We start from the raw sequence: 133,391 nt of genomic DNA, 5'->3' as shown, positions 1-133,391 counted from the left end.
CTGTGCTTGTCTCCTCCTGCAGGCTGGTTGCCCAACGATTCCTTTGATTGAATGAGGTACCTCAGTATCTTTCCAGTAAATCCCCCTTTTCTTGGCTTAAAAATATTAAGATTTAAGAAAAATAAACTGAGGGACTTCCCTGGTGGTGCAGCGGTAAAGACTCCATGCTCCCAATGCAGGGGGTCCGGGTTCGATCCCTGGTCAGGGAACTAGGTCTCACATGCCTACAGATTCTGCATGCCACAACTAAAAAAGACCCTGCATTCCACAACGAAGATCCCGCCCGCAGCAACAAAGATCCCGTGTGCCACAACTAAGACCCAGTGCAGCCAATTAAATAAATAGATAAATAAATAAATAAATAAATATTTTTAAAAATTTATTAAAAAAAGAAAAAACAAAAGAAAGCGAAACAGGTATAAAAGAAAACAAAAATGCCCAGGAAAAACCTCTCTGACAATAAAAAAGCAATACATGCCAATGCTAGAAAAATGGAAGAGTCCAGAAAGAAGCAGTGAAAATCAAAAACTTTCCTCTTCCCAAAGGTTAACAGCTTCCTGTAAATCAAATTCTCCTAGACCAAAGTCCAGCATATGTGTGTGAGTATATGTATGTATATATACATATATACATACATACATGTTTACTTATTTATTTCACGTATACAAGAAGCATCAGAGTATGTTTACTATTTTGTAACTTTTTCTCACTCAGCGTATTGTAGAGATTGGCTTGTATCATCACACACAAGTCTTCCCCATTCTCCTTAACCGCTGCAGTGTTCTACTGCATGCATGTACCATAGATAATTTATGCAGTTCCCAATGGATAGACATTTAAGAAGCTAACCATTTTGGGTTTTGCAGTCACACACTATGCAACCATATGCATGCATTTATCTTTGGCAGACCTTTATCCATAAGGTAAATTTCTAGCAGTGAAATTCCTAGGGCAAAGGGTTCATGCATTAGAAAAAAGCAACTACTGATGCCTTTTCCCATGTTGTTCTCCAAAAAGCATGCACGCACTTACATTCACACCGACACAACATGAGGATACCTGTTTCCTCATACCCTCCCCAGGACAGCATATTACCAAACTTAAAATTTTTTGCCAAACCAACAGGTGAACATTACTGTCTCATTATTTTGATTTACAAGTCTTGATGAAGAAAACTGAGTTTTTTTTCAGCAGTTATCTTGGCCATATATATGTATATATTAAAAAAAAAACCTGCTCATTCATATCAATGAACAAAATAATATTTATTCTAATATATGAGAATCTGCAATATAATGAAGATAAAATATTACACCAATGTTGAAAACTAGGGGACTTCCCTGGAGGTCCAGTGGTTAAGACTCCATGCGTCCACCGCAGGGAGCACGGGTTCAATCCCTGGTTGGGGAACTAAGCCCACATGCTACAGTGTGGCCAAAAAAAAAAATTTTTTTTTTTTGAAAACTAGGTTAATCAAATAAATGCTTTGGGACAACTGGAGAACCAGTCATCAAAATAGCCACCAGACCCTCATCTCTTCCACCAGGTGGATCCGATATTTGAATGTAATTTGAAGCCAAGAAAAGTCCTAGAATGAAACAAGGATTGATGTATTCATCATCCTGGAGAGAAGGTCTTTCTTCCCTTCCCTGGAGCCCAAAATCAGAGGCCATAAAGAAAGAGAAAAAAAATGCAGAAAACTTCTGTAGGGTCAAAAAATCAAAGGCAAGCAAATAACAAAGTGGGAGAAAATACCTGCAACCAGTGACATCTCCTTTATTAATAAAGTGCTCATAGAAGCCCTAAAAAGCTGACAAGGTGGTGAACTCACTTGGGCTGTTGGCTCTGTCTTCAAATGTAGAAGCCCTGCTATAAAACTGTGAGAAACCCCTGGGGAGAGAGGAGGTGGTTGGTCCTGGGGTCGGAGGGAACTGGCAGCCAGAGCGGAGGGTGGCTGGCTCCACTGGAAAGAGGTGAAAAGGGTGAAGAGTCATGATAAATACCTTCAAAAAGGGAGGGCGGAAATGAAGGGGTAGGGGAAAGAGAGGGAGAGAGAGAGGAAGAGGAGGGAGGCAGCACAGCTGTCCCCTTGGGGGACCCTTGAGAATCCGGGGACGCTGAGCGCATCCAGGGCGCCCGGAGGCCCGGGGTGAAGGGTTCGCTCTCCCAGGGCAGCACTCTCTGTACCGACTTGGGTAAAGAAGAAAAAAGTCCTTGGGACTTGGTACAGGAAAGAAAGTTCATACTCGTCATCTTGTTAAATGAGATCTCCAATCAACTTTTAAAAAATTAATTAATTAATTAATTAATTAATGTTTGGCTGCATTGGGTCTTCGTTGCTGCACGCGGGCTTTCTCTAGTTGCATTGAGCTGGGGACTCTTCATTGCGGTGTGCGGGCTTTTCACTGCGGTGGCTTCTCTTGTTGTGGAGCACGGGCTCTAGGCGCACAGGCTTCAGTAGTTGTGGCTCACGGGCTCTAGAGCACAGGCTCAGTAGTTGTGGCGCACGGGCTTAGTTGCTCCGCGGCATGTGGGATCTTCCCAGACCAGGGCTCAAACCCGTGTCCCCTGCATTGGCAGGCGGATTCCTAACCACTGCACGACCAGGGAAGTCCCTCCAATCAACTTTTCACTTCAGGACAGAAGACAAGAAAATGAATCAGGACGGAAAGTCTCAGTATCAGCCAAGAACCGAGAGCACCTTCACGGGAAGTTTCTACACCTCGTGGGCCTGGCTTCAGAGGTGATGCCACCGTAGATGTGTAGATGCGCCACGGGGATTCCACCAATTTTGAAGGCCCAGGAGAAAATGATTCAAAGTCAGAGAAAAACCACTAAGAACTCCCAGTTCCTGACAGCCTGATGAAATGGGACTCCTCAAGCCAAGAGGATGCAAAAGGCAATTATAAATGAATTGTGTTAGATCCGGTGGTTCATACTCCTAAACTCTCACTATTGACACTCTTAGTATTTATACTATTAATATTAAAAGTAGTGGCGGGACTTCCCTGGTGGTGCAGTGGTTAAGAATCCTCCTGCCAATGCAGGGGACATGGGTTCGAGCCTTGGTCGGGGAAGATCCCACACGCCAGGGAGCAACTAAGCCCATGCGCCACAACTATTGAGCCTGCGTGCCTAGAGCCGGTGCTCCACAGCAAGAGAAGCCACCGCAATGAGAAGCCCCTGCAACACAACAAAGAGTAGCCTCAAATCGCGGCAACTAGAGAAAGCCCGCGCGCAGCAACAAGACCCAACGCTGCCAAAAATAAATAAATTTATAAAAGCATGCATTTCCGGGGGCTTCCCTGTTGGCGCAGTGGTTGGGAGTGTGCCTGCCAATGCAGGGGACACGGGTTCGAGCCCTGGTCTGGGAGGATCCCACATGCCGCGGAGCGACTGGGCCCGTGAGCCACAATTGCTGAGCCTGCGCGTCTGGAGCCTGTGCTCCGCAACGGAAGAGAACACGATGGTGGGAGGCCCGCGCACTGCGATGAAGAGTGGACCCCGCTTGCCGCAACTGGAGAAAGCCCTCGCACAGAAACGAAGACCCAACACAGCCATAAATAAATTAAAAAAAAAAAAAAAAAAAAAGCATGCATTTCCTACCTGACCCAGGAATTCCATTCCTAGGACTTTATCTGAGAGAGAGAAAAGCTATGTCTGCCAAAGATTTGCACACAAACCAGATCAAGCGTTGCTTGGCTACGAGGACCGACAGGAAGGGGCACAAGGGAATAGATGAAAATGTCTATCTTGATGGGGTGGTGATTACACGGATGGACACATTTGTCAAAACTCATGGAACTGTACACCTCAGATCTGTGTATTTCTCTGCATATATAAATTATTTCTCAATTTTAAAAGGTTATTAGGGAATTCCCTAGCGGTCCAGTGGTTAGGACTCTGCGCCTTCACCACCAAGGGCCTGGGGAACTAAGATCCCACAAGCCACGTGGTGTGGCCAAAAAAAATTAAAAAGGTTATTAGTTTAAAAAATTAAAGTAAGACGTTGTTTAAATGCACAACAGAGGACTACTTACAGAGCATTTATAGAGCATAGATCTCAGTATTATAATTCTAAAAGGCCATTTTAAATACAGTCAGCCCTCTGTATACGTGGACACAGAACCTGTGGGTACAGAGGGCCGACTGTATATACCCAAAAAAGGGGGAAATATCAGTAAACTGAAGCAGAACGAAGCAGTGATAAAGAATAACTAGTGATGAAATGGTGAAAGATCTCTCCTCCCAGCGAACCCACATGCAGGTAGCTTTATGGATGAGTTCTACCAAACTTTCAAGGAACAGATCATCTGTATTTTATATAATTTGTTCCGGAAAATAGAAAAAGAAGGCAAGCCAACCAGTTTTATGAAATTTTTACTCCAGCTAAGGACAGACAAGAAAATAAAAATATAGGCTTCACTCACGTATGAACATAAACGTGAAAATCCTATATAAACTACGGGCCAACCAAATCCAAAGTTTATTGGAAAAGAAATTATCCAATCTGATTGCGTCAAGTTTGCCCTGGGAATGCCAGGATGATGTGCCACCCCACATTCTTCCTCCCTGACAGAACCCCATCTTGCTGGGAACAGCGTGTGTGTGCCCCAGACCCAAGGGCTGAGTCACCATTAGTCACAGCCATTCCCTGCTCCTCTGCCAGACACTCAGAATGCAAACCTCTCTTGCAGCCAGAAGCACCGTGATCCATTTCTGACTAATGACACCAGGACAAGTCAGCTGGGGGAGGAGGCGTCTGTGAAACTTTAACCTTTCTGGTGAAAGGAGAGTCACTTATGGTTAAGCAGTTTTGTGCTTCTTTTCCTGCTCTTTCCCTTTCACCACCAGACTTATGCCTTTGAATGTGGTAGCCAGCTTGCACTCATGAGGTGACTAGTATGAGGACAAAAAGCCAGTGTGCTGAGGATGGCAAAATAGAAAGATGGACTCCTTCTACTGGAGGACACCATCAAGCTGCTGGACCAACCTGAGATGGTCCATCTCCAGGCTGCTTGTTAAGAAGTTACTGCCCTTTGGGAATTCCCTGGCAGTCTAGTGGTTAGGACTCCACACTTTCAATGCCGAGGGCCTGGGTTCAATCCCTGGTCGGGAACTAAGAACCCTCAAGCCACAATGAGTGGTCAAAATAAAGAAATAAAATTTAAAAAAAAAAAAAAGAAGAAGTTACTGCCCTTAGGTTTTAAGATACAATTGCTGGTATTCTGTTACATGCAGCTGAGACCGTTTCTACCAATTCAAATGGTTTATCATCAGAAAATCTACCACTATTATTAATTACATTAGTGGAATAAAGGAGAAAGAGCACATGATTGCATAATTTGAAATAGGAAAAGCTCAGAGTGCAATGCCTAATTTTAATCTTTAAAACTTCAGAAAACTAGGAATAGAAACAACTTATCTAAGTTGAAAGACCATATATTAAAAACTTGTAGGGGGACTTCCCTGGTGGCCCAGTGGTTAAGAATCTGCTTGCCGGGTTTCCCTGGTGGCGCAGTGGTTGAGAGTCTGCTTGCCAATGCAGGGGACACGGGTTCGAGCCCTGGTCCAGGAAGATCCCACATGCTGCGGAACAGCTGAGCCTGTGTGCCACAACTGCCGAGCCTGTGCTCTACAGCCCACAGGCCACAACTACTGAAGCCCGTGTGCCGCAACTACTGAAGCCCTAGCGCCTGAAGGTCGTGCTCCGCAACAGGAGAGGCCACCGCAATGAGAGGCCTGTGCGCCACAGCAAAGAGTAGCCCCCGCTCGTCGCAACTGGAGGGAGCCCGTGCGCGGCGGCAAGGACCCAACGCAGCCAGAGATAAATGAATAAGATAAATAAACTTAAAAAAAAAAAAAAGAATCTGCCTGCCAATGCAGGGGACACGGGTTTGAGCCCTGGTCCGGGAAGATCCCATATGCCGCAGAGCAACTAAGCCCGTGCACCACAACTACTGAGGCTGCGCTCTAGAGCCTGCAAGCCACAACTACAGAGCCCGCATGCTGCAACTACTGAAGCCCATGCGCCTAGAGCCCATGCTCCGCAACAAGAGAAGGCACTGCAATGAGAAGCCCACGCACCACAACGAAGAGCAGCCCCTGCTCTCCGCAACTAGAGAAAGCCCGTGCACAGCAATAAAGACCCAACACAGCCAAAAATAAACTAATTAATTTAAAAAAACCAAACCTATAGGGGACTTCCCTCGTGGTCCAGTGGTTAAAATGCCATGCTTCCAATGCAGGGGGCACGGGTTCAATCCTTGGTTGGGGAACTAAGACCCCTCACATGCCTTGTGGCGTGGCCAAACAAAACAAAACAGCCCTATAATTAACATATTTAACGATGCCCTCCCTGTAAACCTGGGTATAAGATGGGATTGCCACTACTGCAACATTGGGGGTCCTGACCAATGTGCTAAGATAAGAAAAAGAAATAAGCAGTATAGAGACAGGAAAGGTAAAGGTAAACCTGTTGTTACCTGTGATGATATGATCACCTATGTAGAAAATCTATCAGAAACAATAAGCAAACTATTAGAACCAATAGGAGAGTCAGGGACTTTGATGGCTACAGGAAAAATTTAATACTAATAGCTCTCCATTACAATTTTAATCAACTAGGAATTATAGAAAACAAAATAGCATTCACAATAGTAATAAGATATATAAAGTATTCAGAACTTAATTAAGAATGTTCTTTACATTTACATAAAGCGTTTCTGGAAAAAAATTGAAAATGTTAAAGGACATAAAGTTTTGGTATAAATAGATCAACTATTTGTTTGGATGGGTCAACTCAATATCATAAAGATGTTAATTCTCCCTAAAATAATATATAAGTTAAATTTTCAGGAACTTGACAAACTTATTCCAAAATGTATATGACAGTATAGAGGTACATGAATAGCCACATCGGTTTTGAAAAAGAAGAGAAAAGATGAGGGAATCACCCTGCCAAAGAGTAAAACATATCATGAAAGCCATAGCAAACAAACAAACAACAGCAAACACACACACACACAGTTGGTATTGCTCAGTAACTGACAAGAGGAGGAAACTGACCAGAGAGTGCAGAAACAGCCCATGTGCCTATGGAAGCTTGATATAGGATAAAGGTCGAATGATGTCAGTGGGATCAAGGTAGATTAGCAGATAGGGTACGTAGCCACCTCATGCTATGGAGGAAAAAAGAAAAGAAAAAGCTGTATCCCTACCTCATACCATATACAAAAGTAAACTCCAGAGAGATTAAGGACTTTAAAACATATGGTAAAACTACAAAGCTAACAAAAGAAAATGTAGGAGAGTATTTTTGTGACCTTGAGGTGGAATCTTTTTTTTTTTAATTATTATTTTTATTTATTTATTTATTTATTTTTGGCTGAGTTGGATCTTCGTTGCTGCATGTGGGCTTTCTGTAGTTGTGGTGAGCAGGGGCTACTCTCCGTTGTGGTGCACGGGCTCCTCACTGCAGTGGCTTCTCTTGCTACGGAGCACAGGCTCTAGGCATGCGGGCTTCAGTAGTTGTGGTGCGTGGGCTCAGTAGTTGTGGCTCGTGGGCTCTAGAGCGCAGGCTCAGTAGTTGTGGTGCACGGGCTTAGTTGCTCTGCAGCATGTGGGATCTTCCCGGACCAGGGATCGAACCCATGTCCCCTGCACTGGCAGGCAGACTCTTAACCACGGCGCCACCAGGGAAGCCTGAGGTGGAATCTTCTTAAACAAGATACCAAACCCACAAACCATAAAGGGAAACATTGATGGATCTGAATACATTAAAATTAAGAATCCCTGTTCAGGAGCTTGGGGTTTCTTTGGGCCTGAGCCACTCATCTCCTTGCATGGTCCTGCAATAAACCTTTCTCTGCTCCACAAAAAAGAATTTCTGTTCAGACACACAGACATAGAGAACAGACTTGTGGTTGCAGGTGGTGGGGGGAATGGATGGATTGGGAGTTTGGGATTAGCAGACGCAAACTGTTGTATAGAGAATGGATGAACAACAAGGTCCTACTGGGGACTTTCCTGGAGGTTCAGTTGTTAAGAATCTGCCTTCTACTGCAGGGGACACAGGTTCAATCCCTGGTGGAAGAACTAAGATCCCGCGTGCCTCGGGACAACTAAGCCCACGTGCCGCAACTACTGAGCCCGTGCAATCTGGAGCCCAGGCGGCACAACTAGAGAGAAGTCCACACGCCACAACAAAGAGCCCAGTGGACACAACAAAAGATCCTGCATGATGCAACTAAGACCTGACACAGCCAAATAAATAAATAAATAAAGAGGTCCTACTGTATAGCACAGGGAACTATATTCAATACCCTGTAATAAACCATAATGGAAAAGAATATGAAAAAGAATGCATATATATAGATACAAAACTGAATCACTTTGCTGTACAGAAATTAACACAACATCCTATATCAACTACACTTCAGTAAAATAAATTTTTTAAATAAATAAATAAGAAAAGAGTTTCTGTTCAACAAAGGACATCACAGACCCTACCCACTGTTGTCTGCCTCTTCTGCTTACATTCATTCACTTATTCGATAAATATTTATTAAACACTATGCCAGGCACTGGAGCTACAACAGTGAACAAAATACACAACAGTGAACGTGATCCCTGCAGAAATGTGGCTGGACTGGCGTTGTTGAGTGACAGAGCAGGGCGAGTATGTTCTCCCAAAATGGCCTCTTTTCAGCAAAATGTGCAGGTAGTATTTCGGCAGGATCGTTGTTAAGACTATAATAAAAAGACACTAGAGGAAGCATATAAAAGTGAGGTATGAGACACAGAGAGACAAGCCAAGGAGGTGTCTTATTTGATGTGGTCATTCTCTTCCATCCATGCAGCACTTTCTACCCCTAGAGCATGGGCCATGTTTCTGACTGCCTGCTGTCCCAAAGCTTGCCGTCTGGAGGGGTAGACAGACATTAAAACAAAGTGTCATCATAGCTTTGGCAGGGCTGTAGGGGACTTACATGCAGTAACAAATCCAGTCTAGGGAGCTCATAGAACAACTACCCACCCCTCCCAGAAATGATCCAGAGCTAGAGCCACCAAACCATCATAGCCCCCCCTGATGGAGCACTCACGCTTAGAGTCCGAGAGGCCCCAGGGGCTGGCCCAGCTAGTGGCTTTACCCTACAAACACTGGATAGAAATATTCCATTCCACCTGCTGACACTCAGGTTCAGTTCCATGAAACCCCACTTCTTTCTTCTTTCCTTCCCTCCTTCCTTCTTTCCCTCCCTCCCTCCCTCCCTCCTTCCTTCCTTCCTTTCTTTTGGCTGAGCCAGGTCTTAGTTGTGGCACACGGGATCTTCGTTGTGGCATGTGGACTTCTTAGTTGCGGCATGTGGACTCCTTAGTTGTAGCATGCAAACTCTTAACTTGCAGCATGCATGCGGGATCTAGTTCCCCAACCAGGGATCGAACCGGGCCCCATGAATTGGGAGTGCAGAGTCTTACCCACTGGACCACCAGGGAAGTCCCAAAACCACACTTCTGATTCTAATTTTTGTTTTAGTTGGGTTCTTTTGGTTACAAGGAAAAGGAATGAAGTTAAGTCACCTAAAAAAAGTTTCTCAACCTTCACAGCCATAATTGACTCGTGCAATGGGTGATCCTGGCTAAAGTTTCATTAGGAACCCGATATTTACATGCTATCAAAGCATCTCCCCACAAAAGTGCTTCTTAGTTACAAAAGGAAAAATAGTATCTTGATAATGGAGACTGGGTAGATTCCCTTAACCAAACTCTCAAGGTTTTAACATCACCAGTAATGGGTCAGATTGATATAACGTATCTCCTGAAATAATGCACTGAGAAAGACACACCACTCTTGTAATATTCCTGCCAGAAAAACAACCCAAATCCAATCGTGAGAAACATCAGATAAATTGAGGGAAACTCTACATAATTGAGGGATATTCTTTGTAAGTACTGGATGATAGTTTTCAAAAATGCCAAAGTCATGAAAAATAAAAACAGGTTAAGGAACTAAAGGAAACTAAGAGATATGGTCCTGGATTGGATTCTGGATTGGGGATAAAAGCTATAAAGGACGTATTTCAGACAATTGGCAAGATGGGAAAATGAACTATGTATTGGATAATAGTATTGTATCAATATTAAATTTCTTGAAATTAATAACTATACTGCAGTTATGTAAGAAAATGTCCTTGTTTTTAGGAAATATGTTAAAGTATTAGTGGTAAAGGACATGATGTCTCCAACTTACTCTCAAATGGTTCAGGAAAAAACACGTAAGAGAGAAAAAGTGATAAAGCGAACGAGACAAAATGTTAACAAATGGTGAGTCCCAGCCAAGTTGATACATAAAATTAACCATCACAATATACATGTGATGTTTATTGTCAACTGCAATAAATTTAGAAGTTTGCAATAAAAAGTTAGCCAAATCCACCTGAGAGCTTTCTGCTCCTGGGATGATGGAATAGATTTACTTTTTCCTATTCCACCTGCTAAGTACAACTAGACATTATATATAAAGCAAACATCAAGAGACGAAGATGGAGAGAAGAAGGCAGAAAGGCTAGGGACCTCGGGATCCAAGGAATAGCACGAAGATGGTGAGTTCCCTGGGTTTTCTTTTTGCCTCAAATGTCCCAGACTTGGAGGTAAAGAAATCAGCAACCTGGAAACACCACAGACACATCCCCAACAAAAGCCTGCTCTCTCTAGCCAAAGGGGCAGGAAAGGGACAGCCTAATAAGACAGAAAACTTCGAAAATAACCACTCGATTCCAGCCAAATATTACAGAAAAACTTCAGCCCCACCCACACCCATACTAGCAAAGACCAAGTGATGAGCATAGATTTCCACCCTCCCCAGGCTTGCCACGAGGCACCCCAACATCTCTGCCAGGGTGGTTTCCAAGAAGGCCAAGGAGGGCGAGGGGACTTTCACCCCAGCCCGCCGGTAATGAGGCCTCTCACACTCAGGGTCCCTGGGGGCTACGTGGGAGCCTGGACTTCATCCAGACTGGCAGTCGCGAGGCATCCCTGCTGGGGTGGTGTCCGAGGAGCCCTCCTGGAGAGAAAACTTTCACTCATTTCTGCAGTACTGAGGCCATTCTCATCCAAGGGGCAGTGGAGACCACGTGGGGAACTAGAACTCCCACCCTCATCCATGAGATGTCAACAGAGGCTGAATGGGAAACTTGAACCTCTGCCTCCACCTGGCAGTAAAAGTAAAAAGGCAGCAACACCCTTTTCCCCGCCAGAGCAGTGGCAGAAAAAGCCAGCTGAAACAGAAGGGTTAAATAAGATCCAGAGTCTCATAAAATAACTTTAAGATGTCCATGCTTCATTAAAAATTAGTCATCATGGGGCTTCCCTGGTGGCGCAGTGGTTAGGAGTCCGCCTGCCAATGCAGGGGACACGGGTTCGAGCCCGGGTCCGGGAAGATCCCACATGCTGCGGAACAACTAAGCCTGTGCGCCACAACTACTGAGCCTGCGCTCTAGAGCCTGTGAGCCACAACTACTGAAGCCTGCGTGCCTAGAGCCCGTGCTCCGCAACAAGAGAAGCCACCGCAATGAGAAGCCCGGGCACTGCAACGAAGAGTAGTCCCCACCCGCCACAACTAGAGAAGGCCTGCATGCAGCAACGAAGACCCAACGCAGCCAAAAATAAATAAATAAAAATTTATTTTAAAAAAATTTAGTCATACCAAAAACTGGGAAGAGCTCAAACTGAATGAAAAAAGCCAATCCGTAGCTGCCACCACACAAAGGACAGAGATGTTAGGACTATCTGAAAAATATTTTAAAGCAGCCACGATAAAATGCTTTAACAAGAAATTATGCATATGCTTGAAACAAATGAAAAAATAGAAAGCTTCAGCAAAGAAATAGAAGATCTAGAGAAGAACCAAATGGAAATTTTAGAGCTAAAAATTTAATAACTGAAATGAAAGGTCAGGGAACAGGCTCAACAACAGAATGAAGGGGACAGAGAAAAGAATCAGTGAGCTGAAAGATTTAATAATAGAAATCACCCATTCTGAATAACAGAGAGAAAGAAGACTAAAAAAACATAGTCTCCCATGGGAGCTGTGGGACTATAACAAAAGATCTACTATTGTGTCAACAGAGTCCCAGAAACAGAGGAGAAGGAGGATGAGGCTGAAACAGTTCTCAAGGAAATAATAGCTGAAAACTACCCAAATTTGGCCAGAGACATAAACTTACACATGTAAGAAGCTGAGCAAACCCCAAACAGGATAAAGTCAAAGAATAACCCAAAGATAAAGCCCCCCAAAATAAACATGCAACTACCATATGACCCAGAAATTCCATTCCTGAGCAATTTTTCCCAGGGAAATGAAGACTTATGTTCACACCCAAATCTGCACATTAATGTTTATAGCAGATCTATTTGTAATAAGCCAACAGCTGGAATCAGTCCACACGTCCTTCCATTGGTAAACAGATAAACTGCAGAACATACATACTAGGGAAGACTACTCAGAAATAAAAAGAAATGAACTCCTGACGCACACAACAACCTGTATGAATCTCCAGAGAATTATGCTGAGTGGAAAAAAAAAAGTTCCAAAAGGTTATATACTGTATGATCCCATTTATATAACATTCTTGAAACGACAAGATTATAGCAATGAAGAACAGATTAGTAGTTGTCAGGGGGTTAAGGAGGGGTGGGGAGGTAGGAAGGAAGAGGGTGAGGCTACCAAAGGGCAACATGAGGGAGGCTTATGGTGACGGAAATGTTCTGACAGAACAATGTCAGTATCATCGTTTTGATATTGTATGTACTACAGTTTTAAAAAAATATTTATTTATTTGGCTGTGCCCGGTCTTAGACGCGGCTTGCAAGATCTTTAGTTGCGGCATGTGGGATCTAGTTCCCTGAAGGGGGATCGAACCGGGGCCCCCTCCCTTGGGAGCACAGAGTATTAGCCACTGGACCACCAGGGAAGTCCCTGTACTACAGTTTTGCAAGATATTACTATTGGGGAAAATTGGGTAACGAGTACATGGAATCTCTGTCTTATTTCTTACAACTGCATGTGAATCGATAATTATCTCAAAATAAAAAGTTTAATTTTTAAAAGTCTACTTGAAATTTAAAAAATATCTTTGTAAATAATTCTACTTTTAAAAAAAGACAAGAAAAAATAGAAAATACAATCTTTAAGCCCATTATGTTGCAAGTAACAATTCCAATAGCAATCAGTTTAAGAAATAAATAAGAGGATTTTTGGTTCACTGAACTTCAAAATTGGTTTGATACAGCATTTCAATGATGCCAAGGAGATTTTTTTTTTTCATTATACCTCTCCTGACATTAGCTTCATCCTAAGGCCAGATCCCCTTGTGATCACAAGATGGGTGCCAACAGCTCACCTGGGGTTACATATTTCCTTGTCTACAGCCAGAGGAAGTATGTATACCTCAAGCATCCAACAGAAGTCTTGGGCTTCATTATGAAAGGACCAACTTACTTCCTGTGTCTGTGCTTGGACCAATCACTCTGACCATGGAATACCCTGACCAGCTTGTATCAGGGTACTTGTCAAAGGGGAGGAAGTCTAGTGACTGACTTAGGTTCACTCATGCAGCTGGGACAGAGTCATTCGCACGAAAAATTCTAAGGATGGGGTAGGAGTAATTTCTCAAAAGAAAAAAAAGAGGAAAAGCTGAATGGGTCTTGAGTAGACCTCCAACTAACGACTTCTGCTCAAACTCTTTAAAAATGAACCACAACCAGAGCCCTGAATTGGATTTCTTTGGATGCATGCAACAGAAATCAACTCTACCTAACTTAATCCAACACAGACTTCTTGGAAAGATGCAGAAGCTCACGGGGTACAAGTGAACACTGGAAATCCAGGACTGCTAAGGGATTAGGTGAGGCTGAGGAGTTAGTAGCAGGAACTATTCTACAGCTTTTCCTGAGCACTTTGTTGAAATAAATCAAGTCCAGTTCTATTTTCTCTTCTTTTGTCACCTCATTCACCATTTGAAATCCTAGGAGAGGGAGTATGGTTGTCCATGATTAGGTCACATCTCTGGGCTGAACTCAGGTGGTAACAGGAAGGATCTAGTGGAAGGAACTTCCAAAGACATTTTGGTTTCCAAAGCAAGAGGCCAGAATACCTACTCCCATCAAGTATACACTAATCTGGGGAGGTGTAATCTCTTAAAAGGAAATGGGGGTCCTTATTTTAGAGGAATAGATGCTGGATATAAAAATTACAAATATTCATCTTAGGTATTAGATGATAAAAAATGTGAGATGGCACAAAGCAGCACTCAAATGAAAAGTATAAATTAAGTGAATTTACCTGCAAAGCAAGAAAGATTGAAAATAAGTCAACGAAGATTTCAACTCAAGAAGGCAGAAAGAGAACATGAAAATAAGCTCATCAGAAACTAACAAAATGTTGTAAATCAACTATACTTCAATAAAATAAATTTTAGGGACTTCCCTGGTAGTCCAGTGGTTAGGACTCCCTCCCAATGCAGGGGGCCCGGGTTCCATCCCTGGTCGGGGAACTATATCCCAGATGCCGCAACTAAGAGCCCGCATGCTGCAACTAAAAAAAAAAAAAAAGGTCCCACATTCCCGCATGCCACAACAAAGATCCCCTGTGCCGCAGCTAAGACCCGGCATGGCCAAGTAAATAAATAAATAAACAAAAATATTTTTTAAAAAGACAATCCTTTAAAAATAAATTAGTTAAAAAAAAGAAAAGAAGCTCAAAGTATGAGAAATTATTAAAGATAAAAGTAGAAATCTGTCATCAAATAAAAAAACCCAACAATTGACTAGTAAAAATAATAAATCTCGTTCTTTAGTCCAATAAAATAGACCAATCTTTGGCAAGTCTGGTGAATAAAGAAAGAAGGGCAGGGAGGAAGACAGAAAAGAGGAAGAGCAAAAATACAAACAAACAACATTAGGGGTCATAACTACACATATGGAGATTTTAACAAATGATAAAAGTATAAAATGCTCAAACTTGCAATAATAAATTGAACTGCCACATGAAATAGATATTTTATTAGAAAAATATCAGTTACTAAAATTGACTCAAGATGTAGAATCTTCAATAGACAAACAGAGTAGGAATTGGAAAGGTATTCAAGGAGCTTTCCCCCAACTGTCATCAGGTCCAGATGGTTTTATAGGTGAATTCCACCAAAACTTCATGGAAAATCCCTATGATCTCTAGCTTTTCCAGAGGCTCTAAAAATTTCCAACTTATTTTACAAGGCCAGTATAACTCTGACAACAAAACAAAAGAACAGAATAAGACAAAGGCCCCTCAAAAGAAATCTATGGGCCACTCCTATTTTCTAACTTCGATGTAAAAGTTCTAAATAAAATGTGAGCAAACCAACCTATAATTATATCTAAAGAATAATTCATAATGGCCAAGTAGGGTTAATCCCAAACATTCAAAGATGCAAAATTAGAAACAATTCAGGACGTCGACATATGAAGAAAATAAAACATTAGGACCGGGCTTCCCTGGTGGCACAGTGGTTGGGAGTCTGCCTGCCAATGCAGGGGACACGGGTTCGAGCCCTGGTCTGGGAGGATCCCACATGCCGCGGAGCAACTAAGCCCGTGAGCCACAACTACTGAGCCTGCGCATCTGGAGCTTGTGCTCCGCAACGGGAGAGGCCGCGACAGTGAGAGGCCCGCGCACCGCGATGAAGAGTGGCCCCCGCTCTCCACAACTGGAGAAAGCCCTCGCACAGAAATGAAGACCCAACACAGCCAAAAATAAATAAATTAATTAATTAATTTTTTAAAAAAAACAAAAAACATTAGGACCATTTCAGTAGGTGCCAAAGTATATGAATCTCTTCTCTCTGTCTGCAAAATCCTTCAACTTAGAAATCTTTGGAGAAGCAGAACCTGCCTCCTATTACAGAAGCTGAAAATGCCAGATACTTGCTTTCCCAGACTCCCTTGCAGCTGGGTCACAGGTACAAGACGAATCAGACTCACACCCAGACTCTGAATCAGGAGCTAGTATCACAAAGGGGTAGGGATGATGCAGGATTCTCTCTCTGCAGCCGGGAGGTTGTGGTAACGCTGAGTTCCTGGCTCAGCAGCTGCAGCGGAGCAAGCTTCAGGGACCTGGTCTTGCAGCAGGCGCAGAGGTTTGCTCACCAGACTGGTTCTGCAGGCTGGCTCTGGGCACTGCTCCTAGCTACACAGTCCCACGTCTGGTTCTGCAGCCCTCACTGAGAAGTCTGTGAAGTAGCCAACGTATTTTTATTTTTATTTTGGCCGCACCACGCGGCATGCAGGATCTTAGTTCCCCGACCAATGTCCCCTGCAGTGGAAGCGTGGAGTCTTAACCACTGGACTGCCAGGGAAGTCCAAAATGTATTTTTAATAAATTCCTTTTCAGCCTAAATTAGGCAGAACATTTCCTGTTACTTACAACTAAAAATCCTAATTGGTGCCAAAGTGGCAAAAAAACCAACCGCCTTAGGGGCCTTACTCCATGTCAGGGCCTCTGTCTATGCAGCTCTCCCCCTCACTTCTTGCTGCTTAGTGCCTCGTTTCCTCCATGTTTTCAAGTACTTTTTGCAGCCGGCAAATTATAATGGCAAATCTATGGATTAACTGCATCTGGCTCAAGTGTCCACCCCTTGTCCAGTCACCAGTCAGCAGATAGGGGCAGGCTCACGCAGCTGCATGGTGCCCCTTCTAGGGACAGTTGATAGGACATTTTCATCATTGGAAGGGGCCATGGACCAACAGATATGATGGCTTACTTTCTGAAACAGGCACCTAACCTGGTCTTGGGAAATCCTAACAGGCTTTCCAGAGGAAGAAATCATGGGCTGGAACTTTCCAGATAAGTAAGAGTTAGGCAGAAGGGGATAAGGGGTGAGAAGAAGGGTCCAGGCACAAGAAAGAGAATAACCTAGAGTGAAGGGTGGAGTGTTAAGAGATGGGCCTGGACAGGTGAGCAAGGGTCAGATCACGCGGGACCCTGTAGGCCACATTAGGGATGTTAGACTCCCTCCTGAGGGCTACAAGGAGCCATTGGTGACTTTCAGGCAGTGGAAGGATATGAGAAAATCTGCATTTCTGAAAGACCACTTGGGTGGGGAGAAGGAGGGGAGTTAGAAAGTTGGGAGAGCATCAGGGAGGCTGCTGCAGTGAAGCAGTGGAGAGAACATGGCACCCCGGACAAGGAATGGTGGCAGGGGGGATGGGAAGGGGTGGGTTTGAGGGGCATTAGGAGGTAAAATCAGGGACTTCCCCGGCGGTCCAGTGGTTAAGACTCCACGCTCCCAATGCAGGGGGCCAGGGTTCAATCCCTGGACAGAACTAGATCCCGTATGCCGCAATGAAGATCCCACATGAGGCAACGAAGATCCTGTGTGCTGCAACTAAGATCCGGCGTGGCCAAATAAATAAACTAATTAATTAATTTTAAAAAAAAGAATTCTTAAAAAAAAAAAGGAGGTAAAATCAGCTGGACTTGATAGCAGGTTGCATGTGGGAATGGAGGGGGGTAATTAAGGATGACTATCAGGGATTTTGTTTGTACTGGTTGAAGGGCTACATAAATGAGTGGATGACAGAACCACTCACCAGGTTGGACAACACAGGAGGATTAGCTGTTTGGAGACAGATGATGAGCTCAGTTTTGAACATATTGCTTCAGGGCCTTTGGGAGAGCCAAGAAATCCAAAAGGCAGTGGGACATATGTGTTCGGGTCTCAGGAGAGGGGTCTGGGCTAGAGACAAAGATTTGAGAGTCACTGGGGGACAGGTGGTGGTCGAAGGCAAGGGAATGGATGAGGAGACTCTCAGGTGTTTGTGTAGCGTAAGAGAAGAGGAGGGCCAAAGACCGAATTCTGGGGGCATGTTAATTTTTCATGAAGGGCAGGGGAAGAAGAATCCACAAAGGACATTGAGAAGGGTCAGCCAGAGAGGCAAGAGGGAAACCAAGAAAAAATTACTCTCAGATAAACAACAGGGTCCTAATGTGTAGCACAAGGAACTGTATTCAACATCCTGGGATAAACCATAATGGAAAAGAATATGAAAAAGAATGTGTATATGTGTATAACTGAGTCACTTTGCTGTAACAGCAGGAATTAACACAACATTGTAAATCAACTATACTTCAATAAAAAATAAGCTTAAAAATAAATTTAAAAAGAAAAAATTACTGTCATGAGTCCCAAAGTGGGAGTGGCCACAGGTGTTCAGGCTTCGGAAAACAAGTAAGATCATGTGGAGGAGTGTCCAGTGGATGGAGAGGGTTGGGGGTCAATGGTGACCATGGTAAGAACTGAGTCCATGGAGTGGGGGTGGGGGAGAAACAGCCTAGAGTGGGATGAGGAGGGAGAGGGAGGCGAGGGTTAAAGTTAGGCAATTCGAAGAACGCAGCTGTGGGACTTCCCTGGCGGTCCAGTGGTTAAGACTCTGCACTCCCAATGCAGAGGGCACGAGTTCGGGGAAGATCCCGCATGCCGTGTGGTGCGGCCAAAAAAAAAGAAAAAAAAGAAGAAGAAAGAATGCAGCTGTGAAGGGGAAATGAGAGGGGCAGCTGGAGAGGTTTTTTTAAAAGCTGGAAGACAGTGGTGGCTGGAGTCCACTCCCCATCTCCTGGTGTAGAAGGACAGTAGGCAAGAGCGGGACCAAAAGGAGGGCTTGGGGAAGGTTGTGGAAGGAGGTGATAAAGGCCTGTGTCCGGGAGGGAGACCGTTCGCCGGGTCCCCGGAGCCCCTATCGGGCTGGCATTTCCTCCCCATCTCCACCCCCTTCCTGCCGCTGACCAGGCCCTCCCTGGAGCTGGAAGAGAGAAGGACCAAGTCACACCCTGGAAGAAGCTCTGTGGCTCCGGAGGTCTTTCTGCTGGCCTGTAAGCTGGGGCCGGGGGAGGAGGGGGCCTGAGGGACGGATACCAGCCAAGGACCTGGAGCTAGCAGTTTAGGCTTTGGGGGGCAAGGGGAGGAGAGGGGAGTGGAGGCGGGGAGGTGTGGGAGCTGAGTTTCTGGAAGGGATCCTGGAAGCTGCAGCGCGGGCTAGGGCCTGGAGGAATACTGCCGGGGGGTGGAGGGGTGCCCACTCAAGCCCCCCTTGCCCACAGGTCCCCATGCCTCTCTTCCTCTTGCTGCTCCTGCTGCCAAGCCCTTCACACTCCCACCCGATCTGTGGCATCAGCAAAGTGGTCAGCGAGGTGGAAATGAACTGTGAAAATAAGGGTCTGAAGGCACCACCTCCAGATCTGCAAGCAGAAACCAACATCCTCCGCCTGGGTGGGAACCCTCTGGGCACCTTCTCCATGGTGTCCATGGTGAATCTGACTCACCTCACTCAGCTGCACCTGGAGAAGAGCCAGCTGACCAGCCTGCAGACTGATGCGACGCTGCCCCGGCTGGAGACCCTGATTATATCCCACAATACGCTGAGAAGCCTGCCCTTGTTGGGACGGGCGCTGCCGGCACTCTATACCCTGGACGTCTCCTTCAACGAGCTGGCCTCATTGTCTCCTGATGCCCTGGATGGCCTGAGCCACCTCCATGAGCTCTACTTGCGTGGCAACAAGCTGAAGACTCTGCCCCCGCGGCTCCTGCAGCCCACGCCCAAGCTGAAGAAGCTCAACCTGGCTGAAAACGGGTTGAGTGAGCTGCCCCCTGGGTTCCTGGATGGGTTGGAGGAACTTGACACCCTCTACCTCCAGCGGAACTTGCTGCGCACAATACCAAAGGGCTTCTTTGGGGACCTCCTCCTGCCTTTTTCTTTTTTCCACGACAACACCTGGTTCTGTGACTGCGGGATCCTCTATTTCAGCCGCTGGCTGCAGGACAATGCCAACAACGTGTACATATGGAAGGAGGGTGTGGACGCCAAGGCCATGACCCCCAACGTGACGAGCGTGGGGTGTGTCAATCTGCCCAACACGTTTGTCTACACCTACTCAGGGGAGGGCTGCCACACCCCTGGCGACAGGGACAGCATAGACTACGACGTCTACGAAGAGGATGACGAGGTGCCTGCCACAAGGGCTGCGGGCAGCTTCTCTACCCACACCAGCGCCCACACCACCCACTGGGGCCTGCTTTACTCAGTGCCGACTGCTCCGCTAGGCCCCCAAGTGTCCTCCTTGCCTCCAACTAAGGAACAGACCACGTTCCGAATTTCTACAGGACCCATCACATTCTCCAAAACTCTAAAACCCACCCCAGAGCCCACAGCCCCGAGCACCCCAGAGCCCACAGCCCCGAGCACCCCAGAGCCCACAGCCCCGAGCACCCCAGAGCCCACAGCCCAGAGCACCCCAGAGCCCACAGCACCGAGCACCCCAGAGCCCACAGCCCAGAGCACCCCAGAGCCCACAGCCCCGAGCACCTCAGAGCCCACAAGCGAGACCTCAGAACCCACCATATCCTTAACCTCCACAGAACCCACTTCACTTCCCACTATCTTAGAATCCACCACAGCCACCATCTCTGAATTTGTCAACCTCCTGAAGGCCAAGGGGGTGGCTCAGTGGAATGCAGAGAGTTCCAGAAACAACCCTATCAACTCTGACTTCTGCTGCCTCTTCCTGGGCTTCTATATCTTGGGTCTCCTCTGGCTCCTCTTTGCCTCTGTGGTCCTCATCCTGCTGCTGTTCTGGGTCCAGCACGTGAAACCACAGGCCCTGGCCACTGTCACGCACACCTCACATCTAGAGCTGCAGAGGGGAAGGCAAGTGACAGTGGCCCGGGCCTGGCTGCTTTTCCTCCAAGGCTCACTCCCCACTTTCCGCTCTAGCCTCTTCCTGTGGGTGCGGCCTAATGGCCGTGTGGGGCCTCTGCTGGCAGGACGGCGGCCCTCAGCCCTGAGCATGGGTCGTGGTCAGGACCTGCTAGGGACAGTGGGCGTTAGGTACTCTGGCCACAGCCTCTGAGGGGGGGTGGTTTGGGGACCTCGAGAGAGACTCTGATGGGCTTTCCTATTGGGATCTAGCTGGGGGCGGGTGGGTACAGAGTACAGGGTCGGGGGAGGGCTTCATTACTGCTTCTTTGTCAGGAGCCTCCTCTGCTCACCCCGGGCACACAATCCCAGACCCAGCATATCTGGAGAGGTAGTGAGATGGAGGAGTTGGGTGGGTCACAGAAGAGAGCTCCTGATGCTGCATGGACGGCGGGGTTCCCAGACCACTAGGTTATTACCATCACTTTGGGGAAGTTTTAGGAAAAAGCAAACAACAAACAGAATATAGCACGGTTCCCACATGTATCCATGTATTGAAGGAAACTTGGGAAGAGATGTCAAGATGTGAGCCCTGATTGTCTCTGGATGGTATAAATACAGGTGGTTTTATTTTCTATTCCTCTGCTTAGCATTTTCTGGTTTTCCACCATCATATATTATTTGTATCATAAAAATAATTTAAAAATAAAATGTTCGTTCTTTTGGAGAGGGAAACGAGGCTGGGGCACCGTCACCAGTATTCCCAAGGCCCCAGCTGCCCCACCCTAGTTGCACTGCTCACTCCCAAAAGCTCTAGTCTTGGCCTGCACTTACCCTGCCTGGGGTGCCTTTTCCCTCCTCCAAGGGTAACCACCCACCAGGCCAACCACAAGCAAGTTCCAGCTCAAGATCCAGAAGTTTCCTGGGAGCTCAGTGGTACTACTGAGGCTATCTGCCTGCAACCTGCAGTACTAGGAGGACAGGTGGGTGCCTCCTGGCACCTATGGCCTCAGAAACGCAGCTCTCCTGCTCTGCCCGGGGCAGCAGGACTGGGGAGGGGAGGGCCTGGCAGTGAGTGCCATCTTGGTGGGTTTTACTGAACTACTCTCGGTTTCCTGCTGTCAAGCCAGGAGGTAGGCAGATGGAGCCCAGTTCTCTCCTCTGGTGCCATGGATTCTGCCATTCACCTGACCACGTTGGGTAGGGCTTTCTCTCCTGCCTCCAGCCCAAGCCAACACTTAGGGCCCAGAGAATGGGAGTGAGGGCTGAGCCTTTCTGGCTCCACGGAGACCCCTTCCTCCAGATGGTGCAGGAAGAGTCCTCCTAACCTGCAACCCTGACCGCATCTTTCTCCTGCTCTGAACTCTTTCCAATATAGAGAACAACTCCTGAGCTTGGCGATCGAAAACTTCCGTGCACCAACCCATCTAACAGTGAGGCTTCCCCTCCCACAGCAGACACTTCACAGCCTGTGCTCCAGTTATTACAAACTTTGCAGAGATCACCTGCTCCCCAGCGTTTCTCCTCTAAGCCTTTGCTCTCAGTGGGCCAGGGGTGCTGCCCCGCCCCACTTCCCTGGCCAGTCGGGTACTGTGCACCGTCTCCCCTCACCCAGGCTGGCGCGGGTGCCCCACATCACCCTGCAACGGTCTGTTGCTGACTCCCAGTTTCCCTGTGTCATCCTCCCCTCTGGACTTAGCACTCCTTAAGGACAAGGTCCAGGCTTCAAGTGTCTCAAAGCGGCCCCTGTGGCCCAGGCCAGCATGCGCATGGAGAGGGTAAGAGAAGAGGCAGAGGTGGGAGGGCCCGACTGCACCGCCAGGCTGCTGAGCTCAACTTCTACTGACGAGGTTCTGCCAAGGCGACAGTTCCCACCTGCCGTCTGCCTGCCCCCTCGCCTGCCTGTCCCCTGGCCTGGCTCTGGAGAAGCCTTCGGGCCTCGTGCAGCCCAGCCCTCCTTCCAATTGACCTTCCTATGCCCTTTTATGCCCCAAGAGGTTCCTAAGCTCCTTGAGGGCAGGGCCTGGGAGTCTCACATCTCCTAAAGAAATGGAGAAGGCTGTCACTCTCCCCAGCCTACAGCCCACATCAAGCCTCCAGGCTCTGGGGGCCCGGCTCCGTGCCCACTCTGCCCCCGACAGGTCAGCCTTCCCCTCTCAGACTCTATTCCCTCCCTCTTCAGGCTGCGGAAACAGTCACCAGACCCCAGAGGTTTTTCCTGGGGATTACATGAGATGACCTGGGCGTCTGTTGCATTCTTGAGTGAGGGGCTGGGAAGCAACACACAGGGCCTGGAGTTTGGGTTTTTCTCACCCTTCAGCTGCTGCGACATGACTGATTTACATAACATTTGCATAAAAACAGCGGATACTTTTTCTTTAATAATTTTTCTTAAAAACTCCAGTTCCTGTTCTCCAGGGGCATCCGCTTCTTTGTCCAGTCTCCTCCCCCTCCTGCGCCCACAACTCTCCAGATTTGGGGGTGGTGTCATCAATCCAATTTATTGATTACGTCCTCAGTGAGAGGGAGGAAGGAAGGGCCATGTCCTCCCACTGCAGACCTTTGATCATCTTGACAGCTTCGGCTCTCTCCTGTCCCCTCAGCTCTGCCTTGGTTTCCCCACTGAGAAGGGGGGCCTTCTGCTGTACTATGTGCCCTGAAACTAATACCCAAGAGGAGGCCAGAAATCTGCAGGGAGCTTTCCACCTCCGTGCAAGGCATAGGCAGGGACAGAGAGATCATGATGATTAGGACAAGGAGGGCGAGCTGGAGCAGGGGCAGGACAGACCAAAAGTCCTTTATCACAGAGGAGGGAACCATACTGTGGAGGGAAAATAAATAGAGGGGCCCAGGGCAGCAGAGTCTAGGTCCCCTGGGGGGCACACTGACTGTAGGAGCAGCGGGCGAGTGGGAGCCCCGGCACAGCGGCTCCAGGCCCCTCGCTCGCCTCAGCCACTGAGGAAGAGACGCTTGTAGGCCTTGTTCATCTGCTCCAAGAAGATGAAAGTGAGGACAGTGTGGGGACCCAGGCGGGCATAGTATGGTGTAAAGCCCTTCCACAGACTGAAGAAGCCCTCGTAGCGGACGACCTTCACCAGCACATCCTAGACAGTCAGGCAGGCATGGCACTGAGGCTGGGACCTGGCCTCTGGGACCCTCTTCCTCTTACCCAGCTATCCCCCACCCCCACTCCCAGGGCATCCAATCCTGCAGCCCAAGCCCCTAGCCCTGCTTCCTCACCAGCCCGTTCTTGTATTCCGGCTTCCCGTCAATCATTCGCATGTTCTGGATCCTGAAGGAGAGGAGGCAGGGGCATGAGAGACATAAAGGGGGCTCTCCCGTCCGTCTTCAGGCCCAGGTCTGCACACTCACCGGGTCTTGACAATGTCCACAGGCATAGAGGCAGCAGTGGTGACCAGGCCGCTGATCATGCTGGCACAGAAGTGGCACAGGATGTTGTCAGAGAAGTAGCCTGGAGGAGGCAGAGCAGGGGGTGGCAGTCAGCTCACAGCTGGCCCAGGCTAGGCTGGGAGCTGAGGGCCCAGCTCTGGGTCTCACCTGAGTCCAGTAAAAACTGCTTGGACTGGGAGTAGGAGGCGAGCTGGGCGGCATTGACGACGACGGCCCGAGCCATGGTAGGGATGCAGCCCTGGGGTTGGTGGGATGGGGGAGAAGTCAGAAATGTCCAAGACCTGACCCCACATCCCCAGTCTCCAGCCCCTTCACTCACCCTCCAAAGTGTGGGGACGCCCTCTTCCCGGACAATTCGAATCAGGGCATTAAACACGTTTTTGTAGCCACGGCGCTGGTCAGCGGGAAGCCTGGTGGGAAGGTAGGGAGAGGCCAAGTTTGGGATAGACCACCCTGCCCCCACAGGAGCAAAGAAAGGGAAGCCAGAATGCTGTGAACAGGTGAATGCTGTGCTCTAGATCTAGAATAAGAAATCAGTTCTTTCATTCTAGATTCCAGGGAATGGGGCTGGGGGCAGGCTCAGACCTGGAACTCACCGGCCATCAGCGGTCATGCGGATAAGAGCCACCTCTGCTGGTGTTCCCACAAAGGCACCAGTTGCACCTGCAGTCATGCCAATCAGGGCCTTCAGCAGAAAGCCAGGGGGTGTACCATCAGCCCCAGTCAGGCGCTCAAACAGCACAGTATAGATACCAAGGCGAGTAGTGGTATAGGTGGCCTGGCGCAGCAGGCCAGCTGACAGCCTGGGGAGCGAAGGGGTCAGTGCATCAAGCCAAAGTCTAGAGCTGTCAACCCACACCCTACCCCCATCCTTTGGCCCCAGTACCCGGTGTAAATGCCCCTCAGCCCTTCTGCCCTCAGAATGCTGGTGAGGGCATGGAAGCTGGTTTTGTACTCTCGTGTCTTGGCTCCTTCCCCACTCAGCTGCATCCGGTTCTTCACCAGGTCCAGGGGCTGCACAAAAACTGTAGCTCCCATCCTGGGGGAAGACAGGGGTGGAGTCAAGGGCTAGGTGTCCCAGATCTACCAAGTTCCCCTGGAGCCCGGCAACAAGAGATCACAAAGGGCAGGGCCTGCCATGCGATTGACTACATATTCAGGAGGCTGGTGGGCATGTGTACAAGAGTCTCTGCGTGTACCAAGAGCAATGGGTCTGAAAAGTCCAGCGGTCCAGTAGGGGCCATGCAATGAAAGTGTTCCATGCAGCTCTCAGGGTGTCAAGCAGTGACCCAGAGACTGCATCCAGTCCGACCCAAGGAGGAGAGGTGGGCATTCATGACCTGGGACTCCACCTAGTCCAGCAGGAGCCATGCAATGACCTGAAACCCCAAACAGCCCCGCGGAGCCAAGCAATGGGTTGGGAAACTCAGGTGGCCTGGTGGGGGTCGTGTATGCAGCCCAGAAGGGGCCCTGCGATGGGTGAAAAGATCCTAGCAGCCCAACAAGGACCTCGTAATACGATGGGGACAGCAATGACCCCGTGTCACCTCGGTTCACTGCAACACACCCAAAGAACAGGGCCCGGTTCCTGGCACCCGTCCCTGCCTCCTCCTGTCCCATCCCTGGGGCCTGAGCTTACCCGGCCAGGCCCCCAAACAGGAACTTGACGGACTTAGGAGAGGTACGGGGCTTCCCGTTCCCCCCAGAAGCCCCGGGACTCGCCGTCGCCGCCATCGCCACTCAATGGCCCTGGGCTCCCGGACCCGTGCGCGCGCAGCCCCGCTCGCGCCCAAGGTGACACCGCGCGCGCAACAGGGGCGAGGGCGCGCGCGTACGCCCCGGCGCTCAGGTCCAGCGCCAGCTGGAAGTTGGCGCACGCGCGAGCGCAAAGGCGTCCGGGAGTAAGGCGGAGCTGAAGGAGGAGCTTCAAGAATGGGTGAGGGGACGGGGTGCAGCTATTTAGGCAGCCAGAGCACAGGCGCAATTTTCGTCGAATTGGAGTCGCGGGAAAATAGAGAGGAGGGTATTGGAAGATGTCGCGAGATCGAGTGAACTAGACTAGCCAGAATTAGGCGGTCTCTCGCGATAATACAGGAAGCCGTCAGCAGGTGGGAGGGAGCGTGGTGACGACTCTCGCGAGACTTGAAGGTACGGCGGCTGCGGCCAGAGGGAGCAGGAGAGGTTCGTAAACCGGGCCCCTGAGGGATCCCGGGCACTAGCGGAGAAGCGACTAAGTCGTCTTCTGGGACCTCGGTGCTCCTTTCATCTCCACAGGCACTCCCTCCACCTCTAACCTTTCTTTTAATCGGCCTTTTAGGACCGGAAGTCCTTCGTCTTGAGCGTCCATTGCTGGAAGCGGCCTGACTTTCTTTGCCGGAAACCCTTTTCCAGGGGATGGAAAGACGGCCCACCTGGCCGGAAGTCCCACCTCCTTGAGCTCCCCCACCCTTCCAGAAGTTTTTCTGTCACCTGTGCTTGCCTCCGTTCTCTTTCCCCGTTTTATTCCTGTACCAGAAAGGGGTATTTTTGGTGTCTCCCAGCTCCATTAAACGGGTTGGCTGTCTCACTCCCCGAATCGGGGGTCCTTCCCCGCGCCCCCATGTAGCTGGGAAGTGGGACCTGGGGGTGGTTGAACCCCTGGGATCCTGAAGGAGGGCAAGAGAGGGCGCAGAACTCCGTTTCTGCTCCTGTTATCGGGACGCGGCCTCCTCCGCCTCTCCCCTCCCGCTACCATGCACCCTGCGGCCTTCCCGCTTCCTGTGGTTGTGGCCACTGTGTTGTGGGGAGCGGCCCCCACCCGGGGGCTCATTCGAGCGGTGAGTCTGAGGGACCGTTAGGAGAAGGGCGCTGAAGGGATAGGTTGCAGGTTGAAGGGCAAACATGGACTCTCTTGTCCGCAGATCTCGGACCACAATGCCAGCATGGACTTTGCAGACCTCCCAGCTCTCTTTGGGGCTGCTTTGAGCCAGGAGGGACTTCAGGTGATTTTCTTCCCTCTTTCCTGTTTCTCTGAATTCTCCCTGCTGGGTAGGGGTTGAGGAGCCTTTCTTGGGTGAACCTGGAGGTAGGAAAAGAGTCAAGTTAGGAACTAAGTGCAAGAGCACATCTAGTGTGGTGGAATTCAGAATCTGGAGGGAGAATACAAAGTCTACTCCTAGGACTCTGAGCCTTAGAAGGGAGACTGAAAGTGGACTAATAAAAGGCAGGACGAGTGGTGCGTATCAGTAGGGTCTCTAGAGCCAGTTACTGGTTTTATGACCTTGGACAAATTATTTCTCTGAGTCTTAGTTTGTTTTACTGTAAAATGGGATAGTAATAGAAGTTATCACATGTATTATTTTGAGAATTAAATTAGATAAGCAATTTTGTAGTAGTTTTTCACAAAGACTGCCCCATAGCAAGAACTTAGTTGGGTCATAGATATCAGTATAGTTGTTTGTAAGATAGGTAATTGGAAAATTAAAGGGAGGTGTTAAAAAAATTCAACTGAGTAGATTTTAAAGCTCTTACTGGCTTTTATTTAATGACCCATGAATCAGGCAGCATTCCACCGAGCAGAAAGGATCTTTGAAGAACTATACAAAATGAAAGACTCACAGCCAGAAGGGGGTGGGGCAAGGAAGTTATACTAGCAAAGATTTGTTTGTCTGTGGCAAGATCTCCTTTCTTTAGGGGACTGCAGGGGGTCTACCAGGCAGATTACCTCACTAGTGCTGACCAAGTAACTCCAGATAGAGTGGTTTAAGATTCTATTCCTGGGGGAGGCTAAAATTATAATTAAGTATTGAGTTTGGTGACATGGGGGTCAGCACAAATAACTCCATTTGGGTTTGGTCTTGTGTATTTTTTAAACAGGAGAATATGTTCCCTAAGAGTATGTATTAGAGCAGGGAATGTGAAACAACTTGAGAAAGTGACGTGGATGAATGGAGAATTGAATTACAATCAGTGGGAAACTGGAGGGCAAAAGAATTAGCTAGGAGTGTGGAGTATATATTAGCTTATCTGGGAAAGGGGGAGGGATGATGGAGGGTCTGGTAAAGGGATGTTGTTTGATGTGATTGCATCTTCAGGAGGCTAAGAGAAGACGTAGATGTCTGACTTTGGTGGGATGCTCAGACCCCAGGAATGAGCTCAGACCCCACTGACCTGTGGGGGCCAGTGTGCGTGGTGGGACCTGTGGGGAGCAGCACCTAGGGAGATGAAATCCAGCTGTTGTTTGCTTCTCTTCTCCAGGGCTTCCTTGTGGAGGCTCACCCAGACAATGCCTGCAGCCCCATTGCCCCACCACCCCCAGCCCCGGTCAACGGGTCAGTCTTTATTGCACTGCTTCGAAGATTCGACTGCAACTTTGACCTCAAGGTTGCTGAATGTGGAGTGGGAGCTGGGAGGCTGAGGGTAAAAAAGGCACCAGGAATGGAAGGTGGCAAGGCCCATGATGGCTCCTTATCTGCCTTGTCTCCCTAGGTCCTAAATGCTCAGAGGGCTGGGTATGGTGCAGCTGTGGTACACAATGTGAATTCCAATGAACTTCTGAATATGGTGTGGAATAGTGGTAAGGTTGGAGGATCTGGACAGCTGGGTTTTCAGTAGAGGTTAGACTGAGAGATGGCGGGAGGGCTGAAGCCTTAGGGAAAAGAAATCAGTCCTTTAGGTGGAATGGGGCAAGAGAGCCAAATGCCAGGGTTACCAAAGGATTCGTATGGAAGGTTGGGTCCCAAGTGTAATGCCCTAATCCCTGCAGAGGAAATCCAGCAGCAGATCTGGATCCCGTCTGTGTTTATTGGGGAGAGAAGCTCCGAGTACCTGCGTGCCCTCTTTGTCTACGAGAAGGGGTAGGACGTGTCCCTCCTTCCCACTCTTCCTTCAGCACGTCCATGCCAGCCTGGAGTCCAAGCCCCTGCCCCAACCATTCAGCCTCAGGCCCATCATGCTCTGCCTCTTGGTACTTTCCTCCCATCCCCTTCCGCCTCCATGGGCCCTGTCCAGAGCCAGTTACTTTGTCCCTCTTCCTTTGTCCCTTTGCCTTTCCTGCCCCTCTGATATTCGTCTTCCTTTTCCCAGGGCTCGGGTGCTTCTGGTTCCAGACAATAGCTTCCCCTTGGGCTATTACCTCATCCCTTTCACAGGGATTGTGGGACTGCTGGTTTTGGCCATGGGAGCAGTGATGGTGAGTAGCTCAGGGACCAAGATGGGAAGAGCTGAGGCCTTTAAAGCCAGACTGGCTCTGGGGTTGCAAGATAGGGCTGGTTTGTATGGGATTGTCCAGATTTTTCTCTAAGACTAATTAATCATCCACTCCCCCTTTCACCAGATAGTTCGTTGTATCCAGCACAGGAAACGGCTCCAGAGGAATCGACTGACCAAAGAGCAACTGAAACAGATTCCTACACATGACTATCAAAAGGGTGAGGAGGGTGGAGGAGAGCAGGCCTTTCCCACTATTTCCCTGGTTCTGAAGGAGTTGGAGCCCAGGAGGAAAGAGGCAGAGATGGCAGGGAGGTGTCAGCTTGAGATGCCTCCTTTCCTCCTCTTTTTACGCATACATACAATGAGGACAGGACAGGATTAGAGCAGGAGATGGAAAGCAAAAATGATTAAATGTAATAGTTGGGGTTGGGGGGGGGGGAGATGGAGGACCTTGCTCATAAGAGGGAAGGTGGAGAAAGCAGAAAAACGGAAGGAGTGGGGAAGATTCCGCCAGAGAAGCAAGACACAGGTAAGGAGGGGCTGGGTCTTAGGCACTGGAGCCTCCAGTGCCCATATAAGGCTATGGCAGAAGCCCTGCCCCATTTCTGCTCCTCCCACTCCCTATCTCTCCACCCTCACACCTCCCCCCAAAAACCCACTTCCCTTCTTACCTCTGTTTCTCTACTTGTTCTAACCTCGGATTCCTCATGTTCTATCCTGCTCCAGTCTCAGCTCTTCTACTGGCTCTGTAGAGCCAGAGAAGATAACTTTTGCAGGGTTTAGCTCCACCACAGGCCTCCCAGAGTGAGTTCTTGTGGGCCCTGGTCCATAATGGCTCAGTAAAAGAACTCCTTTCTTCTTCCACCAGGAGACCAGTATGATGTGTGTGCCATCTGCCTGGATGAATATGAGGATGGGGACAAGCTGAGGGTGCTCCCCTGCGCTCATGGTGAGGCCCTCACTTCCTGTGCCCGTGCCCCCCCCCCCCCACTCCACCAGCAGGCACCACACGCTTCACCTCATTCCTCTTGGCAGCTTATCACATCCGCTGTGTGGACCCCTGGCTCACTCAGACCCGGAAGACCTGCCCCATCTGCAAGCAGCCTGTTCATCGGGGTCCTGGGGATGAGGAGCAGGAGGAAGAAACCCAGGGGCAAGAGGGTGATGAGGAAGGGGAGCCAAGGGACCACCCGGCTTCAGAACGGACCCCACTTCTGGGCTCCACCCCCACACCTCCCACCTCCTTTGGCTCTCTAGCCCCAGCTCCCCTAGCCCTTCCTGGGTCTTCCACAGATCCCTCACCCTCTACCTCTGCAGCGGCCATCCTGGTCTAGTAGTCCCCTTTCCCCTCTCCCCTCCACCTCTGATGACCTATTTGCACAGCTCCTCTTCCTCTCTACAGTCTTCTACATTGAGGGATAGGAGACGAGGAATAGGAGACGTTTCCACCCCAGGTTTCTCCCTTACCCACCTCCATCCTCTTGAAGGGGTTGGGGTTACAAAGGGATGGGGTTTTCATTTATTGGGTTAATAAAATTGTTTTGTGGACTAAGGGTGAGATCATTCTCACATGGGTAAACTTACCATTTTGGGGAATTGCCCCTTTCTGCCATGCATGGGCAAGGGAAGTGGGGAGGCTAACCTGTAGCCCTAAGGGCAGCCCCAGTAGGCATCTGTTGTGACTCCGAGAGAGGGGGAGCCCCACCCACATTTGAGGATGACTCAACTGGCCCTGCCTTGCACGCAGGCCTGGACCCATTCTTAAGTCTGGATGGCTCTATTCCATTATCCACCAATTCAGTTAGCACCCTGAGGACCTAGGTAGGGCTGGCCCACCTGGCCAGGTAGGCCTGAAGCAGGTGTTTAATCCTGGACATGAAAGCAAGCTCAAAACCCTAGACTTTGTAGTGCCTCAGCCCTTCTGCTGCTTCTAACCCCAAGCCAGGATGAAGGAGGCAGACCACAGTGGCTGTCCTCCATCCTGACACCCAGGCTAAAACCACACAGCACCTTGTCAGTATAATCTTTTTTATTCAGGAAAAAAAACCAAAAAAAAAAGTTTTCCAACCACACACAGGAGGGGTATGGGTTGGGGGAAGGGTGTCTGTCCATCCAGCCCAGGCCCCCAGCCCATGTGGTTTTGGCAGCAATAAGGGGTGTGGGGTAATGGCCCAAAAAATAAAAATGGTGTATGTATGTGTGGGAAGGAGAGGGGTGCAAAAGCAGTGGGGAGTGACAGACGAGGTCAGTACTGGGAACGCCGCAGGTGGGAGGCCATTTCATGACATTTCTTGTTGATCGTACCACCGTGGATACCTTCTTTGCCCATCAGCAGGACTAGCGCTGGAGGAAAGAGAAAGGAGGCTAGGACCCAGGTGTCACAATCCCACCCCCGGCCAGCTGTTCAGCAGCTGTCCAGCCCTGGGGGCTGTAACCCAACCTCATCTCTCCCAACCCCCCACACACAGGCAGGCTGTCAGTCACCCTGAAACAATAGGGCTTTTCAAAAGAGGAAAACCAAGCTTAAAGGCTGGAAAGGAACATAGTAAAATTTAGAGGTCAAAGGCTTGTGGACAGTTGACTCGTGTTCAGGCTAGAAACGGCTGTGGATGAGCCTGCCACCTCCAATTTTTAAGAAAAGAGCTCAAAACACAAGAGCTAAGTGCTGGCTTATGACCAACAGTCTACCTCCTCCAAGAAAATAGCTTCTCATCTGAAAAGGCTCAAGGCAAGAAGGAACTTAAGAGGTAATACAGTTCAACTTCTTCACACTGTAAGATGAGGAACTGAGAACTGAAGGGACAATCCAATGTCCCAGCATCCAGCAGGCTGGGAGTAGAAACCTGGTCTGATCCCTTCATACTGAGTGATCCACACAGAAGAACCCAAAAGATTAATAGAAGGAAGTACATTAGATTTTGGAGCTAGAGAAAGGGTAAGACTCAAACTCACTCTTGGTAGTCAGGGTGACAGTGATATTGAAGGTGGGGGCTCCGCAGCTGCTCTTGGTACGAAGATCCATGGTAAAGTCCCCTTCCTGCATCATTGAGTCCCGGATCACAGAACATTTCTGGCCCCCAAGCGTTAGCCCATTCACGAAAAAACTTGACCGGTCTTTGCCAACCAGGGTACCAACCTCAGCTGGCTGGAAGGGGAATCAAGCACCCATCAAGTTAGTCAGTACACCAAGGTTCCCACCTCCTTCTCCAAGGACCCACCTGCCTTCCATTTCTCCGGGAAGCTAAACCCCTGGGGGGGGAGATGTGTATGTTATGTGCTTTGTACACATCCATGAAATTTGACATACTCAGGACTGTTGGAAGTTAGTACACCAAAAAAACACGACCTTCAAACCTAGAGAACGGTAATAAGGGACAACATATTCCTCTGGAGACTTAGATGTCGTTTACTAGGGAAAGCAAACCCAGGAAATAAAGGGGGACAAAAACCAGTTAAGAGACTGGAGTGGAATGGAGTGGGGAGCCTTTGGATGCTCAGAACTCCTTCAGGAAAAGCAGAAGCAAAGAGGGGAAGGGAGGGGGCGGGCAAAGCAGGCGAAGCAACTTTGCCCTTATTTGGTCAAAGGTTCTGCAGGAGTTGTTAGGGGCCCGGACGCCTGGGTCTCCAAGTAACCTAGAGTTTAGGTCCAGGTATTTATGCTGTAAGATGAAGCAGATGCCTGGGGGCTTTCCGGGAAAGTTGAAAAACTTTTGGAGGGGACCTGGGTCTAGACCCGGCAAGCCAGCTCTCGGGTCTAGATACCCAAGGGAACGTACCTCCCCCTCCCCCTTAACACCCCAAATCCCCACATCCGGTACCCTCCCGCCCGGAAATCCCCTTCCCCCCATTTCGAACTTCCGCTCCCCCTCCCCACTTCCGGGCAGTGTGGACAGAGGAGGTGGTGATGGGGACAGCAGTAGTCGTCCCTTGTTCCTTCACTTATACTGTCCTAGAACTTCTCACAAAGTTCCCCTGCTCCAGGCCCCGCCGGATGGCGGGAAGGGAGGGTGAGGGGACTTCCGGGGCTGGCCTCACAGGAATGTTGAGTCCAACGTGCCTACTTGGGGTGGGGGGAGGTCGTGTGGCGGCCTAGCCCTCTCTTACGGAGTTGGGAGGGGCAGGGAGCCCACGGAGGACGGGCATGGGACCCAGGCCATGCGACTGGGGCTCCCTCCCCCATAAAGAGGAACAACGGTGGAGGGGGCGCGAGCTGGCGGCCGGAAGTGGAGCTAGGGGTCCAGGGGTCCCCAAGTCCCTTCTCAATCACAATCCCGAGCGGAAATTGCGGTGCGTGCCCGACCCACCGTGGAGGAGGCGGAAGTGGGCCGCCGCACCGGGCGGTGCGCCCCTCCCCGCCCTGTGTCCCGGATGTAACGCCCCGTCGCGGAAAGCGGGGCGGCGGGCTGGCTAGGCGCCGCCGCCCGGGGCGTAGGACTCAGGCGGCCAAGGAGGGACCCGCTCACGTGCAGCCGCCATTCGCGCCACTTCCAGGACAAGAACCGGGTCACGGCCTTTCGCTGCCCTCCCCAGACTGCGCCCGCCACCACCCAAGTCCCTCCCTCAGGGTGCAAGCCCGGCCAGTCTCCGCGCAGGCCTCGCAGTACCGTGATGTTGACGAAGGTCTTCCCGGGGACGGCGGCCCAGACGGAGGGCGAGTCCTTATAGCCCACGATGGCCGCGTCCTGACACATCCCGTCCGCCATGAGGTTTTCGATGTAGGCGTTCCAGCCGGCCATGGCGCTGCTACTGGGGTGCTCTCGGGGCTGCTGCTGGGGCACGGGCTGGGCTCGGGCTGCCTCGGGCTGGCGGGCAGGGGAAGGCGGAGAGCTTGGGGCACGCGCTGCTGTCCGGACCGCGGCTCTGCTAGCAGTGCAGCAGCCCTCGCACCGCCACTTCCTGCTCCTCCCCACCCCCCTAGATTTTTATTTGCAAAGGGAGGTGGGGGCGGGGCCTGCTCCCCATCCCCTCCCTCCCTCTCCTCGCCTGCCCAGATAGCGAACTTTGCAAATGCAATTTAAAAAATCCCTCCCCCTACTGCAAAATTTGCAGAGTTCGATGGAAAGCGACGCAAGAAGGATGGGGGGCGGGGGTTTGTTAGGGTTAGGGCTCCCTCCACTTCGCATAGAATATCAGTCAGACTTTGGTGTACGGAAAGGGAGTGAGCCAGAGGGAGGAAGGAAAGTGAAAAGAGAAAGAATTAGCAAACTGCAAATTTAGCAAATTAAAGAGGGTTCGGGTAACTCAGGGTTAAACGGAATGACTCCCCCCTTCCCCCACCTCTGCCGGGGCGGGGGGGGGTTGGGGGAAAGGAACGGCGGGCGGCGGCGGCGCCTGCGCCCGCGCCTGCGCCCGGGCCGGGAGGGAAAGCGCGTGGCGCGGTTGGGGTTGGCAGCTGGCTTCGCGGGCGCACGCCCGGGCGCACCGGGCGGGACGGATTTGGACCCCTTGCGAAGGAAGGCCGGCCGGGGACGTGTCTCCCGCGGGGCGGAAGGGGCGGGGGCGAGGCGTGCGCATTGCCGCTTCTAACCCCTTGATTTTATTTATTCAAGAAATAAGGGAGTAAAGGGAAATTTGACAAAATACCCCGGCCGTTTTCAGAGTTGAAGGCATCCACCAGGGACACTTCTGTCCCCAGCATCTACCCGGGCGGCACAAGTGGCACTGGCTGGAGCCCACCTCGACTCCAGGGGATTATCCCTCGCGCTGGATCAACTCCAGCCTCAGGCCTCACCCCCACGTCCCAGCTCCGCCCGTCCCCCGGTCAGCAGTTTGGGTCACCGGCCGTGCCCCTTGGCCCGTCTCTGCAGAGGTCACTGAGCGACCGTGGGGCGAGACGGGCGGACCTATTTTTCAAGGCGGAAGAATACTAAGTGGTTTCAAGATTGCAACTTTTTCAAGAAGGGGAAAGTCCCTTCTACTTTGGCCCGTTAGGTTTTTCCTTCTTTTTCAGTAAAACTTATGGTAAGAACTTGTGTCCGATTAGTTCACTCACCGCCCACCGGGAAGAGGGTGGGGCAGGACCCGGAGGCCTGCTTAGGTGAACTAGCCCTTGCTGGCCGCCCGGGCAGCTGAGGGGCTTGGCCACTTCCGGTCCCTCGGGGGAGGGGCGCCTCCCGGGCGGGAAGGGGCTCCGCTCCTCTCCGGTCCTCCGCAGCGAGCGCGGTGCCCTCGCGGCCACTCCGAACCCCAGGGGCATCCGACGCTCCCCGAACCCCTGTTCCTCGACAGCCGCGGTGGCTGAGTCACTGGGCGGCTCGGGCGGGGCCGCATGCGGGCACGTGGCAGCGCTCCCCGCCCGCCGTCTCCTGACCCTTGGCCTGCCGCACCCACTACCCCAGGGTGGAAATCTCCCGAGAGGGAGCGGCCAGAGATAAGGCGGGGAAGGCGAAATGGAAGACCAGGGGTAGGGATCCTGAGGTGGGGGCTGGGAGACACACCGCGGGGCAGGCAGGGCGGGGAGGGGAGCTCGGGAGAGAGCCCGGGGGTGAGTCACCGGGCGACGGCCGCTGCGGCGCCGGCGGGAAGGGCTTCCAAGTCGGGGGCGACGAGCAGGGAAGCCGATGACCCTCGTTCGCCGGCCGGCCGGCCGGAGCCCGGGCGTGCCCTCAGCTCCCGGCAGGGGCTGCAGCCAAAGTCGGGGCAGACCTCACTCCCGCCAGGCCCGCCGAGGCGGAGAGAGTCACCGAGTGCAGAGACCCACTTCCCTGCAATGCTGCTAGCCGACCACCCGACTGGCCCCCGGCGGTCAGACGCTCAGAAAGGGCCACCCCCTCCTCCCGTCCATTCATTTTTTTCACTTTTGATTCAGCATCATTCACTGATGGGCTGGGATCACGACCTGAAGCGCCTGCGGTCGGTGGGGAAACGGCTCCTGACTGTCTCCACGCAGAGCGATAAGTGCTGTCCTAGCGCTATCAGTAGGGCGCCGCGCCAACTCTGAGGGCCTGTCTAAATTCGTCAGCCCGTCCCTTCCCCCACTGCCCTTGCTGGCCGAGAGAGGGTAGGATGGGGTGGAGCCGAGGGAGGCCGCAATGGGGACCCTGAGAGGTGAGGCTCTCTCACCTTCTGAGTGGGGAGTTCAATTTTAGAGCTCTGAGCTTGCCCAGAACCCCCTGCCCCTGCCCCCATTGAGGACAGAGGCAGTCCCCCGCCCTCTAAGTGAGCTGAGCACGTGTGGATGTCGTTTCTGCAGCCCCTCTTCCAGGCCCCCTCCCCAGCCCTGCAGGACTCAGGTTACCCCTGGCCTTTCCTAAAGGGCACTAATTCCTCAACCTTTGCAAAACAGGAATAGAATCCTGGGGAGGGGAGAAACACCCCCCCCAATTCTGAAGCCCCTCCCCTGTTTCTCCCCAGGAGTGGAATTAAAAATAAGGATTTTATTGGGGAACAGAGAGAAAGGAGGGGGTAGCCATTGATCTTTTGGGAAGGGGGCAGGTGTCTAGGGCCAAAGGCTTCTGTTTTAGGCTATAGTGGGCACTTGGCTGCCAGCCCGGCTGGAGGGGGATGATGGAGAGGGTGAGAGGCGGGGCTGGCTGGGGTACAGGGTGGCTGGAGGATAAATGCCCAGCCTGAGAGGGGGTGAGCTGACACTGTCCCAGCTGCCACCTAGACTCTGAGCCCAGCGAAGAAATCCCAGGTCTGGTGAATCTTTCAGCCCTGGGGGGTAGGGGTGGTAAAAGGTGAGGGTGGTGCCACTTGGAGAAGGGGGAGAAATGTCAGCATTCTTTTCCTTCTGGGACTGGGGGTGCTTGAGAAGCCTGGAGGGGTTGGAGCAAGCAGGATGGGGGTGCCCAAGGACAGGGAAACAAACGAGACTGTGAAGAGAGGCAGGCAGAGACGATGGAGAAGCGTGGTTAGAGTTGGAGCCAGGTGGGGGAATCTGGGGCCCCTGAGGATTCGGAGAAGGCTGAGGAGCAGGAAAATGAGGTAGACTAACAGGAGAGGATCCGAGGGCTAGGAATCCGGGGAGAACAGAGTACTTGGCCAGAGGGTGGAGGGAGAAGGCAGAAGTGCAGCTTTGCAGGAGGTGGGGTTGAGCAAGTAGTGGAGTTTTAAGAGAGGCCTCCAGATTCTTAAGATGGGAGAGTGGAATAGGAGCTGTTCTGAGTGGGGGAGGGGCTGAGCCTGCCACTTTGGTCTGTGACCTTTTTGTGGGATATTTTTAGCTCCAGCACCTGCCTTCTTGGGGCGGGAAGACTCTTAAAGGGCAAGAGATTTGGGGTTCCTTAAGGGGTCAACTGTCCACACTCACTCACACCTCTCGCCCTGCAGCCATGGCCATGCAGAAAATCTTTGCCCGAGAAATCCTGGACTCCAGGGGCAACCCCACAGTGGAGGTGGACCTGCACACGGCCAAGGGTAACACAGGCCCATTGAATGGGTTTACCTTGGAAGACCCCAACTCCATCTGCCTTTGCCCCCCAACTCTATGACACATCCACTCCTTTCTCTGGGATCCCCTCTCCCAGCCTTCTTCCCAGGCCTTGCTCTTCCAGCCTGCTCCCCAGCAGGGAGCAGCACAAGTCTCTCTACACTGCCTCCTGTCCCTGGGCTCAGAGAGGAGACAGCAGCCCTTTGGGGGTGAATGGGACTGACCCTCTGTGATCTTCCAATTCCTCCCACCTCAGGCCGATTCCGAGCAGCTGTGCCCAGTGGAGCTTCCACAGGTATCTATGAAGCTCTGGAACTAAGAGATGGAGACAAATCTCGCTACCTGGGGAAAGGTGAGGAAAGACCAAGGGGGTGGTTTCAGGACGTGGTATGCGATGTCTGCACAGGGTAGAGGACGGGAACCCAAAGCTCTTGAGGAGCTGGGGGCCACGGGAAGAGACCTAATTGAATAGAAGATCTGAACCCCCTGCTTCGGCCTCTAGGGGTCCTGAAGGCCGTGGAACACATCAATAAGACTCTAGGCCCCGCACTGCTGGAAAAGGCAAGTGGAGGGAGGACCCTCTCTCCCCCTCACCTGCTACCTGGTCCCAAGCAGCTCAGGCTTGGCCAACCCTCCCATCCGCCCCAAATACCTGCACTTCTGTTTCCTCCAGCACATGCCCTGACTCCTGAGAAATCTAACCTCTGTTCTCCCCTCCTCAAACCTGCCCTTCCAGAAACTAAGCGTGGTGGATCAAGAAAAAGTTGACAAATTTATGATTGAGCTGGATGGGACAGAGAATAAGTGTGAGTGAAGGGCTAGGGACAGGGGACGGGATGGGCTGTGGGAGGGGCAGGGGAGAGACCGCGGACTGAGGTCTGGTTAGGATTATTTCTGTGTCTCGCATTTTGGGGCACACCGTAACTGGCTGGATTTGTATTCATCGCACAGGCATTTCCTGATGCCTGCCCTGTGCCAGGCTTGGGCCGGGCTGTGGACACAGCCGTGAAGCCGACACATTCCCCTGGGCTGGGTGTTCCCAGAGCACCTCAGGCTGCTGGGGAGAGATATGTTAACAAACTCGGTGCCCAGTGGTTTGGAGTTCTGGATTCTTTCTGGGGGTGACCAGAAGGGACGTTCTAGGAGCTGACCCTAAACCCTGTGCAAGGGGCCCTCACACTTTCTTTGTACTTGCTTCCTCCAGCCAAGTTTGGGGCCAATGCCATCCTGGGCGTGTCCCTGGCCGTGTGCAAGGCCGGAGCAGCTGAGAAGGGGGTCCCGCTCTACCGACACATTGCAGATCTCGCCGGGAACCCAGACCTGATCCTCCCAGTCCCTGTGAGTGCAGCTGCCCCGCCGCATCCCGCAGTGACCCCACCCAGCAGGGAGGGCATAAGCAGCCCCTGGAAAGTCCACCTTTCAGACCCAGCTCCAAAGAAATGGTTTCCTGAAATGGAACCTCTCCAGCTGCGGTCCAGCCCTCCCCCTTTCCCACTATCCAAACCTTCCCTTTAACCTCTCTCTGCTTCTTTCCCTTGATGTAACCGGGTTCTTTCACATTCCAGTCCCAGGCTCAGTAACTCCAATTTCTCATTCTGCCCTGTGCCCCAACCCCAAATCAGATCGAAAGCTTCTTCATGGCATTTTATTTTTGTATCTTCTTTAATACTTATCAAACCAAATTTGCTCTTTATGGAAATCCTTTGAATTTCATTGCAATAATAATGTTACCACTTATTGTTACTTACTAGCTAGATTGTATAAGAGCCTGAGATCTGGAGACAAGCTGCTGGGTTCGAATGCTGGTTTTGTCCCTTTACTAGTTGTGTGATTTTAGGCAAGTTTATTTAATCTCTCTATGCCTCTGTTTCCTTATCTGTAAAGTGAGGGATAATAAATTGTACCTAGTTACAGGGTAGTATTGAGAATGAAATGAGCCAATAAAATATATGTAAAGCACTTAGAGCAGTGCCTGGCCTGTAGTAAGTGCCATATCAGTGTTAGCTGCTACACCAGGCACAGGCTAAGAACTTTACATCCAGTTGCTCTAATTTTCCACATAAGATCCTGCAGGTAAGCAGGTGGTGTCCCCATGTTACGGAAATGAGGAAGGAGTCTCTGAGGAGTAAAATTATTCATCCTAGACCATTCAGTAAGTAGGGGATCCAGGATTCCACATCGATGCCCAGGTCTAAGCACCCTCTCCCCATCTCAGGCCTTCAATGTGATCAACGGGGGCTCCCATGCTGGAAACAAGCTGGCCATGCAGGAGTTCATGATCCTGCCCGTGGGAGCCAGATCCTTCAGGGAAGCCATGCGCATCGGTGCCGAGGTCTACCACCACCTCAAGGGGGTCATCAAGGCCAAGTATGGGAAGGACGCCACCAATGTGGGTGATGAGGGCGGCTTTGCACCCAACATCCTGGAGAACAATGAAGGTCAGTGTGAGCACTCGGAGAGGCAGAACCCCTGGGTCCCCATGGAGACAGGGTGCACCGGAGCCTCAGGTCCTCTCTTTCCCTCCCCCAGCCCTGGAGCTGCTGAAGACCGCCATCCAGGCGGCTGGTTACCCCGACAAGGTGGTGATTGGCATGGACGTGGCGGCATCTGAGTTCTATCGCCACGGGAAGTATGATCTCGACTTCAAGTCACCTGATGACCCTGCACGGCACATCACTGGGGAGAAGCTGGGGGAGCTGTATAAGAGCTTCATCAAGAACTATCCTGGTGAGACCCTGGGTGTTCCGTCGCTCCTGCTTGAGTCTCTAGCAGCTGCCCTACGCACTGGCTTCGGCATCTGCGCTGCCACCACCTCAGTCCTTCCAATCCTTAGCGCCATTGCAATCTCCACCCAAACCCTTCTGACCTGTCACTCCTCTGTGAGGCCCTTCTGACCTTTAACCCGAATCTGCTCCCCTTTCCCACCAGTGGTCTCCATCGAGGACCCTTTTGACCAGGATGACTGGGCTACCTGGACCTCATTCCTCTCGGGGGTCAACATCCAGATCGTGGGGGATGACCTCACAGTCACCAACCCCAAGAGGATTACCCAGGCCATTGAGAAGAAGGCCTGCAACTGCCTGCTGCTGAAGGTCAACCAGATCGGCTCAGTGACTGAATCCATCCAGGCGTGAGTGCCTCTGGCCCTGGGGCGTCATGGCCTCCCTCCACCCATACCCAGTCCAGCTACAGTATTGCCCACTAACTCCAAGTCTGACTTTCCCTTGGCTCCTGACCCACCCTACCCTTTCGACCTCAAGGCTTTGATTAACTCTTGACCTCACCCCAAGAGCTTTGCCATTGTTGCCTTGCCATTCCTCATCCCCACCCCGACCCTATGCCATCCCTGTCTCCCAGATTCTGCTTCTTCCCACCAGCATCTCAGGAGCCCAAATTCAAGATCAAGAATCTCCCCTTCTCTCCTGCTTCCCAAAGAACTTAGTCATCACCCTCCCCTCAAATCTCCCACTCCCCAAAACAGAAGGGAAAAGCCCCACCTAGCCCCTGGCTTTCCCACTGAGGAGGTCCCGCCGGACCTTATCGAGTGTCCTCTCCACCTAGCTGCAAACTGGCTCAGTCTAACGGCTGGGGGGTGATGGTGAGCCACCGCTCCGGGGAGACCGAGGACACGTTCATCGCTGACCTCGTGGTTGGGCTCTGCACGGGACAGGTACTCGTGGCACCCCTCTGCCGACTGTCTGACTGAGTTTTCTTGGGATCCCTGGCCTCCTGCCCTGGAGTTGAATGCCACCACAGGCTGCTCCCTCAGGGCCAGGCCCAATCCCTCGTCCCTGGTCTCATGCAACTCCTGGAATTCCTCTTCCCTCTTCAGATCAAGACTGGTGCCCCCTGCCGCTCAGAGCGTCTGGCCAAATACAATCAGCTCATGAGGTACAGTGGGTGCAGTAGGCCTGGGTGTAAGGAGCTGAGGGCTCTTGGGTTGGAATATCACAGCCCTGACTTTGTCTGCCTTCCAGGATTGAGGAGGCTCTCGGGGACAAGGCTGTTTTTGCTGGACACAAGTTCCGTAACCCAAAGGCCAAGTGAGAAGCAGGAGGCCCCAGGATCCCACGGGACAGATCTAGGCCTTCAGGCCCTTCCCCCTGAAATAAACACTGGTGCCAACCAAGGCAGTGGCCTGCTCGTTTGTGGGAGGGAGGGAGGGAGGAGATGCTGGTCTCTGGGCTGCATGAGACAGGAGGTGGCGAAGTAGGGGCAGGAAGGGAAAACGGACGTGGAACCTGCTGGGACAAGGAAGTGAGGGACTGGCCAGAGAGAAAGCTGGGCTGGATCTAGAACCACAAAGCTCACATTATGGAAGGAGGCTGGGGGAAGCAGGTGTATTATGTGAAATGAAGCTGAAGAGGAACTGACAGAACACTGAACCAGCTCCGGAGAAGGGGAGCAGGGTTGGGGGGCCAAGGCCTGACATCACCATGAAGGGTAAGCTGGATCAGACCTGCCCATAAGTTGAAGTGCACGGTCTGCAGAGGGCACTGCAGTGTGAAGTCTGAGTGCTCGTCCTTATGAAATCGAAGTGCTTGGTGAGGATGAGAGTGTAACCAGAGCAGCTACCATTTCCATGGAGTTTGGAGGATGTGAAACTATTCTAAATATTTGACATATACTGGCCTGTGTCATCTCTGAAACAGTCCTATCAGATAGCTACCATTTATTATCCCCATTTTACTGGTGAGGAGACTGAGGCACAAAAAGGTAAAATACTTTAACCAAGGTAACAGTAAATGGCAGAGCCAGGATCCAAACCTAGGCCCATTTGGCTGTAGTGACTGTGCTCTTAAAATACTATCTCTTATATTGGGCTTCCTTGGTGGCGCAGTGGTTGGGAATCTGCCTGCCAATGCAGGGGACACGGGTTTGAGCCCTGGTCTGGGAAGATCCCACATGCCGCGGAGCAACTGGGCCCGTGAGCCACAATTACTGAGCCTGCGCGTCTGGAGCCTGTGCTCCGCAACAAGAGAGGCCGCGACAGTGAGAGGCCCGCGCATCGCGATGAAGAGTGGCCCCCGCTTGCCGCAGCTGGAGGAAGCCCTCGCACAGAAACGAAGACCCAACACAGCCATAAATAAATAAATAAATAAATTAAAAAAAAAAAAATACTATCTCTTATAAATGTCTACAAAAGTGCCAATATTTGGCCATCTTTGGCCCACAAAAACAATCTTATACTGTTCAGTCTATAATTGTTTCTCTTCCTCTCCAGGACCCACCTTTCTCTGTTCAAACCAACCAAGACATTGGGTCAAACAGTGTTTATTTAATGTAAAGTAACCCCAGCCCCATGGGAAAGAAATTTCCAGGGAGAACAGAGAATAATACAGATTAAATACCCACCTGTACATTCACACACACACATAACACACACACAGAGACATCCAAGCTCCAACAGTGACAAATCAAACACCTCTTTCCCGCAGCCTGAGTGACAGCTGTTAGGAGGTGCTTCAGAGGTGGGGCTCCAGGATGGGTTCTAATAGCAGCAGCCTCGTCCCTCCCTGCCCTCTGCCCTGCCCCAGGGAGCTGGGGTGTCTAGGAGGTAGGTGGCAACTCTTCCCCGCTCTGCCGCAGACGCTTCTTGGCCCGGATCTCATTCATGGCCTCTTCAATGGAGCGTGTGTCCCTCTTGTTGGCCACAGGCACTGGGGGCAGAGGGGAGGGTGGGAGGGCCTAGGAGCCCTGTGCCTCAGCCTCGCTCCCCTCCCCCCATCCTGTGCTCCTCTCCCCTGCCCTCCCAGCCCCCACTGTGGCCTCACCACAGCCGTAGGTCTTGTTGGCCTGTAGCATGTGGGCCGCATCCTTGGCTGCCCCCTTCCCAATGAGGTGGCTGTACTTGTCCTTGTAGTCGCTGGCAGGGCTCACCACCACAGGTCCCTGCTGGGCTGCCTCCTCCTCCTGCCGCTGGGCCAGCTCCTAGGGGTGCCAAGGTGAGGCACCAGAGCTCAGGGCCTGAGCCCAACCCCTCCCAGGTGGGGAGCTGCAGGGCCCCAGGGACTGCCAGGCGTAACTCACCTTCAGCCTCCGTTTCTCCTCAGCCTTCTGGGGGTCCCACTCCTCGCCACGACGGTAGGAGTCCAGCTCTTCATCTGAGGGTGCAAACTCCTGGGAAAGAAGGAGATGATGGGGTCAAGGTTCCACATACATGTTTTATCTCATTCCTCTCCCTCAGCGTGGGGCACAGACTGAAAAGGAGAGAGGAGACAGCGGGGAACTCAGGCCTTTTACCTTTTTTTTTTTGGCAGTGCGGCGCGGCACACAGGATCTTAGTTCCCTGACTAGGGTCGAACCTGTGCCCCCTGCAGTGGAAGCTCAGAGTCCTAACCACTGGACCACCAGGGAGGTCCCCCTTTTACCTTTTTGAAGATCATGACATATCGACATTCATCATCTTCCCCAAAGGAGAAGGATGTCAGGCCAGCCACTTCCACCACATCGTGTCTGGGAAGGGGGAGCGAAGGGGAAAGGCTATGTAGAGCCACGAGGGGGCCCAGCGCCCTCCTCTGGAGGGTTCTCCCCTCTGGCCCTTTCATGCCTCCTTGGCCACCCATTTCTTGCCTCCCCAGCCCAGAGACACTCACAGTATGCTCCTCTCTATCTTGTTCATCGGCTGAAACTTTTTCTTGATCTGCCCACTGTCTTGGATGAAATCTGACACCTCTTTCTCCATCTTGGTAAAGGGAAAAGGGAAGAAGATATGAGATGATGGCCCCACCCCAATACCCCTCTCCCCCGCCGGGCCAATAGACCTTGGCCTCCCACGCCTTTCCCAGCCGCCGTGCCACTGGCTTCTGGGTTTCACCTCTCTCAAGACAGTTTCCAAACAAACTGACTCTTCAACCTTCCAATTCTAACTTATTGGAAGTCCCTTCTGAGGCTGCCTTTGATCTCTCCAGTTGTTCTCACCCTTTTACGAAACTCCACTTTCTGCTGTTTCTCTTGTTCCTGTAGTTTCTTCAGGCGGGCTGCCTGCTCTGGGGGTGAGAATGGCAGCATGAGGCCAGGGGTGGAAGCATGGGTGGGGAGAGTTTGTAAGGCTTTAAAAGGGATCTCATGTCCACTGGGAGGGTATCAGGCTAGGAAGGTAGGATGACTGTTTATTTGCCAAGCATTTATTGATAGTTCCTCTATACCTGGCACTGTGCTAGGACCTGGAGCACAAAGAGGATTAAGACATAGCTTTGCCCTTTAGGAGCTCACAGTTTAGTGGGAGTAACAAAGATTAGAATCATGCTCAACCCCACTTCCCAACCCACTGGGGAAACCAACTAACAAACATTTATTTAATGCCTGCGACATACCAAGAACTATAAAGCACTTGGGGAGGTAACGAGAACAAACCGAGCCCTGGCCTCAAGGAGCTTATCATCTCATTGTCTACATAGGGAAGGGGAAATTATTTAACTTCCTATATTGTGTAACACCCCCACTTTTTACTTCTACAGCCAAGATGAAGCTGAAATGGCCACTCTGACACTCTTCTCCTTTGGGAGTGTAGGTGTCTGAGGTGAGCTGTAAAGGGAACTCCCTACCCTTGGGTCTCACTGTTCCCTCTTCTCTCTTCCGCCATTTCAAATTCTTTATAACCTTAAGGCCCACTTCTTCCACAGGATTGGAATTCCTTCAGCTGCACTGAACCTCTTCCCATTTTCTTAATCACTTCATGTCTTTGCACATGCTGTTCCTACTGCTTGAAATGCTCTTCCTCCTCTTGCAAACTTTGAGATCCACCATGAGTCAGAGTTACTCACTTCTTCCTCTGGGGCCCAAGCACATTCGGTTCAGACACCCACTACAGCATGTGCTGAGAGCTAACAGAGTGTAACTTTTGTCCTCCCTACCCCACTCTGAGCTCCTAGAAGCTACAGACCCTGTTCATCTCCTATCCAGTTACTCTCTGTGGCCCCAGGGCCCCGACAGCTCAGGAGCTCTCCTCTCTCCCACCTCAAGGGCTCTGACCATCAGCACACCCCATATTGGTCACTGACTGTTCTCGAACTGGCTTATGAGTCATCTCTCTGCATCTGAGAAAGTGGCATAAGATTATGGTTAAGAACATAGCCTTAAAAGTCACACATGGGTTTGAAACCCCACCACTTAGTAACCGTGTAACGGCAGGCAGCTGACTAAACTCTGAACTTCAGCTTCCTAGTCTGTCAACGGCCGCTGGTGAACCCACCTAGTCAGTCATGGTGTTAAATAATCCCAGTTCCCAGGTCCCATTATGCTCCCTCCTTCCTCAGAGCTTTCAGAGCTCTGCCTGGAGCACTGCGCTCCCCTCTCACTCACTGACTTACCTGTTCTTCGCATCTCAGCTCACTGCAGACTAGGTTAGGACCCCTAGGTAGCCCCTCTCATAAGTTATTTTTCATTCAGAGCACTTATAAAGTTGGTTATTAAACTCCTGTGTGATCGTTTCATCAATGCGCATTTCATCGATGCTCCAGACTGTGGGCTCCTTGAGGGTACCCTGGCCCCTAGCAACCATTCAGTAAATATGGATGTTAGTTCGACATTAAGCAGCACTTGAGCTCTTTGAAGGCACCCAGGCTGCCCTGGCCTCCCTCGGACGGGTCGGGAGCCGGTGTCCTCCCCAAGGTAGTCAGTCATTCTGTCAGACTCATTCACACTCCGCAAAGCGAGCAAGAGAGGCCTGCACCGACCGGCGGGCCGCGCCCTAAGCTTGCAGCCCAACTTGAGCCGCCTGCTGGGAAGTTACTCGGAAAACACAGGCGAGGAGACCACGGCCAATCGGACCGGGTAGGGGCATTCTCATCCCTTCAATCAACATTCACGACCCGCCCGGGGAGCTCGGGAATTTAAGGGTACAGATGAGAGAAAGGTTGGAGGGCGGCCCCAAGTAGGAGGCGCATAAGAGCACCGAAAGGACCCAGCAGCCAGTTAGAGGTGCTGAGGGGAGGGTGGGCTAGAGGAAGGTCGAACAAAACTTAATAGGTAGACCTTTAAGTTGAGGTGGCCAATAGGGGAGAAAGGACTGCGGATGGGCGTGTCCTGGATCCAATCGGAAGGGGGCGAGGCGCAGGGACTCGAGCGACGGGAGGTGGGCGGGGCCGAGCGGTCGAACTCACACCCCCCGCCCCGATCCGAAAGCGGGCCGAGGAACACCAAGGGGTTGGGTGGGGTTGAAGACAGCCTACCAATCAGAGCACGCCACCGGCGGACAGGCGAGCGCATCAGCGAATTGAAAACAAGGACTGCGGAAGGCTAGGGTAGAAAGAGCCAAGGGCCTGCCGCTGGGCTTCAGGTAGCCAATCATCGTCCGCTAAGAACGGCGGGCGGGTCGGCACCCCTTTTAGGGAGTCGGGGGGTCTCTGAAGGGGCCCGTGAGGGGTCTTTCAAGGTTGAGAAGGTGGGGTCGTCCAAAGGGGTAGGAGTGCGGTCCTGAGAACCGGGCGAAGAAAGCCGGTTGTGAATTTGGGATCCTCACCTCGGGCCTTGCGCCGAGTCTCCTGGTCACCGAGGCTGGGTGGCTTCTCCATGGAGCTCAGGATGGAGCCCAGTAGGTCCGCCATCTTGGGAGTGACTGAGAGGGGGCGGCGCGTCTTAAAGGGAAGGGCAAAATGCCTTTAAGGCCGGAAACACGTCGGAGGCGGAAAAGCACGCACCCGCCCCGGCGCGGCTTAGATCCCTGCCCCGCGCGCCTGCAGCCTCCCGCCGGCCGAGGCCCCGCCCCCCCGCAGACAGAGGCCGGAGGCTGGCTGGTGCAGCGATGTTTAATGGCAATTCGTAGAAACCAAGCCCATGCACAAGTAGAAAGTGCTCGTGGAGCCGGTAGGAGGCCCCCGCCGCGCCTGGAGCCACAAGCCCGGCCGTGCAGCCCTCCCTGCGGCGCCTTAAATAGATTCTTCACTATACTCTGTATGTTACATTATGTACAGGCCCCCTCCCCTCGGGGACGGGGCGGGACTCCGCAACGCGTTCCTATATACACCCCCCTTTGGCCCGGAGGTTGGTGGTCAGAGTCTGTCGGGGTGACGGGGGAAGACAGGGCAAGAAAGGGAGGAAACAGACGCAGACATGCGGAGTCGGGGTGGGGGCACGGTCAGCCCTGAAACACGAGGGGCGTGCGCGTAGCGAAGGCAGAGTTGGGACCGAGGCGGATACATTCAGAGACGCGTCGAACAAATAAATAAGGCAAGTCAGGAAGGGGCCGAGGTGGGTACAGGCAGGGAGGGAGCTGTGGAGAAGGGGCAGGCAGGGCTCCGGAGGTCACAGCTGAAGATGCAGGTATGTGGGGCGTGGGTCTTCTGGAGCCAGGGACTAAAAGAGGGGGGGCACGACCCGGAGGGAAGAGGAGAAGGAGCCGGGGGTGGGAGAGGCAGTTCAGCACTTCGGAGGGGGAGGGGGTGGAGACCGAGGACGGGCTCCAAGAGAAGTGATGGGAAAGCTGCCGACAGGGGGCTCCCCCTCCCCCAGAGAGCCCTGTCCCTGTTAAGACTGCAAGAAGCGGCCCCCAGGGTGATGAGAAAGGCAGTGGAGAGGTCAGGTGGCCAGTCCGGGTTGGGGAAGCCCTTCCAGCTCCTGGTTCTGCTTCAATTCCCTCATCCTGCGGAGAAACAAGGAAGGAGTCAGAGGAGACCCGCAGATCGGGGAGGTGGGGTGGGGGAGGTGGCAGGCCCAAATCCAGTGAGGGAAAGGGCAGCACCTGTGCCGGCAGCGCCGCAGGAATCTCATGATCTTCCGGGCTGCCTGGTCCTGCTTCTTGGTGAGAAAGGAGCCTCTGGTGGAAGAAAGAAAAGATGAGACCTCCCACGACACTCAGGCATCCCCTGCCCTCCGCCCCTTAGGGACCCTGGCAAGGAAAGGCAGGGGGGCAGGATGATGAGTCGGGAGTCCACGGGCAGTGGGCATGGACCCAGTGGGTGGGCAGAGAGGGCTGGAGGGCTAGCGCCGTACTTGTTGCGAGCAGGCAGGGTGCCCGTGGGCCGGTGGGGAGGCCCGGGCCGGCGGCGGTAGGAACGGTAGTGCTGCTGGATGAGCACCGCCGCCCGGCGGCTCTGCTGAAACCGCTTCTGTTCATAGTAGCTTCGGAACTTGCTCTGGATCAGGATGGCCGCCTGGGTCATCTTCTTATAGAGTGCAAACTGCAGGAGTGGGGAGGAGGGGCAGGGGCTGAAATGGACAGAAACCCAAACCCCTGAGGGTCACCCCCAAGTTCAGTTGATGCAAGTCTATTTCTCTAATCCACACGCTCATGGAAAGGCTGAATCATCACAGACAACCTCACACCCAGGTCTCACGCCTAATACCTTGAGTGCAATCCAGGTCAGCTTGTGGAGAGAGAAGGGGAGTTAGGGCTCCGGCAGCATTCTGGATGCTCTGGGCTGGAATGGGTGTGTGTGGGTGTGGGTTGGTGGGTATGCTTTCAAGAGAAGACGGTCTCACCTGCTTGTACTTCCGGTAACAGCGCTGGATCACAGCTGCTGCTACCTCCTGCTGCTCCTTCAGCCGCCGGCCCTAAGGGGAGAGAAGGAGGTCTCAGCACTTAACCGCCCACCTAACGGACATCTGACCTGCCCTTCCAACTTGCCTGGGGTCCCCTGACCCTTCACCCCATCCCAGGCCTGTGTGGATGACCGTTGTCCCTCCCAAAGTCCTGGGAACCTGTAATCTCCCCACTCAAGATTGTGTAATTCATCCCCTGAAATGTCCAGCCCCCTGACCTTGTACTTTCGGAAGGCCGTCTGGATGACTCGGGCTGCCTCGTACAGTTCCCGCTGCTCGTGATCCGATAGGGTCAGCAGGGCAAAATCACTCTCCATCTTGCCACTGGCGGATGCAGAGAGAAACTCTGCCCAGGAAGGTGCCGGAGGGATAGCCAGGCGACCCCGCTCAAAGGGCAGTTCGCTGCAGGGACAGGGAGAAGGGAGGCCGTGGGGCATCTGAAGTCCCTCTTCTCCCACCTGGAGACTGCTGTGAAGGCACAGCCCCAGCAACAGAGCCTGCAGAGTGACTTCAGAACTCAGCAGCCAGTGCCAATCCCCTTTTGAAAGGCCCTGGGGCCTGAGCCAGGATGGAGCTCTGGCCATGAGGAAGCTTCCTCCCTCCCTCCCATGTTCCTCTGAAGAAGGATGTGGAGGCTTTGTCCTGAGCTGGTCACCTGGGAGGGGCTGAGCTGGGGAAATGGTCCACATTCTCCAGGTAGCTGGCCAACCAGGACATGGTCTCGCTGAGCCCCACGGCCCCTGTCCGCTCCCGCATTGGGGCTCCAGCCTCAGGCAGCCCGACAAAGTCCTCCCGTTTAATCCGCTCTGGTGTGGCTTCGATGATCTGCTTGGCCAGTGAGATCATGTCCACCTGGATGGAGGAGAAGCTGGGTGAGCCTCAAGGAGCCCCGACTGCCAGCTGTTCCAGCCTGTTCCGGCCAAGGCCGTAGCGTCAGTCCACTTTCTATCTTGTTCCTCCTCTCAGCACCAGACGATGAGGCCTCAGGGACGGCTGTCCCTGCTAACCCTGTCTTTCTCCGCCAGTGTTCCAGATTCATTTATACTTCTTGAGGTCCCACTCAGGAGTACAGCCCTCTGTGTTGAGGCATGGAAAACATAGGCTAGGAAGGACATATACCACATGGGGATTCAGGAGCTGGGCAAATGAAGGGCTTACCCTTCCAGGCTGACTGCCCACTGTCCCACCCGGCCTGCCCCATGCCAGCTCCCACAGACTTGGCCATGCCCACCACCCCGTGCCATGCTCCAAGAATCAGCTCAGAGCCTGCCAGTCACATGACACCCTATTGAATGGCTCCAGCCTTGCCTTTGCTCCAGGCCTGAAGCCTGCAGCACTTCCTGCTGGCCACACATGAAGCAGCCTACCTTGTGGAACTGTCTACATTTTTTGTGCTCCAGTGCTACCCAGTTAATCCGTTAGCCTCTCTTAAGCAGATATGTCCCCAGTCCTAGCAGAGGATTGTGCTGCTGCACTTGAAAATTCACTCTCTCGTGTGTTCATTCATTCCACAAGACTCTCTTAGCTCTTACCCTGTGCAAGCCTCCCCACCCCACCCCACCCCCGCCCCCTTGCCCCAGGTCATTGCCAGATGCTTCCATCTTGCCAACCTCTCTGCGCCTCACTCCTCCCAACTTCCTGCCATTGCTCTCGTTCCCCAAGAACCTTGTCCCTTCGTGGATCAACAAGTAACCCCTACAGCCCAGCTCTAACTGAAGATATTCCCCAGAATTTTTAACCTCGGATGCCTCATGACTTCTGAGTCACAAGCTCTGACAGGAGCTAAGCAGAGGGTAAACTTGCCTGTCCCTAAATGAGGGTAAATGGCCCCTTCTTCCCAAACTGCAGCCAGACTCTGATTCTGTTTCATGGAATGGTCGGCATCACCCCACCCCGCGCCCCACTCTACTTCTAGCCCTCGTAATTCCATCAACATAAGCGGTACCGGGATCACATCCACAGCTGGTGGGCTGTCAGTTTCCTCTGGAGCAGCCCCACCATCTGGGGCTGGTGGGAGAGGAGGCGGTGAGGGTGGGGGCCCTTTGGGGTTGGTGGCTTCATAGTCCATGAGGAGTAGGGGGGCCTCTGGGGCACCAGAGGAGAGCCGGCCTGGGACCATCTCCATAGTAATCTCAGAGGTTGGCAGAGGAGCAGGGGGAGGACTCCCATCCGGGGCACTAGAATAGGCTGATGTGACGGAGAAAGTGCCATCCGATAGCTCCGAAGGCGAGGAGACGCTGCTCAGACCTGCGAGGTGAGGGAAGGGGGTGAGGACAGAAGACGCCACCTGCCCCCTTGCTGCTCTCAACCTCCCTGGCCTTGCTGCTCTTACCTCCCCATCCCCGCTGCCTCCTCTCGCACTCTGTCTCCCACCCTCTGACTTTCCCCTGGCCTGTCCTCCCACCCACAGTCCCCTCTTAAACCCTCACCAGTGTCTGGGCTGGAGGAGGGCGGCGACAGGGCAAGCGGGGGCTCAGCTGAAGCTTCCTGTCTCTGAAGTTCCTCAAGGCAGCGGGCGAGGCGCACGTGACCCCGGGAATGAGCCACGGACAGGGGCAGGCGGCCCAGAGAGTCGGGAATGCTCAGTGCCTGTCTGTTCCAACGGAAAAGGAGCACGGCAGCCTCCAGGTGGCCCAGGGCACAAGCCCACATCTGAGGAGAAGAGGGTGGAGGTGGAGGTGAGGCCTGGGGCCCGTCCTCACTCCTTCCCTGTATCCCTCAGAGGATCTTCCCTTTGAAGAGCCGTTCCCGCTTCCCATTGCCCACGTGCACTCAGGAACCCAGCATCCTCACCAGAGGAGTGCAAGAGAAATGGTCCACGTTGAGTGGGTCAACCTCTTGCTCTAAGTCCAAGCTTCCGGTCTCCACACTCCTGGAGGGTTTGGGAAAGGGACAACAGGGTCCAGTTAGGGAGAAAGGGCGCCCAGTAGGAACTTCAGAGTCGAAGGGACTGGGAAGCACTAAGGTCAGTGGGATAAGCAGTCAAAGAGATTAATGAATGTAAGGAGGTCAAGAGGTCAGCGTTGTAAGTCTGGGGACATTAAAACTCCCCCAAGTGCAAACCCTCTTCCAGCCCCTCTTCCTTTCCACAGTGACCCCAGCTCCCATGGCAGGGCTCCAGTTCCTCCTCAGTCCCTGGGCACCCCCGCCCTGCACCCGCTGGCCCCGGCTCACCGCCACTGGCTCAGGGTCTCGATGAGGCGGGCGTAGCCCTGGGCAGCGGCCAGGTGCAGCAGGCTCATGCCCCGGAAGGGGCTTCCATGGGCCAGACGTTCAGGACCCCTCCAGGTGGAGCGTGGGATCATGCTCTCTACCAAGACTACCACCCGTGCCTCGAACCCGGGCCCCTGGCCTTCATCCTGTGGTGCACACACCCTTAGGCAGAGACCTGAGCATCCCCAGCCTGGCATGGCCTTAGCCACCCCGCGCCTGTCCTCTCAGCTTCCAGTTCTGCCCTCTCCCCACACGTCCCAGTCTAGGTTCCCACCACTCGGATCTCTGATGGCCCATCAGTCCTCCCAGTTCAAGTTCCTGGGTGTCCCCTCCCCCCCACAGGCAGCTTCCTCCGGGTGCCAGACCTCACACCCACTTGCCCATGTTGTGCCTTCACTTTGGCTCAGATCAGTGCCATATCCACAGATGACCTCTCCCCCTCAGAACTCAGAGTCCTCTCCCAGCCTTCTTCCCTCCGAGACCTGGGACCCCCAGAGCACTGAGCCCCAACTCCCTGGATCCCCTCCCCCACCCTCTCCCTCACCTCCACCCTCCGTCAGGCCAGAAATAGTCTGAAGCCTGTCATGCCAAGAGGGTGCCCAGAATAGCCACTCTTGCCGCGGGGCGGGGGTGGGAGCAGGATGACGTCAGGGAGCAGGGAGGAGGACTGGCTGGGGACCGGAGAGCGAGGGGAGTCACACACTAGAGCCTATTTCTACAGGAAGACCCTCCCCCTGCTCCCTACCGTAGAGTGCCCTCCTCATGGAGGTACCTGAATTGGAGGGGCATCAGGACCCTGGTAGGGGGCCTGCCCAGCTGCTGCAATCTCTGCCATCCGCTTCTCCATCTGCTCCAGTCGCTCCAGGATGGACATCCGGAACTGGTTGTCTGAGAGGGAGTGGACATGGGGGGCTCAGTGGGCAGAGTCTAGGGGATGCCCTGGACACCAAAACTGGACCCTGTTCCAGAGTCTGGGTGGTGAAGACACAATCATATCCTTTCCTCCTCTCCAAACAACGGCCCTTTACCCACCCATCTTCTGAATACAGTCCCCCAGGACCAGTCCTCAAACTAGGGGTCTTCATACTATCCATCGACCTAGGACCTGAATCCAGAACCAAGACTGTGTCCTTGAAGACACAGACAGTAGTACTCCCCACAGGGAATCCAGCCCTAGCTGCCCCAGATCTCACACACACACACACACACACACACACACACACACACACACACACACTCCCAGCCTTCTCCCAGGTGGACAGTTCTGTCCCTTCTTGCCCCAGACACTACCTCTGTAGTGGGCTGGGGCTCAAGGACTCCAGGGTCCCTCCTCTCTGTTAACCACTGCCCCAAAGAGCTCAGAGACTGTGATTTGAAAAGCACCACCCCCTCCTCCTGGCCCCCCGCAGCTGTCCACAAAGAGGATGGCGGGGAGGGGAGGTGACAGAGATGGATGGCCACGTCCATTCCTCCTCCTCCCCCACCCCATGCACAAATGCACACGCGCACATGCACACATCCCAAGCTATATCTGTTCCCTCCTGAGATCACACAAGGACAAGGAGGGGAGGCAGGAGGGGATCAGAGCCATGGGGAAACAGAGAAACCGGTGCAGGCTGGGGATGTTCTGAGATGCCAGGACAGAAGGGCATGAAGGTAGAGAGGGGACAGTGGGGAGGAGGTGGAGAGGGATGAGCAGAGACTCAGGTGTGACAGGAGAGTGTGGAAGAGGTAAACAAGGAGAGGAGAGAAAGGGCAAAGGAGAGCTGGGGGATGTACCAAACAGGCGATAAGGAAGAGGGGAAGTTAAGACAAGGGTCCAAGGAGAAATGGAAAGAAGAGGGAGGCAGGAGACCCACAGGAGAGACGGTAAAGCACAGATTAGATAGGGACAGGAGGAGACGGAGACAAGCAAACCTTGAGAAAGAAGCAGATGCGGAGAGAAACAATTCTGAAAGCCACAGGAGGGATAACCAGTAAAAGGGACAAACACAGTTCTGGATTTAAACAAATACACACACGTACATGTGTGTATGTATGTGCACCTCTGTAAGAAAATATATTAAAGGTGGTGTATGTTACTGAGCAATGTTATAGTCAATTTTCATTTTCTACATTGTGCTTTTCTATAATTTCAAAATTTTCTATAATAAATGGCTATCTTTATAATTACAGGGGAAAATGATAAGAAAGTTTCAATACGTGTTTAGGTACACGTATACACTCATGTGTATTCCGTGTATGTTGCTCTAGACCCTGTCGCTGCCCCTCCCATCCTTTGAGATGCAGAGGACAGGACAAGCACTGGGACAAAGCTGGCTCCAAGATTTACAGGGAAGAGGAGATGAAGGAAGTTTGCTGCCGCACCCAGAAATGACCAGTGAAGCGGGAGCTGGGAAGAGTGGTAAAGGAGGGGCAAGGCAGTGGCTGCCTGAGTCCTGAGGGGTCTAGGAACATGACATGCTCAAAGGTTGTGGGGGCAGAGGGCTAGGTACTCACCGTCCAGTGACAACCAGTCAAGCTGAGTACTAGGCAGTGACAGGAATCGGCGGGCTCGATACTCAAAGAGCACAGAAGCAGAAAGGGGTCCCTCCCGCCCTGCCACCTGCAAAGACACCAGCCCAACCTCATGGGCTGGGAAGGGCAAGGATCAGCGAGGGGGCTCTCTTTCCTGGGCTCTTTCTCTGACCCCTGTGTCAGGGTCACAGGTGATCATTTCACATCTACCTCCCCTACTCCCCCTGCTGTGGGCCCCAGAGGCTCCTGGCTTCAGTGGCCTTGGCACTAACTGGGGAGGGATTCCCTTCATTTGAGAACTTAATACCTACTATAGGCCAGAGACCCCTTGGATTCTAGACCCTGTACTTAAGGATGTTGTTGTTCAGCACCAAGGTATAGAAGCAGAGGATCAAAAAACACCTATACTTATAAACAACTTGATGATGGTGAAATCTCTTGATTCCCCAAGATCAAGGTCCAGAGGTCATAACCCTGTTACTAAGATGTGGGAAAGGAATTAGCTGCTCACCAACAGGGTCTAATAAGAGCTCTTTCCCAGGGTCTCAATGTCTATAGCCTTGAGAATGAAACCACCAGGCCCTGGCCCCAAGACCAGAAGCTGAGACTCCCAATTCCTAGCTTCTCTGGTCTCAGCCCCTCTCCTGCAATCCAGGGCTGCTGAGACTGGGGGAGGACACACTCATAGACAGCAAAGCTGTCAACCTGTCACTCTAGTGGTCCTTAGGGTCCCACAGCAGCATTGCTGAGTGCCGGGTAAGGGGCAAAGTTGGTGGCAAAAGGGCAGAGATGAGCCTTGGCAATGACATCTAGACCGGGGCTGTCCAAAAGAACTTTTCCTCAGTGATAGAAACATTCTGCATCTGCACTGTCCAATAGGGTAGCACTAGCACATGTGGCCACTGAGCACCCAAAATGTGGTTAGTGTGATGGAAGAAGTGAATTTTAGGGCTTCCCTGGTGGCACAGTGGTTAAGAATCTACCTACCAATGCAAGGGACACAGGTTCGAGCCCTGGCCCGGGAAGGGCATCCCACATGCCAAGGAGCAACTAAGCCCGTGCACCGCAACTACTGAGCCTGAGCTCTAGAGCCCGCAAGCCACAACTACTGAGCCCACGTGCCACAACTACTGAAGCCTGCGCACCTAGAGCCCGTGCTCCGCAACAAGAGAAAGCCATGACAATGAGAAGCCCGTGCACCACAACGAAGAGTAGCCCCCTCTCACCGCAACTAGAGAAAGCCCGTGCGCAGCAACGAAGACCCAACACAGCCAAAAAAAAAAATTAATTAATTAATTAATTTTTAAAAAAAGAGAAGTGAATTTTAAATTTTATTTAATTTTAATTCATTTCAATAGGCACATGTGGCTAATGGCCACCATATTGGACAGCACAGGTCTAGAAGCCAATGTCCTTCAGTCCCAAGACTGGTTGGAGGAGACCAACATCTCTCCCTTCTCATTCTCCCAAGAACTCCCTGGATTGGAGCCAGAGGGCCTGGACAGACATTAGAGACTCCTTGGGTCAAATGCCTGACCTTACAGGAGGGGAGGCCAAGGACCTAAAAATAGAACAGACTTACCCAAGGTCACCAGTCAGCTAAGAAGTAGATTTCTTAGACCAGAACTAGACCTTCTGACACCTAAGCTCAGAGTCATCTGCCTGCTGGCGGACCACAGGGCTCAGCCCCAGGACTGGATGAGGTCCTTCCACTCTCAGCAACAACCCAACACGTTTGTTCCCAGTGCTTCCTGGAAGTCCTAACTGTCCTATCTTAGTCCCTTCCCCTACCATTCCCAGCCCCCATACCGGGACAGTAGCAGCGTAAGACACCAGGCTGGACAAGGGAGGCTGGCACTGCGATGTGATCGAAGACGCAGGAGTAATGCTCGGCGGCCTCTGTCCAGGGTCCTGTGATGAGCACCTTGACCCCACCCTGCAGACGGAAGTCAGAGAGCTGTGTGACTGGGGCTCTCTCTGTTGATTAGCCCTTCACTCACTCACTCATTCATTCATTCAGACCCTGAGAGAGTATCTACTGTCCTCTGTACACCCCTGGGTCTGGCGTGCAGGGATTGGACAGGACCCAGTGGAGTGAACTCAACCCACTGTCCCTTCTCCCCACACTCCTGTTCTCTACCTGAATCTGCCAGAAATGGGGAACTCATTGCCTCCCCCAAGGCTACCAACCCATTTGCAGATAGCTGTCACTGGAAGGAAGTCCTTTTCTCAGGCCCCCTCTGGACCCCCACTGAAGTTCCTGCTTTCCCTCCCTGGAGCAGCAAAAAGCAGAACTTCTCCATTGCTGAACACAGTCTTTCAGCTTGCCAAAGTCTGCAATCACATCCCAGTTGTATTTTCTCTTCTCCAGGCTGAGTTGTCCCAGTCCCTCCCCGGCCCCACCCCACCCCACCCCACCCCATGAAACAGTCACCAAGGAATGAAGTCCCCTGGGGCACTTGAGGGACTCATGCAATCACAATTCACAGGTGGAAGGAGGAGGGAGGGAGAAAGGGTTAGTCAGAGGGCCTATGAAAACAGGAAAGGAGCTACACTCTACGAAAAATAGAGGTTGGGAAGAGAACTAAGCAGCCGTGGGAACGGAGGGAAACTAGGTCACAGACCACGGGGTAAGAGGGATGCAAGAGGGAGGAGAGAAGCCTGAGACTCACCTCAGGGTAGGACCACTCTGGGGAGAAGTCTGTGATGGTGCTAAGAGCAGGAGAGAGCTGGGGGGCTGGGGCAGGGCCACTCGGAGCTTCGTCACTGATGAGTTCTCCCATGAGGTCAGGGAATGATGAAAGACTGAAGGGCTCCAGTTCACTGGCCCCACCAGCTCCTCCAAACAAGGCCTCCCCTCTTCCTACTCTGCCCGATGGCTCCAAGGGGGAAGGTGAGGGTGCGGGTGAAGGAGGGGGTGAAGGTACAGGTGGGGCAGCCCCCTGGGCCTTGAGCTCCTCCCCACTGTCATCATCTTGAATGAAGAAGCAGTTTCCTCTTCTCCCGCCTGCTCTGGGCTGTGGAGGGGGACCCCGAGCAGCTGCCTGGGGCTCCAGGGCAGCAGCGGGCTCTAGGGCAGGACAGGGGGTATGGGCGGCCTCTGTCTCAGGGAAGTCTGGGCTTACCCCCTGCCCTCCTCCATATGTCTGGCCCCTCTGTGGGCTGTTGAGAAAACGATCCGGGTCAAAGGCAGGGCTGGGAGGAGCTGGCGGGGCAGAGGGCTCAGAGCCTACGACTACAGCCAAGCTCATGGAAGGCCTAGGATCGGCCTGGGAAGCCAAGTGCCTGGTGGGCGTCAAGCCCCCAGTTCGCTGCTCCAGTCCCGTCAGGAGGAGGATAGCAGTGCCTCCTGTCGAAGAACCCCCTCGGGAGGTGGGAGGGCTAGGTCTGATCTCTAGGGGTTCCGCAAAGCCAGAGGAAGAGGAGGAAGAGGAAGAAGAAGATGGGGAGGTATGTGCCTTGGGGAGCTCTGGGGGAAGTGGGGCTATCAGTGGAGGGGGTTCAGGGGGATGGGGATGGGGGACAGAGGTCAGGGTTAAAGCTCGGGGCTCCACTTTGGGAGAGATGATGCGGTGTTTCGTGCTGCTGCATTTGTGGGTAAGGCTCCCAGAACCTGCAGTGGAAGGGGTGGTGGGGAGAGAAGGGATACGACACATCTTTCTCCAGCCTTCCCTTACTGGAAAGCTTTCATGCATTTCCTGAGATGTCACTAAATACCAGAGGTGCCATACTGATTATGGCCACTGGGAGGCGGCAGAAATATTTCTCCTCCCCCTCCCTCCCCCTGGAGGAGCACTGCAGGAGAGGATTGAGGGCTTGGCGGAATAGCTGAGAGAAATAGGTAAAGGCATAGAAAAAGGACAAAAGAACAGAAGCAAATGGGTACCAACTAAGAATAAAGCTAAGCCTGTGTGTAAGTGGTAGTGCTGGGGTGGCCAGGAGCTGCTATATGAAGAAAGCAAATAGAGAGCCTGGGCTGCCAGGAATCAAGTAAAAGGAACTGGGCAGTGTGCAGATGGGAAGGCCTCTGCTCATCTGGCCCATCTTTCTGGAACATGCAAAAGACATGCAAATAAGCATGCAAATCCCAGCTATCCCCCCTGGTGTGAGTAAGGGCAGCACACTAGGAGGGAGGAGGGTTCCAAGGTCAGGGGTCACTAACCAAGGCCCCCACTGCAGAGACAGGCATGAGTTCGGGGTGCAGGCTTGGTCGGGTGGGTGTCCAGGATCTGCTGCACCAGCTGCTCTACAGAGAACTCCTCTGTCCCGTTCCCACAGCTCCACTTGATGCCATGAACTAGAGGAGAGTTGGGGGGAAGTGCTGTGGGACCCCCACAAAATAGTCACCAGGGAACCTTAATGGCTCTTCCAAGCACCTGAGATGCTCTAAGACTTCTGGCCGGGTGAACAGAGGCCAGCAGCCTCAAGACGGCTCTGACCTGTAGCTCACAGCTGCCCTACATATTCCAACACCTTAGATCACATCAGGGACCCTGGTACCCACCCACCCACCCAGGAAAGACCCCTCCTGGCTTGGGGGGAAATGGTCACCCCACAGACTCCTGAGTATAGAACCCTGGTCCCTTTGGGAGCTCCCTATGTCCACTCTCCCCATTGAGAGCCGTCCTAGCCCTGCTGCCTTACACATGGGCTTCAGCTGTCCCAACAGCTCCTCCCGGGACCACCTGAGCCACTCTCGACGGTCGCTGCTGATGGAACAAAAGATGGGGCTGCAGCCCTTTCCACAATCCTCCAGGGCTGGGACGTTCAGGTAGTGCACAAGGACGATGTCAGGGTTCTGAGAGCACAAGGGTACACGCAGAGTGCTATGGGGTCCTGCTGCCCAGGGGTTCAGCCTCCTAGTCCTCACTTTCTTCCCAGCCACCCCCAACCTCAGCCCCCAAGTTCTGGCTCTCTCCATCCCCAAACCCCTTTCTCTTCTTCCCAGTCGCCTTTTCCCACTCAGAACCTAGTCATCCTTCCACTTCATTCTTGCAGACCCCCACCTCCCTCAAAGAGCCAGGTAGACTCTGTCTCCCTGAGCTCTTCCATCCTCACCTGGAGCAGCCAGTAGCAGCGCCGATGGAATGTGGGGACGATGGAAGAGTGAACGTAGCAGCCATAGAGACACTGCCAGGAGACAGGCTGGGGTGGGGGGAGGGCTAGTCTGCTCCCCAACTCTTCCTCTGTTCAGTCCCTTTGCAGGAATCCCAATCTTTCCACCAGTTCCTCTTTAACCCTCACCCACCCCCACCTATTCCCCACACCTTTCAAATCCCAGCACCCCAAGTCACCCCGGGACGGAGAGGAGGGAACAGTGGGGCCAAGGCCTTACAACAAGGACCAGATTTGCCATATGGGACTATCCAAAAATCAGAGAGCATGGCAACAACACATCCAAGATGAGGAGCAATGATTTGAGAGAAGAGAAACCTGTGCTTAGAGGGTCAGTACTCGGACCCCTGCGGGAAATGCAAGAGAAGTAAGGGGATTGGGCATCTGTGTCCTCCAGAGGGAGGTGTGGCCTAAGTCCTGGAGAATTGGGTCATGGAGGGAAATGGGAAGCAGCGAGTGGGCTAAGCAACCACCTAGCGGATCCAAAGTGAGTGAGAAGGGAAGAGTGACTGGGAGGGTGGTAGACAGAGAATGTCACCAAGCCCTGGCAGGGCTGGAACCCAGCTAGTGGGGAGAAGGAGGGCCAGGGCAGGTGAGCTGGAGGCCTCGCTTACCTCCATGCCCTGGACCTTCAGCTTCATGTGGTCCTCTCGGGTGGTCTTCCCGTCCTTCCGCTTCTTCCAGAGGTAACCATCCTTCCGGTATTTCACCTTCTTGCGGTTGTAGAGGATAATAGAGCCGTTCTGAGGCCTGAGGAGGGAAGGATTGGCCTTGAGTTCTGTGTACAGAACCCAGGATCTCTGCCACTCCCCACCTTCACAAAATTTCTCACCTTGTCTTGGGTGCACAGGATAGCCACTCATCATGCTTCTCGAAGGTGATCAAGTAGGATGCAATCTCCTGCAGGAGAAGAGGCACTCAGGTGGGTATCCCCTTTCCAAAGTCTCAGGCTGGCCTCCTGGTCATTCTCATCTATACCTCGGGGATAACAACAGCATCTGCTCTACAGCGTCCTTGGAGGACTGAAGGAGATAATGCAGGACGAGTACGGAGCAGAGTGCTTGGTTTGTAGGAGATACTTTGTAAGTGGTAGATAGTATCTTTACACAGGTGGATATGCCAAGGAGAAGCAAGCTACTACAAGACGCAGGGCTTTATACCTCTCCTATGATCCTCAAAGAGCCTAGAGAACGTTGACAGGCACAGCAAGACCCCCATTCACTCTCCTCCAGCCCACCAGGCCCTGCTACGCCCTAATCCCCCAGGCTCCCTAGAAAACCTCATTTGTATTCCACCGTAGCCGCTCTGGAGGCAGCAGCGCACAGCGAGGAAGACACTCCAGCAGCTTCTTGGGTAGAAAGATCTTCAGGTGGTGGCTGTTCTCTAGAGGGGATGAAAGGGAGGACTTAGTGTGCTGCTCCTGATATCCCTGTGATAATCCAGGGGAAAAGGGCCAAATCCAGAGCATGGGGCGGGGCGGGGTGGGGTGGGGTGGGGTGGGGCAGGGCGGGAGGGTGGGATGAAATGATGACAAGGAGAGCAGAGATCCAAGAATTAGAAGGTCACCACTACTTGGGGAGAAAAAAAGGCTGTGCCCAAACTGGGAACCTGGATTGTGAACTCACCAGCAACCTCAGTGGTGTCCTTGGTATTCATGGTGAGGGCTCCAGGGGGCAAGGTCACCCCCGGCCTGAGGGGCCGGGGGGAGGGGGAGTCTGTGCTGGGAAGGGAGAGAACAAGGTCATGGCAGAAGCCTCCACACTATCCAGGATGAGGAGGATGAGGTGGGAGACCAGGTACAGAACTGGGTCGTGATATCTAAGAAAGATGAGGAAGTGAGAGGAAGGGGCTGGGCTATGATGTCAGAGTACAGCCAGGGAATGGAGGAGAGGGAGAACCCAGACATGGTGCCAGGAACCAACACGAGTGGGAGACACAACAGAACAGAGTAATCAGGAAGAGACCGGCAGGGTGGGGGAGGGGCGAAGGCCGGCGGGGCTGGCGTTGGGCTCTTGCGAGTCTGGGGCTCAGGTCCTGGGGCTGGGACTCAGAACATCCGGTTCTTGGAGGATGCTTTGGCAAATGAGAGCCTGGATGCTGGGGGGAGGGCAGGAGATCTAAGTCCGGGTGGAGAGCTAGGCCTCAGAAGACACACCCTGAGTTACTTCTCTATTTGATTTTTTCGAAGGGGAAGGGCATATCTGACAACTGATCTTAACCTACACCCTTCCCTCCAGATTGGTCAGGGCCTGGTAGAATCTGGGCTAGACACCAGGACCCAGCTACCCACCCTCAGGACAACCCATCCTCCATCCTGAGGCTGACCGCCCTGTGCACCCCGCCGCACCTCTCTCCCCAAAGCCTCTGTCTCCCTCGGCCTCCAGGCCTACTCTACCCCATCTACCACTCTGGCTCCAGCCTGAGCCCCCACCCTCCTGGGGGAACCGATGGAGGCTGGAGGATGCTCTCAGCGCGGGCTCCACCAGGTGTCCGGGGATGGGGAGGGGGAAGAGGCCCGTCCGAGCTCGGCTGTGAGCACTGGAGCCTGGGTTGGGGTAAGGACTCCGCCCTAGGGCGCAGGTGCGCAGTCGGGGATGGGGAGCCGGCCAGGGTGAGAAGCGGGCCCGGGGGCGGCCCCCCCACGGCGGGGCGGTGGTCCCCGGAGACACTCCGAGGTGGGAGGATCCCGCCTCCCTCCCGCACGGAGGGGTGTCCTGCAGGAGATGCGGAGCAAAGTCTGCGGGCGCGTGGCGGGCAAGGGGCAGTGCGGGTGCCGGGGTGCGGGGGTCCCCGGGACGGTCCGGCCCGGCAGGTCCGCCGTGGGGCCCTGCGCCGAGCTGCGCCCCCTGGCGCGGGGAAGGAAGACGGAAGCGGGGAGTGGGGGCGAACCGGGAGAGGGCCGGTGGTCCCCGGCGCGGCGCGCAACGTCCGGACCGGTGGAGCTGCGCCCCCTGGCGCGGGGGCGGAGAGGCGGGCGAGAGGCCCCGGCTCTTACCTCCCGGGGTCCCGCGGGTGACGGCGGCAGCGGCCATTCTACCCCACACCGACCCCCCCCCAGCGCCGGCTGACAGCGGCGTCCAACGTCACTGCGCACGGGGCGGGGCCTCCCAATTAAGGGGATGGAGGTCGGGACGACAACCTGGGGTCAGCACACGTGGGGCTCTGGGTGGGGCGCTGGCTGGAGGGACTCGGCTTCCAGGGCCCCGAGCCAGGCGGAGGGACGGACTGCCGGGAAGTCCCGGAAGGAGCCGCAGCGCTGAGGGGCAGGATGCGGGGTCCCGGAGGCGGAAGCTGGGCCGATTGACGTGACCTCGGCCGGGGGAGTGGGGCGCGGGCGGCCGGCAGCGCTGGGCGGGGGACGCTGGAGCCGGCAGGACTTTTTTCGGGCACAACTCCTTGAATTTGGGGGACACAGCCCGACTTCATTTTAGCGGGGTCCTCACGAAGGTGAAGGGAGCCCTCCCGCCCCACGAGCCTCTCCATCACTACTTCGCGGAGAGAAAGACAACTCCAGGCTCAACTTGCTTGCTTTTTAATAACAGAACAAGAAGAGAACACAGTGGCAGGGAGCCGGCCTGCGGGACGACAGGCCTTGAGGAGCTCCTGTGAGAGGGGCGGGTAGAGATGGGAGGCCAAGGGAGCCCCGTTCGTGCCTAGTTCAGAGGATGGGAGAGGAAAGTGAGAAAGGTCAGGGAAAGGGGGAATGCCTTGATGTCAGAAATGCTGGAGATAACAGCGCCCAGAACTAGTCGTGGGCCCTGGAGCACGCTAGCATCTTGGGCGTGGGCGGTTTCTCCTTACTCCTCCGACAGCAACTCCACCCCCCAGGGATTGTAAAGGGGGTCCCTACTGGTTGTGACAGTGCTGAAGGAGGCCAGAGAGCTCGGCCGCCCGGAGAGACAAGACCCCTCCTGGCCCAGGGGACTCCAGGGAGACCAAAGCAGCTGTAATGAATGAGAAATTGAAGGAAAAAAAAGGAAGAATCAAAAAATAGGTCTCTCTCCAGATTTCCTAGTCCCCAAACCCAGGCACTCCCAAGTCTCTGGCTCTCATCTACTTTATTTTTGTTCCTCTCAAATCCAGCTATCCAACGTGCCTCTTGGCTCCCGCTGTCTCTCCACGCAAGACGAGGCATCCACATCACCCTCCACCACCCCACCGAGTTCCTGCTCAACCGTACCTGGGCCCTGCCAGGAGCGAGGAAGTGGTCCTCTTCCCGTGGAGAGTTTGCCCTCTCCTCTTCCAGACCAGGGTGTTCGGTGGTGTTGGGGAGTCCACAGCCGTCGTCGTCAAGCACCAGGGGCTCAGAAGCAGCCCTAGAGCTGCCCCACTGGGCCTTCTTCAGTCTGTGGAGACTTCAGACTTAGGAAAGAGGTGTCTGGAGGCCAGGCTTCCTGTCTCTCCGTTCTTCACCTTTCTGCCCTGAAATACTTCCTGCTGGGACCCAGGAGTGTTGTCATCTGACTTCCAACTCTCCACTCCCAACTTTCTGCTCCCCTCAGACTGAAGTATTTTCAGTCCAGGGGCTCAAGAGGTGACCTCTAGCTCTGCACTATCCTCCAGTTGTATGGAGTGCTTTCCTGTCTTCAGTGACCTGGTTTCCACTCCTTTCAGCTCATGTGGCTCATCCCCCATCCCTTAGTTCCCTCCTCATTCCCATACTATAGAAATTTTGCTTCAATCTCACCAAGACCATGGCACAGTCCCAAACAACCTCCAATTCCTTTAAAGCTCTCCACCTCTTCTTTAGTTCAAACCGTCCTGTCCCCATACCCTGTTTGGCTCCCGGAGCCCAAATGTCTCTCCTTACTCATTGATGATTCTCTGTCGCCTCCTTAGATCCTCCAGGTGATAAGTGACAGCCCTTACCCGGGCTGGGATGCCCCCAGATCCCTGCTGCATTCCCACCAAATGTGGCCTCCTTCTCTTTCTTCTGCAGAGCACCTCAGGGGGTGGGAGCCGTTCGGGGGGGTACAGGCCAGGCTGGGAGCAACCAGTGGCTCTCTGTGCCAGAGAATAGGGAAAAGGAGCTAGAAGGCAGAACTGAGTCTCTCAGGGGAGCTGGGACTGAAATAGGGAGTCAGGGGTCTTGGGAAGCCCAGGTCACAAAAACACAGCTGTGATCTGGAAAACATGGTGACTGATTCATAGGAAGGAGGGCCTGGTTAGTGCACTGGCTGGGGGACACCAGAGGGAAGGGGTAATAAGGAGAGCTGGGGATAGGATAGCAGTGGGTGCAATCTTAACTGAGAGGTGTCAAAGGGCAGAGAGTTTGTCATACCAGCAGGGGTGGGATGTACTGTTCCTCCATCCAGGTGGGGCTGTGAAGCACAAAAAGGGGGCTAAGTACAGAGAGAACATCCCCATCCATACTGTTTCTCTAACAACCTCTCCCAACCACCTATTTGGCATTAGGAGCTAAAATGTCCATCAGCTGGTGGGGCAATTATCCCCAGACTAAAGCTTATTGCTACCATAAGGCTTTATGGTAGTTTAAAATTGTAGAGCTTCCCCTCCCTACCTCCAGTTAATCCCCATTTTCTCCATTTCTACCCACCTGGGCCTTTGACTAAGGTTCTCCCAGAAGGTGTCTCCATAGCGCTGGGGCGTCAGTCTGAGGCTCCGGGAAGGCAAGCTGGGTGGTGGAGATCGGCTGACCACCCTGGAACACCTGAGGTGAGGACAAGGTAGGCTCAGGTCTGGCTCTTCCCTTACAGCATCTACTCACTCCAGGAATTTAGGAGTCTTATCTTACAACGGGACCATACAGCTGTCCAGGCTCCCTCAAGCCTTGTCCTCCCTTATCCATTTTAGCTGAGGAAGGTGGTGAGGCCTTTTATTTGAAAGGAGATTGGAGCTGGAGTGAGCATGGAGATTAGCAACTGTTTGAGCTTCAGATCTCGCTGAATCTCAAACGAGTACACCTCGCAACCAGGGAACATCATATTGAGCAAGCAGGGCTGTCAAAGACGAAGGCCCCCACTACTCAAGTGATGCGACAGGTTCCTTTTAGTCAATGTAAGTATCCAGGAGAGCAGGGCCTCTGTTCACCCCTGCTTTATCTCCCCATCTCAGAAATACTAATATCCTTTAGGTAGGGAGGGGTGTGCAAAGCTGTTTGAGAACAGTTCTCATCACTCCTAAAGCCCCCAGACTGACTGATGTCTGCTCTCCTGCTCTCTAGAAGAGTGTCCTAGGGCTTCGTCTTCGGCACTTTATCTTCTTTATCTCCATTCCTCCTTAGGTGATCTCACCCAGGCCATGACTTTATTTATTATCATCTTTTTAAATTGAAGTATAATTGATTTACAATGCTGTGCCAATCTCTGCTGCACAGCAAAGTGACTCAGTTATACACATTCTCTTTTTTAAATATTCTTTTCCATTATGGTTTATCACAGGATATTGAATATAGTTCTCTGTGCTACACAGTAGGACCTTGTTGTTTCAGGCCATGATTTTAAACCACCAATGTGCTGACGACTCCCAAATCTGTATTTCTTGCTCTGGCTCCTCCCCTGGACTCCAGACTTGCAGGTTCAACTGCCCACTCAACATCTCCTCCCTCGCCTTCCCCATCCCGCTGAAAGGCACCCCAAATGCCCAGTTGCTAGGGCCAAAAATCTGGTATGCCTTACTTCCCTCACCTCCCATATCCAATCTATCAGCAAGTTCTGTGAGTTCTACATCTAAAATACACTAAAACAAAGAAAAAAAAACCCGATGGCGCAGTGGTTGAGAATCCGCCTGCCAATGCAGGGGACGTGGGTTCGATCCCTGGTCCGGGAAGATCCCACATGCCCCGGAGCAACTAAGCTCGTGAGCCACAACTACTGAAGCCCGCGCACCTAGAGCCCGTGCTCCACAATGAGAGAAGCCACCGCAATGAGAAGCCCGCGCACCGCAACGAAGAGTAGTCCCCGCTCGCCACAACTAGAGAAAGCCCGCGCACAGCAACGAAGACCCAACACAGCCAAAAATAAATTTTTTAAAAAATCATTTTTTCTTTTGGCTGCCCCACACGGCTTGTGGGATCTCAGTTGCCCAACCAGGGATCAAACCGAGGCCCTTGGCAGTGAAAGGATGGAGTCCTAACCACTTGACTGCCCAGGAACTCCCCCATAAAATACACTCAAATTTGACTACTCCTCACTATTTCCACTCCTACCATCATATTCCAGCTCATCTTCCCCTCTCTGGACTACAGAGATAGCCTCCTCCTCCATTCCCTCCTTCCATCTGAATCCCTCAATAATCTATTCTACACAGAATAATCTTTTTTTTTTAAATTTATTTATATTGGCTGCATCAGGTCTTAATTGCAGCATGTGGGATCTTTAGTTGCAGCATGCATGCAGGATCTTGTTCCCCCACCAGGGATCGAAACCGGGCCCCCTGCACTGGGAGCACGGAGTCTTACCCACTGGACCACCAGGGAAGTCCCAAGAATAATCTTTTTAAAATGCTTATGTGAAATGATATATGGTTTAAGATTTGCTTCAATATAGTCTGAGTAGCAGGAGGCTGAATGGGTTTATCAATAAAAAGATTATCTATGTAATGATAATTACTGCAGCTGACTAAAAAGGATACTCCAGGTTCATGATGACTATTTTCTCTACTTCTGCAGTTGTTGGAAATTTTCCATAATAAAAAAGTTGAAGAAAAAAAAAAAAGGTCTGCTTATGTCATTACCTTGCTTAGAACCTTTCTACTGTCCTTAGAATAAAATTCAAACTCTTTTCAATGGCCTATAAGATCCTATAGATCCTATATGATCTGGCCTCTGCCTGTCTGACTTTACTCCACTTTTCCCTTAATCATTAAGTTTCAGTTACGCTAACCTGCTTCCTGGTCCTAGAAGGTAGCAAGCTAGTTTCTTTCTTGGGCTTTTTTTTTTTTTTTAAACCTACTATTCCTTCTTTTGCTCCCTGGTTCTTATCAGACTGGCTCCTTCTCATTTTTCAGATCTCAATTCAAACTCACTTCCTCCTCCTCTTCCACAATCACCCTATATAAACTTGTGTCTCCAAGACAGTCTGTTTTACATTATGTTGTAGGTCTATTTTATTTTTCTCGTGTACTTATTACTATTTGAAATTATATTTATTTGTATGCACATTCTATCTCCTCCCCCTAGAATGTAAGCTCTATGAGCAGGACCCCTATGTTCTAATTGCTGAATTCCCAATGCCTAATATACAGTGCCTAAAACATTGTAGTGTTCAAAAGCAATTTGCTGAATAAATTAATAAATCACCAATCCCCTGAGACCAGGCACTGAGCTTCTTGTTCCTTATTTCCTACTCCTCTTAGAGAAGAACCCAGGCATGCAATCTTCCCTCCTCCCCACTGGGGGGGAGGACTCACTTGGCAAAAGGGATAAGGTTGTCTCCATCTTCCTGCGCTTGCATGACTGGACTGGGCTGGGCGGCTGGACTGAGTCTCCTCATTGGTGCTGGGGGGATAATGGGAAATGAATCATTCACTCATATAATGGCTGTAGGAATGAACCTGTAGCAGGTCTAGAGATTGGAAAGAAGACGTATGGGGCCAGAAGAAAAGAAAGAGAGCTGAAAAGGTATTTCAAGTACTGAACATTTCTACTAGCTGAACATACAAGTTCAAGATGGCAGACACAGGAAATGTGGATGTAGTAAAAGAGAAAAGAAAATAAATGTTCTGAAGCCAAACATACAGAGTAAGTGAAATTTACAGATGGCAGTGGAGTGAATTAACTGGCAACATGGGATAATGAAACGAAAAAGGGTGACAGGGGGACTAGATAGGGCAGAGGCATTTGGGGATAGTTGGTACAGAACTGGTGGCTGGGGTCAGTTAGAGAATTCAGGGTTGGTAAATAAACCAGGTACGAGGGGTTAATAAAAGGTAAGTGTGGACAGAGTGGTCAGTTGGTGACAAGGAAGGAGGAGGCAGTTGGGAAAGTCTATAGGTGAAGAAGGTGAGCAGAGAGGTCAGTTACACAGAGCCAGAATTCGGGACAGCCAAAGGTGACCTGACAGCCAGTGGGGGGTTGGCAGAAAAGGCAGATAAGAATGTTAGATGAGTTAGGAGAGTGACTGTAGGCAGCATAAATGTCAGAAAATTGGAAACTGTTGCAGGTGAATAAGTATTTATCCAAAGGCAACTAAGGATGGGCTGAGAAAGGAGTTAGGCGAAGTGAAGAATGGAGAGAGGAGTATTTAGAGCTGAGGTGGCAAATGCCGTAGTTAAAATCTGGCTGAAAGGGCAGATGGGATCTAAATTGGATGTCTTGGGCCAGAGCAGGGGAAGCTGGAGTAGAGGGCAGGTGGGAGCTGAGGGGCATTCAGACCTCAGGTAATTGGGTCTAGGTGTGTGACCCAGATCTATGAGGAGAATGGGCCTAAGGAAGCTAGACAGAGGACTGGACAGTTGGCCTGGGGGCAGCCAAGGCTGGGAGGGCAACCTGAGCCTGACAAGGCAGCTGAGGACCTGAGGGGTCCGGCTGGTCTGAGGAGTTGGCCAGAGCCTGGGGGTCTTGGGGGGTGGGTCCCTGCCTGGAGGGAAGGCCAGGCCTTAGCGGGCTCAGGGGACCCTTGGCGGGTGGACTGGGGCGTGGGACACAGCTAAGCCTGAAGGCACAACTGGGAGCCTGAGGAGTCGATGTGGCCCCTAGATGGTGGGCCCGCGCCTGAAGGACTGCCTGAGGCCCGCGGGGGGCCAGGCTGGGTAGGCAGGGGTGGCCTGGGCCTGAGAAGGCACCGAAGCCTGAGGGGACGACCCGGGCCTGCGGGGCCTGTCGAACGTGAGGGCCAGGCAGGGACCCAGCGCCTGGGTAGCCGTGCCGCCGCCGACTGCCCTTGGCCACGGCACCTGAGGCAGCTGCGCGGCGAGTTCTAGAACTATACGCCGGGCGCAGAGGAGGAGCGAGGCGGCGTCGGGAGCCGAGGGCGGAGCCGGCCGGCGCCGCGCGCCTGGGGGCGGGGCCTGCGCCGAGCCACCTCCTGGGCGGGGCCCTGCGGGCGGGTCCGCCCCCTAAGCGCGCCTCCGACGGCGGTGACGTGCGCGGGTCCGGGTCTTAGGTCTCCTACCGGGGTCGGCCGCCACTTTTCCCGGCTATTTGGGCGCTGGCCACCCTCCCGAGTGCCTGCGTCCTGCTCGCCCTCCCGTGTCCGCAGCTCGGTTCTCCCGTCTCCGCCCGGTGGGCCCCGCAGTCCTGGGGACATTGCCCCTTTAACAGCTGTCCGGGTCGCTGCCTAGCCCTTCTCGGGACGGCGCGCGCCCGCCCGCCCATCCGCGCGCGCGCGCCCGCCGATCCCCCGCCCCTCGCTCCCGCCCCAGCTCGTGCTGCCCGGGCGGGCGCCGGCCGCTGGCGCCGCTACTGCTGCCGCCCCCGGGGCGCGAGTCCGCCGCCCGCCGCCCGGGGACCCGGCGAGGGGCGGGGGCAGCCCCGAACCGGCCCCGGATCACCCCCGCTCCCGTCTCACGCTTCCCGGAAAGTTTGTCCCTTTGCACTCTGCCCCGCCGCTCCGGGAGCCCCGCCGCGACGAGGTGAGAGCTGTGGGAGAGGGGGGGTGAGGGAGGGGACGCCCGCGGAGGAATGTGCCGGGCTGGGGGGCGGGGAGCCGGGGTCCCGGTTTTCACCACCCGGCGGGGGCCGGCTGGCCGCGGGAGCCGGGATCATGTGCTATTTGTCCCGCGGAGGCGCAGAGAGGTGCCAGGCCCGGGGCGGCCGTCGGTTGGCTGGACCGGAGGACACTGTCCGCATGGCCGCCCAGAAAGGCCGGGACGGGGTCCTATGTGAAAACTGCTGGGTGAGCAAGGTGCAGGTGGCCCTAGGCCCCCTTTCGGGTCGCTCGGCCTCGCCCCAGCCGCGGCTTCTCCCTGTACCCCACTGACCTATTACGCTGCACCAGCCGACCCCTGTACCTCTCTCTTGGTCCATTACCCCGCCATCCACCAGCAGTGCCACCTCATTCCCTGCCCCGTTAGCCACAACGGCGTTACAATTGCGTGTCTCCATCAGTGTCCTTTCCCTCCCCTGGTCAGGGTCTGGGGGTCAGGGCTGTTCTTCCTGAGACAGCCTCTGTGGTTTCAGCTACTCCCTTCCTGTCCTGGGACAGACCAGCCCTCTCACCCCTCCCATGCCCTGGCCAGAAAGGCTGGTGAGGTGAGGCCCAGCAGGACAGGGGTTTGAGGCCCTTTGGGGCCACAGAAGGGGGCTCAACATCTCTGGTCGCTCTTCACAACCCTCCCACCCTGTTGTCCGTGGGTGTGGGCTGCTCAGCCTCTCCTCCCAGGGTGTGGGCACCGGATCACCCACATTCCTGGGCTCCAGCCTGGCACTTTCCCCAGGGCAGTGGATGCCATAGCACTAGCCCCAGGCTGGAGCTGGGACCTACCTGCTTCCTTTCCCTTCTCTCCCTCTTCAGGGGGACCCTACTGCTATCCTCCCTTCCCATAAACACAGGTATTCTGGATCCTCCAACAGAGGACCCTGGTGGTTGGTAGGATGGTTACAGGATGACCCCACCCTCTCCTGCCCATTGTCCTGGATCCTAAGGAGGAAGTGCTGGGGGCTGGTCAAGGGGTTCGGGGCTTATAGGCAGGCCCTGTGGATCCCAGTTCTGGGCTGTACCTCCAGCCATTGGACTTTGCCCATCAGCAGTCCCTCCTGTGTGGAGGTTATGGACCCTAGGTGGGAGCTGGTTTCTACTTGTCCCTGGCTGACCCTGTGGGGGAATTTTAGGGCAGGTCTTATGTTTGGGATTTTCTCGCATCTTGTTTCTCTTCTGGGCTTCCAATTTGTGCTTTTCCCCTACCTGTTCAACATTTCTGTGTTTGCTGTCCTCTTGTGTGTCCCCTTCTTTTTCTTCCATTATTTTCTAAGTAGCATGACCTCAGTCTTCTTGTCTCTCTGATTTTTTTGGTGTTTGGGACTTTCTGCCTCTCCTCTCCCCGCTTCCCACCACCCTCAGTGTCTCTGCCCATGTGTCCCTCTCTCTGAATTGCTCTCTGTCCAGCCTCTTTCTCTCTTCTCTCTCTGAACGTTCAGTGCACTTGTGAGTGACGAGGAATAAAAATATCACCGTCCCTGCCCTTGGATTCACATTGCATTCGACCATTCCAGAGGAACAGCCATCCGCACCTTTCCTAACATTACCCCCACCCCTTGTCCTCCAGCCCTGGAACCCCAGACACAGCTCTGGAGCCACGGGTGCCTCCTAACCACTCTTCCCCCGCAACCAGGGTTTCCCCTACAGCCCCAGCTGGCGTGGCCAGGCCCCCAGTGTAGGATGGGGCTCCTCCTACGAGGGCCGGTGGCAGCCAGAACTGATACAGCCCCCCTGGTCTGGGGCCAGGACACCAGGTAACTCTGGGGTGACATCCCAGGTCCCTGCCTGCTGGGAAAAGGCTGGGGAGAGAGGCAGGAACACCTCCGGGAGTCCCTGAGGAGAGTGACATTGGGGAGGAAGGCCAAGGAAACAGAAACTGGGTCCTTGAGGGGCTGGGTAGCCGGGGAAGGGGGAGTGGAGAGACTGGTTCCTGGGAGAAGTTGGGAGGCAATGTCTGGGTCCCCCAGACATTGCCTCCCAATAGCTCTGACCTCCTCTTCTGTCTCTGTCTTCCAGCTAAGGAGGGTGGTAGTATCTGGAGCCATGGCTGGCGCCTCGGTGAAAGTGGCAGTGAGGGTTCGGCCCTTCAACGCCCGTGAGACCAGCCAGGATGCCAAGTGTGTGGTCAGCATGCAGGGCAGCACCACCTGTGAGTGAGCCCCACGGGCCCGTCTGGGCACGGGCAGGGCAGCACCACCTGTGAGTGAGCCCCACGGGCCCGTCTGGGCACGGGCAGGGCAGCACCACCTGTGAGTGAGCCCCACGGGCCCGTCTGGGCACGGGCAGGGCAGCACCACCTGTGAGTGAGCCCCACGGGCCCGTCTGGGCACGGGCAGGGCAGCCCGGGCCCACTGTACGGGCCAGTCCTGCCGGGCCGAACCAGGAGGAGGGCTGCACTGGGCACGGAGCAGGTGCTAATTGTAAGGAAGGAGGCTGGGACAGGCTGGCCTTTCCGTGCTCCCAGTCCCTGGGAGGGGGAATGTTGGCCTGGAGCCCTCCATTGCCCAATCCAGGGAGGCAGCCGGGAGGGGGGCGGGTCCTGGGAAGCCAAAATTAGCTTGGGTGGCTGGAGGGGGTGGGGAGTATTAAAGGGGAGAGATGAACTAGGATAGGGGTGGGGAGTGGGATGCCTGGCTTCTGAGGGCTTGTGGGGAGTGGGCAGCGGTTGGGAGTACCTGACCTTGGCCTTCATCCCTTTGCTTTCTCAGCCATCATCAATCCCAAACAGAGCAAGGATGCCCCCAAAAGCTTCACTTTCGATTACTCCTACTGGTCACACACTTCGGTGAGGTTGTTAGGTTGGGGGAAGAGCTAAGCAAAGAGGGACGGGGGATTCAGGTCCTGGGGAGGGGGCATTGCTGGGAAATAGGACCTCCAGGGAATTGGTTGGGAGGACCAGGACCCTTGGGTTGGGGTGGGTAGGACCCTGAACTTGTGACTAGGACAAGGATGGGGGAGGTAGAATCCCTGGGATAATTTAGGGCTGGCAGGAGACTAGATAGGATCCTCAGGGATGATTAGGACCGTGAGGGGGGTGGGGGCCACACAAGATCTTTGGGCACCTAGATACCAAGGACAAAGTCATCTAGGGTTCCTGCTGTCTTTCTTGCCCCCCTTCCACCTAGGCCGAGGACCCCCAGTTTGCATCGCAGCAACAGGTGTATCGGGATATTGGAGAAGAGATGCTGCTCCATGCCTTTGAAGGCTACAACGTGTGCATCTTTGCCTACGGGCAGACGGGAGCTGGGAAATCCTACACCATGATGGGGCGGCAGGAGCCAGGGCAGCAGGGCATCGTGCCCCAGGTACGCTCGGGGCCTGGCAGGGAGGCCAGGGCTGAAGCATCTTCAGCTGACCCTAGGGGAGTAGGCTGGGTTCTAAGCGTTGTGGAGCAGAGACCTGGCTCTCTGAGGTTGTTAGTAGTAGGGAAGGTGATGGGGGATGAGGTTGGCTCCAACCTGGACATCAGGGCCAAGAAGGCTCAGTGAGAACAGCCACACCTTTGGCGGCAGAGCGCCCAGGGTTTGAACCTTGTTTCTACCACTTACTGCTGTCTTACCTTGTCTCGTAATTACTTGTGAGTGTAGTTCCCATGTAGGCCTGTGTACCGCAGTCAAGGTGTTTACTGTAGGAAAAGCCAGTTGTGGATAACTGAGAGTTGACCATAATCTCCCTGACTGCAGCATAGTGACCTTGCATACAGGCTCCGGGTTTGCATTTTGGCTCACTGAATACTAGCCTGTGACCCTGGGCAAGTGTGAACCTCTCAGAGGTTGCTTTCCCATCTGTAAAATGGGAACGATCCCGTCCCTCCCTTGGGGCTGTGGTAAGGGTTAAACAGGGTCACTTGAGACCTGGCTGGGCCTGGGTGCTGGGCGCCACAGGTGTGCCATGAACAGCAGCATCTTTGTGCTTCTCTGTGTCCCCCTCCAGCTCTGTGAGGACCTCTTCTCTCGTGTTAGTAAGAACCAGAGCGCTCAGCTATCCTATTCTGTGGAGGTAAGCCCAGGTCTTGGGAGGGGCCTGGGAGGGGAGCCACAGTGTCCCCTGGGTAGGGAGGAGGTGAGCAGAGCGATTAAGACAAGTGCAGTCTCTGGAGTCTGGCAGCCTGGGATCTACTCTAGGCTTTACCAGTTAGTAACTGTGGCTTTGGGCAAACGATTTCTCTCTCGGCTCCTGAGTGTGTTTATCTGAAATGATAACGATCAGGGGTCCCCTCCTAGGGTTGTTGGAAGGCTCAGTGAGCTTGCACATGTAAAATGCTTAGCAACACATAGTAAACACTCAGTGTAGGTCACCTGTATTGTATCCAGTGGAGTCCGGGTTAAGTTTCACATTGGGTATGGTTGTTAGCTTTTTTACTTTTTTTAAAAATTTATTTATTTATTATTTATCTTTGGCTGTATTGGGTCTTTGTTGCTGAGCGTGGCTTTCTCTAGTTGCATCGAGCGGGAGCTATTCTTCGTTGTGGTGCACGGGCTTCTCGTTGCGGTGGCTTCTCTTGTTGAGGAGCTCGGGCTCTAGGCACGCGGGCTTCAGTAGTTGTGGCTCGTGGGCTCCAGAGCGCAGGCTCAGTAGTTGTGGCACACGGGCTTAGTTGCTCCGCGGCATGTGGGATCTTCCCGGACCAGGGCTCGAACCTGTGTCCCCTGCATTGGCAGGCGGATTCTTAACCACTGCGCCACCAGGGAAGCCCAGCTTTATTACTTTTTATTTGCTTCTCCCACTCAGGTGAGCTACATGGAGATCTACTGTGAGAGGGTACGAGACCTCTTGAACCCCAAGAGTCGGGGCTCTCTGAGGGTCCGAGAGCACCCCATCCTGGGCCCCTACGTGCAGGACCTGTCTAAATTGGCTGTGACCTCTTACGCAGACATTGCTGACCTCATGGACTGTGGAAATAAAGCGCGGTGAGGCAGGCTGATGGGGCGGAGAGCAAGGGAGCCGGGGTTAGGAAGATGAGGGGCTGGACCCACTGACCATTCCTTCCCCCCCGCCCCCCCCACCCCCAGGACTGTGGCCGCCACCAACATGAATGAGACCAGCAGCCGTTCCCACGCCGTCTTCACCATTGTCTTCACACAGCGCTGCCACGATCAGCTCACTGGACTGGACTCAGAGAAGGTAGGAGCCCCCACCCCCCAACACCCGCTGCAACCCCATCCCACCTGGTAACAGAGACAGAGATGTGATCAGCGGGCCTTGCGTCCTCCCTCCCTGTCCAGGCTTGGTTGAGTGCCTCCTCTGAGCTTCCACAGCCCCCCGTGCTTCCCCTATCAGATCAGTGGGATAGTCTCCTTTTGCATGTTTGTTCTTCTAGCTAGGCTCCTTGGGGCAGGTCTTGGAGCCCACTGTGTGCCGGGACAAGGCACACAGTGGGCATGTGAATATCTGTGATTGAATAAATGAAGAAACGGACAAGTAACCAAACCCTCACTGTCATCTTATGTATCCCGCTTCCGTCCCCCACTCCTGGCTTTCTCCATCCCTTGCCAACTGCCTAGTCCCCTTGCTGGGTGTTCCCTTGATATGCCTGCCCCGCACTGACCCAGTCACCTCCTGTCTCTTTCCTCTGACCCAGGTCAGTAAGATCAGTTTGGTGGACCTTGCTGGCAGTGAGCGGGCTGACTCCTCAGGGGCCCGGGGCATGCGCCTGAAGGTGAGGCACTTGGGAGGGTCGGACAGGGCAGTGGTGGGGGCTGTGTGCAGTGGTCTCAAATCATAACCTGGTGCTCTGGCTGTGGGGGGAGCGGGGGAAGGGGATCAGAGTGGGAGAAGAAGGCCTCATTCCCCCCGTTCCTCTTGCCAGGAAGGCGCCAACATCAATAAGTCCCTGACTACTCTAGGGAAGGTGATCTCGGCCCTTGCGGATATGGTAAGACCTGGGCGTGGGAAGAGAAGGGGCTCTGGGAAAGCGGACAAAGCGGGTGGCCCACCGTAACCCCCTTCCCCCTTCCGTCCCTCAGCAATCAAAGAAGCGGAAGTCGGATTTTATCCCTTACAGGGACTCTGTGCTCACCTGGCTGCTCAAGGAGAATCTGGGTGAGGGGCTTCTCCTCTCTGTCTCTCTCTGCCGACCCTGCCACCCGTCCTGCCAGCCTCCTTTTGATACCAGTCGCGTTGACACCCCTGGAACCTCAAATCCTCCAGTGGTCCTTTGACTCTTCCCCTGATCCCCAGGGGCATCCTTTGAAGGTGTCCTGATGCTGAGATCAAGGCCACACCCTCCCTGCCAAGCCGAGGGCCTCGCTGACTTGGCTACCCATGACTGCTGTCTGACCTCACACCCACCTTTGACTTCACCCTCCTCCCACTGATCTCTGACTGTCCCACAGATGTCTGATGTCTCCCTGACCTCACCCCCACTTCCTCTGACCACCAGATTTCACGATTAGCTCCACAACTCTTAGCTTTACCCTACCTTGGACAGTGACCTTATTGGACCCCTGCCTGAGCAATGAGGCCCCCCTGACCCTGTGACCCAGTCTGACTTTTCTTAGGACCCTGCCCAGCTCAAGCTTTCCCCTCCTTTCCATTCATAGGTGGGAATTCACGCACAGCAATGATTGCGGCCCTGAGCCCCGCGGATATCAATTACGAGGAGACTCTTAGCACCCTCAGGTGGGGCTCTAGTAGGGGTGGGGCGGGACATGAAAAGTGCCAGGAGCTCAGCGGCTGGTAGCTCAGGACCCTCCCCATGAGTTAGGGTTGACCCTCAGCTCTACTGCACTATGATGAAACCTGGGAGGGAGAGGGAATCGGGCAGCAGACCAAGGTCACCCGTGTCTGGGCCTCACCGGTCCCGCTCCTCCCTCCTCATCCAGGTACGCCGACCGCACCAAGCAGATTCGCTGCAATGCCATCATCAACGAGGACCCTAATGCCCGGCTGATCCGGGAGCTGCAGGAGGAGGTGGCCCGGCTGCGGGAACTGCTGATGGCCCAGGGGCTCTCCGCCTCTGCCCTGGGAGGTGGGACTCCGGGAGGGGCAGCTCAGGGAGGCTCCTTGGCCCAGCTCATCCCTCCTCATTTGCCTTTGCCCAGGCCTGGGACCAGGGAGGGACCACTGCCCAGGAAGCCCAGCAGGTGCCCCTTGACTTAGGTGCAGATGTGGAGAGGGGACAGGTCACGCCTTTAGGTGTTACAGAGCTGGGAGGGACTGATCCTCCTGGGGAGAGGCAGGCAGGATTCAGAGGGACCTTAACAGGCTCCTGGAACTACTGAAACGACAGGAGCAGGAGTAAATGGCAAGTCATGCGTTTATGATTTAAACAGTAAGTCATTAAGAATAGGCTGCCGGGCACCTGCCTTGACAGAAGTTCTTGTGAAACATTGGGAATTAAATTGACCGTAAGCTTAATAACAGTCAACAGCAGACTAATTTCTGAAACGTAAGGCTCAGCCTCCTTACTGTGAAATGGCGTCTGTATTAGAGAATCTGTGATCCGTGTTGGCTGTGCCTGGTGTGACTGTGCATTCAATCTTGGGGTCCATCCCACTGAGGAGTTGGGGTGCTAAGGGGCACGGTGGGGAGAATAAGGGTTCTTGGGAAGAGAAGGTAGACACGATGTTCGCCTCTGCACATTTGAAGGGTAGTCTTGAAAAAGAAAAAGCAGTGTAGTCTTTCTCATCCCAGAGGGCAGAACTAGAAACAGAGCTACATGTAACATGGGGCAGATTTCAGTTCAACACAGCTAAAAACTTTCTGATGGTACGAGTCATCCTACGATGGAAGGAACTGGCTACCTTGTTCAGTAATGAGCTTTCCATCCCTGGAGGGGAACAAGCAGAGACTCGGTGTCCATTTGTCAAGGCTGCAGTAGGAGGGTTCTCTACTTTGTGGAGGTGGACCATGGGTCTTTGTGGAGGTGGACCAGTCCTTCCAGGCTGGTCCGCTGTGAGACCTTCCCTGTTTCCGATCAGTTCCATCTTTCCTTGGCCTCCTTCTTTTACCTTCTTCTCCCTCCTAGGCCTGAAGGTGGATGAGGGGAGTCCCGGAGGTGCTCTGCCAGCTGTATCATCTCCCTCTGCCCCAGCTTCGCCCTCGTCCCCCGCAGCACACAACGGGGAGCTGGAGCCATCGTTCTCCCCCAATGCTGAGCCCCAGATTGGGCCTGAGGAGGCCATGGAGAGACTGCAGGTGGGAAGCTGGAGCTGGCAAGGGGTGGGGCTCTGGGGGCTGCTGGGAAGCACCCCCTGGGAGGTGCTTGTCCCAGACTGTCCTGATCCCTGCCTGTCTTGTGCCCCCAGGAGACAGAGAAGATTATAGCTGAGCTGAATGAGACCTGGGAGGAGAAGCTACGTAAGACGGAGGCCTTGAGGATGGAGAGGTGTGAGGATGGGGCCGACAGCTGGAGCCCTGGAGGGAGCGGGGTGGGGAGGGAAGGTCAGGCCCTGCAGGGAATGGGTTCATGGGTACCGATGACAAGACCAATATTTGCCTCTCCTTTGCCTACAGAGAAGCGTTGCTGGCTGAGATGGGGGTGGCTGTCCGGGAAGATGGGGGAACCGTGGGCGTCTTCTCTCCGAAGAAGGTGAGTGAGGAGGCCTCGGAGACTCTGGATGCTGAAAGGAGAGGGTTGGGGTGGCAGGGTCATGAGTTCTAACTCTGATCTCAGGTCTCTGAATTGTCCCTCCATCATCTCTGTCCCCACTCCTGCTCCCTCCTCTCTGTGTTGTCCGGCCATCTCTGTCTTCTCCCTCCATCTAGGGACCACAGGATGCCAGGGTCCCTGCCCTTAGGGGGATTTCAAGAGCTGCTTAGAATCTAGGTATTTATAAACAGAAGCCCACACACGTGTGTGTATGAGTTCATGCGTAGAACGTATCTCTGGATTCATAAGAAACTGGTTATGGCGGTTACCCCATGGGGAAGGGAGAGGACCTGGGAGATTGCAGGTTGGTTGGGATAGCAACTTGTCCACCGTGTGCTCTTTCGTATCATTTGGATTTTGTAACCTGTGTATGTGTTAGCTATTCAAAAACAAACAAACAAAAACAAAAAACCTGAAAAGTACGTTTTGAAAGGATAACTTGGGAAGACAAGACTGTAAAAGGAATAGGGGAAGAGTAAGCACCAACCTGCAGGATGTTGATTGTAAACGCAGCGAGAGGTTTTTTTTTTTTTAAACTGTTGAGCTGTTCAGAATTCTTTTTTTTTTTAAATTGGTGAGTGACTATCTGTTTATTTATTTTATTTATTATTTTTGGCTGTGTTGGGTCTTCGTTTCTGTGCGAGGGCTTTCTCCAGTGCGGCAAGTGGGAGCCACGCTTCATCGTGGTGCGCGGGCCTCTCATTATCGCGGCCTCTCTTGTTGCGGAGCACAGGCTTCAGACGCTCAGGCTCAGTAGTTGTGGCTCACGGGCCTAGTTGCTCTGCGGCATGTGGGATCTTCCCAGACCAGGGCTCGAACCCGTGTCCCCTGCATTGGCAGGCAGATTCTCAACCACTGTGCCACCAGGGAAGCCCCAGCGAGAGGTTTAAAGATGGAAGCGTCAGTGCAGCCTGGAGATGTATGGAAACTGGTTTCCTGGAGAAGGTGGTCTGGAAAGTGGAGCCTGAAAGATGGACGGGGGTGTGGTAGAGAGGAGCAGAGAGAACATCGGGCCGAGCAAATGTCGGGTATTGTCGGCCGAGTGGGGCGCACCAGCACCTGTCACGTGCCCGCTGTGTAGTAAGTGCTCAGTAAGGCTTTGTGGAGAGGAAGGAAGGGAAGAAGCAGGGCAGGAATGATCAGGCTCAGTTGGAGGCAGGAATGGTATTCAAAACCTTTAGCAACCAGCACAGCACGGGGACCAACCAGTCAGAGTGGACGCTGGCTTCCGACGGCCAGCACAACTGTAGCGGTGCACACTGGTGAAGCGGTGATGCAGAGGCCAGTTTGGGCAAAGCAGGAACTTCCAGTCCCAGCCCTGGAATGGAGCCAGCCACGCCTGTCCGAGCCGTGGTACGAAGCATCATAGGATCAGGCTCTAAGTGAGATACACCTCTTCCAGGCAGTGGGTTACTGGAAGGAGACCCCCCTCCGATTTTCATACGGACAAGGCATCTGGGTGACTGAGCAAGCAGGGACCATTGAACAGGGATCCAGACAGAGGAGAGGGGTTTGCCTGGCCTGAGGCACAGCCAGGGGCGAGAGAGCTGTCGGTGGGTGATTGAGCGTGGCAGGCAGGGCTGAGGGGTCAGGTCCGGGGCTGGGCACCCAGGGCTTTGGGATCCCCCAGAGGCGCACATCTGGGAGGAGGGACCGCAGGGGGCTCTCAGCGTGGCTTGCCAGCCACCTGGGAGTGCCAGGTACCTGTGGAGCTTCTGCCACAGCTGCAGGGCTAGGGAAAGGTAGAAAGGGATGGACAGACTGATGGATGGGTTTTTCTTTCCTGGAGAGGTTCACACTGTGCAGGGTGCCACCTGCTAGAGCTTGGGACCAACAGGAGGGGCTTTTGTTTTGTTTTGTTCTTAGTTGTTCTTGTAAAGGTGGCACGCCCCACAGGGAACGTTTACTTCTTACAGTGAGGTGAAAAGGAAATCTCTTTCTTTCCCACCCTCGGGTTCCCCTCCCAGAGGCGAGTCCTGTTGCTGGCTCCTGATGTGTTCTTCTAGAGGTAGTCTCTGCACGTACAGGCGTGTGTTAAAATCATCCACGTACGCACGCACACATCGTCCCTCTTTGCCATGGTGCTGGTTCCATACTTGACATGTTACTTTTTCACATAACAGTGTATCGCAGTTCTGTCCGTGTTTTTTTTTTTTCCCCACAGTGTCAGAATATTCTATTGTATAGACGTAGGATAATTTTTTTTAACCAGCTTCTTACTGATGGACATTTAGGTCGTTTCCCATTCTTTGATACTATAAACAATGTTACAGAAGATAGTTTTACTAATAGTCTGCTGTCTGTAGAACAAATTCCTAGAAGTGGAGATTTGGGGTCCACCAGTAGCCAGGTGAAACTTTGATCTCTTTTGCCAGCGTGCCTCCAGAGATTGTAACCATGCCCACTTATACTCCCAGGAGCAGCATACAAGAGAGCCCGTGTTCCCTCATCCTCTTCAACTTTTTCATCTTTGCCCATCTGATTGGTAAAAAAAAAAAGTGTCTTAGGGGAGGTAACTTCTGCATTTTCTCCAGGTGGCAAGAATGAACCCACTCTCATAAGTTTAAAAGTCATGTGGATTTCAGAGAGAAAGCTGTTAGACTCACAGGAGAAACGGGTTTGGTGGGGGTGACTCCAACCTAGGAAAGGTCGAGTGGAGAATTGGGTCCTTGGGGCAAAAGCTCCAGTTTGTCCCAGAGAGAGCCAAGGGCCTTAGGGAAAGCCCCTTCTTTTCTGAGACCTCGCCACCAGGCCTAAGGACTTCCTAAGTCAGTAATTTTCAAACCTGGCCCGGAGCTTCCTTCACAGGGAATGGGGAGGGGGGAGCAGGACTGGACTATGGGTCCCCTGCCCCCACCTCGGCCTGAGCGGCTCTCTGCTTATCTGCTTGACGTGTTAGGCTTCTAAGGCTTCTAGGTAAGGTTTCCTGTGAACAAAGGGTTCCAGGGCTGAATAAAGATTGAAAAGCACTGCCCTAAATCATGTCCCCTCTCCCGAGGGATAGATCGCTTTCTGCTTCCAGGACCCATCCGCGTTTGCCATTCCCAACCAGGCCTGACACTGCAGTGTCGGGAGGGGCGTGGTCATCCCTCAGGAGAAGAGGAAGTGTTGCAGAGTCTCGTTGGAGGGGCCGACACAGAGATACACAACGCATCCACCGTAGACACAGCCTTGGGCTTCCTGTTCAGGGGGCTCCCAGAGAACTATGGGGCCTTGACTGCTGGCTGTCTTCCCCTACACCCTGTGCTCCCCTGCCTCCGTGCCTTTGTTCAGACTCCTCTTTCACCTGGAACCCTCTTCCCTCTTCATGTCCACGTCCTCCTCATCATCAGAGACCAGCTCCCACACTGCCTTTTCCATGAAGCTCCCCCGACCCCCATGAGCTCCCATTGGTCTTCATTTTATTCATTTTTGTGTATGAGCCCCTCCCAGGATACAGTGGGATGAATGAATGAATGAATGAATGAGCTAAGTGAGGGCGTGAAAAGTTCAGGAAGTCTGTTATGAGGCATGTGTCTCTCACCTGCAATGGTGTTTCCACACCAAGTCTTATCTCCCCAAGTTGACTCTGATTTCCTGACCAACGGGGCAGCAGCCTCTGGGTGTGACTCATCTCTGTGTCCTGCCGGGCACCTCAGTGGGGTCTTGCACATAGAAAGGCCACGGTATATCCTTGCAGAACAGAGGCAGGGGATCTTGTGTTCGGGTGGAAGGCTTGGGAAAGCTTTGTGGAAGAAGTGGCATTTGAGACGCACCGTGAGGGACGGGAAGTGAATGATTTTGACAGGTGGGGATGGGGGTGGGGCCAGGAGGGAGGCTGTTCCAGGCGAGAGGATGGGCAGGGATGAGCCCGGCTTTTTGGAGTGAGTGCTCAGAGTACACTGGGTGCGAGCACAGAAGGGGAGAGGGGGCCCCCGGAAAGGGGCTTGGATAAGTGGGCTGGGGCCCTGCCGTGGAGGAGGCCCAGGAGTACCGGCATAAAAAGCAGACTCAGGTCAGGCAAGCATGCGGTGCGTGGGCAGGAGAGGTCTGAGCAGTCCCCTCTCGTACCCTCCCGAAGTGGCAAGATACATTTTGAGGGAAGAAGTGATGAGCCCTGGGGCCAGAGGGAGTGCGGGGAAAGCAGAGAGAGGGCAGGTAGCTTCTAAGGTTTCAGGTCCGGGAGACTCGTGTGTCCAGCTGCCTCTGGAGAAATGGGGCCTGGGGAGGGGCGAGAAGGGTGAGGGCATCTTGTGTGCGAGGAGAGGGTGGGTCAGGCTGCCCCGAAGGCACTGGGGTAAGTGGGAGCAGGAGCTGGGAGAGCTCGCCCTCCGAGGGAGGGGGAGGGGCGCAGCGGGGAGCCTGCAGGGATGTCTGCGAAGCGCCTTCCCTCCCTCTTGGCTGCACCCCTGGCGGCTCTCCCCTGACTGCCGCCCCCTCCCCACCAGACTCCACACCTGGTGAACCTGAACGAAGACCCCCTGATGTCTGAATGTCTGCTCTACCACATCAAAGATGGTGTCACCAGGTAGCATTTGCTCGGGGCCCCTGGGGCAGCCTCTCCTTTTAGGGTGTGGTTGCACAGGGAGGGCCACGCTGGCGACCCCCTTCTCTAGCGATCTCCTGGGGACGCCCCAGGTCTCAGGACAGCTCCACTGCGGCCCTGTTAGCTCCAGGCTTCCTGAGAACTTGCTGAGCCTGCCTCCACCCACCGCTTTGGTGTGGGTGACACCCCTCCTGGGACCAAACCAACCAGGCGCTGGCAGGGATAGGTCCTGATCTACTGGGGCAGAGAGTGGGTGGGAGCTTGGACTGCTGCGTTCTTGGCCCCCAGCACCACTGCCTGGGCATCGCTTAGTGGGACCTTCCCTTGGGGTGGGAGAGAGAAGGGAAACATAACCCTGGCCCCATGCTGTTGTGGGCAGTGCCCACGTGACAGGTAACTTCACTGGCTAATGCTAATGAACCCCTGGGGCTCAGCGCCTCCAAGGTCACCTCCTGGAGTTAAAGGGGTGAGGGTGCTCCTTCCTCTCCCGGCACAGGCTGTTCAGCTGTCCTCGGTGATCATCACTGGAAGGATGCAGGAACCCAGGCTGAGGGCACCCGCCCCACTCCAGGTCCCCTTCCCCCTTTGCTGTGTAACAGTGAGGATGTGGGCTTTGGGGCCAGGCAGATCTGGGCTCACATCCCAGCTTCACCACTGCCGGGCTGCATGACCTTGGGCAAGTTACTTACCTCTCTGAGCCTCAGTTTCCTCATGTGTGAAATGGGAATAATTATACTCGGCCTACTGAGTTGGTTGAACTTGTGTTCAGAAGGGGCTTGGTGTATGTATGACTGGCACATGCTCAGAACATGTTGGCTGTTGCGTCCCCAGGGTCGGCCAGGTCGATGTGGACATCAAGCTGACCGGGCAGTTCATTCGGGAGCAACACTGTCTGTTCCGGAGCATCCCTCAGCCGGACGGAGAAGGTAATGGCTAAGGGGGCGAGACTGGGGTGACCCGACAAGGAGAGAGACAGGTCCCTCACTGAATACAGAGCCCTGGCTCGGGCGCTGGGAGTGCAACCGCCGCGTGAGAGGATGTGTCCTCACCCTGAGAGGGGCCTTGAACTCCTGGTCAGCAGTGGGGGCCCTGCTATCTGCACCTGCCCTCAGGGCGCAGACTCTTATTATGAGCTGGGAGTGGTGAGGGTCCCCAAGGCAGAAACAGAAGACTGGCTTCAGAGGGTGAGGTTTTGGGAAGAGGAGATCCTGCCCTCTTCCTTAATTTTTTAGCCTCAAATAGCACCCTGGTCATTTTTTTATGAAAACCTGTAGGTTTTTCAGTGGGATATCTGAATTTATCTCTGAAAACCTGATTATCTACGTAGCTATGACTACAAAAATTTCAGGCAGTTAGGCAACCCATGTCTCCCTTTGGTTCCAAAACTTTCAGAGATTTTTAGCTGTTTTTGGCCACAGCAGCAAAAGCTTTTAGGAATCACAAGCCCTCAGGGTGTAGGTAGTAGTCTGTCTGACAGGTAACAAAACAATGCTCGTGGTTAAGTACCACTTAGGTCATATTCTGAGGTCAGTGTTTTGTTCTGGTTCAGTCTTTTTTTTTTTTTTTTAATATTTATTTATTTATTTGGTTGCGTCAGGTCTTAGTTGTGGCAGGTGGGCTCCTTAGTTGCGGCTCACGGGTGCCTTAGTTGCGGCTCACGGGTGCCTTAGTTGCGACTCGCTGGTTTCTTAGTTGTGGCACGTGGGCTCCTTAGTTGCGGCAGGCAGGCTTCTTAGTTGTGGCTCAAGGGCTCCTTTAGTTGTGGCTCGCCAGCTCATTAGTTGTGGCATGCGAACTCTTAGTTGCGGCATGTGGGATCTAGTTCCTGGACCAGGGATCGAACCCGGGTCCCCTGCATTGGGAGCGTGGAGTCTTAACCACTGCGCCACCAGGGAAGTCCAGGTCATTTTTTTTTTTAATGGACTGATTTGGGTTCAGTTGTGCCCAAGTGAAGTCAAGCTGTGGGAAGTGAGTCGGGCAGGGAGGCTGGCCGTGTCACACCTGAGGTCTCCCTCACCTGGAGCCCATGCTATGTGCCTCAGGTCTGATGCTTCTGGGGGACAGGAGACAGGGCACCCGTGGTCAGCGTGTGTTTTAAAATAAGAAAAGATGCTCTCGTGTGGCCTGCAGCTCAGGTTGAAGACCTGCCCAGTGGACTTCAGTTCCAGTTTCTGGTCAGTGGATTAACGCAGTTGTTCTGGTCTCGTTCAAGTCCCTAGTGGCAGCAAATGCTTCCGGCCCTGTGGGCTGCGAGCTATTGAATCTGTTCAGCCCAGTGAGTTATTGCCGAATTCCTGTTCTGCGGTTCCCTCAAGCCATGTGCTGGGGTGATACCAAAACCACACAAGGCCTGTGGAGGCAGCCCACCCTCGGGAGCTCAGGGTGTGTTTGGGGAGGTGACAGGCCCGAATAGGTTACGTCACAGTGAAAGCAGCAGGTGGTTCTGTGCCCCAAATGATGGAGGCTCTATAAAGGGTTAGTCCATTTGGGCCTTTAAGATTTAATACTTGACCAAAGACGCCTAGAAGAGCAGGCAGCACGGATAGAGGTGTGAACACAGAAGAATAGTTATTACTTACCATCTACTTTGTGCCTTTGCATTTTCGCACACAGCTCACAGGTAAGGGAGCTGAGGTTCCCAGGGGTTAGGGAATTTGCCCGAGACTACACAGCTAGAAGATGGCAGAACTGGATTGGGACGCAGCATGGCAGGCTCTAGGGCCTGTGCTGTGAGTCCTGGGCTGCCTCGGTTCAGATCGCTGTGGGTTCGTGTGGGTTCTCACCTGGCCCCATTTCCCTCCATAATAACTATCCCCGCCCAACCCTGACTTTAGATTACTTGCTCAATTACTTGTTTATCATCTCTCTTATCAAGTGGAAATGATCTCTGTAAGAGCAGGCATTTTGGTTTTTATCTCTCCTGTATTTCCAGGACCTAAAATAGTGCCTGGCATATTATAGGGGTGCAATATATTTGTGGAATGGATGGATGAATTTGGGGTGTGGTGGGAAATAAGGGTGGGGATAGACTGGTACCCTTATAGCCACCTCATCCTCTTCTCTGCCACCTTCTTCCATTGCTGGTCACCGACGTGGTGATGCTTTAGCTCTGTCTGACATCTTCTTCTCCATCGTTTCTGCCCCTTCATCCAAGTTTCCCTTTGAGCATCAGCTCAGGAGTTACCACTTTCCCATAATCATTTCCAGTCCTCTGCCCCTAAGCCGAGTTACTCTTTGCTATTTTTGTACTCCTACAGCGTCTGTAGGCTCGTCTCTGCCTTATGTTACCATTCATTCTGGTTTCTCTGTTCCTTGTAAGGTAAATAATATTTCCCACATCACTTTATTTGAGCCTTTCAGCCACTCTGTAAAGAAAGACTTTGTTATCCCATTTTATAGCTCACAGAAATTGGGTGACTTGCTTAATGTCCCTCAGCTAAGGAGTCATAGAGTCTGGGTCTTTGGAACGCGGGGGCCCTTCTGTGACAACGGGGCACTGGTCCTCAAGGACAGGGAAGTGCCTCAGGCATCCTCGTGTCCCAGCAAGCAGGGCTTGGTGATTTGTACCAGGAGCACCTTGAGAGATGTTTGGGTTGGGTTGACTTGATCTTCTCCCGTGAAGATAGTGATCTTGACTGAAGATAGTTGACTGTGGCTTAAGGAGATCCGTTAGGTAGCAGTGTGCAAGATGCATCAGACAGAGTGGGGCTAGGAGCCTGCTGGAGGAATCCAGACCTGGCCAGTAGCAGTGTTGTTTGGGAAGGAAGGAGTGGTCATCTGGAAGGCAGAAATGACAGGGCCTGCCGACCAGCTGGACCTGAGAGACCACGCCCTCTGAGAATTCCGGGCTTGCTAAGCCGCTGCTGGGGAGGATGGCAGAGGGTGAGAAGGGAGCCCCCGCAGAGGCTCCTGGGAACTGTAGCTGGGGCTCTAACCCTCCTTCTGCTCTTCCTTTCCCGTGCTGCCTGCCACCAGAGGGGCCATGGCACCCCGACAGGTACTGGGTGGCGGGACTGGGGGTGTATGTGTGTTTTGGGGGGAATGCAGGGTGGGAGTCTGTGACCATACCCCTCCTCCCCCAGGGTCTGATCGCTCCCTCTCCTCTCTCCCTGCCTCAGTGGTGGTCACCCTGGAGCCTTGTGAAGGAGCCGAGACCTACGTCAACGGGAAGCTTGTGACTGAGCCCGTGGTGCTGAAGTCAGGTAGAGGAGGGGGCAGTGAGGGTCCTGGGCCCTGGCTGTGCAAGGAAGAGCTTCTTGGGTGACTCCTGGGCAGGACCCAGAAACAAATAGGAAACAGCGTGGGCATGTGAAGACGGAACTGGGAAGGGAAGAGAGAGGGAGTCAGGTTTTGGTTTGTCTCGCTGCCTCAGGGCAACAGGAAGAGGATGCCAAGCTCCTGATTTCCTTTGGCTGTCAGCGATAGGGAGGTTCCTGGGGTCAGCTAGGGGAGCCTCGGCTCCAACCGCTCTTGGATTTGGGGTGATGGAAGAGATTGTGTTGGGGCTCCTGGGATTTGTGGGCAAGGCCCTGTGCACCTCGGGCATGGGGAGGGGTGTGCTGCCGTGGGCGAGTGAGTCCACTTCTCCATCCTCCTATCTCCAGGGAATAGGATAGTGATGGGCAAGAACCACGTTTTCCGCTTCAACCACCCGGAGCAGGCGCGGCTAGAGCGGGAGCGAGGGGTCCCCCCGCCCCCAGGACCGCCCTTCGAGCCCGTCGACTGGAACTTTGCCCAGAAGGAACTGCTGGAGCAGCAAGGCATTGACATCAAGCTGGAGATGGAGAAGAGGTGCGTGGGGAGGGTGCTTGCGCCCCAGGGCCCTGCTGACCGTCCCCCCCAGGTGCCCAGCCCCCAGCGCCCTCCTGTTGTGAGGCGCCCTACTGAGGTGGCTCTAGAGCCTCACAGCTCCTCCTCCCCTCCTCACCCAATCCCAGGCTGCAGGATCTGGAGAACCAGTACCGAAAAGAAAAGGAGGAGGCTGATCTTCTGTTGGAGCAGCAGCGGCTGGTGAGGGGCTGGCCAGGGGTGTGGTGGGGCAGGCAGAGGCGGGAGGTGGGCTGGTGGGCACTGGAGCAGCCGGCCTGGCAGAGCTTCAGCCTGACTCTGATTTTGGTCACACTGCCTGGGCCAGAGTGGGGAGTGGGCCCGGGGCTGGGGGGTAGAGGTGGCATCTAGGAGGAGACAGGAGAGAAATGTGACCCAGGGAGGAACCCATGCAGGGAACTAGGGTTCCTCCCAGGTGACTGGGGCTTCCTGGACTCTAGCTGATCCTGTGCCACCTTTATGATTTTTACCAAATCCAAGTACCGCCCGTGTTGTTATTTACTTAAGATTGTTCTTTGGGGACTTCCCTGGTGGTCCGGTGGTTAAGACTCCATGCTCCCAATGCAGGGGGCCTGGGTTCGATCCCTGATCAGGGAACTAGATCCCGCATGCCGCAACTAAGACCCGGCGCAGCCAAATAAATCAATAAATAAATATTTAAATAAAAAAAAGATTGTTCTTTGAATGGACTTACTTTTAAATCTTTAACCGCATCCTGAGCGATATATACACACGAAACCCATACTTGGTACGGCTACAGCTAATACTCACTTTCTCTGTGCCACACGCTCCGAGCATGTTAATCCTCAAAACGTATCTGTGAGGAGGTGCCGTCATTACCTCCGCTGTGCAGACGAGCAGAGGTTAAGCCGTGCACCCAGCACCGAGCCGCTCTGACCATGGTGTTTCCATGTCGCTGGGACACATGGCTCTGGGGTGCCCTTAGCCCTCTCCCCGTCTGTCTTCCCTCTCTGTGGCCCCAGTATGCGGACTCTGACAGCGGGGACGACTCCGACAAGCGCTCCTGCGAAGAGAGCTGGCGGCTCATCTCGTCCTTGCGCGAGCAGCTGCCGCCCACCACGGTCCAGACCATCGTCAAGCGCTGCGGCCTGCCCAGCAGCGGCAAGCGCAGGGCCCCCCGCAGGGTGTACCAGATCCCCCAGCGACGGCGGCTGCAGGGCAAAGACCCCCGCTGGGCCACCATGGCCGACCTGAAGATGCAGGCAGTGAAGGAGATCTGCTACGAGGTGGCCCTGGCCGACTTCCGCCACGGGCGGGCCGAGATCGAGGCCCTGGCTGCCCTCAAGATGCGGGAGCTGTGCCGCACCTACGGCAAGCCTGAGGGGCCCGGGGACGCCTGGAGGGCCGTGGCCCGGGATGTCTGGGACACGGTGGGCGAGGAGGAAGGCAGCGGAGGTGGAGGCGGTGGCAGTGAGGAGGGAGCCCGTGGCGCAGAGGTGGAGGACCTCCGGGCTCACATCGACAAGCTGACGGGGATCCTGCAGGAGGTGAAGCTGCAGAACAGCAGCAAGGACCGCGAGCTGCAGGCCCTGAGGGACCGCATGCTTCGCATGGAGAGGGTCATCCCCCTGACCCAGGTAGGACGGGCCCTGCCCGGCTTTTCACCGCCTGCATCTCTCCCCTGTAGGAACCTGAACCTCCCACCTCAGAGTCCAGCCTCCTTCCTCCTCTTCCTTTAAAAAATCTTATCGAAGTTTAACACAGCATAGTTCGTGAATCACCTGCCTCACAATCACCAGGGCACTAACTGAAAATGCAGATTCCTGGGTTCTGCCCCAGACCTACTGAATCAGCATCTTTGGGGACAAATCTGCATTTATAATAAGTACCCCGGGTGGTTCTGAAATACAATGAAGTTTGAGAACCACTGATATAAAGGGTACAGTCCTTAAGTTACCACTTAATGAGTGTTCCCATAGGTGTCCACTCTTAGAACCACCCCTCTCCTGGGTGACCCTTTCTTTACTCTGGTAGCCACTGTGCTGAGCACTTCTCCTGTGTCACCGTGTAAATCTTCACAATGGCCCTGCGAGTGGGAGTGTTCTCACCTACCCGTTTTCCATGTATTCACCCAACAAGTAAATAGTTGAGTGTTTACTGTGTGCCAGGCATCGTGCTAGCTACTGGGGTTGCTCACAACAGACGGAATTTCTGCCGTGTTCCCGCTTGCCTTCTAAAGGGGGGTGACAGGCAGCCAGTCATAACAGCAGTCATGGTTGTCGAAGGCTTACGGCTCCAAATGCAGCTCTTACCCCTCTCCTCACCCTCCCCTCTCCACACCCTTGGGCTTCCTTGCTGTTCCTTGAACTTGCTGGGTGCACTCCTGCTTCAAGGCCTTTGCACATGCTGTTCCCTCTGCCCAGAGCGCCCTTCCCTCTGAGAGCCATAGAGCTCGTCCCTCAGTCCCTTCGGGTGTTCCCTAAAATGGGAACTTCTCCGTGAATCTCTTCCGGTCCTTTCACTGCATCTACCCCCACCCTGGCCTCCGGTCCTTTTCCTTGCTCTGGTCTTTTCCACGTGAATATATATTTTTATATGTGTATAAAGAAAAAAAAAAAAATATATATATATATATATACACATTTATATAAAATATATATAAAATATATAACATGGTACTTATATATAATATAAATAATATACATTAAATAACTTAAATACATATATTTATATTTAACTTGTTATGGAAGTACAGCATATGTACCATACTATATATTTTTCTTATTTATTTATCAACTGTGTCCGTCCACTAAAATGATGGCAGGTATTTTTCTTCCCTCTTTTTTGACTGCTGTATCCCCAGGGCACGTCATTTATTCAGCAGTATTTGCTGAGTGCCCACTAGGTGAGGCATGGTAGAATTTCTCAGGTAATCTTACAACAGCCCTATGTGATGGGTACTATCACTGTTGATGTCATCTTACATGTGAGGACACTGAGGCACAGAGGCTACAAGCCGGAGATCCAGACCCACAGCTAGGAGGTGGCAGACCTGGACTGAGTCGGCCACCTGACTCTGGGTCCGGGCTCCTAAACCAGTGTTCCTCCAGCTTCCTCGTCCCCATGCCCCTCTCTCTCAGGACCCCTGGACGTCCAGCTGCTCCAGGGCCTTCCAGCTTGTCCTCCCGAATCTGCACGTCCTCAGGACTCCACTCTCCTCACGTGTCCCCTCTTCTCTCACCCCCTCTCCCTCCCAGGATCACGAGGATGAGAACGAAGAAGCCGGTGAGGCCACGTGGGCCCAGCCCCAAGGGTCTGAGGTCGCGGAGCAGGAAGCCCCCAGTGACCGAGCACCTCCCGCACGGCCCTCCTCGCCGCCCCTGTCGAGCTGGGAGCGGGTGTCGAGGCTGATGGAGGAGGACCCCGCCTTCCGTCGGGGGCGCCTTCGCTGGCTCAAGCAGGAGCAGCTGCGGCTGCAGGGACTGCAGGGCTCCGGGGGCCGGGGCGGGGGGCTGCGCAGACCCCCCGCCCGCTTCGTTCCCCCTCACGACTGCAAGCTGCGCTTCCCCTTCAAGAGCAACCCCCAGCACCGCGAGTCCTGGCCGGGGGCGGGGGCCGGGGAGTCCCCAGCGCCTCCGCAGCCCCCCGAGGAACTCACCCCCTCTCCGGCCACCCCTGCCCGCAGGCCCCCAAGTCCCCGCAGGTCCCACCGTCCCCGCAGGAATTCCCTGGACGGAGGGGGCCGATCCCGGGGAGGGGGTTCTGCACAGCCCGAACCCCAGCACTTCCAGCCCAAAAAGCACAACTATTATCCCCAGCAGCCCCAACCATACCCAGCCCAGAGGCCCCCAGGGCCCCGCTATCCCCCATACACTACGCCCCCGCGGATGAGACGGCAGCGCTCAGCCCCTGACCTCAAGGAGAGTGGGGCGGCCGTGTGAGCCCCGCGTCTTGGGCAGAGAGGGCCTGGCGGAGCCCCTCGCTGGGAGGAGATGCTGCTTCCCCAGAAGCCCTGGGGCAGGAGGCCCTAGAGACCAGAGAGAAGGTCCGAGTAGGTGATAGAAGATGTAGGGGTAACTGGGCCGGAGGCTGAGGGAGGAAGAGGGCACGGAGCTGCCAGGAGCGAACCAAAGTGAAGGAGAGCGACGGGAAGCTGTCTCGGGGCTGCCCCTTGCGGGGGAGGGGGTCCCACAAACGCTGCTAGGGTGGGTGGGGGGCTGGGGTGCCGCATAGTCGGTGTTTGACTTTCTTTTCAAGTGGGGGCAAAGGGGAGAGAACCTAGAGGGAGGTAAGGTCTCCCCACCTCCTGGCCCTGTCTGTCTGTCCGTCTGTGGTGGGTTTCTGTTTCCAGGGAGGTGTGGTGGGATCATAAGTCATTCCTCTCCCCTTTCAGGCCTCCTGCTATATTTGGGAGACCTGTCTGGCGTCTGGTTTGCCTGGGGTCCCTGAGGATGTGGGACCTTTCAATAAAGGATGGAAAACAGGGAGCTTGTGGCTGGTGGTCATTTGGTTTTGGTTTTCAATGGAGGTTTAGATTATATAAAAGTGAAGTGCGCAGATCTTAAGTGCGGCTCAGTGAATTTTTGTGTAGGTCACCACTCAGGTTGAGGTAGAAGAATGTTTCCATCATGGTTTCTGGAATGTTCAGCATCACGTCTCCTCTTGAGTGTGTAACTCATTCCTTATATCCCTTTCATTTTTGCTTACCCAGTGTCTCCATCTCTGCCCCCAAAACTGCTGTCATTGTCCTGGAGGGAGGTGAGGGAGGGATGAGAGGGGAGGAAGCGGGAGTCTCAGCCTGGCAACGCCCAACTGGCCGTTCCTAACAGGAAATAGAGGAATTTGGGGGACAGGGCCGGGGGGAGGGGGTTCTGCATCTTTGAATCACTTAGCTGTTTGAAAGGTCTCCCAAGCAGCCACAACTTCCCCAGGTTCTGTTCTGTCTTGGGCGTGTTTTACAATGAACGTGTTGATCAAGCTTACTGCACCCGCCTGATGATTTCATCCCGTTCGTGTTTCCTGCCTTTTATCAGGGTGCATTCAGTATTCCAAATAGTATTTTGTCTTAAGATTGCTTTCAAGGAGGATGCTGCCTGCTTGTTTTAACGTTCTGGCTTGGAGGAGCATGTCCATGGCAGTGCCGTATTGTACGCGTTTTGCAGGTTAAATTGCAACCCTGCTCTGCCTGCACCAGGCCAAACCCCAGAATCCCCATGGTTTCAACCTCAGGAAAACACTTCCACCCATTTGAAAAATTGAGCTGCTTGCCCACAGCTTCCTGATGTCAGTCTTGAGGTGCAAGCAGCCAAAACCATAGACATTATCCCAGTTGCAGCCAAACCGCAGCCCTGGGCAAGGCTACAATTGTTTACTCTTGGTTTCTGCACCCTGATGCTGGCTACCTTTATTTTGGCAACTTTGAATGCCAGGTCTTCAGGGATCTGTTGACAGTGACCCAAGATTTGGAATGTAATGGATGGTTTGTCGACTGTGTTTATTTGAGCAGTTTATAATCTGGTCAAGGAGACTAAATGTGAGCAAGAAAATGATAGACTACAAAGTTCTCTGCACGTCAGAGCAAGCTGAGTGGTACAGGCAGTTTGTGGGATTTGAGATGGGAAAGATAGCTCACTAATTTAAAATACAGTGGGATTATTTTCCCCTCAAGACTACCTTGTAAAAAAAAAATACCTTGTATAAATGTTTTCTACCATTTTTATCCATTTCTCTCTTCCAGCTCAATCTTTTTTTTTTGGCTGCATTGGGTCTTCGTTGCTGTGCGTGGGCTTTCTCTAGTTGTGGCGAGTGGGGACTAACTACTCTTCGTTGCGGTGCGCGGGCTTCTCATTGTGGTGGCTTCTCATTGCAGAGCACGGGCTCTAGGCGTGCAGGCTTCAGTAATTGTGGCATGCAGGCTCAGTAGTTGTGGCGCACGGGCTTAGTTGCTCCGCGGCATGTGGGATCTTCCTGGACCAGGGATCGAACCCATGTCCCCTGCATTGGCAGGCGGATTCTCAACCACTCTGCTACCAGGGAAGCCCTCAGCTCAGTCTTTTAAAATGTGATGAATTTTAGATTTTATTCAGAGAATTGCCCACTAATCTCTTATCTGTTCTACACATGCTAGCATCCCTTATGCATATCAGCCTTAAAACTGTAAAGGACTCTTTTTGTCTCCATTTTTCAGATGGGAAGACTGAGGTTTGAATAGATTAATGAGTTGCCCAATGTGATACAGTTCCTAAGAGGCAAAGTTAGGATTCCAACTCAGGTCAACTTGACTGAAGCTCAGACTGTTTCATGCCTCTAGGATGATCATCTTTCCTTCTAGAAACCATGTTGCCTTCTCCTCACATGAGTCTGCCTCTAGTTTCTGGTCTCTTCCAAAGCTGCCCTGAGAAGAAATGAGAACCACTATTTGTAAGCCTCCTCCAGGATCATGGACAAAAGTCACGCAGACAACCTGCCAGCTTTCTAGCTCCTTCAATTTTACCCTTGGTTTCCTTGGAAATTCAGGCCAGCAGCCTCTGCCTCATTATACACATTCTCACTCCTCCCACCCACTTCTGTCTCTCTTGAAAGGCAAGAGGAGACTGTGGCATCATCTGGATAGTATGTCTCTCCTAAAGATCTGGTCACCAGATGGATGTTGTAGAAGCTGCTTCTCTCATCCCTAAACAATCCCATAGTTATAGGAGCTGACATTAACCTGCAGTGCCCCGATAGCCTCATCAATGAGGATTTCCATCTCGACTCCTCCAGGTCCTTTCTTATGCTCCCTCTGCCCCCAAACCTGGAGAAGGACTGTGTGTTCCGATACCTGGGAAGGTCTTGCCCTGAGCTCCCATAGCTCTTAGGCTGCAGCTGGGTTCCTGCCTGATGCCCCAGGCACATGGACCAGCCTGAAAAGTTCTCATGCCTAATGAGCTAAGCTTCTTTAAAATGACCATGGAAACGGTTCTGGCTGTTCTTACAGAGACTTCTCAGCCAGAGAGGAGAAGCAGGGTCTCGTTCTTTAAGCCCAGGGCCCCATCTCCAAAAGGTTAGGGCTGCAGTCAGACTTTGGAGCACATAGACCTGGGTTCCAGACTCATCACTAGTTAGCTGTGTTACTCTGGGTAAGTCACCCCCTCTGGGCCTCAGTTTCCTTCTTTGTAAATAGGACTAATAATCCAATGGGAAGATTTAATGAGATAATACATGAAAAGGGCCTGGCACATATTGGGAGCTCAAGGTTGGTGCCTTCCCTTTTCCCTTGTTATGAACTGGAAATGAAGACTGGAAAAAGAAGGGAGGTGTCGCAAAATGAGGTCGGGTCCCCCAAAATGTCAAAGGTGTTCTTCAGCTCAACCCTCCACGATGGCTGGTACCCCGTATCCACCAAAGCCTCGCCCCCAAGCCCTGTTGTTCCACTGTTGTCCGCGAGGGGGAGAAAGGGCGCGCGTTCGCTTGCGGGAAGCTTTCGCTAGCGCGTTCACAGAGCCTTGAGAGAGCGCGGCCTTGCGCGCTCCTGAGTCTCCGGGGGGCGTGCACGCGCAGGAGGCTGGGCGTGACGCGGCGCTAGGTTGGGCTTCCCTTTCCCGCGTGCTTGGAGCTGCCCAAGGTTGAGGCTGGGGGACTCGGGGGCCCGAGGAGAGCGGCACGGGTGTGGAGTGTAGGGCCTGGAGCTCTGCGGGCATTTCTTCTTCCGAGACCAGCTATAGTCTTCGTTTTCCAGAGGGAACGACCTGACTCCCTTCAGAGTTAGTATTTTCTTCCCCATCATGGATGGTCAGGAATTCCAGAGAAAGGGAAGAGAAGCGACATTCATTGGGCACCCTCTGACATAGGGACGGTGCAAGGGGAAGTGGACCAACCTTAGGGGCAACGATGCCCCTATACTAGAGGAGCTTTTGGATTGGGGTGTGCTTTGTTTGAAATTTGGTAAATACAGAAAAGTAGAAGGAAGAAAATGGAAATAATCCACATTTCCTCACCACAAAGGATCTCTTGTTGTCTCCTATAAATGTACCCTAAAATGTTTGTTCAACAAGTATTTATTGAACACCCACCAACTATGTGCTTAGCATGTTAGGTTGTGTGGGACTGCAGAGGAAAAAGAATGATGACCAGGAAACAGGATTTTCAGAAATCTGCAAATGAGTGCATGTTAGTGTCTTAAAGGGAAATTCCCATAGCAAAAGCGAGACAATCACCTTAGGAAGATTTCAGAGAAGAAAACCCACAGAGGGAATTCCCTGGTGGTCCAGTGGTTAGGACTATGTGCTTTAACTGCTGAGGGCACGGGTTCTATCCACTGATCTGGGAACTGAGATTCTGCAAGCCCTGCATGGAGGGGCGGGGGGAGGGGGGGACAAAACCAAAACAAAACAGCGACAAAACAAGCAAAACCAAACCACACACACACACACACACACACACAAGAAAACCCACAGAAGAGAGAAGCTGTGAAAATGATAAAGGCATTACCTGTATTTGAATTGAATGCACATGAGAGAATATATATGGGAAAATTATTTAGCCGAATTCTCTGATATTTTTCTTGTACGTTTTTTATTTGACTTTAAGTCACAAAATAATGCATGTTAATTGTATACAAAATTGTAAACACTATCAGAATTTTAATACTCATGAGGAAAATGAGGCCCAGAAATGCTAAGTAACTTGCTTAGAATCCAGTTAAGTCTGGGACCAGATCTCAGATTTCCAGGCTGGTACTGTTTCTGTTGTATCATAATAGGCAAATGTGGTTCAGGCTTTAAATGAATTTCTCACATTATTGAGTTTCAGAGAATTCATCCTGGAGGGAAAAAGTCTACAAATTTAATCAAAACTTGAGTTCTCAGATAATAATTAGTTCTTGGATAATTCTTACTAAGGAGATAGTCTGTAAACATAATGAATAGCTTTTGGCTCTATCATAACTTGTAGTAGACAGCAGGAGCTATATTGGAGAGTAACTAAATACATTTAATAAATATGGTAAAAAGTCAGATGGATTCTTATCCTTGTTAAATTCCAGGGCATCCACACTTGAATTAGCTCCTGTGAAAGTTTATGCAGAACCGGGCAGGTGGCTGTCACTCCCGTGATGGAGGAACCACCCAGCTTGCTTTCTCTATGATTCAGAACGTCTTGATCATTCTTCAGTCATGAAATGGGCAGGATGTGGGACTGTGAGACCAGGACCCAGCTAGAAGCCCTTACTGCACACTACATGGTAGGGGAAAGAAGGCCTTTGGAAATATCCTTTTGAGAAGATTCTAGACAGAAGATCCAGAGTCAGACCTTTGAGGGGAAATGATTAGGATGCTATAGAGTTCTTAATTTGGTTGTGCATCAGAATCACATTATGAAGCTTCTTAGAAAAAAGCTTCCGGGGCCCAACCTCACAGCCTCTCTCCTCTTTCAAATCTGTGGTTCCCAGGACACGTAGATTGAGAGCCAGTCTCCTTACCATGGCTCATGAGGCCCACAGGATCTGGTCTTCACCCACCTTTCTCACTTTATCTCTGAGTGTCTAAGCACTTTCTTTCCCCATCTTTGTGTATCATTTATGTCTCAACTGAATCGTGTTTCCTCAGAGAACCTTCTTTGATTTCCCATCATGTTACCCAGAGACACCCACACTCTCTAGCGTATTTCACCCTGTTTTATTTTCCACATAGCCTTCCTCTCTCTTTGAAAGGCTACTTTGTACTTCTTCACTTGTTTATTGTCCATCTCAGGAGTCTCTCTGGCCTGCCGCCTTTTTTTTTTTTTTTGTGCCGCCTTTTTTTTTTTTTAATTTATTTAATTTATTTAATTTTTGGCTGCATTGGGTCTTCCTTGCTGCACGCGGGCTTTCTCTAGTTGCTATGAGCGTGGGCTACTCTTCGTTGCGGTGCGCGGGCTTCTTACTGCGGTGGCTTCTCTTGTTGCGGAGCGCGGGCTCTAGGCACATGGGCTTCAGTAGTTGCGGCACATAGGCTTCAGTAGTTGCGGCACACGGGCTTCAATAGTTGCGGCAGGTGGGCCCAGTAGTTGTGGCTCACGCGCTCTAGAGCGCAGGCTCAGTAGTTGAGGTGCATGGGCTTAGTTGTGGGATCTTCCTGGACCAGGGCTCGAACCCGTGTCCCCTGCATTGGCAGGCGCATTGGCAGGCGCATTCCCTGCGCCACCAGGGAAGTCCCCACTGCCTGTTTTTGTATGGCCTGAGAGCTAAGGGCAGTTTTTACATTTTTAAATGGCTGGAAAAAATGAGAAGAATCACGACAATGTATAGACAAAGTCGCCTATGTGATAGGGGCCTTGCAGAGCGGGGAAAGGAAAATAATTAAGTGCAGATGCTTTTCTGGGAATAAGTTTGAGACTAAAGAAACCTCTGTGTCTTAGAAATGAAGCTCTGTAACTGAAGAGAAGCAGATGCTATAAAGACAGGAGAGGCAAGACCCACAAGATGGAGATCAAGGAGTGGGCTTTGAACAGGTATTATCAGAAATAAGTGTGCCTGGGGACTTCCCTTGTGGTGCAGTGGTTAAGAATCCGCCTGCCAATGCAGGGGACATGGGTTCGACCCCTGGTCCAGGAAGATCCCACATGCCATGGAGCAACTAAGCCCGTGAGCCACAACTACTGAGCCCACGTGTTGCAACTACTGAAGCTCACACGCCTAGAGCCTGTGCTCCGCAACAAGAGGAGTCACTGCAATAAGCCTGGGCACCACAACGAAGAGTAGCCCCGCTCGCCGCAACTAGAGAGAAAGCCCGTGTGCAGCAACGAAGACCCAATGCAGCCAAAAATTAAAAGAAAGAAATTTAAAAAAAGAAATTAAGTGTGCCTGGGGTGCTCATGGCTTGTAGGATTATAAGAGCACCTCTTGTTTGGGGCCCAGGTAGGAATGGATACTTGAAGTAGGAAGTGGAATATTCCTTAAGGAAGAATATCAGTGGGCACCTGCAGTGAGCCAAACGCTGAGACCCCGAGGTTTACAGCAAAGTATTTATTCACGAGGCAGGCGAGGAGACAGGGGAACAAATCTCAGATCCGCCTCCAGGAATGAGAGGGGTTGGGGTGTTTATGGGATGAAGAAGCAAGGCCGTCTGAGGCCTGGGGAGCGTGGGGAAAGGTGATGGGAATAAGAAAAGGCAAGGTAATCCACGTTCTGTTCTGCGCAGGTGCAACTAAGCTACAGGGTTCTTCATGTGCCGGGTGTTGAGAAAATGGCGCCATTAGCACGTTCTGAGGGTGGAGTTGGGGGCCCGCTGACGTCAAAAGGTCACCGCGGGGACACTTGCGCATGCCCAGGTGGAAGCCCCGCGGTCTCAACCAGTCTTAACCGGCTAGAGCTCAAACTGGGCACAGCTGACTGGACGACAACTCAGGCAAACTTTTTTTTTTTTTTTTTTTAAAGCAAGTTGGGGGCCTGTGAGTCTGTAAATTGTTCTGAATGTTATTCTAAGTGTTCGGATTTTATCCTGTGAACACTGAGATGCGGTGAGGAGTTTTTAATTTTTATTTATTTATTTATTTATGGCTGCGTTGGGTCTTCGTCTCTGTGCGAGGGCTTTCTCCAGTTGCGGCAAGCGGGGGCCACTCTTCACCGCGGTGCGCGGGCCTCTCACTGTCGCGGCCTCTCTTGTTGCGGAGCACAGGCTCCAGACGCGCAGGCTCAGTAGTTGTGGCTCACGGGCCTAGTTGCTCCGCGGCATGTGGGATCCTCCCAGCCCAGGGCTCGAACCCGTGTGCCCTGCATTGGCAGGCAGATTCTCAGACACTGCGCCACCAGGGAAAACCCCCAAACTTCTTATCGTTTAGGCTACGTGAAGCTTAGAGGACATGCAAGTTTTGTAAAAACAATTAAGGTGAGCCTGATCAGTGAAGGTAGGTTACAGTGTATTATTTATTAAGGAAGTTAGAGTTTCATGGATCTGACTGAAAACCACCCTCGGTTTCACTTGTTCACGTCTCGGGTGAGAGGGTGGACGTAAATGGAAGGAAGGTCACCGTAGGTCTCAGTGGGAAGTGCCTCAAACCTGGGATTCACCATGAATTTTCACAAAAGAGTAGAAGCTGGGGGACAAGGCATAGGAGTGGTGGCCCTGGGGAGGGTATGGGGGCGGGGGAATGACCAAGGGGAGCAGGGGTCTAACATGCCCATCTCACCTGGAGAATCCCTGTTCTTCTTGGTGGATGGCCTCACGGTGCCCAAACAGCCCTAAGGCTCTTACCTGCCAGGGGGAATAGCACTTCTTTCTTTTTTTTCTAGTTTGAAAGATTTTTTTTTTTTTTGAATAGCACTTATTAGATAGGGAGTCAGTGAGTTAGGGGGACCTAACACTGTTTTCATTCTGCAGCCAAGAAAGATGATGGTTCCTCGTGGTCCCTCATAATATCCAGTCCAAAGGACTGGGAGGGGCAAGTGGTAAGGATTCTCCATCCCCTGCCTTTTCCCTTCCTGTAATTTCCTTACCTATTAGCCACAAAGTACAGTAAGTTCCCTACATACAAACGAGTTCAGTTCCAAGAGTGTGTTTGTAAGTCCAATTTATTCGTAAGTCCAACAGAGTTAGCCTAGGTACCCAGATAACACAATCAGCTATCTAGGATTGTACTGTAATAGGTTTATAATACTTTTCACACAAATAATACATAAAAAACAAACACAAAAAATAAAACTTTTTTTTTTTTTTTAGAATTAAGTTGAAAGTAGCTAAGCTATTTCCCCACCTTACTCGTTTTAATCTTAGCTATGTGACTTGCTTTCGACAGTGGAACGTGGGTGGTAGTTACAATGTGCTATTTCTTATTTATTTATTTAATTTATTTATTTTTGGCTGTGTTGGGTCTTCGTTGCTGCTCGAGGGCTTTCTCTAGTTGCAGAGATCAGGCGCTACTCTTTGTTGTGGTGCGCGGGCTTCTCATTGCAGTGGCCTCTCTTGTTGTGGAGCACGGGCTCTAGGCGCATGGGCTTCAGTAGTTGTCGCTCGCGGGCTCTAGAGCGCAGGCTCAGTAGCTCCATGGCATGTGGGATCTTCCTGGACCAGGGCTCGAACCCGTGTCCCCTGCATTGGCAGGCACTACTGCACCACCAGGGAAGTCCCCAAAAAATAAAACATTTTTAATCTTACAGTGCAGTACCTTGAAAAGTACAGTAGTACAGTACGACAGCTGGCATACAGGGGATGGCATCGAGTGAACAGGCAAGAAGAGTTACTGACTGGAGGAGGGAGAGGAGGTGGGAGATGGTAGAGCTGAAGAATCATCAGCAATAGGAGACGGAGGGCAAGCTGCAGTTTCAGTCATACCTGGACGCACGTTCGCATCTTTGAAAGTTCACAACTTGAAGGTTCATATGTAGGGGACTTACTGTACCTGGAATCCTAGACAATTGCTAGGGTTTCTATTGTGAAGACCTCACAGCAGCATTTAACATTCTAATATTGTGGGTGGGTAGGAAGGGTGGACACAAAATCCTCGTCGCCTTGTGAAGACTGGCCTTGGGGTGGGCACTGTGAAGGCCCTTAATTCGTGAACCATTGTGCGTGGGGTAAACCCTTCGTACTGATTTTAGTGACTTATCCCACGTCTGAGTCGCCTAAGAAGGAGATCTCAGGCTAGAGCTGCCACCTTCCTGCTGTTTGTCTTCTGCTCCGGCAGCACAGCGCCCCCGTCTCCTCCCCTCTATCTCAGGAGCACTGGCCTCAGAGGTCAGAGGAGACAAGCCCAAATCAGCCTGATCCTTATCTTGCTTATTACCTCTGCTTCAACGTGTTGGTTTTTTTTTTTTTTTTAATGTTTGATAAAATTCGCCTGTGAAGCCATCTGGTCCTGGGCTTTTATTTGTTGGAAGATTTTTATTTATTTATTTATTTATTTATGGCTGTGTTGGGTCTTCGTTTCTGTGCGAGGGCTTTCTCTAGTTGCGGCAAGCGGGGGCCACTCTTCATCGCGGTGTGCGGGCCTCTCACTATTGCGGCCTCTCTTGTTGCGGAGCACAGGCTCCAGACGCGCAGGCTCAGTAGCTGTGGCTCACGGGCCCAGTCACTCCGCGGCATGTGGGATCTTCCCAGGCCAGGGCTCGAACCCGTGTCCCCTGCATTGGCATTTAGAGTCTCAACCGCTCCGCCACCAGGGAAACCCAACATGTTGGTTTTAAAGGGTCACAGTTCTTACCCCTCCCGTGTGATCGTCCCCAGCCAGGGCCTTGTTTTGACAACTCACCCAAGGGCAGAGCAAACCCAGCAAACAGTATAGTTTACCTTTAAGGTAGGTTTAACATCTTCCCCCTCACCCAAATAGATACTTCTGTGGAGCACACGTTCTGGAAAATAAGCCCATAGATGAGGTTTGATATCTCCCAGAAACTCGCAGTCTTTGGAACTTAAATCTCAAAGAGGCCTTGAGCAGCAGCACTGACTTTGGGGGACTGCAAGGAACTTTAGAGAACATTTAATCCGTCATCTTATTGTATTTATTTAAAAAAAAAAAACTATGGAGGGTCTACTGCTTAGGACGCATTCTCCTATGTGTTTTGGATGACACAAAAGTCATATTAAATATCTCTATCTTCCTCTCCTGCCTTCTTTCTGGAGAGCTCTCTGCCTCCCACCAAATTGTTCGTTACAGACCCCACACTTTTCTGCCTCTGTGTTTTTCCTAGAAGGTCCTCCACACCTGACAGCCCCCTTCGACTGGCTTCCTCCTGTCACCCAGGAGTCTCAGCTTAGCTGCTGTCATATCAGGAAACCTCAATTCCCTCAGTCTGGGTTGGGGACCCTTTTCCTTTCCAGCTTATCCTGGACACATCTCTGTCACTACATGTACCATGTGATGATGCAGTTGTGAATTTTGTCATCTCCCCTTGACTGTGGACTCTTTGAGGTTAGGGGACTGAACCTGTTTATCTTTGAGTCAGACCTAGATTCTCCTCGAGCAAAGACTAGCAGGAGAGAGAAGCCATCATGAGGCTTATAAAAGGAGTATAACAAAGTAGGCATGGTAGATATCACGAGAACAGTAAAAGAGTAGCATTAAGTCACTCTCGGCTTCTTGGCAGTAGGCTAGAGCTAGAAGTCCACCTCCAGCTGAAGGAAGTAGCCCGGGAAGCAGTCACTTCCTTCTAAACTAAAGACCTTGAGTCCTGGGGAGGTTCTATCAAGCGTAGAAGCCTGAGTCATCAACAGGTGAATGTTCTGATTGACAAGGCAGTGAAGAGTAGGGGAAGGAGCCCAAGACGGGGTGTCAGGAGACCTGGTTCTAGTTCATACTTTTTCCATCTGATCCACTTTGGTCCACATGAGAACCCATTGGCCAAATGGGACTCCCCAATATGTCATATCTTTTCCTCGGCCTAGAACAACTTCTGTCCTTCCCCAACTGTCTTCTGGTCAGAATACTGCTCTCCTTTAAGATCCAGCTCAAATCCCATCTCCTGAGTGAAGCCTTCAACTTCCAAACCAGATATGAGGTAAGGGTGCCTCCTCTTTGCTCTGAACCCCTATGGAAAAATGTATATACCTCTTTTAGGAAACTTAATCTTGTTCTGCTTCACTATTTACTTATGAACTTCTCTTGTTTCTCCTACTAAATTACCCCCATTAATTTTCCCCTCCTTGAGAGCAAAGATCATATTTGTGGAGCTCCCTTATTTTATTACCTAATTTATGGTAGATGCTCAAATCTTTGTCGACTGAGAGAAAGATTCCCTTTTATTCAGTAAAGAGTCGTGGCCAGTGGCATGGACTCTGAGCCACTCACAAGCTGTGTGACTCTGAGCAAGTTACTTAAGCTTTCTGTGCATCAGCTTCCCCGACAGTAAATGGGAATAGTAGTACCTACTTCACAAGGCTGCGTTAAGGAGTCAGTGAGCACTTAGCCTGGAATACTATGTTAACCATTAGTCCAGTCCTCCTTCGAAGAGTGTCAGCAGGAAATGCTGTCATTAGTATGGAAACATCAACAGGTAATTCGAATTTTTCCCTCCCTGACTTAGTGACTTCTTCCCCCATCCCCAAATCTGCTGTGACCGAACCACTGGTGAGTTGTAAAATCCTCCCAGATGGCTTTACATTGTTCTAGATATTTGTATGGATTCCTTGGTTTGGGTATACAAGTGAGTTTGGAAAAGTAAGATTCTGCATTGTGTTTTCCAGTTAATCTTATAGATTTATTTGTTAATTTGCATTTGTTTTGTTTTTACAAGAAGGAATGCCTTTAGATAGGTTCCTGAGAACACACAGAGGTTTTTCTATTAGTGGAGTTAATTAGAGATAGAGCAGTGATGTCCCAGAGGGTTAATAGTGACCAGGTCCCCCAGTAAAGTCAATGTCTTGTGATGATTAACACAGTTTACAACTTAAGTGAACAAAGACAGCTTTCTATACCAAACACTCAAACAAATGAAGATTCCTGTAACATTCACAGGCTCGAGGCTACAGACAAATGATTCTTAGAATCATGAAAACAGCCCTTCTAATATTGATGGAAAAAGCTCTTCGACCCTTTAGAAAAACTAAAGGAAGGACCTACTGTATAGTACAGGGAACTATACTCAGTATTTTGTAATAACATATAAGGGAAAAGAATCTGAAAAAGAATATATATATATATATATATATATATATATATATATATATATATATATATATAAATACCTGAATCACTTTTTAAAAAAATAATTAGGTTGTGCCAGGTCTTTCTTAGTTGTGGCAGGCGGGCTCCTTAGTTGTGGCATGCATGTGGGATCTAGTTCCCTGACCAGGGATCGAACCCAGGCCCCCTGCATTGGGAGCACAGAGTCTTAACCACAGTCCTACCAGGGAAGTCCTGATAACTGAGTCACTTTGCTGTACACCTGAAACGTTGTAAATCAACTGTACTTCAATTTAAAAAATAAGTAAATAAATAAAATAAAATGGGAAGGTTAAAAAGAAAAAGAAAACTAAAAGATCCTGAACCCCAGTTTTTGCAGGACAGGATACAGAACAAGTAAGGATTTAACTTACATTTTGTGGTCCCTAGTATGTAAATATTTCCTCACCTATTTCTTATCTTTCTGGAAAACCAAGGTTAATGGCTAGCCCAGGGCTTGCCTTTCTTAAGCACTTCTATCTACACCAAAAGTATTTGGTGTTATAGGTTTTTTAATTCCACCTGCTAAGGTTGGATTATCAGATGAAAGGGGTTGAGATGCTACAGGGAGAAGAGGTGAGATAACATAACTAGTGGAGTGAAAGGGAAAAGAAACATGTTGCTCTGATTGTGATTCTCTGCTGTTAAGCACGGCGAAGTTGGGTGCTGCTGGCCCCCGGCCTGTTTTGCTGCCCTCCACCACAAATAACTTGTTTCAGAAGCTTTTCCTGTTGTAAGGCCTGGGTTGGAGCGGTGCTTTTTACAGTACCTGCATCTGGCACCAGGGGGAGGCCTGCAGGGAAAGGGAGCCTTTTCAAGCCCTGCTTTCTTTCAAGGAGGGGACAGACTACAGACACCCTTCTTTGGGATCTTCCCCGGCACGGACCCAAGCTTGTCTGCCTGTCCCCTGCTCCGTACAGGCTGGAGTGGGCTAAGGAGGAGGCTGCCTGGGCGAGCATCGTCCTCCTCTACAGTTGCTTGTTTCCTTTTAAGGACATTTATTTTGTCTCTGTTCTGACAAACAAACATGAAGATTTTCCATGGAGGACTGGACAGTCAGAGCAACTTCGAGGCAGGGGGCCTGTTCCTGCTTCTGTACAGCTTTGCAAGGGGGAACGGAAGGAGAAGGGGGAAGAGACCTTAGAAAGCTTAACTGTGCATCCTGAGCAGGTTTTATGTTTCCATTAAAAGAACACTGCAGTTTACCATCATCACGCCCTGAGTGCTCCCCTGCAGCTGAGAGGGAGTTCAGGACGGTAACCATGGAGACATGGCCCTCCCAAAAGCAGCATTCCGCTGCTGGAATGCTGCATCCCGATTGAAGAAGACTAACAGCCTGAGGAGGTTCAGAGGTTAGACTTCTTTGAGCTTTAGACACTGGACTAAATCGTTGAGTCACTGAGGTTATGAGAGACATAAAGAAGCAATCGCAACATATTCTCTGGTCCCATTTTTAAAAATTTATTTATTTATTAATTTATGGCTGTGTTGGGTCTTCGTTTCTGTGCGAGGGCTTTCTCCAGTTGCGGCGAACGGGGGGCCACCCTTCATCGCGGTGCGCGGGCCTCTCACTGTCGTGGCCTCTCTTGTTGCGGAGCACACGCTCCAGACGCGCAGGCTCAGTAGTTGTGGCTCACGGGCCTAGTTGCTCCGCGGCATGTGGGATCTTCCCAGACCAGGGCTCAAACCCGTGTCCCCTGCATCGACAGGCAGATTCTCAACCACCACGCCACCAGGGAAGCCCTCTCTGCTCCCATTTGTATGAACTATTCAGGACATGTACATTTCTAGAGACAAAGTAGACCAGTGGATGCCTAGGGCTGGGGTGAGGTATAGGATGGAGAGTGACTGCTAATGGGTACATACAAAGTTTCTTTTTGGGATGAAAAAAATGTTCCAAAATTAGGTTATGGTGGTGATTGCACAACTCTGTAAAACCACTGAATTGTACACTTTAAGGAGTGAAATTTACGGTATGTGAATTATATCTCAATAAAGCTATTAAATCAAAGCTTCCCCTACCCTGTCCCCCAAGAAAAGCAAATTCCAAATCTAACTGTAGTTAAGGAGGCAAATGTCCCCACTGAGGGTGGGGTTATAGATGAAATAAGATTGACTGTGAGCTGATGGTTGCTGAATGAGGGTCATGAGTACTTGGAGGTTCCTTGTGTTATTCTCTCGACTTTGGTATGTGTTTGAAAATTTCAGTAGTAACAAGTCAAATGAATTTTTAAAAACTAAAACACACACAAATCACCTAAAATGCTGTGAGAAATGAAAGGACAGAAAATGGGCGATGGTAAAAGCTGAATCCCACAGTTACCACCTAAAGAAGGGTTACCTCACGTGTCAGGGAAACGTGAAGAGAGCAGGTTCTGTTGTAGGCATTGAGAACCTGGCCGACCAACAGAGAAATCTAGAAGGTCCATAGCTGGTAATTTGCATCGTCACTAGTTTTTCTTATCTTTAGTCAAGTTTTATTTTATAGATACCAAAAAATGGGTGAGAGAATGGCTGGGCAAGAGAATGCCAAAGCGAAAATAATCTGTTACCTTTTTTGAGACGAAATAAAGATTTTAAAACAATCACTCTGAAAACAGCACGGTAAAAAAAAAAAAAATTCATGTGAATATGAAAGGATATGTATAAGGAAAAGTAGGTCTCCTTCCTATGGTGGACCTCAAGTTGTTTTTTTTTTTTTTTAATCTTTTTTTATTGAAGTATAGTTGATGTAGGGCCTCAAGTTTTATTCCCCAGAGACAATCGCCAAAACTACCAGCAGTTCTTATAAATGCAGAATGTGTGTGTTTGTGTGTGCGCTTGTGCACACGCGCATACAGGTATACACATACACACTTACCTTTTTTCTTATATATATGAGTATATGTATATATAAGGCATACCTCAGAGATATTGCAGGTTCAGTTCCAGAACACAGCAGTAAAGCGAATATCACAATAAAGCGAGTCACACGAATTTTTTGGTTTCCCAGTGCATATAAAAGTTGTGTTTACACTATACTGTAGTTTATTTAATGTGCAATAGCATTATGACTAAAAAAAGAGAATATACATATCTTAATTAAAAAATACTTTATTGCTAAAAAATACCGTCATCTGAGCTTTCAGTGAGTCATAATCTTTTTGCTGGTGGAAGGTTTAAAATATTGGGAGAATTACCAAAATGTGGCTCAGAGACACAAAGCAAGCAAATGCTCTTGGAAAATGGTGCCAATAGACTTGCTCGAAACAGGGTTGCTACAAGCCTTCAATTTGTAAAAAATGCAAGCACAATAAAGAGAAGCACAATAAAATGAGGTACACCTGTGTGTGTGTGTGTGTGTGTGTGTGTGTGTGTGTGTATTCTTTTGCACCTTGCTTTTTTTTCACTTAGTTTATCTTAAAGGAAACTTAATGGTCACATTTTTTTTTTTTTTTTGGCTGCACCACGCGGCATGCGGAACTTCCCCAACCAGGTATCAAACCCGCGGCCCCTGCAGTGGAAGCGCAGAATCTTCACCACTGGACCGCCAGGGAAGTCCCTGGTCACTTTTAAAATATCACTAAAATGTCCCACTTGCCCCCCACAAGTTAGATGGTGATTTTCAATGACCAAAGAGAAGTCTCAGCCCTACAGCAAAATAAATCTCTAAGTCAGGCAAAGGACAATTCTCCCTTTGCCTTTCATGAAAGAATCATAGGTCCCCAGTAGGTCTGAAATCAGGTCTGGAGGCAGGACTGGGAGAAGAAAGAAGGAAAAACCTCAAGGTGCGTGGGGCAGTCAGACCTGAGTCAGGCTCCGTGCTCTTAGTCTGACTGTCCACAGCCTTGCTGTTCTCCCTGCCCAGGCACCTTTGAACCCGTGGGGAAAAGTCCCGATCCATTTCTGAGTGTTGTAGACCCTACTTCTCCTCTATTACTGCAGGAGTTCCCAAACACAACCTGCACGCTGGGGTTTGCCCTGGACCCGAAGGAAGCGCTTGGGTACCCCGGACGGTGTGTGTGCAACATGTGTGAGAAGGTTACCTTTGTTGGGAAGGCTTTTCCTTCATTCTGAAATTATTTCCTTCCTTGTTTTCTTCTTTTTCTTTCTTTTTTTTTTTTAAATAAAATGATGTTGATAGTGTTCCCCTTGCCAAATATCTTTATTGACAAAACGGAAAGACAAGTATTTGTATTAGAAAAATGTTCTAAAATATATGTTGGGCTCCAAAATTTAGATTTCCCGGGTAGTAAAATTGAGAATAAAAATGTTGGGAAGCACCATGTTGTCATACAGTGAGCCCCTTTGTCAACACAGCCTGTCTACCCTGTTGCTACAGACTGCTCTCCTTGCCCCATTCCTGTTCGTGGAAATTCTCATCATCCAGGCTCAGCTCAGAATGCCACGCCTGCAAGCACAGAGAGGTTAATAAGAGAAGAGGCGTACCTCAGAGATATCCCCTAGTAGTATGAGAATGACGAAGGTCATATTACAAAATTGTGGGAAGGGGGAGAGTGGAAGGATTATTCAATAAATAAATGGGAAGTACAAGTGACCAGTAAGCATATGGAAAAAGTGCTCTCTCTGAATAGGTATCAAAGAAAGACAAAGGAAAGCATATTCTATCAATATTTTTGGTTGGTTAGAATTCAGGGAAAGTCTCAAACCCTGCTGGCATAAATTGGGAGATGAAAGAAGGATCTAGTTACCAACAAAAGGAAAAGAAACACTGGGTAGGTAAAAACAGCAAGGGCCCATTGCAAAAGTTTTCAAATTCTGGTCTTTTTTTTTTTTTTTTCTGGATAAATTCCCAGAAATACAATTATTGGGTGAAAGGGTATGGACACATTTAAGGTTCTTGTTTCTTTCCCAAATGATGCTGATTTATCCTCCCATTAGTACAGGAGAAAACCAAGCTTTGAAAATTAAAGATAAAATAACCTATGAACCAAGTGAAAAAGTATAACAGGACTTTGACTATATCTAAGCAAACTGTTGAGTGCTTGGGAATCTCAGGGAGTCTAGTCCTGGCTCTGGGTTCTGGGCTTGGCTTGGACACCAAACTGAGCTGTGAGCAAAACTCCTGCTTTCTGTGTCTCATCTTGTACAAGTACTAAAAGAGAGTCTTGGATTAGCTGATTTTAAAAGTCTCTTGCAGCATTAATATTTTACAACTCTAGGGACTTCCCTGGCAGTCCAGTGGTTAAGACTTCACTTTCCAATTCAGGGGGTGTGGGTTTGATCCCTGGTTGGGGAGCTAAGATCCCACATTCCTCGTGGCCAAAACACCAGAACATAAAATAGAAGCAATATTGTAACAAATTCAATAAAGACTTTAAAAATGGTCCGCATCAAAAAAAAATCTTTAAAAAAATTTTATAACTCTATAATAGCAGTTTCTATACAGCTTTCAAAGGTTTGGAGCATTTAACAGAGGAGTAATAGCTGACATTGTTTGTTTCTAGGAGCCAGGACAAGTTGATACCCAGTGGAAGGAGTCCTGAGCGGGAGAAGTGCATGAAATGTCTGGTGTCAGCCTGTGGATGACCAGCCTTGTTCATTGGTACATGTAAGACCTCCTTTGGGTACCCCTACAATTACCTGGGGGAGCACTTTGCCTGGATTTATGGGTCCACATTGTGAGGTAGAGGCAAGATCTGCTACTGAAGACAGAAGAGCACGCATATTGATTAGGTATGTCCTAACTGTACTTTTAGTCAACAGTTATTTATAGAACACTTGTTCTGTGCCAGGCACTGTCCTAGGCTCTAAATATTTAACAGTAAGAAAAAAAGCCTTTCCCTCAATGAACATTCTCATGGAAGGAAAAAGCAATAAAGAAAGCAAATAAGTGAAATAAATAGTATGTCAGATGGTGACAAATTCTATGGAGAAAAATAAAGCAAAGAAAGAGAATGAGGGAGCTGTGGGAAAGATCACAATTTTTATTTTTTTAATTTTAATTTTATTTTTTAAAATTAATTTATTTTTGGCTGCGTTGGGTCTTTGTTGCTGCACGCGGGCTTTCTCTAGTTGCGGCGAGTGGGGGCTACTCTTCGTTGAGGTGCACGGGCTTCTCATTCCGGTGGCTTCTCTTGTTGCGGAGCACGGGCTCTAGGCACACGGGCTTCAGTAGTTGTGGCACGCAGGCTCAGTAGTTGTGGCTCGCGGGCTCAGTAGTTGTGGCACACAGGCTCAGTAGTTATGGCACACAGGCTTAGTTGCTCCGCAGCATGTGGGATCTTACCAGACCAGGGCTCCAACCTGTGTCCCCTGCATTGGCAGGTGGATTCTTAACCACTGTGCCACCAGGGAAGTACACAATTTTTAAATTTTTTAGAGCAGTTATAGGTTAACAGCAAAGTTGAGAAGAAGGTACAGAGATATCCCATGCCAAGCCTCCCACATTAACAGCATCCCCCGTCAGCTTGGTACGTTTGTTACAATTGATGAACCTACATTGACACATCATCAACATGTTCCAAAGTCCATAGTTTACATGAGGGTTCACTCTTGGTGTTGTACATTCTGTGCATTTGGACAAATGTATGATGACATGTATCCACCATAGTATCATACCGACTTGATACAGGGAGGAGGAGGTATTGAATAATATCCTCCAAACTGAGAAGGAACTTTGAGACAGAAAAACGAAGCAGGCAACTCCAAAGTACAATTATGAAGTTTATTGTGGGGAACTTACATATGGGCAGGAAGACTTGGGCAGATGGACAATCCAGAGGGTACAAGGGGATGTAAAGTGGCCAAAGCTAATAATAGAATCTGACTACCAAGTGAGAAGCATGGCTGCACAGACTAGAACCTGGGTTTTTCCTCCCCCCGGGGGGGTATCATGACCATTAACTATCTGCACCAGCAAAAGACATTCTTCCAGCTTTCGTATCAGATGAAGGTAAGGGTAAAAGTTGATAGGAAACTTATCTGGCTTGGGCGCATTCTTTGTGAACACAGAAAGGCGAGGGAATAGAACTGCGGTCCTAAAGTGGAGCTGACAGAATGGAGTCAGTGTGGTGTGGTTCAGCCACACAAGAGCATTTTCACTGCCGGAAAAATCCTCTGTGCTCTGCTTATTCATCCCACCCTTCCTCCTAACCTCTGGCAACCGCTGATATTTTTACTGCCTCCATAGTTTTGCCTTTTCCAGCCTGTCATAGAGTTAGAGTCATACAGTATGTAGCCTTTTCAGATTGGCTTCTTTCACTTAATAATATGCATTTAAGTTTTCCTCATGTCTTTTCATGGCTTGATAGCTCATTTCTTCCTAGCAATAAATAATATTCCATTGTCTGGATGTGCCACAGTTTATCCATTCACCTACTGGAGGACACCTTGGTTGCTTCCAAGTTTTGGCAATTGTTGATAAATTTGCTTTAAGCACCCATGTGCAAGTTTTTGTGTGGACATAAGTTTTCAACTCCTTTGGGTAAATACTGAGAACATGATTGATGGAGCATATGTTAAGGGTAGGTTTAGTTTTGTAAGAACTGTCAACTGCCAACTGTCTTCCAAAGTGGCTGTACCATTTTGCATTCCTATCAACAGTGAGTGAGAGTTCCTTTTGCTCCACATTCTTGCCAGCATTTGGTGTTGTCAGTGTTCTGGATTTGGGACATTCTAATAGGTATGTTAGTGGTATCTCATTGTTGCTTTAATTTGCATTTCTCTGATGACATATGACATGGAGCATCTTTTCATATGTTTGTCACTTGTGTATGTTCTTTGGTGAGGTGTCTGCTAAGCTCTTTAGCCCATTTTTTAATCAGGTGGTTTGTTGTCTTATTCTTGAGTTTTAAGAGTTCTTTGTATATATATATATTTTTTTTTTTTAATTTATTTTATTTATTTATGGCTGTGTTGGGTCTTCGTTTCTGTGCGAGGGCTTTCTCTAGTTGTGGGAAGCGGGGGCCACTCTTCATCGCAGTGTGCGGGCCTCTCACTATCGCGGCCTCTCTTCTTGCAGAGCACAGGCTCCACACGCACAGGCTCAGTAATTGTGGCTTACGGGCCCAGTTGCTCCGCGGCATGTGGAATCTTCCCAGACCAGGGCTCAAACCCGTGTCCCCTGCATTGGCAGGCAGATTCTCAACCACTGCGCCATCAGGGAAGCCCAGGAGTTCTTTGTATATTTTAACAGTCCTTTATCACATATATCTTTTGATTTTCTCACATTCTGTCACTTGTTCTTTCATTCTCTTGACAGTACCTTTCACGGAGCAGAAGATCTTAATTTTAGTAAAGTCCAGATAATCAATACTTTCTTTCATGGCTCATGCCTTCAGTGTCATATCTTTAAAATCATCACCAAAGCCAAGGTCATCTAGATTTTCTCCTATGTTATCTTCTAGAAATTTTATAGTTTTGCATTTTATATTTAGGTCTGTGATCCATTTTGAGTTAATTTTTGTGAAGAGTGTAAGGTTTGTAGATTCTAGATTCATTTTTTTTTACATGTGAATATCCAATTGTTCGAACATCACTTGAAAAAAACTATATTTTCTCCATTGTATTCCTTTGCTTCTTTGTCAAAGATTGGTTGACTATATTTATATGGTTCTATCTGGGCACTCTATTCTGTTCCATTGATCTATTTGTCTATTCATTTATCAATGCCACAATGTCTTGATTACTTAGCATTATAGTAAGTCTTGAAGTCACATGGTGTTGGTCCTCCAACTTTTTTCTTCTCAATATTTATTGGCTCTTCTGGGCCTTTTGCCTCTTTAGAATCAGCTTGTCAATCTTTATAAAATAACTTGCTGGGATTTTGATTGGGTTTGCATTGAATCTATAGATCAAGTTGAGAAGAACTGACATCTTGACTATATTGTCTTCCTATCCAGGATCATGGAATACCTCTCTGATTATTTAGTTTTTCCTTGATTTCTTTGAACAGTATGTATGCAATTTTCCTCATACAGATCTTGTATGTATATTTTTAGATTTATATCTAAGTATTTAATTTTTGAGGTGCTAATGTAAATGGTATTGTGCTTTTAATTTCAAATTCCGCTTGTTCATTGCTGGTATATAGGAAAGTGATTGACTTTTGTATGTTAACCTTGTATCTTGCAACCTTGCAATAATAGCTTATTAGTTCCAGGAGCTTTTGTTGTCAATTCTTTCAGATTTTTCTACATTAAACAATCATGTCATCTGTGAATAAGGACAGTTTTATTTCTTCCTTCCCAAGTGGTATATCTTTTATTTCCTTTTCTTGTCTTATTGCATTAGATTTCCATTACAATGTTGAAAAGGAGTAGTGAGAGAGGACATCTTTGCCTTGTTCCCGATCTTAGTGGGAAAGCTTCAAGCTTTTCACCATTAAGTATGATGTTAGCTGCAGGGTTGTTGTTGTTGTCATTGTTGTTTAGATATATATTTTTTAAATTAATTAATTAATTTAAAAATTTTTGGCTGCACTGGGTTTTCCTTGCTGTGCACGGGCTTTCTCTAGTTGCGGTGAACGGGGACTACTCTTTGTTGCGGTGCATGGGCTTCTCACTGCGGTGGCTTCTCTTGTTGCAGAGCATGGGCTCTAGGTGTGCGGGCTTCAGTAGTTGCGGCACGTGGGCTTCAGTAGTTGTGGCTCGCGGGCTCTAGAGTGCAGGCTCAGTAGTTGTGGTGCACGGGCTTAGTTGCTCTGTGGCATGTGGGATCTTCCCAGACCAGGGCTCAAACCCCTGTCCCCTGCACTGGCAGTTGGATTCTTAACCACTGCACCACCAGGGAAGTCCCAGGTATTCTTTATTAAGTAGAGGAAGTTCCCTCTATTTCTAGTTTGCTGAGGGTTTTTTTTTTATCATGAATGCATGTTGGATTTTGTCAAATGCTTTTCCTGAATTTGATATTAATATGATCATGTGATTTTTCTTCCTTAACCTGCTCATGTGATGGATTATATTAATTGATTTTCAAATGTTGAACCAGATTTGCATACCTGGAATAAACCCACTTAGTCATGGCATATGATTCTTTTTATACATTGTTGGATTCTATTTGCTAATATTTTGTTGAGGATTTTTGCATCTATGTTTATGAGAAAAATTGGTCTGTAGTTCTCTTTTCTTTGGTTTTGCTGTTAACGTGATTCTGGCCTCATAGAATGAGATAGGAAGTATTCCCTCTGCTTCTATCTTTTGAAAGAAATTGTGGAGAACTGGTATAATTTCTTCCTTAAATATTTGGGAGAATTCATCAATGAACCCAAACTACTTTCTGTTTTGGAAGGTTATTAATTATTTATTCAATTTCTTTAATAGAAACAGGCCTATTTCTATTCTTCTTGGGTGAGTTTTGGCATATTGTGTCTTTCAAGAAATTGATTCATTTTATCTGAGTTATCAAATTTGTGGGAATAGGGTTGTACATAGTACTCCTTTCTTATCCTTTTAATGTCCATGAGCTTTGTAGTGATGTCCCCTCTTTTACTTCTGTTATTAGCAGAACACTCTTTTTTTCTTAGTCAGCCTGGCTAGAGGCTTGTCAATTTTATTGATCTTTTTACTGTTTTTTACTTTTTACTTTTTAATTTTTTTTGGCTGTGCCACGTGGCATGCAGAATCATAGTACCCTGACCAGAGGTAGAACCTATGCCCTCTGCAGTGGAAGTGCAGAGCCCTAACCACTGGACCACCAGGGATTTCCCTTTATTAATCTTTTTAAAGAATCAGGGGCTTCCCTGGTGGCGCAGTGGTTAAGAATCCACCTGCCAATGCAGGGGACATGGGTTCGATCCCTGGTCCGGGAAGATCCCACATGCCACGGAGCAACTAAGCCTATGTGCAACAACTACTGAGTCTGCGCTCTAGAGCCCGCGAGCCACAACTACTGAGCCCTTATGCCACAACTACTGAAGCCTGCGTACCTAGAGCCTTTGCACCACAATGAAGGGTAGCCCCCACTTGCCACAACTAGAGAAAAGCCCGGGCGCAGCAATGAAGACACAAAGCAGCCAAAATAAATAAATAAATTAATTAATTAAATTTAAAAAAAAAGAATCAGCTTTTGTTTCATTGATTTTCTCTATTGATTTCCTGTTGTCAATTTTATTGATTTCTGCTCTAATTTTTTTTTTTTTTTTTTGACTGTGTTGGGTCTTCGTTGCTGCACGTGGGCTCTCTCTAGTTGTGGCCAGCGGGGGCTACTCTTCGTTGTGGTGTGTGGGCTTCTCATTGTGGTGACTTTTCTTGTTGCGGAGCATGGGCTCTAGGCACGTGGTCTCAGTAGCTGTGGTGCACAGGCTTAGTTGCTCCATGGCATGTGGGATCTTCCCGGATCAGGGATCGAACCCATGTCCCCTGCACTGGCAGGTGGATTCTTAAACACTACACCACCAGGGAAGTCCCTCTGCCCTAATTTTTAAAAAAATAATTAATTAATTAATTTATTTATGGCTGTGTCAGGTCTTAGTTGTGTCTCTCGGGATCTTCGTTCAGCAGGCAGGCTCTTTGTTGTGGTGTGCAGGCTTCTGTCTAGTTGTGGTGCACGGGCTCCAGAGCATGTGGGCTCTGTAGTTTGTGGCACGCGGGCTTAGTTGCCCCAAGGTATGTGCGATCTTAGTTCCCCGACCAGGGATTGAACCTGTGTCCCCTGCATTGGAAGGCAGATTCTTAACCACCGGACCACCAAGGAAGTCCCTCCGCTCTAATTTTTATTAGTTCATTTCTTCTCTTACTTTAGATTTAATTTGCTCTTCTTTTTCTAGTTTCCTAAGGTGTAAGCTTAGATGATTGATTTTAGATCTTCTTTTCTAATATATTCGTTCAATGCTATAAATTTCCCTCTAAGCACTGCTTTCACTGCATCCTATAAATTTTGATAAGTTGTGTTTTAATTTTCATTCAATTCAAAATATTTTTAAAATTCTCTTGAGATTTTTTCTTTCTTTTTTTTAAAATTTATTTAATTTATTTATTTTTGGCTGTGTTGGGTTTTTGTTGCTGCATGCAGGCTTTCTCTAGTTGCGGTGAGCAGGGGCTACTCTTTGTTGCAGTGCATGGACTTCTCATTGCAGTGGCTTCTCTTGTTGCAGAGCATGGGCTCTAGACGCGTGGGCTTCAGTAGTTGTGGTGCAGGCTCAGTAGTTGTGTGCTCCACGGCATGTGGGATCTTCCTGGACCAGGGCTTGAACCCGTGTCCCCTGCATAGGCAAGCGGATTCTTAACCACTGTGCCACCAGGGAAGTCCCACCCCTAGAGTTTTTAACTCTTAGACTTGTTCACACTCTCAGAATTGCCTCCAGTAATTCATCAATTTCAGTTCAGGCTTCCCTAGCCCAGCACTGGTTCCAGTGGAGGTTTCTGCTCCAGTATGTTGTGATTCTCTGTATTTGCCTGTCTCTCCAATTTTGGGGGGCAGTCGTTTGCCCTGTGACCTCACTTCTCTTATGGATCTTAGGAGAGTTTTTGATTTTTCAGCTTGTTTAGCTTTTTACTTGTTGTTAGGATGGAGTGGCAATTTCCAAGCTTTGTACATGTGGAACTAGAAACTGCAACAGATTACAGTTTTAAGTAATGAACTCTCTTGACTTCCTTGCTCTATCATAACCTTATCACCCGCCTGAATTCACATCTCTTCATCTGTCTCTTTTCTAGATTCCAGGATTTTTTCAATTTAATTTTTAAAATAACCAGTACATTTGTGTGGTACAGAAAACAAAACAAAAGGGCATCAGAACGAAGTTTTTCTCCCTAGAATAAGGATCTCCATCCTTTTAGAGACAGGCTGTGCATATACAATCAGATTTGTGGGGTTTTTCTTCCTTTGTTTTTGTTTGTGTGCTTTTGGTTACACAAATGGTAATGTTCAGTAAAGACTATTCTGAACCTTATTTTTATTTTTAAGATAGTTTCATATTGGTTTATAAAGAGCTTCCTCATTCTTAGTCGTGGCTACAAGGTATCCCATTTTATGCATGTATCATAATTTATCTAACCACTTCCCTGTGGATCCATTTAGACTGTTTCAAACCATTTGCTATTATGAACAATGTTGCACTAAATAACTTTGTACGATTGTGATTTTACACACAATAAAGCCTATCTGTAGAACACATTCTTAGAAGTAGAATTGCTCAGTCAAAGGTGCATGCATTTTTCATTTGGGAAAATTTGCTCTCCCTGGAATTTGTACCAGTTGGCATTCTTCCAGCAATGAACAAGGGCTCATGTCCCCACCTTGCCTCACCAACAAAGTTTTATGAGGTTTTTGTTTTTGTTTTTAATCTTTACCAATGAGTTAGGTGAAAATATGACATGAGTGGCCGAAAAATGTACACCATACTCCATATAGAGTAATTCATACTGGAGAAAAATCATATAAACCTAATGAATACCAGAGTTTTCAAAGGGAAAATGGAATTCGTTAGGTATTATTGAATTCATAGTGGAAAAAACCTTAGGAATGTAAGGAATGTGGGGAAACTTTTTAGGTGGCAATCTTGACTTGCTCAACATCAAGAGAATTCACAGTGGAAATACGCCATAGGAATGTAATGAGTGTGGGAAAAGTTTCTGGAAGAGTTCATACATTGTTCAACATCAGAAAATTCATTTGAGAGAAACCTCTATGAGTACATTGAGTGTGGAAGAACCCTCAGCTACAGCTTAGGTCTCACCGAACATCAATGAATTCACACTGGAAAAAAATCTTATGAATGTAAGGAGTGTGGGGAAACATTTAGATATAATTCAGCCTTACCAGTTCAGAGACTTCATGTTAGGAGAGAAACCTTGTAAATGTAATGACTGCAGGAAAGCCGTTCCTCAGAGCCCGCATCTTATTCTGCATCACTGAGTCTACTCATGAGAGAAACCCTATAATTTATTGAATGTGGTAAAACCTTTAATCAGCTCTTGAGTCTTATTCAACATCAAAGAATTCATTCTGGAGAGAAACCCTGTGAATAACATCACAAGTGCTGGAAGGCCTTCGGTTATAGTTGAAACCCGGAGAATTCATATGGGAGAGAAACTGGCTGTAATAAATGTGGAAATGTTCTCTGACCTAGGTCAAGCTTTACAGCAACATCAAAGAATTCATTTCAGGGAAGAATCCTATGAATGTAATGAACGTGAGGATACCCTCAGTTAGACCTGTGCCTGCAAATCTGCTTTGTGAAAAAAAGATGATAAAAACTTGAGCAATTGGAATGTCTCTGTATTTATTTTGTGACGCGAAGCTGCTAGCTGATTTCTGTATGCACTGCCTTGGTTCATGTATTTCTTATGCGAATAATGGATCAAATGGTAAACCTGGAAGTAAGTTTGTCTACAGTTCCTCTTTCTATATCATCAGAAGTGCCACATCAGTTGGAAAAGCACTGGTTGCAATTCTTGGAAATTAATGGAAACATTCTGACTTGTCATGCCATGTAAGTAGCTCAGTCGTCCTTGTCAATAAGGGTCAAAGCTCCTGATAGTTCTTGTAGTAATTTCCTACCTGGAATCAGGGAAATGCAAGAAGGCCTTGAATTGAAGGGTCCTGGCAAATTTTCTCCTGCCAAGTAGTTTATACTGGGAAGAAAGATTCCAGGGTGCTGTGGTAAAAGAGCCCTTATGCCTTTGAAACTGTTGAAGGGTAGAGGGGCCCTGGTAAAAATGAGAGAAGTGGATGCTGGCATTAAAGTTATTTTCTGGTATTTAATGTTGATTGAATTACCCATTGGGATGGTGTATATTAAAGAGGAGGAAATGAAGATGCATTCATGCTCATATGAATTAATGCTTGACTCTTTCCCAGGACCTGGCTTCTGTGTTTCTTCTCATACCTGCCCACGCAAAACTGAGGGATACAGGTTCCCGTGCAGAGACTCTTTCAAGACAAAATGTGGTGCCTGGACGAGAGTGAGTGCCTGGGGTACAGAATTTACAGAGGCACTCGCTCTCTTGCATGACCCTAAGAGTGATGCCACCTTAAATATTGTGGCCTTGTGCCTCACTTGCCTCATCCTACTCCTGGCCCTGGAGGGAAGCCCTAGAGCCTGAATGCCTTGCTTGGAGGGGACTAAATGGAAATCTGGATCTTGGGGGTCTTGGAACAGCTGGAGGAGAGAGAAAGGGATGGAAGGAAAAATGAAGGAAACACTTGGGAGGAAGCTAGCCAAGGGAAAGAGCTGTAGGAGGGGACTTAGTCACAGAGCCACAGCTGGAAAAACTGGGCAGCTCTAAGACACAGATCTCACATCTCCAGAGGCGCCAGTATTGGCCCTCCCTATATTCATTGACTCATTTACTGAGTGCTGCCATGCTAGACACATTGCTGTTAGAAATATGCTTTGATTGGTCTCTTTCCAAGGAAGTCTTCAGAAGCTAGCTCAGGTAATGGTTCTTTATTATAAAGATATTAGGTTTATTATTATTATTAATTTTTATGGCTTTATTGTAAAAATAGAGGGAGAACTCAGCAGGTCTGGGCTGCACAAACTCTGCACATTCCCAAGATTTTCAAGACTGGCCCTTAACCAGCTCCTGGGGGGATAACCTTTGAGCCCGGAATATCTTGCCTGCTAAAAGTATCTTTGTATATCTGAGGCCTTGGGCCATACCAGATAGTTTATGCTAACAATGTGATGCATGGTGAATACCTGTTTTTGTATGCCTAGGGGCTTTGGGCCACATCTGGGCTGGAGACTGAACAGCTAAGGTCAGTCACACAGGCTTTCCATGCTTACATGACTGACCCCCAACAGAAATCCTGAACTCCAGTGCTTGGGTGAGCTTCCCTGGTTGGCAACGCTTTGTATGGGTTGTCACACATTGTTGCTGGGAGAATTAAGCACTGTCCATGTGATTCCCCAGGAAAAGGAGAACCAGAAGTTTGTGTCCGCTCTCTCCTGAACTCCACCCTATGCCCTTTTCCTCTTTGCTAATTTTAATCTGCATCCTTTCACTGTAATAAACCAGCTTTCTGAGTCTGGTGAGTCCTTCTAGCAAATCATCAAATCTGAGGGTGGTCTTGGGGGCTCCCAACATAGATATTCTTGTAGGAGAACCCAGGAAGAGCAGAACAGGAAGACTTCAGATTGTTTTGGATCCAAGGCAGCTTGAAGGACTTCTATTTTTTCAAAAAAAGTTCTCAAGGACTTCCCCGGTGGTCCAGTGGTTAAGACTCCATGCTTCCACTGCAGGGGGCACAGGTTCGATCCCTGGTCTGGGAAATAAGATCCCGCATGCCACGTGGCGTTGCCAAAAAAACAAAAACAACTCAGTCACAGAACTTTATTTTTAAACCAATTATAAGTACCCAAAGATAAAGGTTCCCCAAAAAAAAAACAAATCAAAAAGAGCACGAACAGCTATAGTTGTCTATATGTTGCTAAATCTAGCAGCCCAAGAAGAATTCCACCGAATATCAAACAAAAGACGTCTCTGGACTAGAGGCAAGGCAAAGGGCCTTGTTTGTTTCTGGCTATCTGGGAGGAACCCATCTGTGACTTTCCCATTTAATGGGCCTCTGGTCTTTACTCTCAAAGCATCCCTTTTCCCAGGGGAAATGACTACTACTAAATACGTAAGTACAGTGTATTATCTACTAGTCCTTACTACCATCCCAGAAAGTCTCCGTAAATATAAAAGCGAACTACTTGTTGGAAAAGTGCCTGTCCATGGTGACTCAATAAGGATTTATTGAATTATTAATACCTTAAACTTCACCTCCACTTGTTACTCTCATCTCAGAAACCTTTGGCCTTGATTAAGCCCCACTGGTTACTAGTTTGGTGACTAATTCAAACAGCTAGTGGGAGAGCCCAGCTGTTTCAACAGCAGGAGCTTTGCGGGTCTTCACTTAGTCTTCCCACTCTGGATTTTCCCTTCTCCTTCTCAGACTGCACTGAAAGAAGACTCAAATTAGTGATATTTGTTACTGTATTATTGTCCACATTTCCCCTTCTCTTCTCAGTCTTAAAAGTTTGAGAGTTGTGTTCACATCTCTGTCACCGTCTTCTCTATTCATCTTCCATTCTTTTTATCCATACATATATATTTTTTTATGCTAGGTTTTCCCCCCATCTTGTTTATTTATTTATTTATTTATTTATTTATTTATTTATTTATGGCTGCATTGGGTCTTCGTTGCTGCGTGCAGGCTTTTCTCTAGTTGTGGTGAGTGGGGGCTACTCTTCGTTGAGGTGCGCAGGCTTCTCCTTGCAGTGGCTTCTCTTGTCGCAGAGTGTGGGCTCTAGGGCGCGCGGGCTTCAGTAGTTGTGACTCATGGGCTCTAGAGCGCAGGCTCAGTTATTGTGGCACACGGGCTTAGTTGCTCCGCGGCACGTGGGATCTTCCCAGACCAGAGATCGAACCTGTGTCCCCTACATTGGCAGGCGGATTCTTAACCACTGTGCCACCATGGAAGTCCCTTATCCATATATTTTTAAAATACAAAAGTATTCTTTAAAAACAAAACCAGGGTTCTTACATGGAGTATCAGTTGGATGGTGTTTGGCTATGAGTACCAAAGACCCCAAATAAAATGGCTTACTCGTGATTTAAATTTATTTTTCTCTCACATAAAAGGCCAGAGGTAGACAATTCGGAGTTCCTATGGAGCCCTTATAGTCTCTTGGGATCATCCGTAGGGTGCAGCCCCAGGCTTCAGGTACAAGGTGGAGCTGCTGGCATCAAAACCATGTTGCAGGCAGGGAATGGAGGAAGGTACTTGCCATCTGTCTCTCAAGGAAATTTCCTACAAGCTGCCCTTTCCATTCACGTCCCACAGGCCAGGGCTTAGCCACATGTCCACACCAGCTCAAGGAGAACTGGGAATTGTACTCTTTATTGCAAGAAGCTATGCGCCCCGCTAAATCTCTGGGATTCTAGGAGGGGTGGGTGATATTGGGATAGGCAACCTCCCATCTCCGCCACAGTTGTCACGAATCTTTGTTACATTTTCCTCTTTTCTTTCTCCACCAGGGCCATTGTTTCAATGCCGTATTTGCCAACAGAAATGGCTTGTCTTGTTTGGGATGCCGGTTATGATATTATTTTTATATTAAGTAATACACATACATACAGTAATGCATGTTTCAACATGTCCCTGGATATAGGAATAACTAGAAAGAATCTGGATGAGGGGAACGGTCTATATATTGAATTTTATGGGTCCATTAAAATGTAAACACCTGACTTCAGACACCACATCTATTCAAAGTGGCAGCTGTGTCAGGTTGACAAGTGCTCTGAGATTCAACTTTTTCACTCCTCGTCTACTTTCCCAGGCACGGCTGGACTTGGTTTTTAGGCTTATTGCGCCACCTGACGCCCATTGAGGACACTGCGTCTTCATCCCCGAAAATCTCTCCTTTCCTTATTTGCACCAGCAGTTGCTGCAGTGGTAACTGCCACTGCATACATTCTAGTGCCTGGCATATGCTAAGTGCTTTTTGTGCATTATCTCACTTAATTCTCACAAGAGCCCTATGTACTAATATTATCCCATTTTACAGGTGAGGACACTGAGGCACAAAGCTGAGGTCATTTTCCCAAGTATGCAGAGGTAGTAAGTGGAGTGCAGGGCTGTCTCTAAGTCCATGCTTTACCAGTCGTTCTCAACCCTGGAAAGCACTTTTAATATTTATTTATTTAATTCATTTGGTTGCGCTGGGTCCTAGTTTTGGCAGGCTGACTCTTTAGTTGTGGCTTGCAGGCTCCTTAGTTGTGGCATGTGGGCTCCTTAGTTGTGGCATGTGGGGTCTAGTTCCCTGACCAGCAATTGAACCCAGGCCCCCTGCACTGGGAGTGTGGAGTCTTATCCACTGAGCCACCAGGGAAGTCCCTGGAGAGCACTTTTAAATGTATCATTGTGTTAATGGATAAATACATTTTTGTGGGTTGTTAGGAAAACTTATCCAATAGTCATAACAATGTTCTGAAGGTAAATAAATGTATTTCTGGTTTCAATAACTAATCTAAAAATGAAATTTAGGAGCAGCTCCTGCATGTAGGCTGAAGGATGCCTGTATACTTATGTGTCTTGGCACATGTTCACTGAAATATTCATCATTCATTCTCCTGAGTGTGAATTTTAGCGTCCAGGCTGGCTGTGTTACTTGGATACTGAATTTAAATTGAAAGGCTGGGAATTCCCTGGCACGGGTTTGATCCCTGGTCGGGGAACCAAGATCCCACAAGCGTGCGATGCGGCCAAAAAAAAAAAAAAAAAAAAATCGAAAGGATTGTTTCTTAGGATTAAGGTGACTTTTTTTTTTCTTTTTTTTTTTTGGCCATGCGGCATGTGCGATCTTAGTTCCCTAACTAGGGATTGAACCCGAGTCCCCTACATTGGGAGCGTGGAGACTTAACCACCTCGGAATTAAAATACAGATAGCTCTGACCCCGTCCTAGACCTTCAAAAGCACAGTCTGCTGAGGTGGGCCCCACAATCTGGAATCTGTCTTCTGCTCAATAAGGGAACTGCCTTATATCTGTGTGGTGTTATTGGATGCATTTTATGAGATGTTGAGTAATTTGAAAGCATGTGATATGAAATCCATTTGATACAAAAAAAGCAAAATAAAGCCAATCCCCTCCAATTAAAACAAAATTTCAGGATTCACAATTTGAAAGCTCATGAAGGAAATTGGATACTGTTCACGCTAATGAACCGGTAAACAAATGACCGCCTCCTTTGTGAGTATCATGAGAACTTGGCAGTTGTTTTGATTTGCTTCTGCGCCTCCTGTGGTGATGTGGATTGAGCTGTTATTTTTAAATGTACTGCACAGCCAGGAGGAGCCTACAGAGGCATGACAAATAAAAGCAATGTGGTGTTCTGGATGGGATCCTGGCATGGGAAAAGGACGTTAGGTAGAAACTAGGGAAATCTGAATAAGATATGGATGTTAGTTAATACCAGTGGATCAACTGGTTCCTTAATTGTAAGATATGTACCATTCTCAGGTAAGATGTTAATGTGGGAGGACTTCCCTGGTGGTGCACTGGTTAAGAATCTGCCTGCCGGGCTTCCCTGGTGGCGCAGTGGTTGAGAATCTGCCTGTCAATGCAGGGGACACGGGTTCGAGCCCTGGTCTGGGAAGATCCCACATGCCGCGGGGCAACTGGGCCCGTGAGCCACAACTACTGAGCCTGCGCGTCTGGAGCCTGTGCTCCGCAGCAAGAGAGGCCACGACAGTGAGAGGCCCGCGCACCGCGATGCAGAGTGGCCCCCCCCTCGCCGCAACTAGAGAAAGCCCTCGCACAGAAACGAAGACCCAACACAGCCAAAAATAAAATTAAAAAAAAAAAAAAAAAAAAAAAAAAAGAACATTTAAAAAAAAAAAAAAAGAATCTGCCTGCCAATGCGGGGACATGGGTTCAAGCCCTGGTCCAGGAAGATCCCACATGCTGTGGAGCAACTAAGCCCGTGTGCCACAACTACTGAGCCCACGTGCCTAGAGCCCGTGCTCTGCAACAAGAGAAGCCACAGCAGTGAGAAGCCCGAGCACCGCAACGAAGAGTAGTCCCTGCTCGCCGCAACTAGAGAAAGCCCGCGTGCAGCAATGAAGACCCAACGCAGACAAAAATAAATAAATAAATAAATAAATAATACATAAAAAGATGTTAATATGGGAAATTGGGTGTGGGGTATATGAGACTCTCTGTAATACCTCTGCAATTTTTCTATAAATCTAAAACTGTTCTAAAGTTAAAAGTGTATTTAAGGGCTTCCCTGGTGGCGCAGTGGTTGAGGGTCTGCCTGCCAATGCAGGGGACACGGGTTCGAGCCCTGGTCTGGGAGGATCCCACATGCCGCAGAGCAGCTAGGCCCGTGAGCCACAATTACTGAGCCTGCGCGTCTGGAGCCTGTGCTCCGCAACAAGAGAGGCCGCGATAGTGAGAGGCCCGCGCACAGCGATGAAGAGTGGCCCCCGCTCGCCGCAGCTAGAGAAAGCCCTCGCACAGAAACGAAGACCCAACACAGCCATAAATAAATAAATAAATAAATAAATAAAATTTAAAACTGTTCTAAAGTTAAAAGTGTATTTAAGGGCTTCCCTGGTGGCGCAGCGGTTAAGAATCCGCCTGTCAACGCAGGGGACGCGGGTTTGAGCCCTGGTCTGGGAGGATCCCACATGCCGCGGAGCAACTAAGCCCGTGCGCCACAGCTTCTGAGCCTGCACGTCTGGAGCCTGTGCTCCGCAACAAGAGAGGCCACAACAGTGAGAGGCCCGCGCACCGCGATGAAGAGTGGCCCCCGCTCGCCACAACTGAAGAAAGCCCTCGCACAGAAACGAAAACCCAACACAGCCAAAAATAAATAAATAAATAAATAAATTCAACTGTTTCTTTAAAAAAAAAAAAAAAAGAATCCGCCTGCCAATGCAGGGGACACCGGTTGGAGCCCTGGTCCGGGAATATTCCATATGCTGCGGAGCAACTAAGCCCGTGTGCCACAAATACTGAGCCCACACGCCACAACTACTGAAGCCCGTGCGCCTAGAGACCGTGCTCCACAACAAGAGAAGCCACCGCAATGAGAAGCCCGCGCACTGCAACAGAGTAGACCCCGCTCGTCGCAACTAGAGAAAGCCCACGCACAGCAACGAAGACCCAACACAGCCAAAAATAAATAAATAAAATAAATAAATTTATATTAAAAAAAGTTTATTTAAAATAAATAAAACAAGGAAATTCCCTGGTGGTCCAGTGGTTAGGACTTGGTGCTTTCACTGCGGGGGCCTGGGTTCGATCCTTGGTCGGGGAAGTAAGATCCCCGCAAGCCACGCGGTGCGGCCAAAAAAAAAAAAAAAGGTAAAACAAAGAATTACAAAGGTGGCAAAAATGCGCTGTTATAATTTTAGATGTTTTTACATTCTATAACCTCACCCTTGTACTTGTTGTGTAATGGTGCTAATGTTAGCACTGAAAAATGAAAGTGAGATGTAATAAAACTCCGTAGAAAAGTTTCAAGAACTGCTATGCCACTTGATCCTATACGTTTAGGAGAGAGTACCCTGTTAAATTGTATACATCATAAACATAGCCTTAAAGCAAAACATATTCATTGATTATAGGTTTATGAGCTATGTGATGACACCAGCTCACTTTATTCCTTTTGGGGAAATTGCCTTAAATTATGTGATGTCTCCAGAAACTAATTTCTTGCCTAAAACTGTCAGCTCTGTACTTAGTGGTTTTCTCATCAGGCGTATCATGGGCAGACGTGCCATGTCTGCCCATTTTCTGATAAGGAAGCCAAGAGGTTAAATCACTTATTAAGGTCCCAGAAATACTAAATGGCAGAGCCAGGACCGGAATCCAGGTCTTGTGATGCTTAATCCAACACTCTTTTCGCCTCTCCAAAGCAGGAGCTGGGACCGAACCCTTTAAAGGGTACGCCTGCCCCTCTTCCTCCTTCCTGTCAGGAGGCCACTTTCACTCAGGTATCTACACCTGCCTGGAGCACCTGAATTCCAGAGAAGCCAACTGGGTCCCAGATCCAGGTGGTTCCCCAATAGTCTAACCAGGGATTCTTAACCTGGGGGCACTTTGGAATTCCCCCGGGGACGCTTCCACCTCACCTCCAGAAATTCTGAAATATTTGGTCTACAGAGCAGCCTGGGATTTTTTTTTTCCCTAAAATTATGACATTTTGTGGTTTAATGTTGCTACCAAAGAACAGAAAAGGATCTGCTCATTAAACCTGCTTCAAAGGAGGTCATGGAGTTCTGCATGGATGTGGTTTCTGCTGATCATCTCAGAAGTCAGAACACCTCCCCCTTTGAAGCAAATGCCTGGCTTTAGGCAAAGCTCTTTGGCTCTCCTCCCCACAAGGTAGACATTCTATATCTCAGGATATAAAACAGAATGCATCTGTTGGATGGTGTTAGGGTGGAGGGCTAGTCCCACAAGCTGAGGGCTGAAACAAATCTAGTCATACCTGGACGTTGTGCACTGTTGTTCAGCGCGCTATTCTAAAGGGGCAGGGTAGTCCTTTGACTGGTCTCTGAGGGGGTTGAAATGTCCATTGTCTCACGTAATTTAACACTTAGGCCTTGTCCAGGGAAGGGAATCCCCCGATTTTGACAAGACCTAATATAATCATTTATGTCCCTCTCCATGAATCCCAGTCTCCTCCAGGTTCAGCCCCTTTCTTCTCTCATCCTAACAACCCACATCTCATATTAAGCAGTATTTGTTAGGATGATGGGAGGTGTGACGTATTTGCCTAATTTAAGGTTGTTTGTCCATCTCCTCCAGGGATGCTGCTTTTCCCTCTGGGCTCTGGAGACTTTCAACAGTTGCCCTCTAGTGCTGGAAACAGTCCCAGATTCTTACAACATCTTGGCACCAAAGATACTGCCTGAATCAGTGTGTCCTCCCTTGGGGTCCAGCACGGTAGGTCAAATTACATACTCAATCATGATTAAGGAAAGGTCTAGTTTAACTATCTAGAATGTATAATTTTATAAGATTGATTGTTGCTTATCCAGGGGTGGCCCTATCCAAAATTAAAGAATGAAATTAACCAAGCTTGATGGTTGATCCATCTGGTTGCTACATTTTGGTTCACTGACCCTCCTATGTTAGGCAGAACTTGTGGACGCTAGGGTCGGCTAATGTTCCTTATCCACCCTGTGAAAAAGTTACCAATCCCATGATAACTGCTGATCTAATGGGATATAAGGAGTTTTGCAAAGCCAGCTGGCTATATTTGCTCTTTTAACCAGCTTTATCCTGTGCCCCAAATTCCTGCCATTACTCTTCTGGGTTAAGGTACTGCTCCTTGAGGCCATTGTTAAAATTCAGTTTAATCACAGAAGACTTTTCCAGGTAAACATTTCTCAGTCAACATGTACAGACTGTCTCTGGTCAGCGCTGTGCTCTGGGCAAAATCCCAGAGGGCAGGTTGTGTTTTTATCACTAGGTGGGGAGATGACAAATAGTCTTACAAGAGAATACAAGATACAAAAGGTCAAATTAGCCCAAATGCCAGGGGTCAGGAGGACAGTGGAGGAGCGACTGAGATGAGAAGGGAGGAATCAGGGAAGTCTTTGTGGATGTGATTTTTTGGAACCGGGTCTTAAGTAGGGAAGCCAGATAAGTAACCCAAACACCCTCATCGTGCAGGATTTTATTCCAGTAGATGGGGGATACTTTATGTACATGTAAGGCAGGTGTGGATTTTTCTGGATGTCACATTTGAAATTTCCTCTCTGCAGCTGACTCTTGGTCAAAATAGTGGCAGAACAGGCCTGGACAAAACAGAGCCCCATTAAGAGATGGAGGTAGATGTGTATTCAGTGGGACTTTAGGAAGGCAGCCATATTGGAGTGAGGAGAGTCTGAAGATGTGGGTGCTAATCTAGTCTCCCCTCGTCTTTTTTTTTTTTTTTAATTATTTTATTTTTGGCTGCGTTGGGTCTTTGTTGCTGAGTGCGTGTGGGCTTTCTCTAGTTGCGTGGCCAGCAGGGGCTACTCTTCGTTGCAGTGTGCGGGCTTCTCATTGCGGTGGCTTCTCGTTGCGGAGTAGGGGCTCTAGGCATGTGGGCTCAGTAGTTGTGGCTCACGGGCTCTAGAGCGCAGGCTCAGTAGTTGTGGCGCACGGGCTTAGTTGCTCCATGGCATGTGGGATCTTCCCGGACCAGGGCTCGAACCCGTGTCCCCTGCATTGGCAGGCGGATTCTTAACCACTGTGCCACCAGGGGAGCCCCTTCCCCTCTTCTGACCTGAGTAAACCTGGACAAGTCGTTAAATCCTTTGGGTCACCATCACCTGTGAAAGACTCTTCTACAGTTGCCATAGATAGCCTAAGCTTCCAGAGACCCTGATCATGGCTAGTTTATATGAGAGGGCTTTGTAAACTATGTTAGGTATTTGTAAGGTTTGGATTTATTGTTCTTTTAAACCATGCCTCAAAGCTTGTATTTTGCCCACTTGAATAAGATCGATACATCATGATATCGTATATGGATGGCATTAATGTAGTGAGGTTAAGGATCATTTGAATGACTCACTACTGCAGAGAGAGTTTGAACGAGGGAGGAAGGCAACAAGCCCAAGATAAATCTAGAGAGAAGACGTGTGGGTGTTGGCAGCAGAATTAAGCCTCAGAGACAAAGGGATCCTTTTGCTTGAGGAGGACCCTGAGGTGTCATCACAGCTATGGATTTCAGTGGCAGTGGACCCAAGGACAGCATTGTGGGCAGGCGTGTGGCATAAGAGAAAATACACTATGAAGAGCAAGTAAACAGAGTGTGGGAGATGGCAAGTGGATCGCATTAGCCTGAGAGAAAGGTTGCATCATAGAGAAGGGATCTTGCTGAAGGACTGAATAGTTCATCTAAGATTTTGTTAAAATTGAAGTATAGTTGGTTTACAGTGTGTTAGTTTCCAGTGTACAGCAAAGTGATTCAGATATATATATATATATATATATATATATATATATATATTCTTTTTCAAATTCTTTTCCATTATAGGTTATGACAAGATATTAAATATAGTTCCCTGTGCTATACAGTAGGTCCTTTTTGTTTATTTTATATATAGCAGTGTGTATCTGTCAATCCTAAACTCCTAATTTATCCCTCCCCCCCACCTTCCCCCTTTGGTAATCATAAGTTGTTTTCTGTGTCTGTGAGTCTTTCTGTTTTGTAAATAAGTTCATTTATATCATTTTTTAGATTCCACATATAAGTGATATCATATGATATTTGTCTTTCTCTGTCTGACTTACTTCACTTAGAATGATAATCTCGAGGTCCATCCATGTTGCTGCAAATGGCATTATTTCATTCTTTTTTATGACTGAGTAGTATTCCATTGTCTCTTATACACCACATCTTCTTTATCCATTCATCTGTTGATGGACATTTAGGTTGCTTCCATGTCTTGGCTATTGCAAATAGTGTTGCTATGAACGTTGGGGTGCAGGTATCTTTTCGAGTTAGAGTTTTCATCTTTTCCGAATATCATCAATGAGATTTAGGGGTTGTATCTTGAGCTGGGAAAACAGTACCATGAAGACAGAGTGAGGAGTCATTCTGGCCTCCTTCAGGTTCACTAGTCACATTGGAAACTTATATGTCCCTGTGATGGTGGGAGACACTTGGACTTGATTTTCCTCCCATGTTGTTTCTCAAAATAGAGGCTCAGAAATATTCATGTGGGACTGCCTTGGCCTGGTTGGCAAATAATTTCTACTCATATGGGAATTTAGACTACTTCGCAGCAGTTTCCTGAAGTGTTGTGGTGAGCAGGCTCTAAGGCTGATTCGGGGCTTGGTGGGCAGGGGTGCTGTCACGGCTCAGTGATGTCTTAGCCCTGGTGGCAGGTGGGCTCATTATTTTGCTGACCTTGTGAAGACTCCAGACCCCTGGGGCGGAGCCTTGTACCCTGGGGCTCCTGGTTTGTCCTCTGATCACTTGCTCCCCTGTACATTCTGCTGTTGTCTATTTCCAGTGCATCCCCTCCCACCACCTCCGGCTTGCCTTCCTCAAAGCCCAGCACTGACCCCTCTGCCAGGGCAGCCTTCTCTTCTCTGCCTCTTCACCTGGCACTGAACCATGGAGCAGTTCCTGGGAGAGTAAGGTTTTCAGGTGTTGCTGCATTTTATCCCGTGTGAAAGGGGCCATGGTTTCACCTGAGAGAGAGACGTGGACCTTACAAGGACCCTGGAGGCACCTCTTAGGTTTAGAACTTGCCCAAGAAGGATCTGCTATCTTGGCTCAGTGGTAGCATGACCTTGCTGGATCAGGCTCAGAACTGGTTGCTCTGAGCTCCTTGGGGTAATTGGTAACTCTAGAAAAGGAGGTTGCCTTTTTGTTTTACTTCCTTGCATCTTCGTAGCTGGAGGTGCAAGGGGAACACTGAAGACTTTTTTTTTTTTTTGTCTCGCCGCAAAGCTTGTGGGATCTTAGTTCCCCCACCAGGGATCTAACCTGTGCCTCCTGCAGTGGAAACATGGAGTCCGAACCGCTGGACCGCCAGGGAATTCCCTGAAGACTTAATTGAGCCTTGACTCAGCTTCAGCCAGTTGCTTTAGTGTGTGGAGGTGAGATATGAATATTTCAGGTCAGCCTGTTTCTACTAAACATGGGCCCAGTACGGCCAGCACCTCTCTGGGACATGTAACACAGTGCTGGCTCTCAAGGAACGCTCTGTCTATATGGGGGGAAAGGTATGTTTGTAGGAAATGGTTAAGTCACATAAGGCTAGATGCATTTGTGTCATGCTGAGTGAGACTTTGGTCTGTAGGATGTACTATGAGGTTGGTGCAGTTGAAAGGAAAGGAAGGCAGGATCAAGGAGAGAGGTGATTGATAGTGATAAAAGAAGTGGATGTGGGGAGTTGGGAAGAGGAGAGAAGTTTACAGGAAGAGAAAGCTATCCAAGTGAGTGTCCTTGTGTCCTGGCCCAGGGTTATTCACCTGGGAGAGAAGGGTTTTGAAAGGCCTGAAGGTTTGCAGGGTTGGTGCTTTTGGTCATTTCTTCCAGAATCCTAACAATGACTTACATTCACAATGTTATTTAAATCTCAGGGGACACTGAGTGCTGTTACTAATAGTTTGGTAGTAGCTTGGAATATGGTCCATAGACAATAGAAAATATAATTATGATCAGCACTAGGTCCAAATCAGAGTTGTAAACTAATCTGAGAAATGACACGGTTTTGTAGTATAAGATAGGAGAGTAGCCAGTACTGGTAGCCCTCCTTCCCACATCTTCCACAGCTAGAAGGGACAAGGTCGAGCAAGAGCAGTATGCTTTTATTTTCCATGTACCTGTCTCTGTGTGAATTCAAGAGGGTGGCCAACGTTCCTACCTGCCATTTTTTTCAAAAGGAGCAAAACTTCTCATACTTGCCTCTAATAAGACTCAATTCGATGGAAGTCCTGAACCTGTTAGGAGACAGTGAAACATAAGCCCCTACCTAGTCATACACATCCTCATACACACTGGGCATGAGAATGGTATTTGTGGACCATGTGCCTTGGCCTCCTTCCCTTGGTAGGTCCCTGTTACTCCAGACGGCCCCTAAATTGGCTAGTGTAGTGAAGCAGATGGTGGGCAGGGGAGCATCCAGGAGGATACAGCCTATCTTTTTCCTGTTTAACCCACGTACAGCGGCTGATCAAGTGAAGCACTGTTAATGTCTGGACCAGTGATACCCAAACTTTAGAGTGCATTAGAACTCCTGAAATGCTTGTTAAAACACAGATTGTTCAGCTCTAATTCCAGAGTTTCTCATTCAGGAGATCTGTGGGTGGGGCCTGAGAATTTGCATTTCTAACCATCATTCCAGATGCTGCT

General features: G+C 50.7%; 9 protein-coding genes and 1 pseudogene across 23 annotated transcripts; 5 read left to right on the top strand and 5 right to left on the bottom strand.

The window, feature by feature from the left end:
* The first annotated feature begins 18,872 nt into the window (after window positions 1-18,872).
* On the top strand, window positions 18,873-21,047 carry GP1BA (glycoprotein Ib platelet subunit alpha). The gene is made up of 2 exons (XM_059909036.1): window positions 18,873-18,907; window positions 19,136-21,047. Exon 2 carries the CDS (start codon window positions 19,142-19,144, stop codon window positions 20,939-20,941), a length of 1,800 nt encoding a protein of 599 aa, XP_059765019.1. The 5' UTR covers window positions 18,873-18,907; window positions 19,136-19,141; the 3' UTR covers window positions 20,942-21,047.
* A 2,029-nt stretch (window positions 21,048-23,076) lies between these two features.
* On the bottom strand, window positions 23,077-26,111 carry SLC25A11 (solute carrier family 25 member 11). The gene is made up of 8 exons (XM_059909040.1): window positions 25,778-26,111; window positions 25,025-25,177; window positions 24,735-24,941; window positions 24,458-24,548; window positions 24,286-24,376; window positions 24,100-24,199; window positions 23,968-24,019; window positions 23,077-23,831 (listed from the first exon to the last, which is right to left on the bottom strand). The coding sequence occupies exons 1-8, from the start codon at window positions 25,870-25,872 to the stop codon at window positions 23,676-23,678; spliced, it is 945 nt and encodes a 314-aa protein (XP_059765023.1). The 5' UTR covers window positions 25,873-26,111; the 3' UTR covers window positions 23,077-23,675.
* RNF167 (ring finger protein 167) lies at window positions 26,080-30,876 on the top strand. 3 transcript variants are annotated; one of them, XM_059909038.1, is made up of 10 exons: window positions 26,080-26,286; window positions 26,456-26,954; window positions 27,039-27,119; window positions 28,375-28,500; window positions 28,606-28,693; window positions 28,883-28,973; window positions 29,203-29,308; window positions 29,453-29,546; window positions 30,197-30,277; window positions 30,364-30,876. In XM_059909038.1, the coding sequence occupies exons 2-10, from the start codon at window positions 26,871-26,873 to the stop codon at window positions 30,660-30,662; spliced, it is 1,050 nt and encodes a 349-aa protein (XP_059765021.1). In that variant the 5' UTR covers window positions 26,080-26,286; window positions 26,456-26,870; the 3' UTR covers window positions 30,663-30,876. The 3 variants fall into 3 exon arrangements, with proteins under 3 accessions (XP_059765021.1, XP_059765020.1, XP_059765022.1); XM_059909037.1 differs by having other exon boundaries at window positions 26,080-26,319; XM_059909039.1 differs by lacking the exon at window positions 28,375-28,500 and having other exon boundaries at window positions 26,081-26,319.
* A 609-nt stretch (window positions 30,877-31,485) lies between these two features.
* On the bottom strand, window positions 31,486-34,244 carry PFN1 (profilin 1). The gene is made up of 3 exons (XM_059909140.1): window positions 33,933-34,244; window positions 32,281-32,473; window positions 31,486-31,671 (listed from the first exon to the last, which is right to left on the bottom strand). Exons 1-3 carry the CDS (start codon window positions 34,062-34,064, stop codon window positions 31,574-31,576), a joined length of 423 nt encoding a protein of 140 aa, XP_059765123.1. The 5' UTR covers window positions 34,065-34,244; the 3' UTR covers window positions 31,486-31,573.
* A 1,231-nt stretch (window positions 34,245-35,475) lies between these two features.
* Window positions 35,476-41,828, top strand: ENO3 (enolase 3). Of its 2 annotated transcripts, none has more exons than XM_059909138.1 (12): window positions 35,476-35,731; window positions 37,600-37,686; window positions 37,956-38,051; window positions 38,202-38,260; window positions 38,436-38,505; window positions 38,904-39,037; window positions 39,915-40,137; window positions 40,229-40,426; window positions 40,628-40,829; window positions 41,261-41,369; window positions 41,532-41,590; window positions 41,677-41,828. In XM_059909138.1, the coding sequence occupies exons 2-12, from the start codon at window positions 37,602-37,604 to the stop codon at window positions 41,744-41,746; spliced, it is 1,305 nt and encodes a 434-aa protein (XP_059765121.1). In that variant the 5' UTR covers window positions 35,476-35,731; window positions 37,600-37,601; the 3' UTR covers window positions 41,747-41,828. The 2 variants fall into 2 exon arrangements, with proteins under 2 accessions (XP_059765121.1, XP_059765120.1); XM_059909137.1 differs by lacking the exon at window positions 35,476-35,731 and adding an exon at window positions 36,863-36,964.
* A 1,129-nt stretch (window positions 41,829-42,957) lies between these two features.
* On the bottom strand, window positions 42,958-47,386 carry SPAG7 (sperm associated antigen 7). Its single transcript, XM_059906547.1, has 7 exons — window positions 47,163-47,386; window positions 44,621-44,688; window positions 44,296-44,384; window positions 44,071-44,155; window positions 43,730-43,819; window positions 43,474-43,630; window positions 42,958-43,359 (listed from the first exon to the last, which is right to left on the bottom strand). Exons 1-7 carry the CDS (start codon window positions 47,245-47,247, stop codon window positions 43,250-43,252), a joined length of 684 nt encoding a protein of 227 aa, XP_059762530.1. The 5' UTR covers window positions 47,248-47,386; the 3' UTR covers window positions 42,958-43,249.
* A 736-nt stretch (window positions 47,387-48,122) lies between these two features.
* Window positions 48,123-63,230, bottom strand: CAMTA2 (calmodulin binding transcription activator 2). Of its 6 annotated transcripts, none has more exons than XM_059906533.1 (22): window positions 63,021-63,230; window positions 61,651-61,745; window positions 61,305-61,408; window positions 60,858-60,925; window positions 60,640-60,775; window positions 59,969-60,055; window positions 59,555-59,708; window positions 59,073-59,207; window positions 57,583-58,523; window positions 56,720-56,846; window positions 54,893-55,027; window positions 53,166-53,281; window positions 52,355-52,539; window positions 51,974-52,052; window positions 51,610-51,832; window positions 51,126-51,427; window positions 49,836-50,032; window positions 49,399-49,582; window positions 49,121-49,192; window positions 48,632-48,819; window positions 48,381-48,455; window positions 48,123-48,281 (listed from the first exon to the last, which is right to left on the bottom strand). In XM_059906533.1, exons 2-22 carry the CDS (start codon window positions 61,679-61,681, stop codon window positions 48,218-48,220), a joined length of 3,603 nt encoding a protein of 1,200 aa, XP_059762516.1. In that variant the 5' UTR covers window positions 61,682-61,745; window positions 63,021-63,230; the 3' UTR covers window positions 48,123-48,217. The 6 variants fall into 6 exon arrangements, with proteins under 6 accessions (XP_059762516.1, XP_059762517.1, XP_059762518.1 ...); XM_059906534.1 differs by having other exon boundaries at window positions 59,969-60,040; XM_059906535.1 differs by lacking the exon at window positions 59,969-60,055.
* LOC132354563 (uncharacterized) lies at window positions 62,473-63,285 on the top strand (annotated as a pseudogene).
* Window positions 63,286-63,541: 256 nt separating this feature from the next.
* INCA1 (inhibitor of CDK, cyclin A1 interacting protein 1) lies at window positions 63,542-71,881 on the bottom strand. 6 transcript variants are annotated; one of them, XM_059906544.1, is made up of 7 exons: window positions 71,830-71,881; window positions 68,396-68,483; window positions 65,583-65,696; window positions 65,307-65,346; window positions 64,836-65,029; window positions 64,206-64,371; window positions 63,542-63,969 (listed from the first exon to the last, which is right to left on the bottom strand). In XM_059906544.1, the coding sequence occupies exons 2-7, from the start codon at window positions 68,476-68,478 to the stop codon at window positions 63,823-63,825; spliced, it is 744 nt and encodes a 247-aa protein (XP_059762527.1). In that variant the 5' UTR covers window positions 68,479-68,483; window positions 71,830-71,881; the 3' UTR covers window positions 63,542-63,822. The 6 variants fall into 6 exon arrangements, with proteins under 6 accessions (XP_059762527.1, XP_059762524.1, XP_059762525.1 ...); XM_059906541.1 differs by lacking the exon at window positions 71,830-71,881 and adding an exon at window positions 70,907-71,070; XM_059906542.1 differs by lacking the exon at window positions 71,830-71,881 and adding an exon at window positions 70,937-71,070.
* On the top strand, window positions 70,358-93,013 carry KIF1C (kinesin family member 1C). 2 transcript variants are annotated; one of them, XM_059906539.1, is made up of 23 exons: window positions 70,358-70,558; window positions 72,257-72,377; window positions 72,640-72,772; window positions 73,332-73,408; window positions 73,749-73,928; window positions 74,557-74,622; window positions 75,355-75,533; window positions 75,636-75,747; window positions 76,205-76,282; window positions 76,433-76,498; window positions 76,590-76,665; window positions 77,166-77,244; window positions 77,448-77,593; window positions 78,593-78,762; window positions 78,873-78,952; window positions 79,081-79,156; window positions 83,644-83,723; window positions 84,573-84,667; window positions 87,860-87,943; window positions 88,346-88,532; window positions 88,679-88,751; window positions 89,552-90,166; window positions 91,787-93,013. In XM_059906539.1, the coding sequence occupies exons 3-23, from the start codon at window positions 72,667-72,669 to the stop codon at window positions 92,468-92,470; spliced, it is 3,309 nt and encodes a 1,102-aa protein (XP_059762522.1). In that variant the 5' UTR covers window positions 70,358-70,558; window positions 72,257-72,377; window positions 72,640-72,666; the 3' UTR covers window positions 92,471-93,013. The 2 variants fall into 2 exon arrangements, with proteins under 2 accessions (XP_059762522.1, XP_059762523.1); XM_059906540.1 differs by lacking the exon at window positions 70,358-70,558 and having other exon boundaries at window positions 72,237-72,377.
* The last annotated feature ends 40,378 nt before the right edge of the window (window positions 93,014-133,391 follow it).

This window comes from Balaenoptera ricei, chromosome 20, assembly GCF_028023285.1.
Source record: "Balaenoptera ricei isolate mBalRic1 chromosome 20, mBalRic1.hap2, whole genome shotgun sequence".
NCBI classification, from domain to species: Eukaryota; Metazoa; Chordata; class Mammalia; order Artiodactyla; family Balaenopteridae; genus Balaenoptera; species Balaenoptera ricei.
The sequence above is the reverse complement of the archived record's forward strand: the minus strand, read 5'-3'. Positions and strand labels throughout refer to the sequence as shown.

Coding starts and splice junctions, on each gene's coding strand:
- GP1BA (XM_059909036.1), top strand. CDS start 19,142: ATGCCTCTCTTCCTCTTGCTGCTCCTGCTGCCAAGCCCTTCACACTCC.
- SLC25A11 (XM_059909040.1), bottom strand. CDS start 25,872: ATGGCGGCGACGGCGAGTCCCGGGGCTTCTGGGGGGAACGGGAAGCCC. Junction 25,178..25,777: donor CTGTTTGGGGGCCTGGCCGG/GTAAGCTCAGGC, acceptor GTCTTCCCCCAG/GATGGGAGCTACAGTTTTTG. Junction 24,020..24,099: donor GTGGACATTGTCAAGACCCG/GTGAGTGTGCAG, acceptor CCTCTCCTTCAG/GATCCAGAACATGCGAATGA.
- RNF167 (XM_059909038.1), top strand. CDS start 26,871: ATGCACCCTGCGGCCTTCCCGCTTCCTGTGGTTGTGGCCACTGTGTTG. Junction 27,120..28,374: donor TGAGCCAGGAGGGACTTCAG/GTGATTTTCTTC, acceptor TCTCTTCTCCAG/GGCTTCCTTGTGGAGGCTCA. Junction 28,974..29,202: donor CTCTTTGTCTACGAGAAGGG/GTAGGACGTGTC, acceptor TCCTTTTCCCAG/GGCTCGGGTGCTTCTGGTTC.
- PFN1 (XM_059909140.1), bottom strand. CDS start 34,064: ATGGCCGGCTGGAACGCCTACATCGAAAACCTCATGGCGGACGGGATG. Junction 32,474..33,932: donor AGACCTTCGTCAACATCACG/GTACTGCGAGGC, acceptor TTCCCCTTCCAG/CCAGCTGAGGTTGGTACCCT. Junction 31,672..32,280: donor TGTCACCCTGACTACCAAGA/GTGAGTTTGAGT, acceptor TCTTTCCTCCAG/CGCTAGTCCTGCTGATGGGC.
- ENO3 (XM_059909138.1), top strand. CDS start 37,602: ATGGCCATGCAGAAAATCTTTGCCCGAGAAATCCTGGACTCCAGGGGC. Junction 40,427..40,627: donor CTTCATCAAGAACTATCCTG/GTGAGACCCTGG, acceptor CTTTCCCACCAG/TGGTCTCCATCGAGGACCCT. Junction 40,830..41,260: donor GTGACTGAATCCATCCAGGC/GTGAGTGCCTCT, acceptor CTCTCCACCTAG/CTGCAAACTGGCTCAGTCTA.
- SPAG7 (XM_059906547.1), bottom strand. CDS start 47,247: ATGGCGGACCTACTGGGCTCCATCCTGAGCTCCATGGAGAAGCCACCC. Junction 44,385..44,620: donor AAGTGGAGTTTCGTAAAAGG/GTGAGAACAACT, acceptor CCCTTTACCAAG/ATGGAGAAAGAGGTGTCAGA. Junction 43,360..43,473: donor CAACAAGACCTACGGCTGTG/GTGAGGCCACAG, acceptor CTCTGCCCCCAG/TGCCTGTGGCCAACAAGAGG.
- CAMTA2 (XM_059906533.1), bottom strand. CDS start 61,681: ATGAATACCAAGGACACCACTGAGGTTGCTG. Junction 60,056..60,639: donor TGAAGGTCCAGGGCATGGAG/GTAAGCGAGGCC, acceptor CCCCCACCCCAG/CCTGTCTCCTGGCAGTGTCT. Junction 52,053..52,354: donor GAGACCCTGAGCCAGTGGCG/GTGAGCCGGGGC, acceptor CAAACCCTCCAG/GAGTGTGGAGACCGGAAGCT.
- INCA1 (XM_059906541.1), bottom strand. CDS start 71,030: ATGGAGACACGCAATTGTAACGCCGTTGTGGCTAACGGGGCAGGGAAT. Junction 65,347..65,582: donor AACCTTAGTCAAAGGCCCAG/GTGGGTAGAAAT, acceptor TGTGCTTCACAG/CCCCACCTGGATGGAGGAAC. Junction 65,030..65,306: donor AGTACATCCCACCCCTGCTG/GTATGACAAACT, acceptor TCTCTGGCACAG/AGAGCCACTGGTTGCTCCCA.
- KIF1C (XM_059906539.1), top strand. CDS start 72,667: ATGGCTGGCGCCTCGGTGAAAGTGGCAGTGAGGGTTCGGCCCTTCAAC. Junction 76,499..76,589: donor TCTCGGCCCTTGCGGATATG/GTAAGACCTGGG, acceptor TCCGTCCCTCAG/CAATCAAAGAAGCGGAAGTC. Junction 77,245..77,447: donor GAGACTCTTAGCACCCTCAG/GTGGGGCTCTAG, acceptor CTCCTCATCCAG/GTACGCCGACCGCACCAAGC.